At 37.2% G+C, this 144,179-nt stretch overlaps 1 protein-coding gene and 3 long non-coding RNA genes across 5 annotated transcripts in view; 2 read left to right on the forward strand and 2 right to left on the reverse strand.

Moving 5' to 3' along the window:
- The first annotated feature begins 9,250 nt into the window (after positions 1-9,250).
- LOC117202818 (uncharacterized) lies at positions 9,251-65,494 on the forward strand. Its single transcript, XR_004485292.2, has 3 exons — positions 9,251-9,413; positions 38,501-38,581; positions 65,382-65,494. It is a non-coding gene; the product is annotated as an uncharacterized LOC117202818 (long non-coding RNA).
- DSG1 (desmoglein 1) lies at positions 42,504-84,246 on the reverse strand. The gene is made up of 15 exons (XM_004273722.3): positions 84,033-84,246; positions 74,523-74,558; positions 74,127-74,258; positions 72,817-72,972; positions 71,065-71,209; positions 65,429-65,595; positions 60,359-60,493; positions 59,866-60,051; positions 57,450-57,709; positions 55,888-56,027; positions 53,273-53,551; positions 51,921-52,054; positions 51,613-51,685; positions 49,580-49,785; positions 42,504-47,503 (listed from the first exon to the last, which is right to left on the reverse strand). The coding sequence occupies exons 1-15, from the start codon at positions 84,078-84,080 to the stop codon at positions 46,463-46,465; spliced, it is 3,138 nt and encodes a 1,045-aa protein (XP_004273770.1). The 5' UTR covers positions 84,081-84,246; the 3' UTR covers positions 42,504-46,462.
- Positions 84,247-103,952: 19,706 nt separating this feature from the next.
- LOC125961288 (uncharacterized) lies at positions 103,953-115,281 on the forward strand. The gene is made up of 2 exons (XR_007471737.1): positions 103,953-105,621; positions 108,401-115,281. It is a non-coding gene; the product is annotated as an uncharacterized LOC125961288 (long non-coding RNA).
- A 24,298-nt stretch (positions 115,282-139,579) lies between these two features.
- LOC117202819 (uncharacterized) overlaps positions 139,580-144,179 on the reverse strand; it is a 10,645-nt gene continuing 6,045 nt past the window's right edge. For both annotated transcript variants that reach the window (XR_007471804.1, XR_004485294.2), the window contains one exon: positions 139,580-144,001. This is a non-coding gene — a long non-coding RNA (uncharacterized LOC117202819). The remainder of the gene's footprint in view (positions 144,002-144,179) is intronic.

Genomic DNA, 144,179 nt, shown 5'->3' on the forward strand with positions numbered 1-144,179 from the left:
TCTATTATTCACCAAGTAGAGGATGTTAATAAGACTGCTTTCAGTGGCAAGCCTTCACTGGTTTTTGTTTGTTTTGACTGGAAACATGTATATACTATATCTTATATGTCAGACATCACTACTTCTTGATATTTAATTGTTCTTGAATGTCCACAACTTCATTAATTAAGGTATGAGTTCCACAAATCATGCATTAACAAAATGATACATACATCCTGAAATGGCCTGCCAATGTAGTGATACATCACTTTTTGTTATTTGAGATAATGGAAATCGTACACTTCTTTCATTAGGATCATCACTTGAAGGCATCCAGAAATGTCAGAGAATGCAATAATTGTGCATTTGCAGAGAACAGTCTGCAACTTTAAAAATCAGTGAAAATAGAGCTATTGATCTAATTTTCTATTAGAGAGTATGTAGCATGGTCACCATGGTTCTGTAATTCCTGGAATTCTTTCTTTCAAAAGATTTGTGCAATTTTTTTTTTATCATATATTGATTCAAGCCCAAATTTCAGAAGGGTAAATATGGGTGAATGCACAGTTAAAAATTTTTTACTTATGCCATGGTTTAGGGTCAACATCTTTTGGCTTTGTTTAATCTGATTAGGCAATTGCTTATTTGTGGGAATATTTTTATAAGGTAATAAAGAGTGTGAATGGAGGAATTTTCCAAATGAGCCTCATGTTCACTTCAACAATGTGTTTCTTTAGGAAATTTTTCTTTGGTTCTTGTGGTTGGTTGGAGATAAACTTGACCAGATGGAATCTACTTACAAAATCTATTTTGAATCCATCTAGTTCCCTCCTTCTCTGGGCATCCACACTCACCAGATTCCTGGCATCTCTTAGGCAGCCTAGGCAATGGGCCTAGGACTGAGCTCCTGTTCCGTTCTCACCTCTCACCCAATCCTCCTCTCACTCAGCAACCTGACTGCTATTTTTGAAAGGATCGTGGCTTCCAATGTACTTGGAACAGAATCAAAACTGCCTGTTGTGGCTTCCAGGGAACTGCCTGGTCCATTCCCTGTATTCCTCTCCAGCCACTTCACACACTCCTTCCTTCTCACATGCACCTTCTTTTGTTCTTCAAAAACCACCAGCTCTTTCCTGCCTCAGGTCTTCACTCGGTTTCTCTCCTGCCTGGTTGGCTGCTTCTCATTCATCAGTTGGTAGCTTATGAGACCTTCTCAGAGGGGTCCTTTCTTCCTACTCCCTAACGTGGGCACTGTCATCCCCATTATTTTATCTGTCATCCCCATTTGCTGCCTGTATAGGGCTTAGTACCATGTGTCCGTTGTTATTTCTTAGTTGGAGTGCTTATATTGCCTTTCTCCACTTGACTGTGCCCTCTATCCGGGAGATATCATATCTATTTCATTTAGTAGCTTATTCCCAGCAATTTGCAGAGTGAATAAATGAATATATCTTTAAAAATTTTGTGCAAGTATATCTGCTGGATCAAAGGGCACATGTAGTACAGTTTTTAATAGGTCGTCATCCCAGAAGGCTATACCAGTTTACATTCCCACTGATAGTGTACGAAATTGTCCTTCCTCCCTCCCCTCCCCCAGGTATAATGTTTATTATAGGTAATTCTCTTCTGCTTCTTATATGAGAAAATAGTACTTATATAAAAATATATTTTAGTTCTACTAAGAGATTTAAATGTTGATTTAAATGCTAATAATTTATCAGATTATAATAAATGGAAATAAAGTTAAGATTCTGAGCATAGCAATCTAAGAAACTGGACCCAGAACTAAGTAAATTCTGGATCTTGGTTAGATCCAAAAGACCTAGCATCCCTCCTGGATCTAACCTCATACTGGCCTTTTCACCATCTCAGGTGATATAATAATAAGATTTGAGAGAGAGGAACCAAGATGGCAGAGTAGAAGGACGTGCTCTCACTCCCTCTTGCAAGAACACCAGAATCACAACTGGCTGCTGGACAATCATCGACAGGAAGACACTGGAACTCACCAAAAAAGACCCAACATCCAAAGACAAAGGAGAAGCCAAAATGAGACAGTAGGAGGGGCGCAATCACAGTAAAATCAAATCCCATAAGTGCTGGGTGGCTGACTCACAGACTGGAGAACACTTATATCACAGAAGTCCACCCACTGGAGTGAAGGTTCTGAGCCCCAGGTCAGGCTTCCCAACCTGGGGGTCTGGCAACGGGAGGAGGAATTCCTAGAGAATCAGACTTTGAAGCCCAGTGGGAATTGATTGCAGGACTTTGAAAGGACTGGGGGAAACAGAGACTCCACTCGTGGAGGGCACACACATAAAGTACTGTGTGCATTGGGACCCAGGGGAAGGAGCAGTTACCTCAGGGGAGACTGAACCAGATCTACCTGCTAGTATTGGAGGGTCTCCTGCAGAGGTGGGGGGTGGCTGTGGCTCACCATGGGGACAAGGACACTGGCAGCAGAAGTTCTGGGAATTACTCCTTGGCATGAGCCCTCCCAGAGCCTGTCATTAGACCCACCAAAGAGCCCAGGTAGGCACCAGTGTTGGGTTGCCTCAGGCCAAACAACCAACAGGGAGGGAACCCAGCCCCACCCATCAACAGTCACATGCATTAAAGTTTTTCTGAGCTCTGCCCACCAGAGCAACAGTCAGCTCTACCCATCACCAGTCCCTCCCATCAGGAAACTTCCACAAGCCTCTTAGATAGACTCATGCACCAGAGAGCAGACAGCAGAAGCAAGAAGAACTACAATCCTGTAGCCTGTGGAACAAAAACCACATTCACAGAAAGATAGACAAGATGAAAAGGCAAAGGGCTATGTACCAGATGAAGGAACAAGATAAAACCCCAGAAGAACAACTAAATGAAGTGGAGACAGGCAAACTTCCAAAAAAAAAATTCAGAATAATGATAGTGAAGATGAACCAGGATCTTGGAAAAAGAATGGAGAGAAAGATTGAGAAGATGCAAGAAATGTTTAACAAAGACCTAGAAGAATTAAGGAACAAACAAACAGAGATGAACAATACAATAACTGAAATGAAAAATACACTACAAGGGATCAATAGCAGAATAACTGAGGCAGAAGAATGGATAAGTGACCTGGAAGACAGAATGGTGGAATTCACTGCTGTGGAACAGAATAAAGAAAAAAGAATGAAAAGAAATGAAGTCAGCCTAAGAGACCTCTGGGACAACATTAAATGCAACAACATTCACATTATAGGGGTCCCAGAAGGAGAAGAGAGAGAGAAAGGATCAGAGAAAATATTTAAGAGATTATAGTTGAAGACTTCCCTAACATGTGAAAGGAAATAGCCACCCAAGTCCAGGAAGTGCAGCGAATTCCATACAGGATAAACCCAAGGAGAAACACGCCGAGACACATAGTAATCAAATTGGCAAAAATTAAAGACAAAGCAAAATTATTAAAAGCAACAAGGGAAAAATGACAAATAACATAAAAGGGAACTCCCATAAGGTTAACAGCTGATTTCTCAGCATAAACTCTACAAGCCAGAAGGGAGTGGCATGATATACTTAAAGTGATGGCATGATAAACTTAAAGTGATGCAAGTACTAAACCAAGAGTACTCCACCCAGCAAGGATCTCATTCAGATTCGATGGAGAAATCAAAAGCAAAGGCTAAGAGAATTCAGCACCACCAAACCAGCTCTACAACAAATGCTAATGGAACTTCTCTAAGTGAGAATCAAAAGAGAGGAAAAGGACCTACAAAAACAAACCCAAAACAATTAAGAAAATGGTCATAGGAACATAGGAACATACATACTCTCTCTCAAATCTTATGCCCACCCTGCATTGGTGGGCGGATTCTTTACCACTGTACCAGCAGGGAAGCCCGGACTTGGGGTATCATGCAAAATGAAATAAGTCAGACAGAGAAGACAAATACTGTATGATATCACCTATATGTGGAATCTAAACACTACAACAAACTAGTGAACATAATGAAACAGACTCACACTTGTGGTTACCAGTGGAGAGAGGGAAGTGGGGAGGGGCAACAGAAGGGTAGGGGATTAAGAGGTACAAACTACTAGGTATAAAATAAGCTAAAAGGATATATTGTACAACACAGGGAATAGAGCCAATATTTTATAATAACTATAAATGGAGTATAACCTTTAAAAACCGTGAATTACTACTGTACATATCTAATATCTAATATATGTATTAGATATTAAATTGGCTAATTAGCAATACCCTTCAATGTCAAAAGACAAAGCAGTTTGCTTGTGAAGCTGCCTCCAGCTGTGCTCAATTGGTCACAGACTGTCACAGGAAGAGGTGGGCTGGGAGGTGCAGAACTGAAAGCAGAATCAGCCCAATTCCTTCCCTTCATCAAGGTTTACTCTCCACAAATTTAGCACCACAGAGGCACTGAAAAGACACATGTGAAATACAAATCTGAGCGTTTGCTTTCCTTGCTTAAATCCTTCAGTGTCTCCTCAACTGCTGTAAGATAAACTGCCAGCCCTTTACCGTGGACACAGGGTTTTCCATGATTTGTTCCAATGGACGTCTTGGTCTCATGGCCACCATTTCCCACATGTACTTGATGCTCTTTATGCCTGTGTCACACCAGGCTGCACACTGCTGGTGGTTGCCCCACCCCCATTCCACCACCTTGTGATCACCACCTTGCTACATGCTTCCCTAACAATGAGCTGAGGATTCATCCTCTCCAGATACCATCTCTGATCTCCCAAACTAGCCTGTGCTCTGGGTCTGCATGTCCATATGTAGCACATAGGTAGAGATTTCTTAAAGATTATCCTGAAATGTTTGCTTAAGAGTTGATCCCTCTTACTAGTCTGTAGCATCCTGAAGGGTGGGACTGTGTCTGGTTCCTCTTTGTAGCCCCAGTGCCTCGCCTATTCATGCCAGATACTCAATAAATATTTTTGAAATGAAATGAAGTCAGTGGATTGAAAGTGTGAACAAAATGTGGGTTAGGAATCATGCCGCTGAGTGGTCCATTGAAAGAACAGATCTGGGAATCCTGGGAGAAAATCTAAGATCAGGGTCAGAGTTACCAGGTCAGACTGTAAGATGTGGGCATCTTTCGGTATCTGGAAAAGTTCTTGTTGTGCTAGCACTCAGAAATCCAAGTCAGGTCTAAGGGAGAAGCAGTCAGAATAAAAGTCAAGAGTTTGGCATTTAGGACTCGTATGAGAAAAACAACAACGACAAAAATGGGAATGGAGTACAAATTAGGAAAAAGAGGGCTTCCCTGGTGGCGCAGTGGTTGAGAATCCGCCTGCCGATGCAGGGGACACGGGTTCGTGCCCCGGTCTGGGAAGATCCCACATGCCGCAGAGCGGCTTGACCCGTGAGCCATGGTCGTTGAGCCTGCGCGTCCGGAGCCTGTGCTCCGCAGCGGGAGAGGCTACAACAGTGAGAGGCCCTCGTACAGCAAAAAAAAAAAAAAATTAGGAACAAGAATCAGAACAGGCAACTAGTCAGTTTAACAAGCTCCAAACCAGGAAATGACTGTCTATCCTAGAACAAGTATTATCTCTGCTCTGTCTTGTGCAGGCTTCCTGGTGAGGTTAGAGATCAGGTTGGGCCAGTGTGACTGGTTCCAGAGTGTGGCAGGCTCCTTGGGGCTAGTGAGCACAGCACTGGCTCCTGCTTGCCTTTCAGGGTGCACCCCTCTTCCAGTCTGCTGTCTGGATGCAGCTTGCTCTCTCCATTCCTGATTCCTAGTCCCTCCCCCTCCCTCTCAACACTTTTCTTCCTGCTGCTTCAGGAGGAAAGCCGTCCTCACCATATCCATCCATTCTGTCTTTTCTTTCTATTAGTTTTCCCTTTTCCACACTACCTGGGGGCAGAATGTAGATCTGAAATTTGTATTACTCTATTTATCAGAGGAAATTTTACGCTCCGTATTTTCACTAGAAAATATAAATGCCCCCTCTTCCAAACTTTTTTTCACTCTTAAAGAAGATCCAACTAATAAAATTGCTTGGTATCCATTTAGACTTAATTAAAACCCATTCTGCTAGAGCTTGAAGAAAAGCAAGCTATTGTGTGTATTGGTGGGGGGGGGGATTGAGCATGTGCGAGTGGACTCAGTAAGTCTGATGCCCCCTCTCGAGTCCATTAAGAAGGGCAGCACACAGAAAGGGGCGCGGTAACACAAAATCTGAAGTAATTCTGAAGTTTCTTTCGGAAACTTATCCCTCAGGGAACAACAGTTCATTTCTCTCCATGAAGCTTCATTCCTAATTTTCTCAGTTGACCATAAAATATCCTGGAAATTGTGTACCTGGGGTTTTACTCCCAAAGGGGGATCCTCTGAAACTGGTTTCTTCTTGAACAAAATACCTGGAATGCCTCAGGTCATTCTCATTTTAGGAAAGACTTGATATAGTGAGAGCAGATGAGATCTGGGCAATTTCATACACAGAGACATATGTTGTCCAAGAAACTCACATTTTGAAGGGGATGCTTGCGAAGCCCAGAGAGGTATGGGACTTGCCTATCACTGCATGGTTTGTCTACGGTGGAGACTGGGCACCAGTCCCATCCCCGGTGTCCAGGTTAGGATGACAAGTCACTACTGGGCAGGAATTACGGGCACGTGTCTCATCATCTACAAAGTGCAAGCTATCTCATACTCCAGAAGTTGAAGATCAAAGCAAAGAGAGGCAGAAATGGGGTCTGCTAGGTTCAATTTAAATGAATGAAGATAGGATATACCTATAACCTACATGGAGCCTCCCTTTCCTCCATATACGTAAACGGTCTTCCCTTAGTAACAATTATAATAGGCCTTTGGTAAATGAGGATCACTGTGTACTAATTTTTACAAACTCTTCTATAGTCCTCCAGGGATTTGATAACTTTCTTATTTTCCCAGTGCTCTCCAGGAAGAGGTATTCTGTATAAAAGATATACTGACTGCTTATCTTCATATGATGTGGATAATATTAAAGGCACTGAATTATCTCTTACCTGCACAGCTTTTGCTCTGCTCCAAGAGACACTGTCCTCTGTCACTCTAACTTCCCATTCCTACCACTAAAGGCCTTCCTATTCCTCTTTCAACTTATTCCTAAAGTTCAAGCATTTGAGACTCTGAGGAAACTTAAGATGATCTAGTCTAGAGGTGTTCAAACTTCTTTTAACCATGGTCAAAAATATAGTTATGTCAACAACCAATACACACATAATGCAAGCACATACTCTTACTATGTGTGATATACTCTGCTATTTCCTTTTCTTTTATGTTCTATCTAATTCCATTAAAAATATTTCCCTATATAGGCTTGCTAAATTGACTTCATGACTCATTATTGGGGGGTGTGACCCACAGTATAAAAACATTGATTTAATCCAATTCTCTAATTTCACAAATAAGCAAAGTACGGTGAAGAAACTTAAGTGACTTGTCCAAGAATTGAACCCAAATATGAATAGAATTCTCAGTCTAGTTATGCAGAGCTGCAAGCCTTGGAACGTAGACGTTTAATATCTCTTCATGATTTTTCTTTTAAAAGCATAGATCCTCCCATAATCTACAGCTACTAGAAGAGACAATTTTGATAACAATGTTAAGAATTGATTGAATAAGGGTAATTCAATTAAGTATATTTTCCATGTATATTGAATATATTTATTTATTTATTCAGATTATAAAAGTTAATTTTTTAAAATTTAATTTTATTTATTTACTTTTATACAGCAGGTTCTTATTAGTTATTTATTTAATACATATTAGTGTATATATGTCAATCCCAATCTCCCAGTTCATCCCACCACCCCCCACCCACTTTCCCCCTTTGGTGTCCATAAGTTTGTTCTCTACATCTGTGTCTCTATTTCTGCCTTGCAAACTGGTTCATCTGTACCATTTTTCTAGATTCCACATATATGCGTTAATATGCGATACTTGTTTTTCTCTTTCTGACTTACTTCACTCCGTATGACAATCTCTAGATCCATCCACGTCTCTACAAAGGACCCAATTTCGTTCCTTTTTATGGCTGAGTAATATTCCATTCTATATATGTACCACATCTTCTTTATTCCTCTGTCGACCGACATTTAGGTTGCTTTCATGACCTGGCTATTGTAAATAGTGCTGCAATGAACATCGGGATGCATTTCGAATTCTGGTTTTCTCCAGATATACGCCTAGGAGTGGGATTGCTGGGTCATATGGTAATTCTATTTTTAGTTTTTTAAGGAACCTCCATACTGTTCTCCATAGTGGCTGTATCAATTTACATTCCCACCAACAGTGCAAGAGGGTTCCCTTTTCTCCACACCCTCTCCGGCATTTATTGTTTGTAGATATTCTGATGATGCCCATGCTAACTGGTGTGAGGTGATACCTCATGGTAGTTTTGATTTGCATTTCTCTAATAATTAGTGATGTTGAGCAGCTTTTCATGTGCTTTTTGGCGATCTTGAGACACAAAGATGAATGAGACTGTGGTAGAGTCTTGGATCAAGGTGTATCTATAGGCATGGAAAGAAATGAACTAATTCAGTTCATGCTATGAAAGATTTTAGATGACTAACTGGTCATATGCGATTGTCAGATATTTAATGGATGCCTACAAGGGTGACTGTATTTTCTAAAACTCAACTTAGTCTAACAAGAATGAGTACATAAGGGGATAACAGATTGATGATTTTAAGTTAAGACTGAAAGAGCTGGTGATCAGTGTGAACCCATCCTGGAAATCCAGGAGGTATGGTTACTACTAATTATTGTACCTGACACTTAAAATCAACAGTTGATCCAGATTTCAAAACTCCTTATAAACCAATTTTCATTTTGCACAGATTTTCCAGTTGACAATGTGATGGATGTTTTCTAAGTAATCACTGCTAATCAGTCTATCATGGAGCTTAGTGGTTTTAATTTCAGGTATCATTTCTCAGCCCTTTTTTTCCTGCTAGGCTACATATTTTTCTGTCTTAGCTGAGGATGCTTCACAAGTACTTTGCCAAAACATGCAGTGAGCTGAACACACCCTTACCTTCGGAGAAAGGACATCCCTTTCGATTCTAGGGAAACCATAATTGCTAAGCCAGTGGAATTTTCTGTGGTCTTTTCTCCCCTTCCTCCTTCTCTCTCTAGGGAAGGGAAGAGTGTGGAGGGAGGAGTCTGGTGTCCTCCTGACCTGCTGCTGGGTACTCCTTTCTGAGGTAGCCTGTGGTACAGGGCAGAAGGGAACTGTGACTTGGAGAGAGACTGGGAGAGGCAAGAGTTAATGGAGGGTAGGTGTCCTGTTCCCTCTTGTTCTGGTAGAGAATAGCTTCTCTTTCAGATTCTCATGCTTGCTTCCTCTCAGCAGAAAATGAGGCTCCCCTGAGCCTCCCATGAGAAAATCTGAAGATTGAGAGAGGAAGGCATTAACTCCCTAAAATAGTTGACTACCAGAATATGGTAAAGGATTTAACTTTCTTTTTTTCCATTTCTTTAGGTAATCAGTTGGTTTTCACTGATAAATTTTGTGAAATTGGAATGGGCGGAAAAGTGTTAAGGTTCCAGTTAACTGTTTTAGTGCTTGCTGTGTGATTTGGTCTAAAAGTACTAGTCGATATCGGTAGTTAGTTGGAAGCATCTTGATTCTAACCATTCTGTGAAGATTATACTCTGTATGAATAGATAACAGCCATCAGAAACAGTTAATGAATCTTGTTAGCTTGTGATATTTGTTTAGGGTTTGCACTCCAGCTTGTAATTGTTGTGAAAAGGATAAGTGTATAAGCCAAATTTCCCTGATGGGTCCAGGTCTTCCATCCTCTCCATTCAAGAGTTGAACATTTAATCTTAATTTTTCAGTGTCATTTGTCACAGTATCTTCTCTCCTCCCAGTATGTCAGTGCAGGTGAAGCAGAAGATGTAAATTCTCTAAGTTAAGGGAGGCTGGGTGAGGGGAGGAAACATTGGTTTCAAACTGCGGAAATGTAAAATAACAAGGAACAGGCTAGAACCTGATTGAAATCCACCAATTGTGAAAGGTTAGTCAGGGTTTAATGTATTCTGGACACTGTAAAAATCTCAAATATTTTGAAATTAAGGCCACAGGTAAGTAATAAGTGCCATCCCAGGATGGGATTTACCATCATCATGTCAGATCATGTCCTATTTTTGCTGGGAATATTTTTTCCCTCTAAAGCACATATTTAAATCTAAGGATTCTTTCTGTTGGATGGTTAACCTAGTTTTATCAGTGAGGCCACAGGTGGTACCTGGGTGTGCCAGTGTGGCATTGTGGTGCAGACTTTCTCATGACTTTTTTGGGGGAGAGATGCTTTTCAGGGCTTAAATTGTTAGATGATAATTTGGTATTTTAAAAGAAAATTGTAGCTCAATACTTTGGTTCTAGGATTATACCTACATAGATCAGGGCTGAACACATTATACAAAGACAGCAGAGCCTGTATTGTCTTCAGTCTAAAAACTGAGTAAGTTTTGTGGCCATCAAAAGTAACCTGTGACAACTTAAGCCTTGATAGCACGGGATATCTATCTAAATATTCCTCTAGAGTGCTGGCATCCTTACAAATGAATATGAGCTTCATAGTAATAAGAAACATCTATTGGATACTCGGACTCAATCTCAGAACTGGAAGGGAACTGGAACTCCAGAAATGTAAAAAATATAGCTATGATTATGGCACTGAAGTGTATAAGGTGTTTTCACTAACATCCTGGACTACCTTGTTAATAATGTGTTATAATATACAGATTTTAAAATATGTGCATAGTCTTTGACCCAGAAATTTCAATTCAAAAGGAAATAATGCAAAGTGCATGCAAAACTATACACATGAAGATATAAATCATGTCACTATTTACAATATAAAAGAAGTGGAAGAAACCTCAATGTTCATTAATGGAATGAAATATCCCCTAAAATACTTTTAAAGAATTTTAAATATAAATGGTAGGCACAAACTTTTGTTTATAATAATCTCAACTTTAAAATTATATGCAATGAATAAGGTTGTAGAGAAAGGGTGTAGAGAATAAGTACTAACTACAGATTTGGTTTTCTTAGGCATTAGCTGTCAGCCAAAGGGTAGAGTTATGATAGCATTAACTGAAAGGAAAACTATCATGGTGTGAGCAGTAGATGTCTCTGGGTAATGGAACATGATTTCCATTTTCTTTTTATTTATTTTTTTTTGAATTTTATTTAATTTTTTAAAACAGCAGGTTCTTATTAGTCATCAGTTTTATACACATCACTGTATACATGTCAAATCCAATCTCCCAATTCATCACACCGCCACCTCCAACCCCCCACCATTTTTGACCCCTGGTGTCCATACGTTTGTTCTCTACATCTGTGTCTCAATTTCTGCCCTGCAAACCAGTCATGTGTACCATTTTTCTGGGTTCCACAAATATACGTTAATATATGATATTTGTTTTTCTCTTCTGACTTACTTCACTCTGAATGACACTCTGTAGATCCATCCATGTCTCTACAAAGGACCCAATTTCGTTCCTTTTTATGGCTGAGTAATATTCCATTCTATATATGTACCACAACTTCTTTATCCATTTGTCTGTCGATGGGCATTTAAGTTGCTTCCATGACCTGGCTATTGTAAATAGTGCTGCAAGGAACATTGGGGTGCATGTCTTTATGAATTATGGTTTTCTCTGGGTAAATGCCCAGTAGTGGGATTGCTGGATCATATGGTAATTCTATTTTTAGTTTTTAAAGGAATCTCCATACTGTTCTCCATAGTGGCTGTATCAATTTACATTCCCACCAAGAGGGCAAGAGGGTTCCCTTTTCTCCACAACCTCTCCAGCATTTGTTGTTTGTACATTTTCTGATGATGTCCATTTTAACTGGTGTGAGGTGATACCTCATTGTAGTTTTGATTTGCATTTCTCTAATAATTAGTGATGTTGAGCACCTTTTCATGTGCTTCTTACCCATCTGTATGCCTTCTTTGGACATTTGGAGAAATGTCTATTTAGGTCTTCAGTCCATTTTTGGATTGGGTTGTTTTTTTTTAATGTTGACCTGCATGAGCTGTTTATATATTTGGGAGATTAATTCTTTGTCTGTTGATTCATTTGCAAATATTTTCTCCTATTCTGAGGGTTGTCTTTTCATCTTGTTTGTAGTTTCCTATGCTGTGCAAAAGCTTTTAAGTTTCATTAAGTCCCATTTGTTTATTTTTGTTTTTATTTCCATTACTTTAGGAGGCGGATCAAAAAATATCTTGCTGTGATTTATGTCAAAGAGTGTTCTTCCTATGTTTTCCTCTAAGAGTTTTATAGTGTCCAGTCTTACATTTAGGTCTCTAATCCATTTTGAGTTTATTTTTCTGTATGGTGTTAGGGAGTGCTCTAGTTTCATTCTTTTACATGTAGCTGTCCAGTTTTCCCAGCACCACTTATTGAAGAGACTGTCTTTTCTCTATTATATATCCTTGCCTCCTTTGTCATAGATTAGTTGACCATAGGTGCATGGGTTTATCTGTGGGCTTTCTATCTTGTTCCATTGATCTATATTTCTGTTTTTGTGCCAGTACCATATTGTCTTGATTACTGTAGTTTTGTAGTATAGTCTGAAGTCAGGGAGTCTGGTTCCTCCAGCTCCGTTTTTTTTCCCTCAAGACTGCTTCAGCTATTCAGGGTGTTTCATGTCTCCATACAAATTTTAAGATTTTTTGTTCTAGTTCTGTAAAAAAAAGCCACTCGTAATTTGATATGGATTACATTGAATCTGTAGATTGCTTTGTGTAGTATAGTCTTTTTCACAATATTGATTCTTCCAATCCAAGAATACGGTATATCTCTCCAACTGTTAGTATCATCTTTAATTACTTTCATCAGTGTCTTATAGTTTTCTGCATACAGCTCTTTTGTCTCCCTAGGTGTGTTTATGGCTAGGTATTTTATGTGTTTTGTTGCAATGGTAAATGGGAGTGTTTCCTTAATTTCTCTTTCAGATCTTTCATCATTAGTGTATAGGAATGCAAAGGATTTCTGTGCATTAATTTTGTATCCTGCAACTTTACCAAATTCATTGATTAGCTCTAGTAGTTTTCTTGTGGCATCTTTAGGATTCTCTATGTAGAGTATCACATCAGCTGCAAACAGTGACAGTTTTACTACTTCTTTTCCAATTTGCATTCCTTTTATTTCTTTTTCTTCCCTGATTGCCATGGCTAGGACTCCCAAAACTATGTTGAATAATAGTGGTGAGAGTGGACATCCTTGTCTTGTTCCTGATCTTAGAGGAAATGCTTTCAGTTTTTCACCATTGAGAATGACGTTTGCTGTGGATTTGTCATATATGGCCTTTATTATGTTGAGGTAGGTTCCCTCTGGAGAGTTTTCATCATAAAAGGGTGTTGAATTTTGTCAAAAGCTTTTTCTGCATCTATTCAGATGATCATATGGTTTTTATTCTTCAATTTGTTAATATGTTGTATCACAATGATTGATTTGCGTATATTGAAGAATCCTTGCATCCCTGGGATAAATCCCACCTGAGCATGGTGTATGATCCTTTTAATGTGTTGTTGGATTCTGTTTGGTTGTATTGTGTTGAGCATTTTTGCATCTATATTCATCAGTGATATTGGTCTATAATTTTCTTTTTGTGTAGTATCTTTGTCTGGTTTTGGTATCACGGTGATGGTGGCCTCATAGAATGAGTTTGGGAGTGTTCTTTCCTCTGCAATTTTTTGGAAGAGTTTGAGAAGGATGGGTGTTAACTCTTCTCTAAATGTTTGATAGAATTCACCTGTGAAGCCATCTGGTCCTGGACTTTTATTTGTTGGAAAATTTTTAATCACAGCTTCAGTTTCATTACTTGTGATTGCTCTGTTCATATTTTCTGTTTCTTCCTGGTTCAGTCTTGGAAGATCCTACCTTTCTAAGAATTTTTCCATTTCCATTTCCATTTCTTCCCTTTTATTGGCATAGAGTTGCTTGTAGTAGTCTCTTAGGATGCCTTGTAATTCTGTGCTGTCTGTTGTAACTTCTCTGTTTTCATTTCTAATTTTAATGATTTGAGTCCTCTCCCTCTTTTTCTTGATGAGTCTGGCTAATGGTTTATCAATTTTGTTTATGTTCTCAAAGAACCAGCTTTTAGTTTTATTGATCTTGTATTGTTTTCTTTTTTTGATTTCATTTATTTCTGTTCTGATCTTTATGATTTCTTTCCTTCTGCTAACTTTGAGTTTTTTTCGTTCTTCTTCCTCTAGTTCCTTTAGGTGTAAGGTTAGATTTTTTGAGATTTTTCTTGTTTCTTGAGATAGGCTTGTATAGCTATTAACTTCCCTCTTAGAACTGCTTTTGCTGCATCCCATAGGTTTTGGATCATCGTGTTTTCATTGTCATTTGTCTCTAGGTATTTTTTGATTTCCTCTTTGATTTCTTCAGCGATCTCTTGGTTATTTAGTAATGTATTTATTAGCCTCAATGTGTTTCTGTTTTTTACATTTTTTTCCCTGTAATTGATTTCTAATCTCACAGCATTGTGGTCTGAAAAGATGCTTGATATGATTTCAATTTTCTTCAATTTACTGAGGCTTGATTTGTGACCCAAGATGTGATCTATCCTGGGAATGTTCTGTGAGCACTTGAGAAGAAAGTGTAATCTGCTGTTTTTGGATGGAATGTCCTATAAATATCAATTAAATCTATCTGGTCTATTGTGCCATTTAAAGCTTGTGTTCCTTATCAATTTTCTGTTTGGATGATCTGTCCATTGGTGTAAGTGAGGTGTTAATATCCCCCACTATTAATGCATTAGTATCAATTTCCTCTTGTATAGCTGTTAGCAGTTGCCTTAGGTATTGAGGTGCTTCTATGTTGGGTACATCTTGGATTGACTCCTTGATCATTATGTCGTGTCCTTCCTTGTCCCTTGTAACATTCTTTATTTTAAAGCCTATATTATCTGATCTGAGTATTGCTACTCCAGCTGTCTTTTGATTTCCATTTGCATGGAATATCTTTTTGCACCCCCCCACTTTCAGTCTGTTTGTTTCCCTAGGTCTAAAGTGGGTTTCTTGTAGACAGCATATATATGGGTCTTGTTTTTGTATCCATTTAGTGAGCCTATGTCTTTTGGTTGGAGCATTTAATCCATTCACGTTTAAGGTAATTATCAATATGTATATTACTATTACCATTTTCTTAATTGTTTTCAGTTTGTTTTTGTAGGTCTTTTCCTTCTCTTGTGTTTCCTGCCTAGAGAAGGTCCTTTAGCATTTGTTGTAGAGCTGTTTTGGTGGTGCTGAATTCTCTTAGCTTTTGCTTGTCCATGAAGCTTTGGATTTCCCCATTGAATCTGAATGAGATCCTTGCCAGGTAGAATAATGTTGGTTGTAGGTTCTTCCCTTTCATCACTTTAATTATGTCATGCCACTCCCTCTGGCTTGTAGAGGTTTTGCTGAGAAATCAGCTGTTAACTTTATGGGAGTTCCCTTGTATGTTATTTGTTGTTCTTCCCTTGCTGCTTTCAATAATTTTTCTTTGTCTTTAATTTTTGCCAATTTGATTACTATGTGTCTCAGCATGTTTCTCCTTGGGTTTATCTTGTATGGGACTCTCTGCGCTTCCTGGACTTGGGTGGCTGTTTCCTTTCCCATGTTAGGGAAGTTTTTTACTATAATCTCTTCAAATATTTTCTTGGGTCCTTTTTCTCTCTCTTCTTCTGGGACCCCTATAATGTGAATGTTGTTGCATTTAATGTTGTCCCAGAGGTCTCTTAGGCTGTCTTCATTTCTTTTCATTGTTTTTTCTTTATTCTGTTCTGTAGAAGTGAATTCCACCATTCTATCTTCCACGTCACTTATCCGTTCTTCTGCCACAGTTACTATGCTATTGATTCCCTCTAGTGTATTTTTCATTTCAGTTATTGTATTGTTCATCTATGTTTGTTTGTTCTTTAATTCTTCTAGGTCTTTGTTAAACATTTCTTGCATCTTCTCGATCTTTGCCTCCATTCTTTCTGAGATCCTGGATCATCTTCACTCTCATTATTCTGAATTCTTTTTCTGGAAGATTGCCTATCTCCACTTCATTTAGTTGTTTTTCTGGGGTTTTATCTTGTTCCTTCATCTGGTACATAACCTTCTGCCTTTTCATCTTGTCTGTCTTTCTGTGAATGTGGTTTTTGTTCCACAGGCTGCAGGATTGTAGTTCTTGCTTCTGCTGTCTGTCCTCTGGTGAATGAGGCTATCTAAGAGGCTTGTCTCTTTTTATATTTTCTAAATTTTCTACAGTAAGCACACATTAATTTTTTTTTTTAATTTGCGGTACGCGGGCCTCTCACTGTTGTGGCCTCTCCCATTGCGGAGCACAGGCTCCGGACGCGCAGCCTCAGCGGCCATGGCTCACGGGCCCAGCCGCTCCGCGGCATGTGGCATCCTCCCAGACCGGGGCACGAACCCGTGTCCCCTGCATTGGCAGGCGGACTCTCAACCATTGCACCACCAGGGAAGCCCCACACATTAATTTTATGCTAGGAATATAATCAGTGGTTCACCAATAGCAAAAAAAGTCTTAAAATCCTAACACTGATTTTTCTGTTGATTTCATTTCTATTCCTTGTAAAAGTAGAAAGCATATTATTCTTGAGGTGAAAGCCTGGGTCTTAGTGTTCATGTTCTGCTCCTTCAGCAGATGATCTTCCAGGAGGGTTATCCAGTTTTAACGGCATTTACTGGCTTGGTGTTTTTAGGTTAGAGTGCCATCTTTGGGACATAGCTGGCATAACTGGTTGCCACCATTTGCTGATTATGTGAAATGCACAATTCAAATATGATTTTGTGACATGGGCAGTTAATTATTCAGTTAGCCCAGGGATCAGGACGTGTAGATGAAACTCAAAGCAGTTCCTCACTGCTTTGTTTCATTGAGAGAACTTCCTCTGATCTCCTCACCAACAGACTCATCCTCCTCCTATCTACTCCAGAGCAAACTTCACAAGTGATTTTGTAGTCACTGTTCTCCTGGTTCTCTTTACCTTCCAGGTTAAAGTTAAAATATCCTTAGAATTTCATAATATTTAGGCCTCAGACTTCTTGTTTATAGAACCATCCTCCTTCATTCCCCAGCCTTACTATGCTAAGAGATTAGCCAGTTTCCCTCTCTTTCTCTCTCTCTCTCTCTCTCTCTCTTTCTCTCTCTCTCTCTCTGTGTGTGTGTCTCTCCCCCATTCTGTTCTATTGACCTGGAATGCCATTCCTGTTTCTTCATTTGGCTATTTCCTGCAGTCCTGCCAGACCCAGCTGAAAGGTCACTTCTTCAGAGAAGCCTTTCTCAACTCCACTCAGCTGGGCACCCCTCTCTTCTCCCATAGCCCTCTCATTCACACCCCTCATGAAACACTTGTCATACTGTATTTTAACTCTTATTTCTTCCTGCATCTGACTGTGAGGTTCTTGATGGCAAGGACCTTAATTCAACCTCTCCGTTCCCAGCACTCAGCTCACAGGTAATAGTGAAATACTAAAAACATTTTTTTTTATGCGGTACACAGGCCTCTCACTGTTGTGGCCTCTCCCGTTGCGGAGCACAGGCTCCGGACGCGCAGGCTCAGTGGCCATGGCTTACGGGCCCAGCTGCTCCGCGGCATGTGGGATCTTCCCAGACTGGGGCATGAACCCGTGTTCCCTGCATCGGCAGGCGGACTCTCAACCACTGCGCCACGAGGGAAGCCCTAATAACATTTTTAATGAATGAATGAATGAGCATTGAAATGAGGTCACAGGGGCTCCCATATCATTTTTCTTTTTCTCACTTTTCTTCATCTTTAAAAGGAAGATCATAGGGTGGATTGAATGAGAAAATATTTGAAAAGTAATTAGCATAATGCTTGGTGCATGATAATAAATATTTATTTTTTCACTCTTTTATTTACAGTTCCTATCTAGCTTCAGGTTCCCCACACCTGGTGGCTCATGCCTTACTCATACAAAAGTCTCCACCCCATCAGTGCCTCCTTGTTAAATAGATAAGACTTCCCAGTCAAGCAATACTTATGCTGATCACATGCAAACACTGTGACTTTTGTACTAACACCTCATCATCACTCACCACACATACTCACTGCCTCCTATTAAACACACATTCAGCATCTCTGTTACCTTTAACTCAGTCATCTTACTCATCACAGGGAAACTCAGCTCTATGGATTTCTAACCAAGGCGTGGTCTTTTTAAGAAAAAATTTTTCAATACTTAAGGTTGATCCTTTATGCCAGTGACAGTAAATACAGATAGCCCTCAATTTTCATTTTTTCCCCTCAACTCACTTTTTCCACATTGTATATTGGTACCACTGCATTACCTTTCTTATGCACAACTCAAACTGCTTATGAGCTAATGAACAAGCACTTTGTGCCAGCATGTGATACCCACTTGCCAACAGTTCAGTACCAATCACCATCTTTAGCTGCAAAAAAGGATTTATTCGTATAATTATTGGAATGGTTTTATTGCCTTTTCCTTTATCATTTTTTTCTGCATTCAATTTCACTTAATTTTGTTATTTTTTAAAATGATACGACACAATCTTTTGCTTATTCACTTTCTTAACAATCCACAAAAGCACTGGCAGATCTCCAACAGTAATTCTTTCCTAGTATGAACTCTATTTTTTCACTTACTTTTATTTCAAATAAGCTGAAATAGAATTTAAAGAAGTTTTCACAAATTAATTTTTATTATCTGTATTTATTATTTAGTCCATGTTTAAAAGATTGCAACAACCATTTACACATGGACACATGGTTAACATTCAAGAAAAAAGTAAAAAATTGTATATCATATTTAGTGACAGTAACTGGCTTTTTGGGAATGGGATTTTTTCCATGTAATATGTTTAATAAGTATAATATTTAGGATTCATTTATTTGGTTTTCATGGTTGTTTTTGAAATATATTATGATGGAAAGTAAATGAATTGTATCTTACTATTGGGAACTTTATTTTGCCCTCTACTGTACGATTTTCTGGGGTTTTTTGGTTTTGTTTTTTTGTTTTTTGTTTTTTGTTTTTTTTTTGGATACTGAGCTTATATATAAGAAATAGAGGAAATGGTTTTGAAAGAAAATAAAAACTATCAACCAGTCAATGGTTATAATGAAAAGTATTTATCAGCAGTCTCAAATTTCCAGAAGTTTTAACTTTTTTCTGAAGTATTTATCCTGTGTAAAATATCACACTAGAAAAGGCAAAGCGTTAGATTAATGCTATTTTTGAATGGCTCAAAGTTATTCATTTATATATTCAATTTAATTTTATTTTTAATCAAAATTCCATTGTTTGCTATTTTTTCTAAACTTGAGTGTATCAGAAGTGCCAAGATAAGTTTAAAAAAAAAAGGTAATGGGTGGTGACTGCACTTACCAGATATCAAAACATACTAAAAACAATGTAGTACATCTGTAACAATAGTCAGAATTATCAGCATACTTAATAATATGTCAGTGTAATAAAGGACAGACTAGAAATGTGTCTAAGCATATATGGTAATTTATAATAATCATTTAATGGTTCATTCTTTTATTCAATCAACTTATATTTATTGATTGTCAGAAGCTGCATAAATGATGGGTGTACATCAGGTAATCATAATTCTTACTAGATTATTAAAAATTAAAGAATTGTTTAAATCAATTATTATTAAGTTTGTGTTTAAGCAAGTCCTATCAAGAACTGTTGGTGGCAGGCGCTTGCCCAGCTAAGCCTGGGCGGGGCCACCTAGGTAGCTCCCAGATCCGCAGGCAGCCTCCAGGTCCCGACCCCTGCGCCCACGGCCCTAGGCAAAGACAAGGGCTCACCTGAGGCTCGGCAGCTGGCACGGCTGTCGGGTTAGGTCATGGTGGAGTCTAATTTTTGTGATGCTTCCCTTCACTGTTAGCTGTTGAGGAAGTGTCCCTCCCTGTGTCTCAGATGAAGAGCCATTTGTGAGTACAGCATCTGTGCTACCAGTGTGAAACCTAGTTGGTCCATTCATTGATTGCTCAGTTGAGCGCTCAATTCATCCATTTGCCAATCAAGACTTCTGGATGGAATCTGCCTCACCTGTTTCTTTCCAAGGAAAGCACGGTAAAGGCTTCAGCTGTAAGTTGCCTCTTTCTCTGTGCCCGGAGACGACCCTCACCATTTCCCTGTGCAGCCCTGCATGGTGTGGGGCCCTCTCCTCTCCAGAACCGCACAGAACAAGGCACTGGAAATACAATAAACCAGCAGCCATTGATGGTGCCTTCACAGAGCTGATAATTTTGGTGGGAAAAACTAAGGAAGAAGCAAAATTTGTGACCCTGAACCAAGATGGTGGAGTAAAAGCATGTGCTCTCACTCCCTCTTGTGAGAACACCAGAATCACAACTAGCTGCTGGACAATCATCAACAGGAAGACACTGGAACTCACCAAAAAAGATACCCCACATCCAAAGACAAAGGAGAAGCCACAATAAGAAGGTAAGAGGGGCACAATCACAGTAAAATCAAATCCCATAACTGTTGGGTGGGTTACTCAGATACTGGAGAACACATATAACACAGAAGTCCACCCACTGGAGTGAAGTTCTGAGCTCCACGTCAGGCTTCCCAACCTAGGGGTCTGGCAACGGGAAGAGGAATTCCTAGAGAATCAGATTTTGAACTCTAGTGTGAGTTGATAGCAGGACTTCAACAGGACTGGAGGAAACAGAGACTCCACTCTTGGAGGGCACACACAAAGTAGTGTGTGCATCGGGACCCAGGAGAAGGAGCAGTGACCCCAGGGGAGACTGAACCAGACTTACCTGCTAGTGTTGGAGGGTCCTCTGCAGAGGCAGGAGGTGGCTGTGGCTCACCGTGGGGACAAGGGCACTGGCAGCAGAAGTTCTGGGAAGTACTCCTCGGCATGAGCCCTCCCAGAGTCTGCCATTACCCCACCAAAGAGCCCAGGTAAGCTCCAGTGTTGGGTTGCCTCAGGCCAAACAACCAACAGGGAGGGAACCCAGCCCCAACCATCAGCAGTCAAACGGATTAAAGTTTACTGAGCTCTGTCCACCAGAGCAACAGTCAGCTCTAGCCACCACCAGTCCTTCCCATCAGGAAACTTGCACAAGCCTCTTAGCCTCATCAAACAGAGGGCAGACAGCAGAAGCAAGAAGAACTACAGTCCTGCAGCCTGTGGAACAAAAACCACATTCACAGAAAGATAGACATGATGAAAAGGCAAAGGGCTATGTACCAGATGAAGGAACAAGATACAACCCCAGAAAAACAACTAAATGAAGTGGAGATAGGCAATCTTCCAGAAAAAAGAATTCAGAATAATGATAGTGAAGATGATCTAGGACCTCGGAAAAACAATGGAGGCAAAGATCGAGAGGATGTAAGAAATGTTTAACAAAGACCTAGAAGAATTAAAGAACAAACAAACAGAGATGAACAATACAATAACTGAAATGAAAAGTACACTAGAAGGAATCAATAGCAGAATAACTGAGACAGAAGAATGGATAAGTGACCTGGAAGACAGAATGGTGGAATTCACTGCTGAGGAACAGAATAAAGAAAAAACAATGAAAAGAAATGAAGACAGCCTAAGAGACCTCTGAGACAACATTAAACGTAACAACATTCGCATTACAGGGGTCCCAGAAGGAAAAGAGAGAGTGAAAGGACCCAAGAAAATATTTGAAGAAATTATAGTCGAAAACTTCCCTAACTTGTGAAAGGAAATAGCCACCCAAGTTGAGGAAGCGCAGAGAGTCCCATACAGGATAAACCCAAGGAGAAACACACCAAGACACAGAGTAATTAAATTGCCAAAAATTAAAGACAGAGAAAAATTATTGAAAGCAGCAAGGGAAAAAAAAGTAACATACAAGGGAATTCCCATAAGGTTAACAGCTGATTTCTCAGCATAAACTCTACAAGCCAGAAGGGAGTGGCATGATATACTTAAAGTTATGAAAGGGAAGAACCTACAACAAAGAGTGCTCTACCTGGCAAGGATCTCATTCAGATTCGATGGAGAAATCAAAAACTTTACAGACAAGCAAAAGCTAAGAGAATTCAGCACCACCAAACCAGCTCTACAACAAATGCTTAAGGAAATTCTCTAAGTGAGAAACACAAGAGAAGAAAAGGACCTACAAAAACAAAAACAAAACAATTAAGAAAATGGTCATAGGAACATACATATCAATAATTACCTCAAACGTGAATGGATTAAATGGTCCAACCAAAAGACTTGTGTGCTTGCTGAATGCACACAAAAAGAAGACCCATATAAATGCTGTCAATAAGAGACCCACTTCAGACCTAGGGACACATAAGACTGAAAGTCAGGGGTTGGAAAAAGATACTCCATGCAAATGGAAATCCGAAGAAAGCTGGAGTAGCAATACTCATATCAGATAAAATAGACTTTAAAATAAAGAATGTTACAAGAGACAAGGAAGGACACTACATAATGATCAAGGGGTCAATCCAATAAGAAGATATAACAATTATAAATATATATGCGCCCAACATAGGAGCACCTCAATACATAAGGCAACTGCTAACAGCTATAAAAGAGGAAATCGACAGTAACACCGTAATAGTGGGGGACTTTAACACCTCACTTACACCAGTGGACAGATCTTCCAAACAGAAAATTAATAAAGAAACAGAAGCATTAAATGACACAAAGACCAGATAGATTTAGTTCATATTTAAAGGACATTCCATCCGAAAACAACAGATTACACTTTCTTCTCAAGTGTGCACAGAACATTCTCCAGGATAGATCACATCTTGGGTCACAAGTCAAGCCTCAGTAAATTTAAGAAAATGGAAATCAAATCAAGCATCTTTTCTGACCACAGTGCTATGAGATTAGAAATCAATTACAGGGAAAAAAACGTAAAAAATGCAAACAAATGAAGGCTAAACAATACGTTACTAAATAACCAAGAGATCACTGAAGAAATCAAAGAGGAAATCAAAAAATACCTAGAGACAAATGACAATGAAAACACGATGATCCAAAACCTATGGATGCAGTAAAAGCAGTTCTAAGAGGGAAGTTTATAGCTATACAAGCCTACCTCAAGAAACAAGAAAAGTATCAAATAAACAATCTAACCTTACACCTAAAGGAACTAGAGAAAGAAGAAAAAACTAAACTCAAAGGTAGCAGAAGGAAAGAAATCATAAAGATCAGAGCGGAAATAAATGAAATAGAAACAAAGAAAACAATAGCAAAGATCAATAAAACTAAAAGCTGGTTCTTTGAGAAGATAAACAAAATTGATAAACCATTAGCCAGACTCATCAAGAAAAAGAGGGAGAGGACTCAAATCAATAAAATTAGATATGAAAAAGGAGAAGTTAAAACAGACACCACAGAAATACAAAGCATCCTAAGAGACTACTACAAGCAACTTTATGCCAATAAAATGGACAATGTGGAAGATATGGACACAGTCTTAGAAAGGTATAACCTTCAGACTGAACCAGGAAGAAATAGAAAATATGAACAGACCAATCACAAGTAATGAAATTGAAGCTGTGATTAAAAATCTTCCAACATGGGGCTTCCCTGGTGGCGCGGTGGTTGGGAGTCCCCCTGCCGATGCAGGGGACATGGGTTCGTGCCCTGGTCCGGAAGGATCCCACATGCCGCGGAGTGGCTGGGCCCGTGAGCCATGGCCGCTGAGCCTGCACGTCTGGAGCCTGTGCTCCGCAACGGGAGAGGCCACGGCAGTGGGAGGTCCATGTACCGCAAAAAAAAAAAAAAAAAAAAAAAATCTTCCAACAAACAAAAGTCCAGGACCAGATGGCTTTACAGGTGAATTCTATCAAACATTTAGAGAAGAGCTAACACCCACCCTTCTCAAACTCTTCCAAAAAATTTCAGAGGAAGGAACACTCCCAAACTCATTCTATGAGGCCACCATCACCGTGATACCAAAACCAGATAAAGATACTACAAAAAAAAAAAATTACAGACCAATATCACTGATGAATATAGATGCAAAAATCCTCAACAAATACTAGCGAACAGAATCCAACAACACATTAAAAGAATCATACACCATGATCAAGTGGGATTTATCTTAGGGATGCAAGGATTCTTCAACATATGCAAACCAATGAATGTGATACACTATACTAACAAATTGAAGAATAAAACCCGTATGATCATCTGAATAGATGCAGAAAAAGCTTTTGACAAAATTCAACACCCTTTTATTATAAAAACGCTCCAGAAAGTGGGCATAGAGGGAACCTACCTCAACATAATAAAGGCCATATATGACAAACCGAAAGCAAACATCAATCTCAATGGTGAAAAACTGAAAGCATTTCCTCTAAGATCAGGAAAAAGACAAGGATGTCCACTCTCACCACTATTATTCTACATAGTTTTGGAAGTCCTAGCCACAGCAATCAGAGAAGAAAAAGAAATAAAAGTAATGCAAATTGGACAAGAAAAAGTGAAACTGTCACTGTTTGCAGATGACATGATACTATACATAGACAATCCTAAAGATGCCACCAGAAAACTACTAGAGCTAATCAATGAATTTGGTAAAGTAGCAGGATACATAATTAATGCACAGAAATTCTTGCATTCCTATACATTAATGATGAAAAATCTGAAAGAGAAATTAAGGCAACTCTCCCATTTACCATTGCAACAAAAAGAGTAAAATAACTAGGAATAAACCTACCTAGGGAGACAAAACACCTGTATGCAAAAAAGTGTAAGACACTGATGAAAGGAATTAAAGATGATACCAACAGATGGAGAGATATACCATGATCTTGGATTGGATGAATCAATATTGTGAAAATGACTATACTATCCAAAGCAATCTACAGATTCATTGCAATCACTATCAAATTACCAGTGGCATTTTTTACAGAACTAGAACAAAAAATCTAAAAATTTGTATGGAGACACAAAAGACCCCGAATAGCCAAAACTGTCTTGATGGAAAAAAACAGAGCTGGAGGAATCAGATTCCCTGACTTCAGACTATACTACGAAGCTACAGTAATCAAGACAATATGGTACTGGCACAAAAACAGAAACATAGATCAATGGAACAATATAGAAAGCCAGAGATAAACCCACACACCTATGGTCAACTAATCTTGACAAAGGAGGCAAGGATATACAATAGAGAAAAGACAGTCTCTTCAATAAGTGGTGCTGGGAAAACCGGACAGCTTCTTGCAAAAGAATGAAATTAGAATATTCCCTAACACCATACACAAAAATAAACTCAAAGTGGATTGGAGACCTAAATGTAAGACCAGACACTATAAAACTGTTAGAGGAAAACATAGAACACTGTATGACTTAAATCACAGCAGGAGCTTTTTTGATCCACCTCTTAAAGTAATGGAAATCAAAACAAAAATAAACAAATGGGACCTAATGAAACTTCAAAGCTTTTGCACAGCAAAGGAAACCATAAACAAGACGAAAAGACAACCCTCAGAATGGGAGAAAATATTTGCAAATGAAGAAACTGACAAAGGATTAATCTCCAAAATTTACAAGCAGCTCATGCAGGTCAATATCAAAAAAAAACAAACAACCCAATCCAAAAATGGGCAGAAGACCTAAATAGACGTTTCTCCAAAGAAGATATACAGATTGCCAACAAACACATGAAAGAATGCTCAACATCATTAATCATTAGAGAAATGTAAATCAAAACTACAATGAGATAGCATCTCACACTGTTCAGAATGGCCATCATCAAAAAATCTGCAAACAATAAATGCTGGAGAAGGTGTGGAGCAAAGGAGACCCTCTTGCACTGTCGATGGGAATGTAAATTGATGCAGCCACTATGCAGAAGAGTATGGAGGTTCCTTAAAAAACTAAAAATAGAACTACCATATGACCCAGCAATCCCACTACTGGGCATATACCCTGAGAAAACCATAATTCAAAGAGTCATGTACCACAATGTTCATTGAACCTCTATTTACAAAAGCCAGGATATGGAAACAACCTAAGTGTCCATCAACAGATGAATGGATAAGGAAGATGTGGCACATATATACAATGGAATATTACTCAGCCATAAAAGGAAATGAAATTGAGTTATTTGTAGTGAGGTGGATGGACCTAGAGTCTGTCATACAGAGTGAAGTTAGTCAGAAAGAGAAAAACAAATACCATATGCTAACACATATATATGGAATCTAAAAAAAAAATTAAAAAATGAAAGGTCATGAAGGACCTAGGGGCAAGATGGGAATAAAGATACAGACCTACTAGAGAATGGACTTGAGGACACGGGGAGGGGGAAGAGTAAGCTGGGACAAAGTGAGAGTGTGGCATGGACTACCAAATGTAAAATAGATAGGTAGTGGGAAGCAGCTGCATAGCACAGGGAGATCAGCTCGATGCTTTGTGACCACCTAGAGGGATGGGATAGGGAGGGTGGGAGGGAGATGCAAGAGGGAAGAGATATGGGGATATATGTATACGTATAGCTCATTCACTTTGTTATACAGCAACAACTAACACAACAATGTAAAGCAATTATAGTCGAATAAAGATGTTAAAAAAAAAAAAAAAAAAGAAATAGGTCACCTAAATGTTCCCTTCCTGGACTGTAGGAATGCCTTGATAATTCCAGAAAGGGTTTGTCATAATGGCTTGGTTTTCTTCATTTTTCTTTAACCATTTCTTACCAGAAAAAATTCTTATGATTCAAATATTTTATAATTAGTTATAGTGTAATCTTGACATAGCTAACATTCCTCCACCTTGAAACAAACTCGCAAGGAAATAACTGTTTAAAAGAAATGGGCTTGATCAACTTTACTTCCCTACAAATGTAGAACCCATTTGCACTGGGAATTTTGGCAGCAATCTGCCTGATTTAAGTATATGTAAAAGAAAATTGAAAAATAATTTTATTTCTGATTATACATTTTAGAATTATTCCAGCATTTTTTTCTGAATTAGATTATGTCTCTGATGTCATTTGAGTTGAATTCAACCAGATTACACCCTGCTTCTCTATGGCATTTGTTCACTCAAGCATGGAGAGTCCTTTGAAGTCACCAGAGGCTGAACTCATAGAACTCTCTTTGCTGGAAGGGGTTTAAAAATGGAATGAATCCCATGTAGAAAGTCCAACAACTGACATAGGAGGCAAGCCTTCAAGTTTGTATTTCTTTCCCAGGCCTTTAAATTCTACTTACCATTAAAATGATCAAAAGGCAAATATTCCTGAAAAGGAGCCAATCCATTCCTCCAGTTCTCTCTTCCACAGGAACCCCAGTGAGATTTGATTTTAGTCTTAATCCTCTGGGTCCTGAATTTGGCTCTTCAGCAAGATGTGCTTCGAGATGCCCTTCTAGGAGGGGCTGGGAGATAACTCTGCTGTTCTCTGGGCAGAGGAATGAAGATGTTCTATAATGGCTCTGTTTCCCCACCCCGAGCTCCTGGGCTGGTCTGGAAGGCTGGCATTGCTTGGGCTCTGGGTCAGAGGATAGACACACCTTGATTCTTATTGCAATGAAACCCTTTGTTGGACACCAAAGAAAAATCTTACAGAGTGAGGACAAGATTTACAGGGAAGATACCCAATGAATAATAAATTACTCACAACATGAAAAATAATTTAAATGTTAGGGCCTGTCACCATGCTGAATAAAATTAGTAGGCTTCTTACTGCCAGCATTGTAAAAGCAAAATTACATATACTGACACACACACACACATGTCCACTACAGAACCAACTTCAAGGACTGACACTCTGAGCAGAGGACATTGTGAAAAGGCACCAAGCCTAAGTATGGTGTAGGGAGAAAGAATCATGAAATTCTCATCTCTTAATTCTGGTGATTCCTGCTTCCCTCCGTAAGAAGTCCTATAGTTGAGCTGCATTCTTCAATTTTAAAGATCTTCTAAAAATAAGGTTAAGACAAAGAAACTCTGATTTCACTAGTATATTTGTTTCCACATTTTAGCAACTTTTTTCCTCTATATACAGTCAAACCAGTGTGGTATAACATTAACTGAATTGTTTTAAGGTAACCACAATACAGTTCACTCCTCATGGCATTTCCACTGATAAAAAAGTACATAATATGGATGAGGAACACCTTTAAACCCTCAGAAATATATTTATTGAGAAGAAGCTGAAATTGGAAACCTGAGAATTTAAGGGGAAAAGACCAGAGCAGCATCTGTATATTTCTGAAAATCATTTTCCCTTTTTCATTTTTCTCTTCTCCTTTGTTTGTCTGGGTTTAGTATACGCATAGTTTTCTCATGAAAAAATTTCAGGCTGGCAGCAACACTCACAAACATAAAAAGGAAAGTGTAGTTAAATGTTCTCTAATTGCTAATAGGTATTGGTTGGAGAATTTTAAAGGGAGACCGCATCTTGCCTTCACTACCCCATCCCTGCAATTCAGAAACAAGGCAGGTCTATCCCTGGTCAGGGAATGTATTCCAAATAACACTTAGTTCCTCTAGAACCTTAGTTTAGCATTTTTGCAAGCATAGGAAAGAATCTAGGCAATTGGAGGGCTGGCATAGTATTCTAAAATGAAGAGAAATGAATTATATGTTAAAGATATTTATGGGACAGAGAGCAAGAAATTATACTTAAGCAATGGGAAAAAAATGAATTGTTATGAGGAGGCAGTATTTGGACATATCTGCCTAAGCCAAACCATATATTTGGGGATATCTGCCCAATTCAAAAATGTATACGCTGACCTGATAAATCATGTATATGGTCCACGTTTTAAAATACATTTTTGGGTGGTCCTCCAGATTGTCTAGAACTAATACACATACATTCATGGAGTGGATATTAACCCACTATTTCATTGTATGCTAGATTAGTCTTTAAACCAAGAGTTATGGAAACCTACACTTGAATAAATAAGCATTTAAAACATTCCCTTGTAACTGTTTATAGCCAACTGAGCTTCCATCCTTCTTTGTTTTCATGAATTTTTCTGCAGAGGTTTGAAATGTGACAACTGTATCTACTATAAAAATTTTCTTTTATAGCTAGGTCAGAAAAGCATTAAATTATTTTTACTCTTTGAGATATATCCTCTATCAATGGTGCCAGTGAGCTTTGGGCTTTTGGAATGCACAGCATTTTCCCTTTGTTTTTGTATATATCGAAGGTACAGATGTTGCTACTGCTTGAGATGATTGCCAAGAGAAAGGGTGAAGTGAGGGGGTTCTCTCCAATCCAGCCTCCCAAGGACCTTTTCATTGGCTATAACTGCACTGTGGCCTTGTTTTTATTTTTATTTTTTAAAAATTTTATATATTTATTTTTTTAGCATCTTTATTGGAGTATAACTGCTTTACAATGGTGTGTTAGTTTCTGCTTTATAACAAAGTAAATCAGCTCTACATACACATATATCCCCATATCTCTTCCCTCTTGAGTTTCCCTCCCTCCCATTGTACAAAACATTTGACTTAGTTTCGAATAAAGAAGGATGATGAGAATTTGCACTGTATCAGTGAGTGGGGATATTCCTTGGCTAACTGAGTATTTTTCTATCCCTAGAAACACACCACTAACAGCTCTGGAGATGGTTTGTGTCTTGTGGAAATGTAATGTGCAATACTGCTTAAGATTTGAATTACAGAAACATAGGAGGAGAAAATAAAGTGTCCCAAATAAATGGAATTTCAGGCTTAAAAAAATGTATGGCTGACACCCTCTTTCTGTGTGCTACCCAGTTTACCATGGCCCATGTACATAAAATTCTTTCTGGTGTCTGCCTCAAAAGGAGAATATGAGAGGATGGTAGAGAGCATACAGGAGCTTCACTGTTTCCAGTACTATGCACTGGGCCAAGAGGCAGGAATAAATGTGGGAGATCTTTGATTGCAATGGGAGTCACTGCAGAAAAGTAGAGAATGGGAGAAGCCAGCAGGGATTTATAGTCCATAGTGGATTTATGGTTCTGAACAATGGGTGAGTCAGAGCTTAAGAAGGAACTAGGGGATCAGGGAGAAGTCTGTAGCTATCACGATGGTTTTATTTCCATAACAACTTCCAAGCAAGCTCTGAGGCAACCTCTAATAGTGTGTTATACTAACATCATAATATGGAAAATTGTCCATTGTTTAGCCAGTTAAAGAAATTTGTTTTTATTTTAGTTAATGTTAAATTAGAATAATTTAATTTGCCTAAGAGAATTAATGAAACAGGTCTAGATCCCTATTGTTATTGTTTTTCACAAGGGGAAAATTATACTTTTCCCTTGCTGTGTCATATGGAGATATTTTACAAGGGTTTGCCCCCCTTTGTTTATATCATGCTTGGTTGATTTCTTCTGAAATATAAAATTTTCTATCTATCTAAATTGCTATTCACTGGGTGAATTTCAAAGAAAAGAAACAACAATCAGTAGAAATAAGGGCTATATCATTTAGATGATTCCTCCAGATTTCCCCATTTATAACTCCTGATTTCAGTGCTCCCCAGAATTTGCTGGAGATTACTCTCATGAGCAGATTTAAAAGATTCTGCAATAACTCCTATGACCTTATTTGGACTTACTTTTTTGGGAGAGTTGAGGAGATTATCTCAAAGTAGAATCCTCAAAGAATTTTAGTTAGTGAAATCCTTTTCTAGGCAAAGCACATGGTTTCGAGCTTAGATAGATAAACAGCAACTACTTCTGTTTCTCTTGTGAGGTACCAGCCATGAATGACACAGAGCATGAAATATTAATGCTTAAAGATACCCTAGAGATTATTTATCCAATCTGTACCCTCTTCCTTCTCTTGTCTCGATGTTACAGTATAGCCCAGAGAGGCTGAAAATTTAATTAGTACTATGAAGAGGGCAAGAATTCTACCTCCTGATTTATAGTCAATTTATATATATACCAAGCCACTTTTCAGTATTGGATAGATATGTGAAGGCAAAATGGAAAAGAGTGGACAGTTGAACGTTATTATTAAAAAATAAAACCTTTCTATACTGGAGAGTTGACCAAACTATTGAGTTTAACAGCTGACTCTGCAAGCGGAAATTTTCAATTTAAGTTTGCCCTATTATTTATGTTTGAAATCAAACCAATTTGATTTCATTTGCTCATATGAAAGTGAACATTGAATTTCAGGGGTGCTCTTGATATTTAATTATTGTTCTTGTGTTTCTGTAATATTGTCTCATCCTGCTTCCAAAGTTGTAGGACATTTTCATTCCAAACGTCATACCCACCTAACACCTAACACTTTAACACGTATTAAAAAAAAATAATGCCACAGAGAACAGCTAATTCAATACATTCCAGTACAAATTCTTTTTGAAAAAAAAAAAGAAAAAGAAATCTCTACAGGCAAAGATATTATGAAAATGGTGTCAGGACAAAGTTTTACATCAAATTATCACAGTTTAGGGTTACTGGTGGATATTCTTTAAGTATCTAAGGGCAGCTTAATCTCTTGAAAACAGGTGTTAGAGGAAAGAAAATTTTAAAAATATTTATGGTCCCAAACTATGTCAAATGCTACAGGCAAGGAGGTTCTAGAGTTGACTCAGGCAAAAGGGTTTTCATTAGCATGGGCCTGGAGGGATGGAAAATAGGTAAACAAAGCTGCCTCGGTCCTGACCTAGAGTAGTTACTGTGAATACATGTCTGTTCACCTTGAGATGATGGCATTGAAGATAAACAACCTGTCTCCTCATTAAATCCAGTTTATGTATGGCAACAAGGGTGATGGCAAACCAGGTTATTTAGTGGGTGTTAGAAATCATGGAATTAAACATCAGTTTCCTGAAGAGTTATGCTAATAACATAAGGATGATGTTAGTTTACACCCTAAAATCATACTTACCCACAGACAGAAGCGCCTTGTTGGTTCTCTGGGACTTCATGCCCTTGGTGTGGGATGTATTCCAAATAAGGGCAGAATGAGTAGCGTGGCTTCTAGCTCTGTATTAATTAAAGTGCATTACTTACATACTTACTGCATACTTACTACCTACTCATTCCCCAAAATGTCACTGTAGTTCACCCTCGACTCCTGATCATGACATCAGTGGCAGCGGTTCCACAATGTGGTAATTACTTAGATGTCACTCTGGCTACTTTGATGACACTGGCAGTGTCCTTCTCTGGCAAAGTTGTAAGGTATATATATATGTATAGTATATATATAGTTTGCTTTCGGTGTAGTTATGCATCTAGCAGACTCTGAATGGGATCTGGGCTCAGGTTGTTTTGGAAGAAATCCAGATATAGGAAGGTCAAAAGTTAGGCAGTGTTTTTAGAAATATATTTCTTGGGCCACTTGCAAAATCGTATGGTCCAGTACATAACAAGAGCAGATTTCTCGGCCCCAGATTTACTGAATCAGAATCTCTGGAGGCGGGAACTAGAATTATTTATTCTCAACAAGCTTTCTAGGTAATTCTAGAGTTGCAGGCTGAAGTTTAAGAGCTACTGAGCCAGGGTAATTAACCTGGGCCTATGGGTAACCCGAAACGGCAGCAGGTAAACATGGACATTTTTCTAACATGGTAAGATTAGCGCCTCTTCATGGGAGGGAAGCGGTACTGGCTATTAGTGTTTCTTTTTATGTGTAAAGCTTGCTTCCTTTTTCCTTTTTCCCATTGTGTTACTGAGGTCTTAATTATAGATTTATAAACTTCTTATGTAAGGGAAATTAACTTCTGTCATATGCATTGCAATTATTTTTACTTATTTTTTTCTCTTTTAAGTTTGTTTTGGATTTTTTAAAAATTTTGCAGTTGAGAGTGATTATATTTTTACATAGAATAGGCTGTTAGAAACCATCCTGCTATCTCTTAGTACCCTATTGCTGCTGTAATAAGTTATCACAAACAGTGACTGAAAACTACACAAATTCATAATCTTACATCTCTGATGGTCAGAAGTTCAAAATGAGTCTCATGGGGCTAAAATAATGGTGTCAGCAGGGCTGCAATTCTAGAGGCTCTGGAGAAGAATTGTTTCCTTGCCTCTTCCAGCTTCCAGTAGATGCCTTCAATTCTTTGGTTCATGGCCCCCTTCCAGCAATCCTATCATCTTCGCCTCTTTTCTCATATCTCCTTTATATCAGTATATGCACACAATTTCCCTGGGGCGTATACAAGGAGCAGAATTTCTGGGTCATAAGTTAATTTTCTTTAACTTGTTTTCCCAAGTGACTATACTGACCTGGGCTGAGTTCCCATCATCAGTTTCAGAGAGTTTGCTTTGCTCGCCCACACAGAAAGCAAAAGCATTGTCAGACTCAAACTTTATCCAATTTGCAGGGTGGGTACCTGTTATCGCCTATGAATTTCTCTCATTGTTGTTGAGTTTAATATCTTTGCCTATGTTTATTGTCCGTTTGGATTTTTTTCTTTTGTTAAAGGCATATTGAAGATTTTTTCCCCCATTTTTAATCAGATTGTGCCTCTTAAAAAATTGATTTGTTGTTTTTTACATTACACATCTTGTGTGTCATTGTTGGATATATGTATTGCAAGTATTTTTCACTCATTCTGTGGCTTGGCTTTTTACTTTTTAAGAAGATATAATGTATAGAAATTTTTATTTTTGAAATTGTCAAGTTTATCAGTCTTTTATGGTTAGTGCTCTTGTGTCTTAAGAAAGCTTTTCACACACTTATAAAATATTGCCTTTCAAAGTTAAGTTCCTAAATCATCTGGAGATGATTTTTGTAAATGTTATGGGATCGATTTCATCTTTATTTTTTATATGTGTACCTTAATGTCCAGACACTTCATTAAAAAGAGACTGCTTTCTGCACTGCTTTCTGTAGTACCAATTATAATAAATCTGAGAGTGTGCATAAAATATATAATATACAGACAAAAATTTAAATAAATAAAATATTGAAAAATAATAGTGTGCATAAAAGTGTGTATCTGTTTTTAAGCTCTGTCTCTCCCTCTTTTTCCTTTTGCCTATTCATCTATTCTTATGTTAGTGCTAAGCTGTTTTAATTGCATAACTTTGTTCTATTCAAGAGTGTTTTGGCTGTTCTTGGCCAATAGCATTTCCTGTATATTTTAGAACCAAGTGTTTCACAAACAAGCTGCAATTTTGATTAGGCTTGTATAATATTTTAACAGAAATTAGAAAGAATTGTCAAAATTTCAATTTTGAGTCATTTATTGGAGTACCACAAACAAGGAGATTTCTTTATATTTTTAGGTTTTATTTAATGAAGTTTTATTTTTTCATTGTTAAGGTCTTACAGAGACCTTTTAAAGGTTATTCCTTGGTAGTAGTATAATAATATAATGATATATTTTCTTTAATTACAATTTCTAACGTTTTCTTGCATATAGAAGTGCAGTTGATTTTGGCATTCTGCCATTTGTATCCAGCAATTTTGCTAAACCCTTATTTTTAATTTGAATGATATATCTGAAGAGTCTTTTGGATTTTTAACTACACAATCATTTAATCTGACAATAATGATAGTTTTGTTTCTTTTTTTCCAATCATCCCCATAACCTTTCCCCCCTACTTTTGTACCATCAGCAAAATATTAAACAAAACTTTGATAGTGAACATCACTATTTTATTTCTCTATTTCACAGAGAAATCTTTTAATTTTGTACCATTAAGTATGATATTTATTTGGGGGATTTTATAGATAGTCTGTATAAAGTTAAGAAAGTCTTCTCTACTCATAATTTACTACGAGCATATGTTTTACTAAACATGTCCTATATGTTGGGAAGATTATATAATTTTTCTCACTTAATTTGTTTCTGTGGTGTATTACATGGATTGAATTTTCTAATGTTAACCCAGCCTTGTGTTTTCAGTTATAAACCCAGATTTGGTCATCATCATTTTGATATAGTACTAGATTTAGTTTGTGAATGTTCTGTTTAGGAATTTTCCACCTAAGTTCATGAGTGAAATTGGCATATAGTTTTCCTGTCTTACGCTAATCTTGTTGAATTTTTTGGTCAAAGTTATGCTAGCCTTCTTAAATGAGTTGAGGATTGTGATGTTTTATTCTCTTATCTAGAAGAGTTGTATTAGATTGAAATTATTTCCTCCCTGAGTGTTTGGTTCTTAAGACAGTTTGAGTAAATTGTACTTTTTACTATGAATTTCTCCATTTTATTTAAATCTTCTAATTGATTTGCAACGTGTTGTTTATAATAGCCTCTTATTATTTTCCTAATATCTGTGGAATCTATAGTTAAGTCCTATTTTAAAGAATTCTTGATATTTTAAATCTGTGCATTCTCTTTTGTTTTGATCTAGTATAGTATACTAGGTATATGAACTTTATTGGATTTTTATTTGATAGTACATGCCTGATGATTTCAATATATGAAGTGTTTTAAGGTGCTTTTCTGCATTCTGTTGTTTCTGCTGGTTTTTACTCATGAAGTTTAGTTGGATTGTCCCTGGGTTACCTTGAATGTGCTATAGTATTCTCTTTCTTCCTTCCTCATGTCTATGGGGTCAGGAAGTAAAGATGACATCTTTAAGGAGTCTGTCTTTCAGCTTTGACTCACCTACTGACCAGTGATATGGAACGGATTTCCTATAAGAATGTTCTCTGACAATTCTATAACTTGCCTACATCACTGAATCTTGAAAGACTGTGTCATTTACTTTTAGAGAAATCTGCCCTCCACAGGAGATCTGGAGGAATATTAACTACCTCTAGAACTTCCTAGTTTTGGTCCACATTTCAGTGTACTTAGCAGACATTGCGTGTGTGTGTGTGTTTGCTTTTTGAAGGTGGATTGTTATGTTCAACTATTATTTTATTTATTGTTATTTTATTTCATAAAGTTGAGTAGAGTAAAAATATCTTGACTCAACTATCATTAATTGGAAATCTTCATTGTCTTCATTTTTATCACATTTGTTAGTTTTTATTGTATAGAAGTTAAAATATCTTTTTATTTTATTTATTTAAGGTGTCTTATCTCTAATTAGAGCATCTTGTTTGTCAAGCGTGTAGAATTATCTATTTACAGTTAAGATCAATGTGCTATGCCAGTGTGGCATATTGAAATGAATAAAGATTTAGATATGGTTCAAATTCCAGGAATTTCACTAACTGGGTTTGTTTCCATGAGTGAGTTAATTTATTTCTGTAAATAGCAAATTCCTTATCTATTTTCTTCCCTGGAAGATTTTGGGGCATTAAATTAGATACATTTTAATAGAAAAAACTAGCATACAGTGCATTCTCTTTGAGTAGTATTCTTTCTTTCATAATTTATAGAGTGTATATATCTTTAACAGACTTGCCATTTATTAAAACCTCTGGCATTAGGTGTAGATATAAGTTATTTTTTCTATATACTAGTATTCAGCTTTTACTGTTAGTCATTAAATATGATTTTCTTATTGTTTGCTACTGTAGTTTATAACAAATTAATTTCTGACAATTTTGCATCTGTGTTTAAAATTTTATTCTATTTAATTGATTTTAATCCTCATTTTGGTTTTAATAATTTTTAAAATACATTATATATCTTAAAAAATATGGCTTATTATCCTTACTTTGCAAATAAGAATGTTTTAGAAGGAAAGCTTTTGGGTTGTTAGTGATGAGTGTTGCAAAGAGAAGTCCAGCCAGTCACCCAAATGGGACATATTAATTTCTTAACTTGCCCTGAGTTCCCCATTGCATGGTTTACATCTGAGTTTTCTAGGCTCACATTTATTTTTGTCTTTATATTGAAAAGAGTTAAGTTTTCCTGGTTACTGATGCTCAATAATCATGTTTATAGATGATTTATAAAGTAAATATTAATTTATGAGTTTGCAGTGGGGGAGATTTTTCCATGGTGGAATAACTGTAAAGTTAATATTTTCTCTCCAGATGCCCTCTACTTGCCCTAGCCAGCAAGGTACCAACCCCCAAATTGTTTATTGATCATGAATAGAGAGCAAAGATGTATAGATATTTTGACATGCCCTTCATCTAAGCTGCAGGGCTGTCTAGTAAAATATTCTTCCCCTGTGAGAAGGAATGTGAAAAGGTCTGAACTTACATATATTTGATTTCATCTATCAGGTGATAGTTGTTATGATTTGTTTATCTCATAGGGTCCTGGAAGCACTTTTCTATTGCTACCATGATCGTTGTCATTTGAAGAAAGCTACATTCTCGTTCCAATATTTTTGGACTCATTTTTCAAATATTTGAAAAATATTTAGTTATATTTGGAAATAAACTATTTTTCTGTAGTTAACCATTTAATTCTAACTACATACTAGTAAGGTCTAAATTTTTATATATCTAGTCTTTTTTAAGACATTTGGTAAAGGTACATTTTACAGTCTAACAAAATTAAATTATATTGTCCCTCATTTTAAAGAGGCATCATTATGCCAAAGAGTAACTTCGAAAGGGAAGTTCTATTGGGAATGGCTGGAATTTGAGAAGCACTATGATGTAATCTAGGGGCTCAGTGCTCACATAGAACGCCAAGGCAAGAATGGATTTTAGAAGAACTGAGGCATGAATGGATTGCATTTATTCATGTATCCAGCAAATAATTTTTCAGTTTCTGCTTGTCACTACGTTGACCTCTCTGCATCATACATGAATTCAAAATTTTTTATTTAATTTCTTCCATATTCAAATCATGACAATAGAATTTTTGAGGTACCTTTTTCAATTTTTGCAATAATATGTCTTAGAAACAGAGTGAACTGTATTGTTGTTATTAGAAATAAGCTGTTAAAGTGTTTGGGCTATGTATACAAAAAATAATGACTTTGACTCATAGCCCTTGTTTTTTGGCACTAAATAGACATCAAACCCAATTATCTATCAAGGTCACTCCTAAATGTGTAACAGTAAAGCTAAGTCATGTGTTATAGGAGAACGATTATATGTCTAAACACTTTACAGGGAGAAGAATCTAATTAATATAAATGATATAATATCATAAAGGTACAAATTAATGACAAGGGGAACCCGAAGACATTCTTATTTTATACCATTGGGTTTCGGTATCCAATCTATCGATCCATTCTTATTTACAGTGGAATGTTCAAGAAAGGCCTGTCAAATCAGAAAATTCTGAGGTTCCATGTCACGTACTTCATCAGAGAATGCTCTGTAGAGCATACCAGTGGTTGTAACAAATCCTTTCGGTACCGTCTCCATATTTTGCCCTTATCACTTCAGTGTCCACATGCCCGATTTCTAACGGCCAGCTCCTGTGTTTCTTCCTTTCGTTGGCTCCATAGCCACTTTACCCACCTGTGCAGCAAGCACAGGGAATTCTATGCCCAGGGACGGTCCTTAATTACCAACTGATGGTAGCCATTGTCTGAATACAGAATCACCTTCATTTCTGGGACGATTTAGCTCTATGGTGCAAGTACCTTACCAGCTCCTAGGAAGGGTTTTCCCTTCCCAGGAGGGCTGAGCTTCAGTTGTCCATGGTGGTCACTGGCTTTTAATGGCTGCTTCCCCTTCCCTCTTTCGTCTCCCCATTTACTACCAGTGGTTTCTTCACCTCCATCCTTTCCCCCCAGATTGTGCTCACATCCTGTCTCAGAGTCTATTTCTGCGTGAATCCAACTGAACATGTGATCAAAACCACCTGAGAAACCTGGGTGAGTAATTTATCAAGCAGAAACTGGCATACATTTTGAAAGAGATATCTATTAATTTGAATGCAGCAAAGTATTTTCCTTTGAAAAATGTGACCAATTACATTCTGGGTCCAACCAGATATGAACTTTGATAAGAACTGGAGCCTGATATTTTGAGCAATTGCGGAAAAGTTCTTGAGGCAGGGGCTTTCCTCCCTAGGTTTTATATAATGAGGATGGCTGGGACCACACAGGCACAGAGCAGACCGGGATATCCCAAGTTTGGCATAATTAAGCTTTGTTTGTAAAATTAGGAAAAGTAAGTCTCCCAGGGTCAGCTGGAGTTTGTCTTATTTGAACACAAGTACATGCCCAGAAACTGGCATCTGTTTCAAACTTTTTAGTCAATTTAATATTCTCCATTTGTATTTATTATGCTTGAGTTCTTTCAAGTGAGATTTTTATATATTATAAAAAGAATGAGATCTTTTATGTTTTATTTTTTGGCCACAGCGTGTGGCATGTGGGATCTTAGTTCCCCCCGATCAGGGATCGAACTCACGCCCCCTGCATCAGAAGGCGAAGTCTTAACCACTGGACCGCCAAGGAAGTCCCTATAGTAAGATTTTAATTTAATCTATTGCTCAGTGTCCTTTTTCCAATTTCTTTTTGCATGTTGCTATTAAACTATCTAGGGCTTTTGGTTTATTTTTGTCACTTGTTTTGCTACCAAACTGTATGGTCAAACCAGGTAATAGGACTCTCTCATAAGAGAGCTAGCAACAGTAATCTTTTAAAAATACAATTCTGAGCAGAGCATTCCTCTGCCCAAGCTTTCCAGTGGCTCTCCATTTCACTGAGAATGTCAGAATTCTTACAATGACTTGCAAGGTTGAACTCCATCTCATCCCTTGTTACTTCTCGGACTTCATTTCTTATTGCTTTCCTTCTTTCACTGCTACATGCAGGTCTCCTTCTTCTCCCTTGAATACCCCAAGCAAATGCCTACCTCAGAATTTTTGCAGTTTTGTAGTCCCCTCTCCTGAAGTGCCCTGTACCCAGATAGCCACATGGCTTGTTCCTGAATGTTCTTCAGGCGTCTGCTCAAATATTGCCTTATAACTAACTCTGCCTCAATTACCTTATATAAAAGAGTATCCCTCCCACCCTGTACTCCCTAGCCTAAGTTGCCCTGCTTTTTCTCTTGACCATTTATTGCCATCTAACATATTATACACTTACTTGTTCATTGTCAGAACCCCCGCCCCATCTAGAACGTAAACTCCATGAGGAGCTTTGTTCACTACCATATCATCACTGCTTGGCAAAACTATTAGGCATTTAATAACCATCTGTGGAATGAATCAATGAATGAATCAATGAATTAACAATTTGGACAAGGAAAGAATTTATGAGGAAATAATACTTAATGATACCTAAATGATGAAAGGATGCAACCATATGAAAATGAGGAGGGAAATGTTCCATGCAGAGTGAATACCAGTTGCAAAGGCCAAAGTATTTCCTCAATCCATTTCCCCTCACGTTCTCTATTATAACTATTATAGTCCAAGCCACCATTGTCTTCCCACCATCATCCTTTATGCCAGATCAGGCAGGTCCCTGTAGGCTGTTCTAAGACATGCAATGAAAATCCATTGAAATTCTTAAAATCGGGGATTGACTTAATCTAACTTATATTTTAGAAGGCCACATAGGCTCATCTGTAGAAAATTGTTTAAATGAGTCCAGTATGGAAGTAGAGAGGCTACTTAAGAGGCAGTTCTGGTAGGGTGGCCGATGGGGATGGAAACTATTTAATGGGTTGAGATATATTCTGGTTATAAAATCAACAGGGCTTACTAATGGATTAAATGTGAGGGGTGAGGGAAAGGATAAAAGTCAAAGGACTACTTAGATTCTGGGTTGAGCAGTGGGTCAATGTAGTCATATTTACTGGGATGAGGGATATTAGAGGATAAATTATAAGCTTTAATCCCAAACAGTTAAAAAGGGGCTTGGATGAGTTATCATAGAGATAATGTAGAGTGTTAACAGGAGAGGTCTTGGGACAAACTTTAGGGGAACACTACCATTTAAAGATTGGGTAGTTGGGGAATAAACAAAAAATAATGAGAGAGAGAGTGGCCAATGAAACATAATCAATATCCCTAGAGGATGGTGTTATAAAAGCCACGAAAGAAGAATGTTTCAAGGAAGAGAGAACAGTCACTGTTTTCAGATTCTTTATAACAAATAAGAAAGGACAGAACAGAAAAGTAGGCCTTGTATTTGGTGTTGTATAGGTCTTAGACAAATTTGACAAGGGCCATTCTAATGGGCTGATGGGTGAATGTTGTAGTGTCATGGGACATGGTAAAGATAGGAAAGCACGTGTACATGAGTCTTAGGAAATTTGGTGAAATAAACAAAGAAAAAATGAGACAGTAGCCACAGGGAAGGGTGCTGATGGAAATATTCTGGGGTAGGGGAGAGAGAGAGAGAGGGAGATACAGAGAGATAGGCAGAGGCAGAGGGAGAGGGAGAGAGAGAGAGAGAGAGCGAGAATAGGAAAGAGAGTGTTAAGGAAGGAGCAAAGTCCTTGAGCTTAAATGGGGAATTGTCTTTTTATATGAGTAGGACACTAACTCGATTGCAATACGGTGGGGGAATAATATGGGTGTAACAGGTGTCTGTGCAGGTTTGGCAGAAGAAGATGACTTTTATTTTCTCAGTGAACAATAGGATTAGGTCATCAACTGAGAATAAGGAGGGAAGAGGAGGTGTGGGAGGGTTGAGGACAGAGACAGTATGGAATAGTAATCTGGTGTAATGAGATGAGAAGTCTCTCACAGAATCAGCTAGGATTAGGGAAGCATGTGATGTTAACCTGAGATCTGAAATCGAGTATTTAAAATGAAAAAAGTCAACTCACTTGAATCATTTGTTTAGCTGTTTGTGTGCAGACAGAAATGCGGGGGTAAAAGATTTGGGATATGAAAGGGGGAGCAGGGCAAGGAGGTAGAAGGTATGCTTCAAGAGGTGACAGTTGGACTCATGAAGTTTGATTAGACAAGGAGGGAGGTGAAGCTGACAGATACTGAGAAAGCGGTGGGAGTCCAAAGAATGGAAGCTTTGATGAAGTGGAGGAATTGCAGCAATCGGAATTCATAAGCAAGTGAGCTGGAAGGATAGGAGGAAGTGAAACTGAGGCATCCAAGGTCCTGCCATGCTGGGTTATGACAAAGAAGCAAGTGACTGAGGTGGCTGGGGGAATGGAGGCGTAAGAGCTGAGAATATGGGATGCTGAGTGCCTCGTCCATGGAGGTGGAGAGGCCACAGAAGACTGTGAGCCAGAATACAAGAGTCTTTAGTAAAAGTGGGACATTATTAAGAGGTCAGGAAATGGCACAAGGAGAAGAGTGGGAGGGGGATATAAGCAGATCGCATGTGTCTGAAAAGGGGAAGGTTTTGTGCACGACGAAGATGATAATGTTCTGAAGGTGGCATTGGAGAGTACAAAGGAGATGCACCCCAATAAAGAGGAAAGTGTTTGATTTTAAAAGCAAATAAGAAGAAAAGCCATTTCAAAGAAATAAAGTGCTGGTGTAAACAAAAATTAGAATATGAAAGAGAAAAATATGAAAGCATAAAGATGCTAAAAGTATCAAATAAAAGCTTAAAATGCACGTTATTGATCATTTACTTATTGCATGAGGCTGCTTAATGCTGTGTTCTGACATTTACTAAGCAGTACTCTGGAGAGCAGGCTCCCCAGTAAACATGAGAAAAAACGATTTAGGAAACAGAAAATGAAAAACCTTAACAGTGTGAAAATAAAATAATGATCTCTATGGACTGAAAATAATAACTAGATTTGATAATCTCTAATTATTCCTTATATTCTAAGACCCATCCCCACCTTGCAATTCAGAAAAGGTAATGAAGGCATATTAAGCATTTTATTGCTGTAAACATAACTCTTTAGAAATTACAGACCAACTTAAAGTAGCCAACAGATGACCAAACAAGGAACTAACACCCAAATAATCCAAGAGTTTTTATACTGAAACTTGAAGGAAAGCACCTTGTTGTAAACATCACCCAAGATGAATATTAAAGTCTAAAAATACTCGTAAAATAGCGAAAGAAAAATAGGTTAGACTAAGTACAGCTTGATGACAGTGTTTAGTAATTCAAATATAACTAGATGGAGGAATATGGACACCTAAACAATAGATTATTCATTGTTTTAAAATTATTTGATGGAGAACAGGTTGATCCATTTATGCTTTTGTCCTAACATGAATTGAATAATCTGGAACTGGAAGACAGATTCTGTTTCATGGATACTAATAATCTATATGGACCGGTGTATTCTAGTGCAATGTGAAATAGGTCTTACAAACACCAGAAGTCCCCTCAAAGGTTGGAATTGATTAAATAGGCATGGGGAAATGTGGCAATACTTTCAAAAGTTTGTTTTGGGCTTCAAATGTCTTTCTGAAAAAGCCGGGGCCATTTTAGCCGAGATTATAACACCTTTAAACTCTTGCTAAAGTCGAAGGCTGTCATATGTGTTATACACTGGCTGACATTCAAATGTTGGTATAAATTCAGAAATGAATTGTGTCTATAACTAGAAACATCCAGTCAGAGTGAATATGTAATTTTTGAAGCGATATAATTAAAATTCTGTCAGAAAATTATACATTGAATGAACATTATGAGGCTAAAAACTTTATATACAAATGTAGAACAGATGTCCAGATGAAGCCCTAGAAATAACCTGAAATAGATACTTTTTCTGTAAATTTTTCAGAGCAAATACATTTACATCAGTCAACATACAGAGAGGCTAATAATATGTAGTAGATGTATTTGGAATTCAATGTCAAAATTAGCTCAAGATGGTATTTTGGTTGATATTAAATAATGAAGTATTTATAATACACTAATTTTTGCCTCTAAGGACTACCTCTTTGGAAAGGGAGATGTTTTATAAATATTAAACGCTTTGTTTTCAAACTATATACACATAACAATTAAATCACTCTTTTTTCCTTCTCTTTTGTTAGGAGCAAGTTGATCTGAGACTCAGCTTTCATTATGGGTTTGAATTATAACTATTCACTTATAAAATAATTTTCATATCTTTACGTCTATGGAATGACGTAAAGTATGTGAGTTAAAGCGTCTAAAGAGAAGGATTAAATTCTTCCTAAAGGTTGTTCATTAAAAACAATTACATGCCTTTAAATGACTGTTAGAATGGTTGCTGTCTTAAAAAGGTAATTTTAAAATTTAGGGATAAAGAGTTAGAACATCAATGTGTAAACATGAAAAAAAGAGTCTGATTTGAAAGTATCTTCCTAGAAAGACTGATGACTAATACTGCCATTTTTTTTCCCTTGTATCTCCCATGGTTTTATGTAACTAATGGATCTTAATAACGATAGTTATTAAGGATGGTTGCTCTGGCATTTGTCAGACAATCTAAAAAACATTTCTGGAAGATATCAGGAGTCTTAAGAAAACACTTCTGATGATATGTCATATCAAAGTGACAAATACTAACAATTAATAATTATTTCTGGGCTTCCCTGGTGGCGCAGTGGTTGAGAGTCCGCCTTCCGATGCAGGGGACACGGGTACACGCCCCGATCCGGGAGGATCCCACATGCCGCGGAGCGGCTGGGCCCGTGAGCCATGGCCGCTGAGCCTGCACGTCCGGAGCCTGTGCTCCGCAACGGGAGAGGCCACAACAGTGAGAGGGCCGCGTACCGCAAAAAAAAAAAATTACTATTATTATTATTTTTTTTATTTCTTCAAACTCCTGGACCCAGACATACTCAAGTATATTTCAATAAGTAGCTTTTGACTTTATTTCTGTAAAGATTACCCATTATTAATGGAACCTCCAAATGGGAGAAAGAAATTAAAAAAAGACTCCCTGTGAATGATTCTATTTACACCTCTGCATTTTGGCATGCTACAGGCTATCAAAATTTTACATAGTGTACAGAGTTAAAATAAGATGTGTATTGTGGCTTTGAAAATATTGACATCATCTGCTATAACATAGAGGGAAATAGCTCTGGGTAAAAATAATTCACTCGCCATACCCCTTTGACAAGTGTTGGAAGTCCAATAACTATTCTTTGATCTTGTAACACTCTGGGAAATTTGAGTAACTGGGGAGACTAATCCTTAAAATATTTTTGCCATATCCAGTTTCACATTAGTGAGCAAATATTAACATTGAATTTAGAAAAGAGAAAAAAATTCCTCTACCATACAATAGTAAATTTACCTCTAAGAATGCTTTGATTCTATTTAGAGATTTTAATCAGGTAACACTATGTAGCAAATTCATAGAAATGACTCATCATAAATAGGACATTATTAAATTTTGAAGTTAGAAAAGTATACTATATAATTTAGAAACTATCTATAAATTGGAGCATATATAATCCAAGAGCTTATTGACAAATCAAATCAGGAAAGTAAAATTTAGGTTAGTGAGAAAATTCGGTTAGGAGGTGGGATAGAGTAAGGAAATTGGATTGTCTAGTACAATTTCATTCCCATTAACACAATGTCATAAACTCTGTTAAAAGTTCCTAGCTGATCTCTTCAAAATAGCAGCAGAGGGTTATTTTAAAAAGTACTAAACTCAATTAAAACTAATAGTATGGTATTATTTAGTGAACAATTCTAACTTCCCCCATTAAATATTTTACATGTGCTAAAAACTTTTTTTAGATCCCCTTAAAAAATTTCCCCAAAGCGTAACTATACTGCAGGCTTTTTTTCACAGCTCAGTCTAAGTCAATTATTTTATCTTAGGAGAGGTGTAATAAAGAGCTGTATATAAATGAATAACACTTACTAAAAACACAATCTGAAAATACAATGCGATTCCCGTCTACTTCTTTGGAAGGTAATTTACCATGTCAGGTGTGACTTGCTTCAGCCTGAGAAGTATACTTGGCAGGTTTTCCTTTATTAAGTCAGAGTCACAGTGGTAAAGGGAAAAATGCGTGTGATATCCTGCAACTTCACCAGTATGCAATATGCGTCAATATTGCATCTACCACTAGACACAAACTAGAATCAGAGAAGTCCTTGACTCCATAGGAATTATAGCTGAAGCCCCATCTCAAGATCTAGACTCAGACGATGCCAGTTCACTCCCAATCAATCTCACTATGTTGCCACCCTCTTATGGAATTTCCCTCCCAGGAAACATTTCCTAATTTGAAGTTTGTTTCATCTGGTGCAGTTATTAAGGTGGGAGTGCTTGGTGGCTTGTGGACTTGGCCGAGTAGCCATTTTTTTTCTTTAATGGTTAACCCTGGTCTAAATATGTGATTGGATTTTTATTTATATTATCTGCAAAATTGACAAGGCATTTGGGGCATATTTCAAATTCTTCCCACATACTTGAGCACATATTGCATGTTTAGTTTTATTTAAATATCGCCTGAGCTACATGGCAATTCAAAACAGAGCAAGGAGAACGATGCCAATTGCCATCTTAAGGCCAGTGCTTTTACGTGACCAAGTTTTATTTATTCCATGTGCTGGAGATACACTACAGGCCACACAAAACCCAAGAAGACCCTACAGGCCATCCAGGCACAAAGAAGACCCTGTCTCAAGTTTTAGTTCACGGTCATGATTCTGTTAGTATGACCATAAGAAAAAAGTCTACAAATGCTCAGGAGAGCTCTTGCCCAACAGCACTATTTCCATATATTTTTCTCACTGAGGTGTCTCACCTTGTTCCACAATTTTCTTAGCACCTGGTTGTGCATCAAAAATCACACTGTTAGTTTTTGGGTGGTGGGAATTAAACCTAAATCACAATTACTGAGAAAAAGCGTGCTGGGGTCCTGGCTACTTGGTATATTGTCCTGTACTGTACGTTGTGATTCGACTTCGGGCTGTGATAGGGGGGGCAGATCCTAGGGTATTGCTAAAGTGATGCTCAGAGGAGCCCCTCAAGTGGCCAATGGTGGATGTGCCCCCGATGCTGCTACTCAGGCCCCCACCCCCTCCCAGGCTGCTCAGCCCAATGCCAGCACCACTGCCCACCAGGCCACTGCTGCCTATGCCACTGCCTACACCTAGCCCAGCTGGGCCACTAATGCCAGTCATGCCGGAGCCTGAAACTACCTTCTCTGTCATAACCACATTGTGGGTGTTTGATAAATTGGGGTGCACACTCAGATTGCCCACTAGGCCGGAAGTTGGCTGGATTACTCTTTCTGTCACTACTACATTTGAAGACTCTCTAGGATCAGGGATGGTCAAAGTGGAGGGCAGGCTTGAACCAGGTGTTATTACCCTTTCTGTCACTATAACATTTGACCCATCTCTGAAGTCAGGCATCTCTAACATCCCATGCAGATTGGCACCAGAGATTGGGCCGACCACCCTCTCTGTCACCACCACGTTTGATGCATGTCGGTTATCATGAACGTGGACAGAGGGCCTCAGAGTCCCCAAGGTGGTGTAAGACTCAGTTAAAGTGACATTACCATAGCCCAGAGGATCAGGAATAGGATGCTGTACCCCAGGTCCCGAGGGGTAGTTACTCTCAGAAATGGTGGTGGTGGTGCCGAAATGTGGGGAGGTGTGTGGGTGTCCACTACCAATGGGCTCTGTTCCCTGCAGAGGGCAGATCGGTTCAGTGCTGTCAGGTGACCAAGAGGGATCAGGGTCTGGATATGGTTCTACTCCTTTTCCCAGGCTGATATCTGCCAACTTCTTAAATTTAGGCCCCAGTGTATCCAAAAAGCTGTCATCCAAGTCTTCTCCAATGAAGCTACAACAACCCACAGAGCCCGCAGGGGAACCTACACCTTCAATATCATATATGAGCAAACAGTCATTGGATGGGCGTGCTTCGTCTTCATCTGCATAAGCATACGCTTTCTGAATTTGTAGAAGAAAGAGAAAATGAAATGATGAATACATTTTTAACAGTAATAGAGGTCTTTATCATTATTTTTTTCCAGAGCTTTACCAAAAAAAATATATAAAACAAAATTCTAACATCTTCTAGAGACTCTTTAGAAGTTATTATGTAATTACTTGAAAGAATTTGGTTAGGAATTATTTTAACTGTAATTTGGATAATACATTTTGATATTTATTTAGAGGGACTTCTTCATCTTAGTGCACTTGGGACACAAAAGCACAAAAGGAATCACGTGAATGATTTTGCAACCAAGTTAGAAGGAGGTATACTTAAAAACATGGAACTTAAAGTATACCAAAATTGTGTATTTTTTTGGATTTGTTTAAATTAGGTAGTTCATAGTTGATTTGGGTTCATTCAGAATTGTGCTTTTCTTCCTTCAGATGAAGTGAATATGGTGGTTCCATGAAGATTTATTTCAGTGTGGCTTTTTCAGCAAAATAACAGGAAAGTTTGACTCTGGGTCTGTGCCACTTTTGGCTTCAGAATTGAAGGTGACCAAAGACAGTTCTTAAAAATAGAATCTCCTCCAATTCAAAGTGAAAGCTCACAGACGTGTGTACTTTTATTGCATCTCTTTTGTTTGTAATGTTGGATTGCAAACTTTCAGGTTAAGCAGAAATACCTTTATTAGCAAACCAACTCATTGTGCCATTTCAATTCAAAAATAGTTTTTGAGTCCTTACTGTTTGGCAGACACTCTCTTAGGAAGTTGGCAATAAAGTAATGAACAAAACCAGATAAAGTCCCTCTCTCACAGGGCTTACAGTTCAGTAGGATGAGCCAGACAACACATAAACGTATTTGTTAGGAGGAGCAGAGTAAAGGAGTAGAGAGGGATAGGGTTGCTCTTTCAGACAGAGAGTTCAGGGACAGCATCTCATAAAGTGATGGTTGTTCAGAGACTAAAGTCACGGGGACAGTAAAGCAGAGAGAGTGTTCTGGGCAGAAGGAGATACAAGTGCAAAAGTTGTGAGGCAGAAATGGAACGTTTCATGAAAATGATATTCATTTGTAGGGACATGGATAGGAAGTATACCTATGGATTTCAGCAACTGTCCCCTTATTATTTGCTGCTATTTGGAAGGCTTTTACTACTAGTTCAGTTCAAAATATCAGCCACCCTCTCATTAGGAGAGTTAATGACTGTATTTTAGGCCCGTGTGTAGAAGGACATAAATGTATCAGAGACAGTATCAGAGGTAGGAAATATCTGAAGGTTTAAGTATCACATGGGGTAGAACCACGGGAAATTCTGTCTCTACCTGAAGATGGCAAAATTAATTCTCTCTGGTTCTTAGAATGTCCTGGAAATGTACTACGGCTCTTGGACCCACCCTTATTGCATGTTTACTCTGTGCTTGGAACTGAGCCAGGTACTGGCAACATAATGTAGAGCCCATGCAGACGAGGCACTAAAAACGGTGGTGGACATGTAACCAACAGATTTTAGCAATGGTATGTTCTATAAAATGTACAAACAAAGTACTACAGAGATACACGTAAAGAAACATCAACGCTATTTTGGATGAGAGGATTCACAGTAAAAACTTCAGAAAGGCAGGGGTGTTTGAACCGGATAGAAAGATGAGTGTGGGTTTGTGAGAGAGAAGATCAGGTAAAAGCATTCCAGGATGAGCACAGCATAAGCAAAGACATGGAGGGCAGTAGACCAGTGTGAACAAGGCAAAGGGGCTTGGCAAGCAGGGTGGCTGGTAAGGAATAATTGGAGATGTCAGGGTGCGAGGGAAGAGGTCAATTGGTTAATTGCTGTGTGAAGGAGATGGACTTCACGCCACAGACAAAACAGAGCTGGGAGCCACTGGTTGTTTTAAAGTGGGGGAGTAAAGTGCTCAAGTCAGAGTTTGAGAAATACTATTCAGCAGGAATATAGATTGTCAGGTGTAAAGACCAGAGGCTGGGAACCTAGTTAGGAAACACGCACCAAAGCCCTGTTGGGAAATAGTGGTGGCCTGGGGTAGAGATCTGGGTGCAGGATGGAAAGGAAGGCATGGGGATAGAGAGCTTACCTGGCAGAAGTAACTTTCCATGAAGTTCATATTCAGCCCTCCTTCTCTACAGTCCCTCACAGAACTTCTTAATGTTCCAGAATATTCTTGACATATCTTAGGTTGTCCTGATGTTTTAACTCCATCCACCAGTTCCAATGCTGTCGTTCTTTCTCCTCCTCCAAGATCTTGCATTTTTCTGCCATGATACTCATTTGTGTAAACCCCTAAAAGTGTTGATCAAATTAAATTTTACTTTCTCCTGTAAACTGTTTTTTCTCTAGCGTATTGTAAACTAAAAATTAGTAACTTACTGTAATGTATAGTTTCTCCATTTAAGTACACAGTTGTGAGTGAGCAAAGAAATAAAATGAAGGTAATACAGGACTTCCCTGGTGGCACAGTGGTTAGGAATCTGCCTGCCAATGCAGGGGACACAGATTCGATCCCTGGTCCAGGAAGGAGCAACTAAGCCAGTGCGCCACAACTACTGAGCCCGCATTCCACAACTACTGAAGCCCACATGCCTAGAGCCTGTGCTCTGCAACAAGAGAAGCCACCAAAATGAGAAGCCCGGGCACCGCAACAAAGAGTAGCCCCTGCTCGCCACAACTAAAGCCCGCGCACGAAAGGGTGCAACGAAGACCCAATGCAGCCAAAAATAAATAAATAAATAAATAAAAATGAAGGTAATACATAAAGAAAGGAGATGCAAATATGATATTGAGTTCAAAATAATATTATTAATCAATTTGTTAATTCAGTAATTATTTGAGATACTACTATATGTTGTGCTGGGATCGGGGGCTCCAGAGAGGTTATAAAACCCTATCTATGCCTTAGAGAGTTTGATTTCAAATTGGGGGAAAATACCCAAATTCTAAAACTTAAGAAAAAAAACAGTATAAGAATACTCAATGTATTATTAGAAGCACAGGGCCTCCAGGGCATTCAGAGAAGAGGCCATGGCTATGGTGAGGGGATAGGTTTGCATGAAGACTCTGGGATTTGCACTTGATTGTGAGGGGTGAGTAGAAGCCTGTTACAAAATTCCAGGCAGGTGAGATAAAAGGATGGCCCAGACTATGGAAGTGCCATGGACAGAGAAAGTGTTGACAATGGGGTAGGTGTCCTATGGCTTTCATATTTTGAAGATCTTGAGTTTAGGTATAGTGTTTCATACTTCTTGCTCTGGTGCCTCTCACTGTGCTTTGTTCAAGGTTTGTAGACTTAATGAGAGAATAAATGCATAAATAAATCCTGGTGGATTTGAGGATTTGACAAGTCTTGAGAACTGACTGAGTGTCAATGAATAGGGAGATAAGGGAGTCAAAAATGAGTTTCTGCTTTTTAGGTGGAGGGTGTTGGGGTCATTAACAATAATGGACACCTCAGGGGGAGAAATAAGTTTACAGACTAGCATCTCCAGTCTTCTGAATGTGGTCCAGTTCTATAAGTCATAAACATTCCTATGTCTTTTACATTTTGAAGAGTTCAAAGTGGAAAAGTCATGATCACAAGTTTGAAAAAGACTGAATGAAAAATAAGAGAATCAATAATATTTATTTACCTTGAAATAAGGCAAGACAGTACAATTATTTTCAAAGATATGAGTTTTTAAAATTTATTCCTCTTTTTCTTAGACTGATTTTGTGAATTGTGGAGGCAGATGCTAGCCTCAATAAATGAGCATACGTCTATTTAATAGGGCTGTACTTTAATTCAAATTGCTCTATTAGACAAAAAAATCTCAGCCAAAATTGACTTCTGGTTACAATTCAGTACTTCTCTCCTATTTATAGAAATCCTAATCAGGTCATCTCTTGTGTACTCTCTGATGATTGAAGAAGATTTAAAAAAATGCAACCTAAAAGAATAATAAGTATTGTAGGTTTTTCTTTATCATTTAATTTGCAAATTAGTCATTTAAAAAAGAATGATGGGAACAATTGTAAAGATAAGACAATTGAGAAATGGTAAGGTATGCAAAGACAGAGAATAGAGTTCCTCGCTAGTCATTTGAACTATGAAAACTTAAAAAAAATTTTTCTTACCTGAGTTGTCAATGCACTCAATAGTATCTGCATTATTGGGTGGTATTTGTGGTGCACCGATATTGGTCAAATCCTAAAGGACAGGAAACATTTTCCCATTTGTAATGATTCTTTTCTTTCAATAATTATACACTGGGTTTGTTCTCAAATTACCTCAGATTTTCTAAAAGGATACTGAAAGTAATCTGAACCTCATTTAGAAAGGCTTCCCCGGTTACTGTCATCTAATTTTGATGTACCTTTCTCTTCGTTTTCCCCATCGGCTATCCCAGAACAAATAACAACCTAGACTGTTAGTGAGCACTTACCACAAGTTTGGGCTGCGGTCCTTCCACCGCCCATGAATGCATTGCTCCATCCGTACATTCGGTAACAGGCTTAAAGCTGGCCCTATAACCAGGGACACCTCCACAGTCACAAAACATCAACAAAAGTGGGACCACTGATGGTGAAAAGATAGGAATATTGCAATTAGCAGTGGGACCATATTAAAACAAAACAACCTGCTTTTATGATTAAATTTGAACCCCTAATATAACTCCATTTGATTCTAACATTATTATGAAAGTTTCAGAAAACAAGCTGAATAATGGTGAGATACCAAAATCAATGTGAGCCTCAGACCGCAATCAATTTTTACTTGTTATATAGTATTCAGATTACAGATCATATTATACTATTAAAGCAGATGAGTCTTTTCCCTGTCATTACTTAGGAAAATATTAAAGGAAAAATATTCCTCAGAGACTGTAGCATCTGGCTCATCGCCACACTAATTTCTATCATCATCCAAGGCAATGTTAAAGACCACCTGAAGAATCCATTGGATATTATACCCTCATGTCTAGCTCCTTGACTAGGTCCACTCTAGTGACCATACAATGTGGTCTATCTCTAAATGCTTCCATGCATGGTACTTCCTTTTCATTATCTAAGTATTGTTGTGAGGTAAGTTTTATTATTTCACAGTTGGCCAAAGCAAGGCTCAGAAAACTTGGGTAAACTTTGAAGGACTCAGACAATTGAATTTAGAAGCTGGAGTTTAATTTTTCATCTATTTTGCTCTCCTTTCCTTAGGCTGTGCAGCTTTGGCACAGCATGAAATCCCTTCAAGGTCTAGCCCCTGCCTATCTTTCTAGACTCGACTCTCACCATGCTCTCGAGTACATCCTTTATTTCTTCTATGCTGGAGTCCTTTATTTCAGTTACTTGCACTCTCATTCTTTTGGGATTTTGCACATGGATTTTTTTTCTTCTTATATTCTGTTCCCCTTTTCTTGTCCACTAGGCTACCTCCTATTCATCTGTTAAAACCCAACTCAGAGTTTACTTTCTCTATGTAGCCTTTTCTGATTGTTTCAGTCAGTTATTTCTGACTGTCTTCTTCACTCAAATAGCAATTTGAACCTGTCTGTTATGGTACTTTCCTATTACACTGAGATTCAAAGCAAAAAAGTTTTTATCCTCCACTGCACTCTAAGGGGTCAAGTTGTTTGATGTTTTTTTTCATGTCATAAACCCAACACCAAACATAGAAATTTCTTGATAATTGCACAAAATAAGGATTTGTAAAATATATGTCATCAAAGGATCAGAAAACTTGTTTCCTCTCCACAATTTTTTAGGGGGCACATAAAAACAGGACTGTTAAAGTACTTACATCCTAGGATCAAGAATCCCATGATGAGTAGTCCAATGCCAGCAGGACCAAAATATACATTATCCTCTTTTATTAGATGAAAAGCAGTGGTGCCACCTACACCAAAAGTATTTGTGCTAACAATGCCAACGTTTTTGTTGGCATCAGTGGTAACATCTGAGGAAGTAAGGCCACTTGTGCTAGTACTGGTATTATTATCATTAGACGGTGCAACATCTTCCCTGGAATCACTTTCAAGTTTAATAATAATTGTACCAGTAGAAGTTTTTTGAAGAGCATCTGTAACAAGGTTTAAAATGAAAGAAATATTTTATACATTTAGCGTAATAATTGTTGGACAATACAAAACTATTTTCTCTTTGCATCAGTACTTATTTCAATGTGTTTATTCCCACCAATTCAGTAACTCCGCATATTGTCTCTTGTCTGTGACTCAGTTTTTAAATCAAACCATTATGAATAAATATTAGTGCTTGAGAAAAACTGTCCTATGTGTTGAGAAACATACACAGTAAGCACCACATTATGTATTGGTCAGCAGTGTGTCATTAGCCACTGTGGAGACATTTCTAGACTATGTGTTGCACACTTCTCCATGTATTAGACTAGATTTTGCTTGCTGTTTTACTGTCTTTCATCTTCAGTTCTTGTCTTTTTTCCTTTGATGGGCTGACAAAACCAACAGACTTTGGGCAGATTGGTCAGTCATTTGTATAAAAATCTCCTACTGATAAAGTAGCATATCCTCAAACTCACAACCAACAGTTCAAACAACTCATAGGAGAGGGAATTTGGCACTATTGGGGGAGGGGAATCTTCATATCAATAAAATGAAGCACTTTTGTTTCACAAGCAGATACTCCAAATTTGCTTTTTTCTTATCCTTCAAAGTTTCAGTAAATTATTGTGTTTGTTGACGAAACACAGGAGGAGAGACATCTGATTTGTTTCAACTTAATGGTTCCACAATTGCTGTTGGCTTCAGCAAGTTACTATTATTGTTATTATTATTTCTACTATATAGATGTAAGCGCTGTTGTTAGACTTTGTCCATTGATGTCACTCTAGAATCTGGCACAATGGCTGACGTTTGGTTAGAATTCGATACTTAGTTTCTGGATAAATGAATAAAGATATCCCTGGAAGTACATAACAGAGATAGCTTTACATATAGTCTATCTGATATCAAAGCCCAAGCCCTTTCAGCCCAGCTATGCTGATTCTATTGTTACTGTTTTGTTGGAATACAACAATTCTATTGTACTGTTACTGTTTTTGTTATTTTTATTATTATCATCAGATCTAATGTTTATCCCCAGAAGGTGGTATTTTTTAATGACAAAGGGAATGCTCCCTATTTGCCATCAGCCTACAGTTTAGTAAATTAAAGTTCCAATTTCTCTTTCATGTGTCCAATTAAGCTTGATGTTGGATGTAAGAAAAGGAGTAAACTAGCAATTGCTTAAGACAATTTCAGCACTGAAATAAACTTTATATGTAGATGGAATAAACATTTCGATTTGTAATAAACATTTTAAAAACTACATTTATTTTGACTGATTGTGGAGAAGACCAGCATAATTTGGTAAAAATTCTGAATTGTTGAATGACTTTAAAGAAATGCTGTTTTATTTCTTTTAAACTTGTGAAGTGGAAATTGTCAATCCCTTCTTAGGACAATTGAAAGAAAAAGAGGAAGAAAGGGAGAGAAGGAGGAAGAAGGGAGGAAGAGAAACTGAAGTAGCAAATATTGCTTAGAATTAGCCTCGAGGAACTTCCCTCCTAGTGATCAGCCTAATTTAATTTTGTTGGTTTTGAAAAGTAATATAAGCATGCTAATTCCAAATTGTTTACACAAAATTGTACATCAACTTTCCAAGGATCATGTAAAGTTAAGTTAACTTGGCTTTGGGTCTGTTTGAAAATAATTTTACAGTAAAATTAAAAATTTTCTATTACTGACATTAATACGAACTAACATTTATTTTATATATATATATATATATATATATATTTTTTTTTTTTTTTTTTTTTTTTTTTTTTTTTTGCGGTACGTGGGCCTCTCACTGTTGTGGCCTCTCCCGTTGCGGAGCACAGGCTCCGGATGCGCAGGCTCAGCGGCCATGGCTCATGGGTCTAGCCGCTCCGCGGCATGTGGGATCTTCCCGGACCGGGGCACGAACTCGTGTCCCCTACATCGGCAGGAGGACTCTCAACCACTGCGCCACCAGGGAAGCCCAACTAATGTTTATTGAATGTCAGCACTCGTCTAGTGCTTTATATGTAGTAACTCCTTAAGTACTTCTAAATCCATAATGTTATTGGCCCATTTTATGGAAGAGAAAACTGAGGGATAGATGGGTTAAATAACTTCTCTAAAATCTTAGAGCTAGTAAATGATGGTACGAGATACCAATCCAGTCTAACTCCAGAGCTCACGGTCTTAACCCTAAATTATAATGCCTCTTGTATCATTCAGGATTTGATTGTATAATACCCAATATGATAACTTTTGTTGGAAAAAGGGTTACTTCAAAAGACAGTAATTAAAATTTTAGTTTCTGAATGTATATATAACTTCCAGTAGACGGGAAAAAATTAAATTGATTTCTTACCATCTATAGATAGAATTGTTCCTTCGTATTTTCCCCCAAGTATTTCATATTGTTGAACAGTAACTTTATTTCTCAAAATAATGATGCCCGTTTTTGAGCCAATAGCGATTAGGCCCGCTGGATTACTTCCCATTTCATATCTGTATTTGAAAGACAATGGTACAAATTAATGTTAGCTATCTAAAGGCAGGGGGTAGAGAAAGAGAGATTTTGATTTTAAACCATGTTTCCAGCCAGTAATTGTAACTCCTGGATATAATTTTCAATTATTGGAGACTTTATTTTGGGGGGGGGCAGTTTCAGCCCCCATCCATTCAGAAATGGATGAAGATTTAAATTTAAGAAAAAAGAATTACTGAGCAGCCACTTGTGATGGAATGTCTATTACATCTAGCCCACTTAGATGTACGAATAACCCTCTGACGCCTGCAGTCTCATTTTCATTTGACTTTGGTAGCATCAGAACTGTCCTGGACAGCCCAGATGCTGCAACTTCCTGGGCTGCTGCTAATTCTAAACTATTCTCTTACCAAAGAAGTTACTTCTTCAGCAGCTTGGCTTTCATCCCTTCCCTATTTCCACTCCCCTTTCCACATACATAGTGAATATACAGGACTTCTTGTGGATTCCAAACTCTGTCCTTGTCTCATGCCTCTATCCTATTCTCTATTCTCTTTCTCTTCTCATCTTTGACTTTGAAGTTTTCCTTCTCATTTATATGTTCGTTAGACAAACATTGGTTAGATAGCTCTCTGTGTCAGGCATTGTGCTAAACTCAGGAAATAGAACTTGGAAAGCAGTCAGATAGGGGTGTGGTCTTCCCTCAGTGAACTCACATCTGTGGAGTACAAGAGAGCTTATCAGTAATGGCGGTGCAGTGTGATAAGAGCTATGACTGAAATACTCACATGGAGTGAGAGGAACACACAGAAAGAACTTTTAAAACTCATTTGTGAGGTCTTTCCACTCCACCATTATTCCTGATCACAGGCACATTTGCAAAATACGTGTGCACATATACACACAGATTTTTATTGATCAAGTAGAAACACTCGGATACGTAGAGTTTAAAAACAAAACTACACAGCTTAATTTTTCCTCAATGTAACCAATTTTTCATATCAAGGTTATCGTTGACCAATATTACGTGCTGATTAAAGAGAGAAAGTATCTGAAATGCGTTAACTAAATCTAATTGATTTCAATCTGGGCAAATTTGCAATGGTAAAATCAATCCATCAAATTTTCCAAGGGGAATAACCATGATATGTAGTAATCAGCTAACTGGTCAATAAAATATATAAACACAGGAGCATCAAACTTTCCAGATAAAATATTTTCACATTTTAAACCTTCACATTTTTCCATCTTACATTTTGTGCAAATTTTTATATTTTCTTAAGTTAAACAGTCTAAATTAGGTAACAATTCCCCAATTAGTATGCTTTATGATTGAATTTCAAAAATAGTGACAAATATTTTAATTCAGATACTTTCTAAAAAGAACATATTTACTTAAGTTCAATATGTGGTGAAAATTAGTTGGAAAATGTCAGTCTTACCTAACAGTGGTTGAAGGTAGACCTGTGTCCAGATCAGTAGCTATAAAGTCTCCCAATTGATAGTTTTGTCCCATCTCACTAGTTACTACGAATGTCTTTGAACCTGGACGGAACACTGAGCCTTCAACTACGTTTAACACAGTCACAGAGACTGCAGTTGCTGTGAGTTTATATTGAGACTTAATTGATTGATGAAATTCAACTTTATTTCTAACACCAAGACTAAGTTGAAGATTCTTCGTAGCTTCATAATCTAGGGCCTAGAAAATACATATTGAAATAGTTTTACTATAAGGGGAAAAAACATTCTAAAGGAAAGAGATATTCTTTGATAATAGGCAAAAAAATTCTTACATCTTTTTCTTTAATTAAATATAAATACATATAAATACACACTCTATTCTTACTTTATATTCAATTCAATACAAACACATGAAAATACAGTAAGAAAAAGTCCAATTGTCTTAGATCTTTTGTTGAAAAAGTTGAAAATGTATGAGTTCTAATTGTCCACCAAACTAAAAAACTTAAAATAATACAGGTGGTCAAATCCATGCATTTTGTAATGCAAAGAGAGTTTATGTTAAATGCTATCATTTCAGGTTTCTCAGAAAATAGCTCTATTTATTAGGAAGAATGGGCCAAGTATATCATAGGTTCAATCATTTGACTGATTTTATCCATAAAGAACTATGTACAAGAAATTTTACAATGTATATGTGACTTCTTTCAATAAATCAAATAATAGAATGTATATAAATAATAAAAAGAAATCCATATTTTATTCAACATATCCTGGAAAAATTCACTTTATATTATAAAATTATCAAGTAGTCATTTTCATTATGAAAGACGGTGTCAAAATCCACTACTCATAAAATCCACAACTATGCATTATGCCTATAAATACCAACTATATTTTTTAAAATTTTCATATAACAGTAGTTTAGATGACCATCGATTCACACACTGAGCTCTCTACTTAGCTAAAATTTTCAGTCTTTGCTCTAATATTAGCTTTATTTGCAACTCCAAGAATGGCTATAAAATTATGTATACATATACATCACACACACGTATTACATATATATGTATAATCCTAACAAAAGAATTAATATATGATGTCATGTCTGGGAGAAAAATGAACATTATTCCCATTTTACAGACAGAGATATTGAGGCCAGATAGATCAATTAATTTTCTAAAGTAATATCATAGTTTGGGGTGAAATAGATTAGGACTCAGTTTCCCCAGCAGGGAAACCTAGATAGTGTAGTGGAAAGAATGTGAACTTAATAGCTAGAGAAGCCTAGGTTTGAATGTCAGCTGTCCCACTTACTAGTGATGAGAACAGAGCAGGTTACAAACTCTCTCTGAACCTCAGTGTATTTATTTATAACGTGGGCATATAACCTATTTTACAGGGATGCTGTAGAGAATAAACTAAATCATCCGCACACTGCCTCAGTGAATGGAAGCTGTAGGCATGGTGACACTTTATGAAGACATATGAGACAAATGATCACACATTCCTATGGGGACAGAATTCCTTAGGAGTTTATTTCCCAGAGCAATTCTGAAGGAAGAAAACAGTTAAAAAGAGATTACATTTTACCATGAGGAATACATATTGCATGCATCACGTACAATCCATGCACAGCTATTGCAGATTTTAAAAAATAGACTGACAAGTCTTGTAGCACAGGGTGAAATCTTCACTATCAGCTCCCTAGGAGTCAGACATTTTTCCCCCTCGAATCTCAGAGAAAATTCTACTGCAGGTAAATGTGGTGGATCGGTAATGTAGAGGGGACACAGGAGAACTGTGTTGACTTGGGCCAAATCTCTATGACTTGGACCAAGTCTCTAGTATACTTATGTCTGTAATAAGCCTGGGTCAGCTGCAGAAGTGAGATGAGAATGTGATAATCCTACAATTACAGTAATTTAATTTTAATTCTGTGAAAACACACTGGATGAACTAACAACTTTTAATTTATGTGATGAATGTTATTAATGAATAATAATTGATGTACAGTGTTGACAGGGACACTTTTTTTTAGGCAATGTTTAATCTGCTTCAAAAAATATTCTTCAAATGTGTAAAACAAAACCTTAAGGATTAATCGTACTTTGTTGTAAGCATAAAATAAGATTTGTGTTTAAAAATGTATGATCTGTGAGGGAATATTGTATTGCTAGAAAAGAGTTTCAAGTAAAAGTTCAATGCCTGTCTTTATGAAATTATATAAGCAGAAAAACTCTCTATAAAAAAGCTCTATATCATGTATAATTCTAAAACACAGTAATTTTTATTCTTTCACCCACTCAAGTTTGTGAAATGTTAACATCATTTTAAGATTAACACTTTGAAAAAAACCAAGAAAACAAAATATTTAGGATAATTATTCCATACCTTAATAACCTTTAACGTTCCCACATTTGTTCTTTCATTCATTTCTATTTCAAACCAATTTCCCTCATTTCCAGAGATAAAGAAAATGACTGCCATCCAGTTAGCTGAGAACTCCTCATCCAAATCAATTATTCTAATCTGGAGCAAATTTGAATTTAGAACATTTTCTTCAATACTTATGGAATACTGAAACAAGAAGTAAAAAATTTTAGCACAAACTATGTGAGAAATAGAACTATATTAGTTTTATATAGAATGTTTATAGTTATTCATGATATAGGAAAGAGATCTATGTTTGTGGTCTCACTTTTCATTGTTCACATAGGGGTTTTTTCATATGTATTACGTAGACAAACATGAGATGAAATATTTGTGTACATTTGGGTTGTGTGTGACTAAAGATAACATGTACGTATATAAATAGAATTGTTTGAACAAATTTTAGAAGGTAATGAACCTAAAGTTGTTGTTAAATTCAAGGACTAATACTTACTGATGACTGTTCCATGTATGGGAAGTTATCATTGACATCGAGGATTTTAATGCTGCATTCACACTCTGCTGCCATACCATCTGCCCCACCATCGCGGTCTGAGCCTCTTACAACTAGAGAGTACTGGCCATATTGCTAAAAATACACACAACAAACAATACCACAGTTGATGTAGACAGTTTTTATTTTGTCTCATACAAGGATCTTTTAAAATGTTGGATCAACATTTACATAAATCTATGATGAAGATAGAGGTAACACAGAATATTGAAAATTCGAAAATCTCACATGAATCAATATGAAGTTGCCACTTCTATTCCCAAAAATTCTTATTCAGCATCATTTAAAAGAAGCAAAAATTTTAAAAGACATCATTCCTTATTATATGTTGAAAAAGTTCATAAAGGGTGAAGAAGAACAAAATGATCAGGAGGGGAGAGATTAAGATTTACTAAGAATTTATGGAATTAAAATTCTGTACCCCAAATTATCAACCCCTGAAGAATAAAGAGATAGCAAATGGTTTGCATTTTTTGGGGGGTGGCAGTACAGTTATTGATGATCTGTTTTCTTGATTCTACACAAAGGTACTTAAATTTTTAGAAGCTGGTAAAAGCCATGAAGCCTTTCCCAGACACATGCATATATGCATCCTCACTCAAAGTTGTGGATATAATTTTAGAGGATTCATAGTTAGAGACGTCTTGAGGGTTCTCCACAAATGCCAGGTTAAGACTATCTGCTCTGAGAAAAAGGGAGAGGGCTCAAATCAATAAGATTGGAAATGAAAAAGGAGAAGCTATAAAGGACACCACAGAAATACAAAGGATCATTAGAGAAAACTACAAGCAACAGTATGCCAATAAAATGGACAACCTGGAAGAAATGGACAAATTCTTAGAAAGGTACAATCTCCCAAGACTGAACCAGGAAGAAATAGAAAATATGAACAGACCAATCACAAGTACTAAAATTGAAACTGTGATTAAAAAACTCCCAACGAACAAAAGTCTAGGACCAGATGCCTTTGCAGGCAAGTTCTATCAAACATTTAGAGAAGAGTTAACATGGATTTCTTCTTCTGAAACTATTCCAAAAAATTGCAGAGGAAGGAATACTCCCAAACTCACTCTATGAGGCCACCATCACCCTGATACCAAAATCAGACACAATTTCCACAAAAAAAGAAAACTACAGGCCGATATCACTGATGAAAATAGATGCAAAAATCCTCAACAAAATAACGAGCAAACAGAATCCAACAATACATTAAAAGGATCATACACCGTGATCAAGTGGGATTTGTCCCAGTGAGGCAAGGATTTTTCAATATCCGCAAATCAATCATTGTGATACACCACATCAACAAACTGAAGAATAAAAACCATATGATCATCTTAATAGATGCAGAAAAAGCTTTTGACAAAATTCAACATCGATTTATGATAAAAACTCCCCAGAAAGTGAGCATAGACGGAACCAACCTCAACATAATAAAGGCCATATATAACAAACTCACAGCCAACATCGTTCTCAGTGGTGAAAAACTGAAACCATTTCCACTAAGATGAGGAACAAGACAAGGTTGCCCAATCTCACCACGGTTATTCAACATAGTTTTGGAAGTTTTAGCCACAGCAATCAGAGAAGAAAAAGATATAAAAGGAATCCAAATTGGAAAAGAAGAAGTAAAGCTGTCATTGTTTGCAGATGACATGATACTATACATAGAGAATCCTAAAGATGCTACCAGAAAACTACTAGAGCTAATCAATGAATTTGGTAGAGTAGCAGGATACAAAATTAATGCACAGAAATCTCTTGCATTCCTATACACTAATGATGAAAAATCTGAAAGTGAAATTAAGAAAACACTCCCATTTACCAAATATCTAGGAATAAAATATATAGGAATAAACCTACCTAAGGAGACAAAAGACCTGTATGCAGAAAATTAAAAGACACTGATGAAAGAAATTAAAATAGATGGAGAGATATACCATGTTCTTGGATTGGAAGAATCAGCATTGTGAAAATGACTATACTACCCAAAGCAATCTACAGATTCAATGCAATCCCTATCAAACTACCACTGGCATTTTTCACAGAACTAGAACAAAAAATTTCACAATGTGTATGGAAACACAAAAGACCCCGAATAGCCAAAGCAATCTTGAGAAAGAAAAACAGAGCTGGAGGAATCAGACTCCCTGACTTCAGACTATACTACAAAGCTACAGTAATCAAGACAGTATGGTACTGGCACAAAAACAGAAATATAGATCAATGGAAGAGGATAGAAAGCTCAGAGATAAACCCACATGCATATGGTTACCTTATCTTTGATAAAGGAGGCAAGAATATACAATGGAGAAAAAACAGCCTCTTTAATAAGCGGTGCTGGGAAAACTGGACAGCCACATGTAAAAGAATGAAATTAGAATACTCCCTAATACCATACACAAAAATAAACTCAAAATGGATTAAAGACCTAAATGTAAGGCCCGACACCATCAAACTCTTAGAGAACATAGGCAGAACACTCTATGACATATATCACAGCAAAATCCTTTTGACCCACATCCTAGAGAAATGGAAATAAAAACAAAAATAAACAAATGAGACCTAATGAAACCTCAAAGCTTTTGCACAGCAAAGGAAACCATAAATAAGAGGAAAAGACAACCTTCAGAATGGGAGAAAATATTTGCAAATGAAGCAATTGACAAAGGATTAATCTCCAAAACATACAAGCAACTCATGCAGCTCAATATCAAAAAAACAAACAATCCAATCCAAAAATGGGCAGAAGACCTAAATAGACATTTCTCCAAAGAAGATATACAGATTTCCGAAAGGCACATGAAAAGATGCTCAACATCGCTAATTATTAGAGAAAGGCAAATCAAAACTACAGTGAGATATCACCTCACACCAGCCAGAATGGCCATCATCAAAAATCTACAAACAGTAAATGCTGGAGAGGGTGTGGAGTAAAGGGAACCCTCTTACACTGTTGGTGGGAATGTAAATTGGTACAGCCACTCTGGAGAAAAGTATGGAGGTTCCTTTAGAAACTAAAAATAGAGCTACCATATGATCAGCAATCCTACTTCTGGGCATATATCTGGAGAAAAACATGGTTCGAAAGCATACATGCACCCCAATGTTCATTGCAGTACTGTTTACAATAGATGAAAGCAACCTAAATGTCCATCGACAGATGAATGGATAAAGAAGATGTGTTACATACATACAATGGATATTAGCCATTAAAAAGAGTGAAACACTGCCAGTTGCAAGAACATGGATGTACCTGAAGATTATCATACTAAGTGAAGTAAGTCAGACAGAGAAAGACAATATCATATGATATCACTTATATACAGAATCTAAAAAAAAAAAGATACAAATGGACTTACTTACAAAGTGGAAACAGACTCACAAACTTAGAGAATGAACTTACGGTTACCAGTGGGGGAAGGGTGGGGGGACGGATAGATTGTGAGCTTGGGACTGACATGTACACACTGCTATGTTGAAAATAGATAACCAACAAGGACCTACTGTATAGCACAGGGAACTCTGCTCAATATTATGTAACAACCTAAATGGGAAAGTAATTTGAAAAAGAATAGATACATGTATATGTATAACTGAATCACCTTGCTATATACCTGAAGCTATCACAACACTATTAATAACTATACTCCAATAAAAAGTTTAAAAAATAAAATAGTTAACCAATAAGAACATACTGTATAGCACAGGAAACACTGCTCAATATTCTGTAATAACCTAAATGGGAAAAGAATTTGAAAAAGAATAGATACATTTATACGTATAACTGAATCACTTTGCTGCACACCTGAAACTAACATAACATTGTTAATCAACTATAATCCAAAAAAAAAAAAATTAGAAAGAATAAAATATCTGCTCTGGTGGCTTGCCAGTGATTGCAGAGTTCCTTTACTTTTTAGAGCTCTTCACCATTACAACTCTTTTCATGTTAAAGGAAACCCACTGGGCCCTTTAAGAAAGTTTGAGAGAGAAATACCTAAATAGTCAATTTCTTCTTATGGTAATTTTCAAACAAGTAAAAAAGGACATAATGGTAACCTAGAAACTGATGGCATTTGGATCAATAAAGAGTGTTAAAATAATCTGATTTATCCTAAATCTAGGAATCATTAGCAGGGAGATGTCATTTTAAAATAACTATAATACTTAAAATGAAATTTAATTAAATATCAAATAGAAAATAAAACTTCCTCATTTATAATTCTAAAATATATGCACATCAGTTATATTCTATCCACATTAAAAAACGTAATGGAAAAAGTTGATATTTTAAAATTAAAACAAGGGACCACATGACATTATAGAAACCATGCAATGCTGGTTCTAATTTGGTAACAATCAGTAATTATGTTTTTATTTGTAAATGAAAAGACTGGCCTGGGTGTTACTTAATTCCTATCCATCATTCTGATTCTGTGATTCATTTCCCAAAGTACTCAGTGGGCTGTCAGTAGGTGAGATATAGGAAGAGAAAAAAAAAAGGGTTCTCTTAAATGCGCCTAGGATATGCTGGCTCAAAGAAAGATAAACAAACAAATAAACAAAACAAAAAGGAAAGATAAACAAGTTTCTTAGCCTGTAAAAATTCTTGGAGCTTCTACCGTGTTCACACTCATTGCGACTCACCAAGATGGGAGACATAATAGCAATTGTTTCTTAAATTTATTTCATTATAGGACATACTTTAAAAGAAAAAAAAAAAGGAGCTTTTGCCTCTACCTTGTGTGTATTTTTATGTACTCTCAGAATGTAGTTTTCTTACATTGAGACAAACGCTAAGTAAGATTAAATGAAAAATGAGTATAAAATCTATTTGAGGGATTCCTATTTTTTTCACCTCACAGATATTTATGTCATTACCATTATGTGAAAAGGTTATGTAATTAAAATTTTGAAGTACTGTTTTCTTTTTTTTTTTTCTTAGAACTCTTTCTTTTAGAATCAGTTCCTTTGAGACTACAGCTCACTCAAAGAAAAAAGAATTACCTCTCTGTCCAGAAAAGTATTCATTGTTCGAATTTCTGCAGTGTATCTGTTGATAATAAACATTGGTGAATCAGAAGGTTCTTGTCTTACGATCTTGAAGGCTATTTTTGAGTTCAAATTATTTGGTTCATCTGCATCAGTAGCATTGAGCATCATCACCAGTGTATCTAGAAATTAGGAGAAATTGATTGCAAATGGACAGTTTGAATTTTTGTTGTAGTATAATATATATTGTTTTTCCCACAAGGTGTTAGGGTTAGTTGGTCCATATAATGGGCACTCTATCATTTTCCCTTTCTACTGCTTCGACATACCAATATCTTAGCTCCTTTCTATACCTTTGTCTTGATGAAAAGATCACATTTTACCAGGGACCTTAGACATTACTGATAGCTAGAAAACAAAGAAATATTTTCTTCTGCCTTTTCATTTCTTATTCTAGTATAATTCTTTTTTAAAAAGGCTGCTATGGTGAAACAAAATGATATAAGGCCAGACCAACTCATTCCCAACTATAGCACTTTCTAGCTATGTGATCTTGGCCTCAGTTTCCACATCTATAAACAGGGATGATAATAGTACCATCCTCATTGAGTTAATGAAAGAATTAAACATCTATATGAAGAAAATTATGTGAAGTTCCTATTGAATAGTGCACATTCAATAAATATATATTATTGTTGTATTTTGCGTGGTCTCTAGTAAAATGCTAAGTAACTAGTAGGTTTAAAAAAATGCTTGTTTAATTACATACTTTGTCCTATCCCTCACTTTTTCCAGTAATCTTATTAGCAGTTTTGATGAAGAACACTGGAGAATGTGAAAAGCTTCCAGCATTCATAAACTAGACTTCTCTACAATCAACTCTGTTCCAAGCACAATTGGCCTGTCTGTAGACACCAACTACCAGCTCCCATTTCTCTCTCCCTCAATCTCTGTGTGTGTATTCATTTCAGCATCATTTTTTAAATGTTTTCAGAGGCATTTAATTCATTAATTATGGTGCGTTCATACAATGAAATCTCATGAAATTGTTAAAAGGAATGAAGAAACATGTATTTCCTAATATGGAAATATGTTCAAAATATATTTCGATAAAAACTCACATTGTGGATAAGTATGTAAAATATGGTCACATTTGTTTCTTCTTTGGAAACACGTTTATATATATTTACATGATTATAGAAAGTATGTACCTAAGTAACTAGTGATGGTACTTGCCCCTGAAAAACGGTGCTAGGGAGAGCAAAGAACGCATTTCTATTGTGTTTTTACTCATATTTTGTGAATTTTTACAACAAACATTCTTTTTTTTTTAAACATCTTTATCGGAGTATAATTGCTTTACAGTGTTGTGTTAGTTTCTGCTGTATAACAAAGTGAATCAGCTATAGGCATATGTATATCCCCATATCCCCTCCCTCTTGTGTCTCTCTCCCATTTCCCTTATCCCATCCCTGTAGGTGGTTGCAAAGCACTGAGATGATCTCCCTGTGCCATGCAGCTGCTTCCCACTAGCTATCTATTTTACATTTGGTAGTGTATATATTATCAATGCTACTCTCTCACTTCGTCCCAGCTTACCCTTCCCCCGCCCGTGTCCTCATTCTCTATGTCTGTGTCTTCATTCCTGTTCTTCCCCTAGGTTAATCAGAACCTTTTTTTTTTTAAGATTCTCTATATATGTGTTAGCATACAGTATTTGATTTTCTCTTTCTTACTTCACTCTGTATGACAGACTCTAGGTCCATCCACCTCACTACAAATAACTCAGTTTTGTTTCTTTTTATGGTTGAGTAATATTCCATTGTATCATTGTATACATGTGCCACATCTTCTTTATCCATTCATCTGTTGATGAACACTTAGGTTGCTTCCATGTCCTGGCTGTTGTAAATAGTGCTGCAATGAACATTGTGGTACATGACACTTTTTGAATTATGGTTTTCTCAGGGTATATTCCCAGTAGTGGGATTGCTGGGTCATATGGTAGTTCTATTTTTAGTTTTTTAAGGAACCTCCATACTGTTCTCCATAGTGGCTATATCAGTTTACATTCCCACCAACAATGCAAGAGGGTTCCCTTTTCTCCACACACTCTCAGCATTTATTATTTGTAGATTTTTTATAATGGCCATTCTGACTGGTGTGAGGTGATACCTCATTGTAGTTTTGATTTGCAATTCTCTGTGATTAGTGAGGTTGAATATCTTTTCATGTGTTTGTTGGCAATCTGTATACCTTCTTTGGAGAAATGTCTACTTAGGTCTTCTGCCCATTTTTGGGTTAGGTTGTTTGTTTTTTTGATATTGAGCTGCATGAGCTGCTTGTATATTTTGGAGATTAACCCTTTGTCAGTTGCTTCATTTGCAAATATTTTCTCCCATTCTGAGGGTTGTCTTTTTGTCTTGTTTATGGTTTCCTTTGCTGTGCAAAAGCTTTGAAGTTTCATTAGGTCCCATTTGTTTATTTTTGTTTTTATTTCCATTTCTCTAGGAGGTGGGTCAAAAAGGATCTTGCGGTGATTTATGTCATAGAGTATTCTGCCTATGTTTTCCTCTAAGAGTATTATAGTGTCTGGATTTACATTTAGGTCTTTAATCCATTTCGAGTTTATTATTGTGTATGGTGTAATGGAGTGCTCTAATTTCATTCTTTTCCATGTAGCTGTCCAGTTTTCCCAGCACCATTTATTGAAGAGGCTGTCTTTTCTCCATTGCATATCCTTGCCTCCTTTATCAAAGATAAGGTGATCATATGTGTGTGGGATTATCTCTGGACTTTCTATCCTGTTCCATTGATCTATATTTCTGTTTTTGTGCCAGTACCATACTGTCTTGATTACTATAGCTTCGTAGTATAGTCTGAAGTCTGGGAGCCTGATTCCTCCAGCTCCAGTTTTCTCTTTCAAGATTGTTTTGGCTATTCGGGGTCTTTTGTGTTTGCATACAAACTGTGCAATTTTTTGTTCTAGTTCTGTGAAAAATGCCATTGGTAGTTTGATAGGGATTGCATTGAATCTGTAGATTGCTTTGGGTAGTATAGTCATTTTCACAATAGTGATTCTTCCAATCCAGAAGCATGGTATATCGCTCCATCTGTTTATTTTATCTTTGATTTCTTTCATCACTGTTTTATAGTTTTCTGAATACAGGTCTTTTGCCTCCTTAGGTAAGTTTATTCCTAGGTATTTTATTCTTTTTGTTGAAATGGTAAATGGGATTGTTTCCTTAATTTCTCTTTCTGATCTTCCATTGTTAGTGTATAGGAATGCAAGAGATTTCTGTGCATTAATTTTGTATCCTGCTACTTTACCAAATTCATTGATTAGCTCTAGTAGTTTTCTGGTAGCATCTTTAGGATTCTCTATGTATAGTATCATGTCATCTGCAAACAGTAACAGTTTTACTTCTTTTCTGATTTGGATTCCTTTTATATCTTTTTCTTCTCTGATTGCTGTGGCTAAAACTTCCAAAACTATGTTGAATAACCGTGGTGAGATTGGGCAACCTTGTCTTGTTCCTGATCTTAGGGGAAATGGTTTCAGTTTTTCACCATTGAGAACGATGCTGACTATGGGTTTGTCATATATGGCCTTAATTATGTTGAGGTAAGTTCCCTCTATGCCTACTTTCTAGAGAGCTTTTATCATAAATGGGTGTTGAATTTCGTCAAAAGCTTTCTCTGCATCTATTGAGATGATCATATTGTTTTTCTCTTTCAATTTGTTAATATGGTGTATCACACTGATTGATTTGCGGATATTGAAAAATCCTTGCATCACTGGGACAAATCCCACTTGATCACGGTGTATGATCCTTTTAATGTATTGTTGGATTCTGTTTGCTCGTTATTTTGCTGAGGATTTTTGCATCTATGTTCATCAGTGATATTGGCCTGTAGTTTTCTTTCTTTGTGACATCTTTGTCTGGTTTTGGTATCACGGTGATGGTGGCCTCATAGAATGAGTTTGGGAGTGTTCCTCTCTCTGCTATATTTTGGAAGAGTTTGAGAAGGATAGGTGTTAGCTCTTCTCTAAATGTTTGATAGAATTTGCCTCTGAAGCCATCTGGTCCTGGGTTTTTGTTTGTTGGAAGATTTTTTTTTTTTTTTTTTTTTTTTTTGCGGTACGCGGGCCTCTCACTGTTGTGGCCTCTCCCGTTGCGGAGAACAGGCTCCGGATGCACAGCTCCGGATGCACAGGCTCAGCGGCCATGGCTCACGGGCCCAGCCACTCCACGGCATGTGGGATCTTCCCGGACTGGGGCACAAACCCTTGTCCCCTGCATCGGCAGGCGGACTCTCAACCACTGCGCCACCAGGGAAGCCCTGGAAGATTTTTAATCACAGTTTCAATTTCAGTGCTTGTGATTGGACTGTTCATATTTTCTATTTCTTCCTGGTTCAGTCTCGGAAGGTTGTGCTTTTCTAAAGATTTGTCCATTTCTTCCAGGTTGTCCGTTTTATTGGCCTATAGTTGCTTGTAGTAATCTCTCATGATCCTTTGTATTTCTGCAGTGTCAGTTGTTACTTCTCCCTTTTCATTTCTAATTCTGATGATTTGAGTCTTCTCCCTTTTTTTCTTGATGAGTCTGGCTAATGGTTTATCATTCTTGTAGCAGCATTTTTTAAAGTTTAAACTGTAGGTATAGTATTTTAACGAATAGAATTAAAATGTAAGAATTATTTGAACTTACAAGAAGTTATACCACTTAACAGTTAAAAGTAACTATGGTATGTTGAAGTTTTGAATTCAAATGAGACATTATCTCTGCTGTTTTTTTAAATATATCTAGGACAATCTTCAATGGTACACTAAGCAGTTAATATACTATCCCACCCAAGTGACTGAATATTTGGCAGTTAAAATATTTCCTTTTACAGTAATCCATAAGGAAGCAATTGCACGTTTAGAATTTTAAAGCCCTTGTGTAAATACTGGTTCTAGTTTCTAGATTTTCTGGTGCCCCTGTACTATCATTCCTTGAGATGGTCAGCTTTAAATATATTGTACATGGAGGACCAAAGAGGATTAGGTTTGTAATACATTTCCAATACATACTATCAGTGACTTGAGTAAAAACAAACAAAACCCATATTTATTAAATCATATATAAGAAGGGGCAACAATGCTTGTTTTGCATTTATTTGTTGTCAAAGAAAAGCTCTTTAAGATTATGGCTACCAAATAGCTAGTCTGGAAGTGATTTCTATGAGTGACTTTAGAGTCGTTAAAATTAAAAAAAAAAAAAAAGGCAGTAAATAGAAATGGATGAGATTCCCCTTCAAAGTAGTCAGGTTGGGAGGCTAAATTCTCCCAGTGCCTCTGTCACCATTGTGCAAAGTACTTTTGGATTTTTTCCTTAGGAATCTACTACAGAGCTGGTGTGTGAGAAAATGCTTCCTATTACTTTAGAGTTGCTCCTTGTGTATGACAGTTGGAGCTGCTTCCACAGTTGAGGGTAAAGCCATTATGGAGATTTCCTCATGCCTTCCTGTTCTACATGCTTTTCCAACCTTATCTTTTACATTCATGATGTAGTACCTTGACAGAGTTTAGCCTCTAGTTGTCTGGCTGTTAAGAATGATCTGGAAGCTAAAATAGTCTTGTTTACTTAATAAAGTAGACTACTTACTGGCATTAGAATTTTCTTCTATTTGTCCTAGAAACGTAGACATAGAAAATACCGGAGGGTTGTCATTTATATCCAAAACCCTGACTCTGAGCTCGAGAACTCTCTCTAAATCTTGACCCAGTGAATCCACAGCCCGACAATAGATCTAGGAGAGAAAAGAGGAATAATTACATGGTGCAACACGTATTTATTAAGTTCTTGCTTTCTCTGAGCATTATGCTAGGCATTGTGGGAAACTAAAAGAACAGTAAGACATATTATTTCCTACTTGAAGGTAGATACAAGTAGTACTTATAATCAATAAGGGGAGGCAAACACTAACTCAAAATCCCATTTGAGAAAAGGTAACATGATAAGTTACACGAAGGAAGAACAAAATTACTGTGACTTCATAGGAGGATGTAATGATTGAGAGATCTTCCAAGAAAATTTCAACAGGTGGAGCAGGGAATTGGCAGGGTGTTTCAAGCAAAGGGATTTACGTGAGGAAGGAAACGGAATGGTGAAAACTCGTTGTTGGAATTAGGAATAGGGGTTATGGGACTTGAGAATGTGACAAAGGAGAGTCACACGGGGGCTTCAGAGAAATATAGCATTCATGGGATAGGTGTGGCTATGTGGGTGTTTATATTATTACTTGGTGTATGTAAGTGTAATGTATACTATTTTGCCTATGTGATATACTTCATATAAAATGCATTGTGCGTCAGGAAAAGCTAATAGGCTGGCATGTTGATTTAGAGTTTTCAGGGAAACATTGTGGGAGACAAGGCAGGAATACAGACTTGGAACAGAAGACTAAGCAATTAAAGTAGTTTGAGGCATACGGAAAAGCAGTATGAGTGAAAGCCTGCAAGCATATATTACTATTTGGAGGCATTTTGGAAAATTATGGGATTTGAATAGAAGAGGTTACAAGATCAAAGAAAGTTTTAAAAATGTCTTTAGTTTTATTTTTCAAGTATTAACAAGTGTTGACCCTAATGATAGATGGAAATGGATTAGCAGCCAATGGAGCAAGCAGAAGAAAGATGAAAAAACAAAGTTGATTGATTAAGGTTCTTGGACAGGTAATTATGGGAAAATAGATAGCTTTTGGGATAAGCAGCTGAGAGAAAGAAGAAAATCGATCCCATTTTTGGATTTAATTCGGAACATTTCTGAACTGGAGGAGAGAGAATTAATTGTGGGAGTTTGTGATGAAGGGCCTCAGACTTTTTAATGAAGTTGGTCACATGTCAGCTTCATAAAGTGGAAATGAGGCGGAGGGTTTGAAGTTTTGTCACAGCAACTGTAAAGAATAGAGTGAGATTCGTTAAGGGTGAATTAAAGTATCTCCAAGGCACATCCTGAGTTCAAGTTCACATTGAGCAATGTGATTTTATCATAAAGTATGTTCACTCAGGAAAGACTCCATCAGGAGCTCCAGAATCATCATTTGGCACTGGAGTTAGGAGGAACCGATATTCTCAACTGAATTAAAGTAAAAGAAGTTAGGTGCTTGCCATTCCAAACAAACACTTTAGCTTGACACCGGGGACTGACCAGAGGTTAGCATTTTTGCTAAGGCAGTTAAGCAAACACTCCTTTCTCTCTTAATCTTTTGTTTCTTTTGGGTCATAAGATGCTCATGAAATAAGGGACAACCAAAAATGCCTAATATTGAGACTCTTGAAATCAAATCAAGTATGATCTGAGCTTAAGATAGTCCAAAAATAATATAGGCCTGAACATACATATTCACCCACTTACGATGAAAAAAGGGGTGACCTCTCGATCAACTATGGATGTTATATTAATTTCACCAGTTTTTTGATTAATAACAAAGATTCCGTAAGGTGGTTGATCAATTCCTACTCCGGAGATGCGGTATGTAACTTGCTGGTTTGCAGCACAATCTGAGTGAATCTGCAGAAAGAGCACAGGTGAAAACATACATTACAGGGAGCAAATCAAGAGTGCTATGTCAAGAGTGCAATTCTCAACTATCTTGAGAATTGTTGAATGTGAGTATCTGTTATCTTTTGAGAAATGCTGGAAATAGAGAATTATTTTCCTAGATGAGAGGAATAATGACAGCTTTATATTTTCAATGGTAAATGACAACGTAATAAAAGAAATTCAATTTCTGTTTCTACCAAATTAGAAAAAAGTAAAATATCACCCTAATAAATCTAAATCTATGCAGTCATCTTTCATGCATTCATTCATTCAACATTTACAATGGATCGTTATTATTTTTAGTCTCTGTGCTAACGTTGAGGCTACAGTAGAGAGCTCCTTGCAGTCTTAAGGAGTTTACCAATATTATTACATAACTTTGATTTTTTGATTAAAAAAATTTTTAATGCAAAGTTTTAGAAGAAAGTTTAAAGTAGATTTATGTAGGCGACAAGAGTTATCTGACTGTGTAGAAGATTTTAATTTTGAAAATGACGAGGATGTGAAACCAGGGCTCTCTTGGAAATAAAAAATTGTATGACTGTAAGCAATCTTATGGGGAAATCTCTGTGTAAATTTGTGTATATATGTTTGTAGGTGTGAATCTGTGTGTGGGGATATGTTTCCGTGTGTGTGTGTGCACACATGCGTGTGAGCACGTGTGTGCAAAAGGAAGAAAAGGGAAAATAAAAGGAAAAGAGCATATGAAACAGGGTACATTGTGAATGTCCATAACAAAGCCAAAAGTAGGAATTCAATTCTAAGAAATTAGGAGGCAGAAGTAGCACACATTGAAATAGTTCCTGTGAATGTGCTGAGCATTAAATTCATTGTATAAATCACTATATTTTTTTCATCTAGAGTTTGGGGTGACATATGATCATGTATATTAATTTCACCAGTGTGGTGAGTCAATGTTTAACTGTTTACCCGAGTGCCTAAATTTCTTAATTTATACTTTTAATGGCTTCAATTTTCATAATCTGAATGGCTATAGTTTTGTTCTGTATCATAATTTCTCAGTGAGATGTGTTCATAAAATATTTAAAAGATAGGTTCTTTTGAAAATTTAACTCCATCCATTCTGATTTTCGATTTTATGCTTTGGGGTTGATACTTACTTTGGCGATTGGGTTCCTCTTTGAGTTGTCCTCACCTTCACGGCAGGCTGCAGCGAACTTGATCCACTCACGTTTTTGCCTCCTGATGGAACGCCACTTGATGGTGCCATTTTTACTGTTATAATCTCTGACCTTGGGTGGGCAGGATAAAGTAATAGTATCTATTAACTTTTATTCATAATTCACATTCCACTGGAGCTTTTGGAGGATGGGGTAATTATAATGTCAGAAAGAGAGGATGTTTCATTGGGAAAATTGGTAATTTTGATAATCTATTAATTTTAGCATCACATTAACTTTACTTATAAGGATGAATTGTCTTTGGAAAATATGTTGCTTCTCCCAAACCATTTTTCTTATTTTTAATTTGGAAAAAATTAATTTGCTATATGTTACCTGGATTTGAAATTCACTGTTAACTTCCAGCACCACCTATAAAAAATAAGATAACCATAATTAATTTTTAATTGAATGCTTTGTAATTCATGCTATCTCACTGCTTAAAAAAAAATTCAGCAATAGTCTTGTGGGTCATTAACAGGTGAATCTAGTTTTATCTCTCAAGTTCTGATGACTATGCTAAGGATTCCTTTATGTTTGGTTTTTACCTTTCAATTTTGCTCTTCTTTTCATTACTTTTATTGTTAACCTCTTTTTCATTCTTAGCCTATGCAGATACTTGTAATCATATGAGCTAGGACATTTGAAGCTAGAACCCAGGGAGAGTGAGAGTTGGGAACTCAGGACCTCTTAGTAAATCTTGTGCCTGAAGAGCTGGAGATACTCGGATGCTATTTAGTGATTCAACAGCATGTTATGATACTAAAATATTTGATGATAGTTTTGGGATCTGACTAGCCAAGGATGGAAACAGAAAACAAAATTTGGAGTAAAGAAAGGATATAAAGGAGAAAATATCAGGAAAGCTTTGGAATATTTGCTTTTTCACTGTCCAATTCTAGATGGAAGATTTTCTAGTATTCTTGAAAATCTTAAGGTAATAAATCTTTAATTTGCTTTGAAATATGAGAATAAAAAGTTCTAAAATAAAACAATTTTCTTTATGTAAAAATGAGTTCATATTTGATATTTTATTGTTGGCAGTAAACAAAACAGATGATATAAATGCATCCTTCCATAGCAATGAAAATAAATTACAAGACTGTAGGGACAAATTGCTGTGTAAGCAACTTTCATTAGTCTTTTCTCCTGCATTAAACAATTTCCCGGTCAAACAAGTGAGCTAGTCAAACAGAGCTCTGCCTAGTTTCAACTCTGGCCTTGATCTTTACATATGATTTCTAGTGAAAATCATACATATAATTTAAATTATTTTTCTCTAGAAACAAAGGCATTTCTAAAAACACACACACTTATATATTAAGTCTAATATATCAATATGCTTAGGACATTGTAAAATATCTATCTAAAAATTAGGTGTGGATTTGAAGGGTTTGTCTATATTTATTAAATTTAATTTAGAATCATTAAAGATAGTGTAAATTCTTAGCTTTTATTTTTCCCTAAATAAGAAGTTTTGAACTTTATCTGTTTTTTTTTTCAGAATTGCTAATTATGAAAACTGTTATCACAGTTAGATTTTATCTGGACTGTTGATAAAAGAAATTATACTTTGAATTTTAAAAAATACGAATAATAGTAATTTCAAAATATAGTAAATTACTTTTTACAGTTAGTTTCAATTTCACCATTAAAGAAAAATAAAATTTTAGTCTCCAAGTACCTATTTTTAAAAATTGCCATAATTGATAATTCAGGAAAATATGTGTTTATGGTTAATATGAGTGTGTAAAGAGATAATGTTTTTATTATAGGAATTATACACTCCTGGTATCTATTTAATGTTAATCATTACCATTAATCACCATTACAGTTCACTGAATGATAACTAAGTACTAGGCAATGTGTTTAGAGAAATCCGTGCATTCAATCTTCATTAGTACATGTGGTCAATACTATAATTGTCTCCATTTTACAGATGAAGAAATTGAGGTTTGGATATTAATTTAGGGCTAAATACAATCCAGAACAATTCAGCCTAAATTTGTTCTTGAGGTGTGGGTTTTACAATAAAGTATAAGAACCTATTCCAAGTAAATTACTAAGTAAAATATACTACAAAGAATTGACATTATTACAACTTTGAGAATTCAAAATAATTCTGATTTTAATCTAATCTCATAATATCCTTGTGAATTAGGAAGGCTTATATAAAATAATAACAACAACAATAATAGTAATACTATGGGGTAGGGGAGGGGGTAGAAAAATAAATGGCCCAAATCATCCAAGTTACTTTGGACAAGTAACTGAAATGTTATTGTAGAGTCCTTCTTGGGCACAGAATTGAAGTGATGTTAATGCAAATGTGTATTTGTTGCTACCTCTGAACTCTTGAACACTTTTTGCTCTTGTTTGTAGGAGTGGGACGACTGGGGTGTGGGTGTATCTAATTTGTCTGTTTGGAAGCCATTTCTTCATAGCTACAGAGTTGTGTATGCATCTGTTACCTGTCTTGTACTTCCGTTACCACACTGAAGTGTCAGTGCCTGCTGTTTGTTTTGGAGAACTATGCCAGATGACTAAGAAACCTTGCAACTTTATGGAGCTGGGTCATTCTTTTTCCCATGAGTAGCAACTTAGGCAGAAGACCAAACAGGTTTCACCACAGTGTCAGGCTCTCAACTGGATTAGTAATTAAAAAACTGCCAAGTCTGCTTAAAGATGTGTTTTGTTGACATAACTTTATTGTGATTTGCTCTGAGTCCAGAAAAAACTCTGAAACAAAGTCACTCTTGGACTTTCAAAGGCAAAACCATGAGATAAAAGGAGGACTTGGTAGAGTCAGAAAACTCTCAGTGTACTTCCTCGATTCTCTGAGCTTTAGTTTTCTCATTTGTGAAATGGTGGGGGTAGACTAAATTATATACAGTTACCTTTTCAATTCTGACATCAAATCCCTGGGTGCAGTAGGAAAATATGGAAGTTTTTTGATCACAGTAAAGGCATGATAAAATTGTGGGTTTAAAAGATTACTCTGCCAACAATTGGTGGGAGTGGTGGGAAGAGTCAGTGATTACAGGCCACCAGCAGCTGAGTGTTTTGCATGAAATCAGGCCAGAGATGAGAAGCTGAACAGGAGCAGTGGCCATGGGAACAGACAGGGCAAGATCAAGGGGGAGATACTGCATGGTTGAAATTGACAGGGCTTGAGAACCAATGGGATGTGGGAGTCAAGAGAGGGAAGAATCTCAGGTGGTGGCAGTTTTAAATGGGCAGATCAGGAGCAAGGCCATAGCAGAATTTAGCTGGTTAGAACACATCAAGTTTGAGATGCTAGAGAAAGGCCTGGGCAAAGATGCTTAGCAGTTTGAAATATGACTTGGCACCATGAACAATGGTGGTCCAAGACTGATATATGGAGGAATATCTTCGCAGGTAGGTTAGTTGAAATCATGGGAGAATTTGAAATCCCTCAAGAATACAGCAAAGAAACAGCCTGTGGGTGAGAATGAAACTAGGGGATTCCCTACATTTATATAACTGGGAACAATGACAAGAAATGAGAAACAAAAAGAGAAAAAAGAAGAAGTGGCTGAAAAAAAATAGGAAGAAAATATCATTGGATGTCAAGGATGTCAAAGGAAGGGAAAAGTGAAAGACAGATGGGTGTGAACTGTATCAGATATGAAATAGTTGAGCAGAGTGAATCCTGAGGAAATCTGAGATTTTCTGTGACCTTGAACAGATGCTTTCACTTGGATGGAACAGGCCCTTTCTGACTGAAAGAAACTGGGGAATAAGATGGAGGGGAAAAGGGCATAAACCATTTTATTTTCTTTTGCCCGTGCTGCGAGGCATGTGGGATCTTAGTTCCCTGACTAGGGATCGAACCCGTGCCCCCTGCAGTGGAAGCATGGAGTCCTAGCCACTGGACAGTCAGGGAATTCCCAAGAGGGCATAAAGATAGTCACTTTTCTAAGAAGTTTGGTGATTAAAAAAAAAAACAACAAAAATATGTGATGGTAGAATTAGACGTAGTGTCCAAGGAAATATTTTGGGAGAGGGAGATGGGTTTTTGAAGGAGGAGAAAGAGGAGAGAAAGAAATTTTGATTTGAAAGCGGAGAGGTTCAGAATGAAAGTCCTTGGAGATGTCATGATGGGGAGAATGGGAGGGAATAGGCAGAAAGAAAGGACTTTGAAGACAGAGAGTAGGGAAGAGAGGAGGATGGAGATGAAAATCACTTGATTGGAGAGAGAAATTGAAGGACACTATCCTGAATGATCTAGACCTTGTCCCTAGAACAAAGATAAGGTTATTTGGGGGCAATTAGGGGACTAGTTTCGATTCTGAAATGAGTTGGGAATATGTTCTGTGGAGACTGTGACAGAGAATCACTTAGAGATGAAGACAGCGTTGTCAAGCTGAGTACATCTCAACTCTCTTGACCTCTGCCTATGGGTGTTGCGGTGAGTCGCTTAGCCTTTCGGTGCCTCAGTTTCCTCAACTGTATATGAGACTAAAGCCCTTTCCAATTAAGACATTCTAAGAAAGCAGTGCATCCTCAATGAGTCCTCCCTGAATCCTTAAAGCGCATCCTTAAAGCGCATCCTCAATGAGTCCTCCCTGAATCATTATTTTAGGAGCCAATCCACGTACTTTTTTAAAAAGCCACAAGACACAAAATTGCATGCTAATTTCAATGACTCTAATTATACTCATTTTTAGGTATTTCTTTTGATATTGAGGTTTACATTTCTTTGCATATAATAAAAATGGTCTTGAAAGTAGTAAGTGATTTTTATAAGGAAAACCTCTTGCATTTAATAATTGTAAGGTAGTCTTCCACAGTCTCTTGATAGTTTTTTTAAGCATCAAATTCTGATGTGTTTAACTGTTATATACATCACAAGGATGAACCTGAGATAAAGCTAAAATATAATAATTTGCTTCTTTTAAAAAAAACCTCCTGTTTTGTCTTTCCTTTGTATTACTTGGACAATAGCTATCAGTCTGGAGTTGACAACACCTTGATAGCTCATTCCTCTTATTTGTTTATTGGTTTATTTATTTATTTGACAAATACGTATCAAATGTATATCCATACTTGGGTGTGGACCCAAGACTGGATTAAGACTTTCAAAGGGCTTAAGCCCTAAAACTCTTATGGTAAGCCTTAGATTAAATGTAAATGTAATAGTGCATCGTAAAAATACATGTTAGGGAAATTCAGCGTGATTATTTTCATGTTTAATACCCTGATGATTTTTTGGAGTGCGTGGGGGGAGAAAAAGATAAACTATCCCCAAATTCCCTTTTGATGCCTCTACTTTGTGAATTAGACATCTACTGAGCAACCTTGCAGTGGTGCAAGGCACTGTGAAGGATACAAATGTGAATCAGAACAGAACCTGCCCTCCAATAACTTACAGTCAAGTCGTTTTATGAGCAGCAGGCAGCCATTAATTTCTGAAGATGTGGTTTTTCATTAGACAAGGTTGTGCCCTGTGCTCATAGACCAACTGAGAGTACGGATGAGCAGCCAGTAGCATTTAAACCACTTTGACTTGCCTAAGTCCATTAAAGGACCTTGCATGCCAAGCATAGCCAGCAAGGGTGACATGACCCAGTGTTCTGTAAGGGTGTTCCCTCACTGAGGGAAGCCTAGTGAGTCTAACTGCAGTAGTGAGCATGCATCCTGCTTCTGTGTTAGGCAATGCCTGTTAGGACACAGGGAACCTCAGCAACAGTGTCCTTGAAGAATGTGTAGTGGAGAAAAGAGTTATCAGAAATTAAGTGCTCTGGGTATAGACAGAGTGTTATTTTTCTAGATTCATGAGCCTTGTTAAGTAGGTAAATCTTGTCCTTTAGGGGCCATGCCTTCAGATTTATCCAGTTAGCATTTCCTAGTTCTTTAGGTTTTTTATTACCTAAATCAGACACAGCAAAATGTTTTACTCTGTGGCAACTCAAACCAATTAAATGATGACAAGTTTGTACTCCCTATTTTCATAAAAGTGAAAGAACATGGTGATCCTAAATCTGCTGTGAAATTCCAAAGCTTTTAAGAGCATCATCATTTTGCTTAAATACAATTTATAAACTTAACAGGTGAACTGAAATGCTGCTTCCATTTTCTATAAAATATTTTACTTGGGGCTTCCCTGGTGGTGCAGTGGTTGAGAATCTGCCTGCCAATGCAGGGGACACGGGTTCGAGCCCTGGTCTGGGAAGATCCTACATGCCGCGGAGCAACTGGGCCCGTGAGCCACAACTACTGAGCCTGCGCGTCTGGAGCCTGTGCTCCGCAACGGGAGAGGCCACGATAGTGAGAGGCCCGCGCATCGCGATGAAGAGTGGCCCCCACTCGCCACAACTAGAGAAAGCCCTCGCACAGAAACGAAGACCCAACACAGCCAAAAATAAATAAATAAATGAATAAAATTTAAAAAAATATTGTACTGAAGTTCTAATGTCTATAATATGTATCACTGTAATATGTGCACAAGAAAGCATAAAGAATCCTCTCTTTTGCTTCTCTTCTGTTTAGTCTGTACTAGTTTGTTAGTCCTTCTCTTGCTTTAGGCATCAATGAACACAATTATGGAAATTTAAGATGACTAGTTCACATTAAGTTGATGAATTATGTAATAAAGTATATATTACATTCTGTGTATTTTAGCCCTGGTCCTGAGAAATACTCTAAAAACACCTGCTTTATCCTTAATAATTTCAGCTAAGTTCAAATTGTGGAGTTAGCTTATCAGGTGGTCAGAAGGGTTTTTTTTTAAAGGAATTATTAACCATGGAAAGAAGAGAAGCTAGGCTGGTATGATGAACTGAAAAACTGATCAATCCTGGTAATAGATAAAGATAGGTTTATTTGTTCTTTGAGTGTGAGCTGCAGAAGTTGGCTTTTATAGAAAAAGACTTGTATTGAGATTTGTATTGATTTGAGGTGACTGATGGGACCACGTAAAGTCACAAGTAAGTTTTAGAAATCAATAGAACTATAAAAATTCTACTGGTTCTACTTTGCTTTCCCACAGTCACCATGCCATATCTTATACCACTGTTACAGCCATTCACAGAGATTTCTTATATTTGATGCAAAGGTAACATTGTTTTCTGGTCTAGAATTCATTCAAACCACCCATCAGACCCCTGCCAGCCACACACACTAATCTCATGGAAACGAAAAAGAAAGAAAAATAAATGTAGCATCAACATCATTTATTTGGCTTGCAGTGTTATAACAGCTGCAAACTATTGTCTGTCCAGCCAACTTGTCTAAATAATGGAATAGTCCTGTGACAATCTTGGTCTCTATAAGAGCAGGTTCTTCAGCTTTATTCTGCCTGATCTAACCCATTAATTTGAACAAGGTCTAAAACTTAAAGAAAGGTACATTGAGCAGACTACACAACATACTTGTAAATACTTGTAAAGAGCCCAGCTCTCAGTGGGTTTGCATTAAAGATACTACCAGCTTAAATGTCTTAAAGGTCTTCAAAATTGTCCAAATATGCTCCCTAATGTAGATTTTCACTTACCAACTTTGAGCAGAGAAGAATATAAAGACTTTAGATAGATTTCGTTCTTTTTTTTTTAATTGGTAAAAGCAAACATTCAGAATAAGGCAAGCAGAAAAGTAAGAGGAAGAGTTTGCTATAGTGATGGTTAATTTTCAGAAAAAAAGTATTTTAAAGCAAAAATATATTGGATAGCTCCAAAGGACATTTATCCAAATCATCTGGTAAAATCAGTAGTAAAAATTAATTGTGATTTTCTAAACCTCAGAAAGTGAAATGTTTTACAAAAAATGTTACGATAACATGAAATGAAACATCTCAATTCTTTATAAGTTCTTTGAGAAATAATTTTCGTAAGGTGTATGAGAAACTTATGATTGATTCCAAAGCAAAATATGGCAACAAACAAACAACCTACATATAAACAAACAAAAACTATCCAGACTCAGAAAATAAAGTACAGGGCTTCCCTGGTGGTGCAGTGGTTAAGAATCCGCCTGCCAATGCAGGGGACACGGGTTCGAGCCCTGGCCCGGGAAGATCCCACATGCTGCGGAGCAACTAAGCCCTGTGCACTACAACTACTGAGCCTGCGCTCTAAGAGCCCGCGAGCCACAGCTACTGAAGCCCATATGCCTAGAGTCCGTGCTCCACAGCAGGAGAAGCCACCGCAATGAGAAGCCCACAAGCGGCAAGGAAGAGTAGCCCCTGCTCGCCGCAACTAAAGAAAGCCCACGTGCAGCAACAAAGACCCAATGCAGCCAAAAATAAATAAATAATTTTTTTAAAAAGAAAGAAAATAAAGTACAAATGCCCAGAAATCTCTCTACAAAGAAAGTTCAATGAGGATACATGATTCTGATAAAATGATATATTTTACTGAAGAACGACTAGTTACAATTGGCTGTTTAAAGGAATTTTATAGGATGTAATTAGTTAGAAATAATCATAAAAATAGTAAAAGAAGGCATCTTATAGATTCAATGAAAGTATATAAGCATCTGAATAAACTTTAATCAACTGACGCTGTAATAGGCCTTAATTGGATCAAGTTTATATGAAATTAAAAATAAAAGTATTTTATTATTGCATAATTAACAAGCACTCCTATGTTCAAATGATGTACTCTGTGGTGCTCATTAATCCCTGCTGTGTCCCAAATTATGATATCGTCTCATCCTCAGGATCACGTCCATGGAATAAGGCTAATGTTTGAAGGGCAGTTTGGAACTACAGCTACAGCTTACTGATGCTCATTTATAACTAAATTCACTGGCTATGGCCTCTCAATGAAAAGTGAATTCAAGTTAACCAGCATATGTTGAATCAAAGATCTAACTTGTTATTATAGAAACCCAACAATCCAGTTCAAAAATTAAGCAAGTAGAGACACATATGCACCACAGCACTACATCTTGCCAAAATGTAGGACAATTTACCTGACACACATCTCTTTGGATTATATTAACCTTATTGTCATAAAGACTACGATTTTCAATTTTTCAACATAAGTGAAATTGAGGCAACACACTGGTGTTTCCCTTAGAATTATCTCTAAAGAGAAGACTAGTAACATGTAGGGGGGCAATGATAAAGCATTCTGTTACATTTCTCTGATCATAAAATGTACAACTTTTATGTCACAGTCATTACTGACCTTCCAGTAGTAAGAACCAGTATCATAATAATTATACTTACTCCTTTATTATAGCCATTCCTTCACCTACTATGTCATTTATAAATCTCCTGTACTGCCATTCTTTTTGAAATTAAAAAATGTTGTTTTAAATGAAGTTATAGTTTATCACTGTGGGGCTTCTGATATTAGTGATATGGACCCCCAACCACATATGGAACCGTTGAGATTGTTTGGATGGTGAAGCCAGTCACAAACAGCTATGATTTTAATTTGTATGGATCCTAATTTTATGTTTTAAAATTTAGAGTGAATCTACTAACAAAGATACCAAAAGTATGGGAAAATGTCTAGGTTAAAAATCAAGATACACCTGTGAGATTGGTTTTCAAAGCCTACCTGCAAAAGAGAATTTGAACAACAAAATGCTATTAAGTAGCGATATGACTTTCCCAAATTCAGTGTTTTCCTGGCATGACTTAGCAATGACTTCGATGTCAGAGATGTGATATGATGAGTTAACACTGATGCGTTAATATGATCTTGAGTCTTCAATTAAGGAGAGAAACACTTAAAAATCTAGTTCATAAAATCACCTTATCATTAACATAAACCTTTAACGTGTTTAGGTTGGAAGTAACATAAAAAAACATTTAAAGTCCTCACTTGTTTACAGTGAAATGACGATGGAAAGTTTTTAACAGGATCCACTTACCAGGAAAATGAACAGCACTGCAGCTGTTCTGAAGAAGGGCCAGTTCATTGCTGCTGGGTTCTCTTACATCCAAGACCAAGGGAGTTTTGTTTGTTCTTCTCTGTTCTTTTTCCTCCCCCCACTCAGCTGGTGTCTGCTTAAAATAATTTCTCAGTAGATGTTCTTCTGTGCAGGCTTTGAGGTGTTTCTTTCTTCTCTGGGAGCAGGTCTGAATGTGCGTATAACCTATCTAGATCCCCACCCTAAAAACTTGGGCTGGTCTCATTGCAGCGCTTAACAAGATCATCATTGCTCTCGGGTAAAAGCTTGGGGACACACCCTCTTCTAGCTGAAAGGCAGCTCTTTGTGAGGCATGGAAGATTCATTCCTTTATTGAAGGTTTCCAGTGGTAGGCATTTAAAATGATCAGAAGTGTGGAGAGTTGTACAACTGATAGGGGCTTTTCACCCTATGCTTTATTTACAGGTTGTTTAGCTTCTTCCCATGCTAAAAAGGCAAGTGGAGTCTGGAAGTTTATATTATTCAAAGAGGATTATCTGGCCCATGCTCCTTGCCAGATCTTCAGATCACAGTAGAACATTATAAACTTTCCATTTCAGTGGTCTTTAGGAAACAGTCATTTTCTAAGCTATTTTTTAAGAGACAGAAAATTTGCTAATGTAAAAGTGAGGACTATTTTCTAAAGCATTAGTTCATACAAGCAAAACTGTGATATTTATAATGTTCCTTGCATAAATCACAATTCCTTTTAAGTGACCAGCCTAAGTCCAGGGAAGTCTCTGTGTTCTCTCTAAATGAATATCTTCCTTCCCCAATTATTTTTCTCTCTTTAAGTTTCTGTCCTCTTCAAATGCAGTAAAACAAAATTTAAAATATCACTAAGCCAGCTTAAAAGTAAACAATCAAATCCACCAATTAAAGTCCTGTTGATAATTTTAAAAATGAGGATCAGAGCCTGAAATGCTAATGGAAACACAGAAAGCTGTTCTTCAGGTGAGGTGGGTTAAAAGTCAATGACGATTCCCAAGCCCAGAGCCAAGAATCTATATAGTGAGCCAATTAGAGCACAGGGAATACACTGGAGAAAAGGCTGCCCACACATGCAAACGGGAAACTGAATGCAGCCCTGAAGTCTGTGAAAATAAATAATGACTCTCACAGGGAAGCCTTTGGAAGTGTTCTGGGGGTAACCTCCTGTTCACCTGGCAATGTCTCGTATAAATATTGTGAGTGGCAGGAAGTCTATGGAGATCGAAATGGCAGTCTGGAAAAAGAGATCTATCTGATAAGATGTCGATTATGGTCAAAAGGTGTTAAAAATTGTCCCAGAAAGGAAGGATATCTCTGAGGGTCAGAGGTTCTCTAGAATGCTGTCATTTCACTGCAGGTATGTGGCAAAGAAGGTTCCTCCACACTGACTTGAAATTTCATGCTATTCATCATGGTGTTTAGAGGGAAGGAGATAGGCTCCCTGTATTTACTTGAAGTGCATAAGAATGCTTATGATAGGGATTGGTTGATGTGAATTAATAAAATAAAAGGAGATGATCAGGCCAAATTTCTTATTCATCAAGTAAGATAGAACGTAAGTATCGACCTATGACTTAGTCTGAGTAATGTATTAGTAGTAGGACCGTCTGACCATGAATGACTGAAGACTCACTGGGCACTGGAGGCGAAAGGACTTGCTCCTGCAAGCTTTCCACTGGCCAGTGAATGTTTTATCCACCTTGAATTCTGGGCGTGGTGCTAAGATGTACACAGGGCCTCTTCATCCATGGAATGACTCTTCCCCACACCCAGTTCTGACTCCACCCCTAACTCAAGGCCTTGTTCCACGGTACCAACCAACTAGAGCATCCTAAGGCAGCAAAGTCTCCAGCAGCTTTCTGGAGAGGAGGTGTGGCAGAACTCTGATGCTGCAGAACAGTGGCTATGTTAATTGTCACATGAGAACTAGTGACATTAAGCAAGAAATGGGGAAGGGAGTTTATGAACCACCATCCCTCCTCCTTCATCTCTTTCTCTGCCTTTTTCTTTCCTACTCATCTTAGTGTCCTTAGAACAGTATCGTCCAATAGACAACTTCCTGAAATGTGGAAACATTCTCTATCTGTGCATCCACTATGGTAGCCACTAACCATATGTGGCTATTGAACATTGGAAATGTAACTAATAGGACTAAGGAACTGAATTTTTAAGTTAAATTTAAATAGCCACATGTGGCCAGTGGTTACCATATTGCCCAGTGCAGAGAGGTTAGAGCATCACTGCTTTTATTATCTTCCATCTTATTCTAAGCCTTAATTCCTGTTCTTTATAAAGTCAGCTCCTTCTAATTAAATCTACCCTATTCTTTTGCTCAGTTGTGGGAACTCTAGCCTTCTACTTTTCCAGTCAGCACATTTGATTCCTTTTCCTTTATGCATTTCTGTTATCTCAGTTGCCAAGTCCCTTATTTTTGATTCCTTGCTGATCCTATTGCTTAATGCCAAACTTTAAAACATAGGTAGGCAACAGCACACACCTCTCTCATTTCTATGGTCATGTTTTCTCAGGTATTTCTTCCAGGCCCCTTATCTGTAACCTCACACCCCACTGTGGCATAAGTGCTGTATAAGGTTGCTTCTTCTCTCTGGTCTCACTGTACCCTATTTCTACTATGAACAATGTTCATTATGTGCACCTCCACTTACATACCAACAGTTCTCACTTTATGGGAATTTTATGAAATTTGGGGTGATTTTTCTGTTTTGTTTTTTTTTTTCTGGTGTTTTCTGGTAAGCTGACAGATTTTCTCACAAGGATCAAAATTCTTCTGGGAGATAATTTTGCTCTCTCATAAGGCACAGCACACCCTAGAATGTCAACCCAAGTGTCTACATTTCTATAGTTTTTTCACAGCTTGGGATACTGTAATACCCTCTTGAAAGACAAAATAATCAGCATCTTTCACAGGAGGTGATGGATTCTACTGATCTAGAATTTCTTAAGCCTTATTAAAGTGACTATTCTATCTCCCTTCATTTACACAGCACCCATAGCATGGACTCATATATTCCAGAGAAAAACTTTGGAATATGTTTTTATGTTATATGTGAGCCTCTGGTGTCGTATATGTATCTAAATTACCTTAATCAGCTCTAGAAATTGTTTAAAAAATAGGTGAAAGATTTTTTTTAAATGTTAAAAGTGGAGAATTGAGATAAATGTTAAGGATAATAGGAACAGAAACGTTTGTATTTCCCTCTATATTAATGTTCCTATGAGATGTATTGATTCCAGGTCTTTTTTTAAAAATAAATTTATTTATTTTGTTTATTTTTATTTTGGCTGTGTTTGGTCTTTGTTGCTGCACGTGGGCTTTCTCTTGTGGTGAGCAGGGGCTACTCTTCTTTGCGGTGTGTGGGCTTCTCATTGCGGTGGCTTCTCTTTTTGCTGAGCGCGGGCTGTAGGCGCGCGGGCTTCAGTAGTTGTGGCATGTGGACTCAGTAGTTGTGGCTCGTGGGCTCTAGAGCACAGGCTCAGTAATTGTGGCGCACGGGCTTAGTTGCTCCGCAGTATGTGGGATCTTCCTGGACCAGGGCTCGAACCCACGTCCCCTGCACTGGCAGGTAGATTCTTAACCACTGTGCCACCAGGGAAGTCCCTTGATTCTAGGTCTTGCTTACATTGTTTAAAGTCAGACTATTCCTCAATGAGTCACAAAAAAGTCTGGGGGATGGAGGCTGCTTTAGATTAACTGAGACTTTGTGTATAACAATCAAATGCAATGGCTGATACTTAATGGGATTCCTGGTTTGAACAAAACAGCTACAGAAATAACTTTGGGAACTAAAAATAGAACTACCATATGACCCAGCAATCCCACTACTGGGCATATACCCTGAGAAAACCATAACTCAAAAAGAGACATGTACCACAATGTTCATTGCAGCACTATTTACAATTGCCAGGACAAGGAAGCAACCTAAGTGTCCATCAACAGATGAATGGCTAAAGAAGATGTGGCACATATATACAATGGAATATTACTCAGCCATAAAAAGAAATGAAATTGAATTATTTATAGTGAGGTGCATGGACCTAGAGTCTGTCACACAGAGTGAAGTAAGTCAGAAAGAGAAAATCAAATACTGTATGCTAACACACACATATGGAATCTAAAAAAAAAAAAAAAAAGTTCTGAAGAACCTAGGGGCAGGATAGGAATAAAGACGCAAACGCAGAGAATGGACTTGAGGATGTGGGGAGGGGCAAGGGTAAGCTGGGGCGAAGTGAGAGAGTGGCATGTACATATATACACTACCAAATGTAAAATAGATAGCTAGTGGGAAGAAGCCACATAGCACAGGGAGATCAGCTCGGTGTTTTGTGACCACCTAGAGGGGTGGGATAGGGAGGGTGGGAGGGAGGGAGACAAAAGAGGGAAGAGATATGGGGATATATGTATATGTATAGCTGATTCACTTTGTTATAAAGCAGAAACTAACACATCATTGTAAAGCAATTATACTCCAATAAAGATGTTAAAAAAAAGAGAAAGAAATAACTTTGGGGCTCTTTGGGAAATTTTAAATATAGACTGTTGGGGAATTATTATAACTTTTATTAGTACTAACCTGACTTGAACAAAACACCTATAGAAATAACTTTGGGGGTATTTGAGAACATTTAAATATAGACTGTTGGGGAATTATTATAAATTTTATTAGTACTGTGTCCTATTTATTTATTAATGATTTATTAATATCATTTATTGTATCAATTAATTTATATTTATGATGATATTTATTTATTATAATTATAAAATTATACAATTGGTTATGATTGGCTAATTATAATTCTATTTCTATTTATTAATATATTTATTGATATGTCTTTATTTTTAAAGATACATGCTAAATTATGTAGGAACAAAATCTCATGATGACAGAAATATTTTTAATGGTAATTGAGCAATAAAATAGCTGAAGTAAATATGGCAAAACGTTAACTGTTAAAGCTAAATGATAGCATATGGTTTTCTCTTTTGTTTTCTGTATATTTGAGAATTTTCATAATAAATTTAAAAATAATGGACTAAAGTAGGTGTTGGCAAATTATAGCCATGGGCCAAATCTGGCTCATTGCCTTCTTTGTTATTTTATTGGAACACAACCATACTCACTGGCTTATGTATTGTCTATGGCTACTTTCCCTTTACAACAGCAGAGCTGAGTAGTTATGACAGAGACCAAGTAGCCTGCCAAGCCTAAAATAATTACTTATCTTGCCCTTTACAGAAAAAGTTTGCTAACTCCTGCATCAAATGAATAGTTTGTAATACAAAATATAATTCATTAGTACATTAGTTGATTTTAGGAGAATTCAGAAGATTGATCTAGAGAGTGTGCACATAGATCAGGAAGCAATTAATTATTGAGGAAAAGATACATCTTGATAATCAAATTATATTTTTAGTTTTATATTTTCAGAAAGACTTTATTTAATTGACTAGAATAATCTATAGTCTAACTCTTCTTCCTTTCCTTTAAATCGGATATAAGGAAAACTTTTTCATTTTTCTCTAGTCAGTTCTAAATGAGAGTCCAACATCATCACATCTTATGTGTTTTTCTCTATATAGAAAGAATATTCATTAGCAAGGGAAAATCTCATGTGATTTTGAAAACACTGGACTTTACTTAAATATTTTATGATTAAATGAAGATGATTTTTATTGTCGATTTTTAAAAAAATATATTTAAAAATATTTCTAATTGAACATCCACTGCATGCTCAGTACTATGCTTGGTGCTATGTAATGTTCAAAATAATTTTGAACCCTATTCTTAAAAAGGTTACCCCATAGTTGCAAACATCCTGAAACAAAAGTATTACTACTCCTTTCTGGAAGACTGTCCGATTCACACACATATGTGTATCAGCTACCACCCCAGGGTACTCTTTGAATTTCATGTGCAAGTTCAGTCCTCCCTTTTACCTATAATAAATTGTCATCAATTCAGTTCTACAATATTTTTTTCTGTGGCCTTCTCTGTGTCTATACTAGGCACGGGAGTTGCAAAGATGGATGCAACATGGTCCTTGCCCTTAAGTGGCTCCAAGCTAGTTGGGATGAGAAAGAAAACACACTTTTTCCCAACTTGCTAAATAGAAACATGCACAAGGTGCTTTGGGAATCCTACACATTTATGATACAATAGAATTGATCCCTAAAATGCTTGATTGCTTCTTTTCTTTGTAGCTTACCTAACTCAACTCCTGATATACTTTAAATTTGTATCTGTGCCTTTCTGTCTTCATTTTTGCTCTCATAGATCCCCTCCTGGCCCTCTTCACCTGACATTGCCGGGCCACACCTCTAATTGCGTCTCTGCGTTCTTCTCTTTAGTTTTGTATTCCTCTTCCAGAATATTGTTTCTGAAACATTGCTTTCCTTATGTCATGCCTCTTCTTGGGTAACTACAGTAATCATATTTCCTCCCAAATCAAAACGTCTTAATACTGCAGCCTCTCAGAGGCAAATTTATGTCTCCAACTTACTTACTGTATCTGGTGCAAACAAAATGCAATCACCCTCTAACATTTCAAGATTTTCCACCATTGCCTTTCATTTTTGAAGACTCTGCTTTTGATGATGATGATACTGTCATGTTTCAGGGTAATATATTCATTGATAGCTGTCTAGAATATTTTCCATTTAGGGGTGACCATATAGCCTATGAGATGATAAAAATTTACTTCATCATTTTCAGAAACTGTTATTTGACTGCAGTTTAAAAAATTCAGTTCCACCAACATTCTTTTTTCGGGAGCACAGGCTCTGGACACGCAGGCTCAGCGGCCATGGCTCACGGGCCCAGCCGCTCCGTGGCATGTGGGATCCTCCTGGATCGGGGAACGAACCCGCGACCCCTGCATCCTCAGGCGGACTCTCAACCTCTGCGCCACCAGGGAAACCCCTCCACCAACATTCTTGAGCCCTACTAGGGACTGTACTAGTTTTTAGGAGAGGTAAAAATGGGTAATATGAAGAACTTAGGGGTAAGACAGGAATAAAGACACAGACCTACTAGAGAACGGACTTGAGGATATGGGGAGGGGGAAGGGTGAGCTGTGACAAAGCGAGAGAGAGGCATGGACATATATACACTACCAAACATAAGGTAGATAGCTAGTGGGAAGCAGCCGCATAGCACAGGGAGATCAGCTGGGTGCTTTGTGACCGCCTGGAGGGGTGGGATAGGGAGTGTGGGAGGGAGGGAGACGCAAGAGGGAAGAGATATGGGAACATATGTGTATGTATAACTGATTCATTTTGTTATAAAGCAGAAACTAACACACCATTGTAAAGCAATTATACCCCAATAAAAATGTTAAAAAAAAAAAAAGGATAATAGAAGTTTCTGTCTTGATGAACTGGTTTGCAAGGCAGAAATAGAGACACAGATATAGAGAACAAATGTATGGACACCAAGCGGGGGAAGGGGACTGGGATACATTGGGAGATTGGGATTGACATATATACACTAATATGTATAAAATAGACAACTAATGAGAACCTGCTATATAGCACAGGGAACTCCACTTCACTATACAGTAGAAACTAACACAACACTGTAAAACAACTATATCCCAATTTTAAAAAATAAATAAGGCAAAGCTGAAATACTGAAAAAGAAAAAAGGAGAGTCCTGTCTTTAAGAAGGCTATAATCTTGACTGGCTCTCAAAGGGGTGATGAGTTTTGTCTCTATTACAAGGCACATTGATGTATGTGTGATAGGAAATGCATACAGTGAGTGTTCTGAGTCCTACAAAAGGGAAATAATTTCCACATTAAGGGAATTGGAGAAAACTTCATGGAAGAGGTAGCTTTTGAAATTTTTAGGATGACTACATTCTCAACAAATGGAGATATAGATGGGAAAGAAGGCAGAAAGGGATATGTATTTTTCAGGGCAAAAAGGAGTCAGTTGGACCTAAGTATATTTTTTATGTTGTTGAAGGTAGCAGGGCTGATGAGTTGGCAGAATGTGGAGGACTTCGAATGCCCTGCTGAGGAATATGCATGGTATTATATGACAGACAAAGAACTACTGTGGGCTTTTTTTTTTTTTTTTTACATCTTTATTGGAGTATAATTGCCTTATAACAGTGTGTTACTTTCTGCTTTATAACAAAGTGAATCAGTTATACATACACATATGTTCCCATATCTCTTCCCTCTTGCGTCTCCCTCCCTCCCACACTCCCTATCCCACCCCTCCAGGCGGTCACAAAGCACCCAGCTGATCTCCCTGTGCTATGCGGCTGCTTCCCACTAGCTATCTACCTTATGTTTGGTAGTGTATATATGTCCATGCCTCTCTCTCACTTTGTCACAGCATACCCTTCCCCCTCCCCATATCCTCAAGTCCGTTCTCTAGTAGGTCTGTGTCTTTATTTCTCTCTTACCCCTAGGTTCTTCATGACATTTTTTTTCTTAAATTCCATATATATGTGTTAGCCTACGGTATTTGTCTTTCTCTTTCTGACTTACTTCACTCTGTATGACAGATACTACGTCTACCCAACTCATTACAAATAGCTCAATTTCGTTTCTTTTTTATGGCTGAGTAATATTCCATTGTATATATGTGCCACATCTTCTTTATCCATTCATCCGATGATGGACACTTAGGTTGTTTCCATCTCCAGGCTATTGTAAATAGAGCTGCAATGAACATTTTGGTACATGACTCTTTTTGAATTATGGTTTTCTCAGGGTATATGCCCAGTAGTGGGATTGCTGGGTCATATGGTAGTTCTATTTGTAGTTTTTAAGGAACCTCCATACTGTTCTCCATAGTGGCTGTATCAATTCACATTCCCACCAGCAGTGCAAGAGTGTTCCCTTTTCTCCACACCCTCTCCAGCATTTATTGTTTCTAGATTTTTTGATGATGGCCATTCTGACTGCTGTGAGATGATATCTCATTATAGTTTTGATTTGCGTTTCTCTAATGACTAATGATGTTGAGCATTCTTTCATGTGTTTGTTGGCAGTCTGTATATCTTCTTTGGAGAAATGTCTATTTAGGTCTTCTGCCCATTTTTGGATTGGGTTGTTTGTTTTTTTGTTATTGAGCTGCTTATAAATTTTGGAGATTAATCCTTTGTCAGTTGCTTCATTTGCAAATATTTTCTCCCATTCTGAGGGTTGTCTTTTGATCTTGTTTACGGGTTCCTTTGCTGTGCAAAAGCTTTGAGGTTTCATTAGGTCCCATTGTTTATTTCTGTTTTTATTTCTATTTCTCCAGGAGGTGGGTCAAAAAGGATTTTTCTGTGATTTATGTCATAGAGTGTTCTGCCTATGTTTTCCTTTAAGAGTTTGATAGTTTCTGGCCTTATATTTAGGTCTTTAATCCATTCTGAGCTTATTTTTGTGTATGGTGTTAGGGAGTGATCTAATCTCATATTTTTACATGTACCTGTCCAGTTTTCCCAGCACCACTTATTGAAGAGGCTGTCTTTCTCCACTGTACATTCCTGCCTCCTTTATCAAAGATAAGGTGACCATATGTGCATGGGTTTATCTGTGGGCTTTCCATCTTGTTCCATTGATCTATTTCTCTGTTTTTGTGCCAGTACCATACTGTCTTGATTACTGTAGCTTTGTGGTATAGTCTGATGTCAGGGAGCCTGATTCCTCCAGCTCCGTTTTTCGTTCTCAAGACTGCTTTTGCTATTTGGGGTCTTTTGTGTTTCCATACAAATTGTGAAATTTTTTGTCCTAGTTCTGTGAAAAATGCCAGTGGTAGTTTGATAGGGATTGCATTGAATCTGTAGATTGCTTTGGATAGTATAGTCATTTTCACCATGTTGATTCTTCCAGTCCAAGAACATGGTATATCTCTCCATCTATTTGTATCATCTTTAATTTCTTTCATCAGTGTCTTATAATTTTCTGCATACAGGTCTTTTTTCTCTTTAGGTAGGTTTATTCCTAGATATTTTATTCTTTATGTTGCAATGATAAATGGGAGTGTTTTCTTGATTTCACTTTCAGATTTTTCATCATTAGTGTATAGGAATGCAAGAGATTTCTGTGCATTAATTTTGTTTCCTGCTACTTTACCAAATTCATTGATTAGCTCTAGTAGTTTTCTGGTAGCTTCTTTAGGATTCTCTATGTATAGTATCATGTCATCTGCAAACAGTGACAGCTTTACTTCTTCTTTTCCTATTTGGATTCCTTTTATTTCCTTTTCTTCTCTGATTGCTGTGACTAAAACTTCCAAAACTATGTTGAATAAGAGTGGTGAGAGTGGACAACCTTGTCTTGTTCCTGATCTTAGTGGAAATGGTTTCAGTTTTTCACCATTGAGAACAATGTTGGCTGTGGATTTGTCTTATAGGGCCTTTATTATGTTGAGGAAAGTTTCCTCTATGCCTACTTTCTGCAGGGATTTTATCATAAATGGGTGTTGAATTTTGTCAAAAGCTTTCTCTGCATCTATTGAGATGATCATGTGGTTTTTCTCCTTCAATTTGTTAATATGGTTTATCATATTGATTGATTTGCGTATATTGAAGAATCCATGCATTCCTGGAATAAACCCCACTTGATCATGGTGTATGATCCTTTTAATGTATTGTTGGATTCTGTTAGCTAGTATTTTGTTGAGGATTTTTGCATCTATGTTCATCAGTGATATTGGCCTGTAGTTTTCTTTCTTTGTGACATCCTTGTCTGGTTTTGGTATCAAGGTGATGGTGGCCTCGTAGAAAGAGTTTGGGAGTGTTCCTCCCTCTGCTATACTTTGGAAGAGTTTGAGAAGGATAGGTGTTAGCTCTTCTCTAAATGTTTGATAGAATTCGCCTGTGAAGCCATCTGGTCCTGGGCTTTTGTTTGTTGGAAATTTTTCATCACAGTTTCAATTTCAGTGCTTGTGATTGGTCTGTTCATATTATCTATTTTTTCCTGATTCAGTCTTGGCAGGTTGCGCATTTCTAAGGATTTGTCCATTTCTTCCAGGTTGTCCATTTTATTGGCATAGAGTTGCTTGTAGTAATCTCTCATGATCTTTTGTATTTCTGCAGTGTCAGTTGTTACTTCTCCTTTTTCATTTCTAATTCCATTGATTTGAGTCTTCTCCCTTTTTTTCTTGATGAGTCTGGCTGATGGTTTATCAATTTTGTTTATCTTCTCAAAGAACCAGCTTTTAGTTTTATTGTTCTTTGCTACCATTTCCTTCATTTCTTTTTCATTTATTTCTGATCTGATTTTTATGATTTCTTTCCTTCTGGTAAGTTTGGAGGTTTTTTGTTCTTCTTTCTCTAATTGCTTTAGGTGCAAGGTTAGGTTGTTTATTCGAGATGTTTCCTGTTTCTTAAGTAGGATTGTATTGCCATAAACTTCCCTCTTAGAACTGCTTTTGCTGAATCCCATAGATTATGGGTCATCGTGTCTCCACTGTCATTTGTTTCTAGGTATTTTTTGATTTCCTCTTTGATTTCTTCAGTGATCACTTCATTATTAAGTAGTGTATTGTTTAGCCTCCATGTGTTTGTATTTTTTAGAGACCTTTTCCTGTAATTGATATCTAGTCTCATAGCGTTGTGGTCAGAAAAGATACTTGATACGATTTCAATTTTCTTAAATTTACCAAGGCTTGATTTGTGACCCAAGATGTGATCTATCCTGGAGAATGTTCCATGAGCACTTGAGAAAAATGTGTATTCTGTTGTTTTTGGATGGAATGTCCTATAAATATCAGTTAAGTCCGTCTTGTTTAATGTATCATTTAAAGCTTGTGTTTCCTTATTTATTTTCATTTTGGATGATCTGTCCATTGGTAAAAGTGGGGTGTTAAAGTCCCCTACTATGAATGTGTTATGGTAGATTTCCCCTTTTATGGCTGTTAGTATTTGCCTTATGTATTGAGGTGCTCCTATGTTGGGTGCATAAATATTTACAATTGTTATATCTTCTTCTTGGATCAATCCCTTGATCATTATGTAGTGTCCTTCTTTGTCTCTTCTAATAGTCTTTATTTTAAAGTCTATTTTTTCTGATATGAGAATTGCTACTCCAGCTTTCTTTTGATTTCCATTTGCATGGAATATCTTTTTCCATCCCCTTACTTTCAGTCTGTATGTGTCTCTAGGTCTGAAGTGGGTCTCTTGTAGACAGCATATATATGGGTCTTGTTTTTGTATCCATTCAGCCAATCTCTGTCTTTTGGTGGGAGCATTTAGTCCATTTACATTTAAGGTAATTATCGATATGTATGTTCCTATTCCCATTTTCTTAATTGTTTGGGTTTGTTATTGTAGGTCTTTTCCTTTTCTTGCATTTCTTGCCTAGAGAAGATCCTTTAGCATTTGTTGTAAAGCTGGCTTGGTGGTGCTGAACTCTCTCAGCTTTTGCTTGTCTGTAAAGGTTTTAATTTCTCCATCAAATCTGAATGAGATCCTTGCTGGATAGAGTAATCTTGGTTGCAGGTTGTTCTCCTTCATCACTTTAAATATGTCCTGCCAGTCCCTTCTGGTTTGCAGAGTTTCTGCTGAAACATCAGCTGTTAACCTTATGGGGATTCCCTTGTGTGTTATTTATTGTTTTTCCCTTGCTGCTTTTAATATGTTTTCTTTGTATTTAATTTTTGACAGTTTGATTAATATGTGTCTTGGTGTGTTTCTCTTTGGTTTTATCCTGTATGGGACTATCTGTGCTTCCTGGACTTGATTAACTATTTCCTTTCCCATATTAGGGAAGTTTTCAACTATAATCTCTTCAAATATTTTCTCAGTCCCTTTCTTTTTCTCTTCTTCTTCTGGGACCCCTATAATTCGAATGTTGGTGCATTTAATGTTGTCCCAGATGTCTCTGAGACTGTCCTCAGTTCTTTTCATTCTTTTTTCTTTATTCTGCTCTGCAGTAGTTATTTCCATTATTTTATCTTCCAGGTCACTTATCCGTTCTTCTGCCTCAGCTATTCTGCTATTGATCCCTTCTAGAGTATTTTTAATTTCATTTATTGTGTTGTTCATCGTTGTTTGTTTCATGTTTAGTTCTTCTAGTTCCGTGTTAAATGTTTCTTGCATTTTCTCAATTCTATTTCCAAGATTTTTGATCATCTTTACTATCATTATTCTGAATTCTTTTTCAGGTAGACTGCCTATTTCCTCTTCATTTGTTAGGTCTGGTGGGTTTTTATCTTGCTCCTTCATCTGCTGTGTGTTTTTCTGTTTTCTCATTTTGCTTATCTTGCTGTGTTTGGGGTCTCCTTTTTGCAGGCTGCAGGTTCGTAGTTCCCGTTGTTTTTGGTGTCTGTCCCCAGTGGCTAATGTTGCTTCAGTGGGTTGTGTAGGCTTCCTGGTGGAGGGGACTAGTGCCTGTGTTCTGGTGGATGAGGCTGGATCTTGTCTTTCTGGTGGGCAGGTCCATGTCTGGTGGTGTGTTTTGGGGTGTCTGTGGACTTATTATGGTTTTAGGCAGCCTCTCTGCTAATAGGTGGGGTTGTGTTCCTGTCTTGCTAGTTGTTTGGCCTAAGGTGTCAAGCACTGTAGCTTCCTGGTCGTTGACTGAAGCTGGGTGCTGGTGTTGAGACGGAGATATCTGGAAGATTTTTGCTGTTTGATATTATGTGGAGCTGGGAGGTCTCTTGTGGTCCAGTGTTCTGAAGTTGGCTCTCCCACCTCAGAGGCACAGCACTGACTCCTGGCTGCAGCACCAAGAGCCTTTCATCCACACAGCTCAGAATAAAAGGGAGAAAAAGTAAAAAGAAAGAATTAGTAGAAGTAGAAAAAAGAAAGAAAGAAAGAAAGGAGGGAGGGAGGGAGGGAGGGAGGAATGAAGGAAGGAAGGAGGGAAGGAAGGAAAAAAGAAAGAAAGAAAGAAGATAAAGTAAAATAAAATAAAGTAAGATAAAATATAACAAAGTTATTAAAATAAAAAATAATTATTATGAAAAAAATTTTTAAAAACAAGCAAAACAACCGGACGGATAGAACCCTAGGACAGATGGTGGAAGCAAAGCTATACTGACAAAATCTCACACAGAAGCATACACACTCACAAAAAGAAGAAAAGGGGAAAAAATCATAAATCTTGCTCTCAAAGTCCACCTCCTCAATTTGGGATGATTTGTTGTCTATTCATGTATCCCACAGATGCAGGGTCCATCAAGTTGATTGTGGAGCTTTAATCCGCTGCTCCTGAGGCTGCTGGGAGAGATTTCCCTTTCTCTTCTTTGTTCTCACAGCTCCCGGGGCTCAGCTTTGGATTTGGCCCCGCCTCTGCGTGTAGGTCGCCGGAGGGCGTCTGTTCTTCGCTCAGACAGGATGGGGTTAAAGAAGCCGCTGATTCGGGGGCTCTGGCTCACTCAGGCCGGGGGGAGGGAGGCATACGGATGCAGGGCGAGCCTGCAGCGGCGGAGGCCGGCGTGACGCTGCACCAGCCTGAGGCGCGCCGTGCGTTCTCCCGGGGAAATTGTCCCTGGATCCCGGGACCCTGGCAGTGGCGGGCTGCACAGGCTCCCCGGAAGGGGGTGTGGATGGTGACCTGTGCTCACACTCAGCTTTCTTGGTGGCGGCAGCAGCAGCCTTAGCGTCTCATGCCCGTCTCTGGGGTCTGCGCTTTTAGCCACGGCTCGCGCCCGTCTCTGGAGTTCCTTTAAGCAGCACTCTTAATCCCCTCTCCTCGCGCACCAGGAAACAAAGAGGGAAGAAAAAGTCTCTTGCCTTTTCGGCAGGTCCAGACTTTTCCCCGGACTCCCTCCCGGCTAGCCGTGGTGCACTAACCCCCTGCAGGCTGTGTTCACCACGCCAACCCCAGTCCTCTCCCTGTGCTCCGACCGAAGCCCAAGCCTCAGCTCCCAGCCCCGCCCGCCCCGGCGGGTGAGCAGACAAGCCTCTCGGACTGGTGAGTGCCGGTCGGCCCTGATCCTCTGTGCGGGAATCTCTCCGCTTTGCCCTCCGCACCCCTGTTGCTGTGCTCTCCTCCGCGGCTCCGAAGCTTTCCCCCCTGCCACCCGCAGTCTCCGCCAGCGAAGGGGCTTCCTAGTGTGTGGAAACCTTACCTACTTCACAGCTCCCTCCCACTGGTGCAGGTCCCGTCCCTATCCTTTTGTCTCTGTTTTTTCTTTTTTCTTTTGCCCTACCCAGGTACGTGGCGACTTTCTTGCTTTTTGGGAGGTCTGAAATCTTCTGCCAGAGTTCAATAGGTGTTCTGTAGGAGTTGTTCCACGTGTAGATGTATTTCTGGTGTATCTCTGGGGAGGAAGGTGATCTCTGCGTCTTACTCTTCCGCCATCTTCCCCTCGTCCCCCCACTGTGGGCTTTTGAACAGATATTTACCTAGTCAAAGCTGTGCTTAAGGAATTTGTCTTGGAAGCTTTGTGGTTAATGGATAGAGAAGAGACACTAGAGACAACGATAAACTTGGAGGCCACCATAATGGTTTAGGTAATGAACCTGAAATAGTGTGGTTTCAGTGGGAAGGGAAAAAGAGATATATGATGGAGGTAAAATGGACAGTACCGAATGATAGACTTAATGGAGGTGGACGAATAAGGTATTGGGGACTGGAGGGGAACACTTCCCTCCTTTTGAAATTGGGTGCAATGGAAGAAACAGGAATCTACCTGAGGTTTAGTGCAAGAACTGATCAGTTTTTAACATTTTGTTTGTGTTCTGTTTTTTTTCCTTTTCTGCTTAAAAAGATTCAAACCTTTATCCAGACTTAAAATTTGTTAATATTTTGCCACATTAACTCTCTCTATGTGTACAAATACACTTTTTTGGTATATTTTGTATAATTTGTGTATTTGAATATTTTCAATAATTTTAAAGTTGCATATATCATGACACTTCATTTCTACAGTATATGTCTCCTAATAACAAAGACTTCTGCTGTATAATCAGTTTCAGTGTCCTTGATGCAAAAAGCATCAAAAAGAATAATGATATTAATGAGCTATGACACATTGAATAAAAAAGAATACGTGAGTTCACAGTGTTCTCAGAAGGGATGGTGGTGATGAAAAGCAAGCTCTTCTTTAGAGAAGGCTGTCAGCTAATAAATATAGAAAAAATAGTAGATTAGAAAATTTTAATGTTGCACTCAGCAATGTAATAAGTGATTCAGGTAAAGATCATCAATGGGTATTAATATTATTGAGTGAAGCTTTGTTGGGAAACCAGGTATTTACATGGTCTCCATATATCACATCATCTCACCAACGGGTAAAACTAAGCATTGCCCCAAATGGGACAAGCTGAAAACATGCACCTCCTTGCACGATGAAATCAAAATTATATAATGTCACCAATGTAATATTCTTGCCCAAAGTGTTTAACCTGAATCTTCAAATGAGAAAACAATCAGAAAAAAATCTCAATTTTGGAATGTTCTATAATAAAATGACCTGAATTTTTCAAAAATGTCAATGTTATGATATACAAAATATAGTGGGAGATTGTGCTAGATTAAAGGAGACTAAAGGGACATCAAAACTGCACACAGTGTTCGATTCTTAATTGGATCATAGAATATCCAATGGCAATGAAGAATAGCAATAAAGGGCATTTATGAGACCAATGAAAAAAGTTTGAGTTGTGGCATTTTAAAGTCTAGAAAATATCATGTTTTTACTGTCCAGTTTTCTAAATATTTTTAGCACCAATATACACAAGACAGAAAGCAGGAGTAGCATTATATATTATTGATAAAATTTAAATAAAGACATTTTTAAAGCAGACAATAATTAAATATGGTGAAGATGTCTTTATCATGAATATTTTTGCATCAAATAAAATAGCATAACATGCTCAAAGGAAAAAATGCAAAGGAAAGAGATAGAACTAAGAGATTTTAATTTATATCTTTAGTCACTGACAGATTATAAAAATATTCTGAAAATAAGTTAGACAAAGACAGCAAAAACAAAAAGCAACCCAACAACAAAACCAAATGGAACAATATTATTCACTGATAAAGTTGCTGAAGTTTGAAATAATATATTGACATATGAATTTGGGGAGCACATTAAAAGAATAAGTCACAACCAATTGAAATTCTATCTAGTACAGTAAGGTGATTGTAAGTTAGAAGCATCTATTACAATATTTAACCATTGTAACAACTCAAAAAAATAACTTCCATAGGTGCTTTAAAAAGTTTGATGTAATTCATCAGCTGTTTTTAAATGAAAGAATGAAATATAAAGAAATGGAATGATCATTAACCTTATAAAAATGATGTATCGTACAAAAATCTGCCATTATGCTTAGTGTTAAATGGTAAACACATTTTTTTTAATCAGGAAAATGATCCCACTATTATATAATATTTTCTGGAAGTAATAGCCAAACATAAATATTGGAAGGGAGTTAAAATTATGGTTATTCATAAAACATACATTTTTCTACATGGGAATTCCAAGAGAATCGATTAAAAGTTAATGCAAACAATATGAAAATTTATTAAGGTGGCCGAGTAACTAATTAATAACAAAATTCAATAATCTAAACAATTATTTAGAAATATACTAGTTTATAGTAGCAACTATAAATGCACTACCTCATAATGAAGCAGAGAAGAAATGTGTAGAATCTGTATGATTAAAACGTTAAAGTTTTCCTGAGGGACATAGAGAGGACATGAACCAATAGAAAGACATACTTGTTTTTGTGCAGAAAAGCAATATGACAAAAAGACCCCCCAAAATTCTTTTTTTGTGGAATTTGACAAAATGATTTCATATTCATATCAAGTAACAAATAATTAAGAATAGAAATTTAAATTCTAGTGTATGAAAAGTATAGTAATGAGAGAAGTCAAGCCTTACAAAGTATTAAATATGATGCTACAGTAATTAACACATTTTGGAACTGGAAAATGAATAAAAAGATCAATGAAATAGATTAAGAATTTCAGGTATAGATTTAATGTATAATTAAAGAAAGATCTCTGGTCTGAAATACAGATGGCATCTTAGACCACTAAGAAAATGTACATAATTCAAAAGATGGTATTGAGGCAGGTGGCCAGCCACTTAGAACAAAATTAACCTACTCCTTATACCAGAAAAAATTCCAGATGGAGAAAAGATTTAAATGTAAAGGAAGCCAGTCATAGAAGAAAAGAACTGAGTAAAAATTTAAATACCTTGAAGTAGGGGATATTGATCTAAATCCCATAGAATTAAGGATTGATGAATTTTAGCAACATAAAAATTAAAACATGAATATAGCAAATAAGCAAAGAAAAAAGAGGGATAAGCTGGAAAAAATTTGTTTACATGTGTAACAAAGTTCAGCTCCCATAATAAGTAGTGAGCTCTTGCAAATCTGTAAGAAAAAGTTGACAACCCAAAAGAAAAACCAGCAAAGGACATAAGTAGATCTTTCACTTAAAAGGACATAAAATGATTCATAGGCAGAAGTTGCTCAATCTTAGTCATTATTAGATATATAAATAATAGCAACAACAACAAAAACAAGTAAAAATATGTCACCAATTAGATTAAACATTTGATAACAAAAACATTAGATAATACCTGTTGCTGGGGAGGAAGTAGGACTTCCTTGACTGAAAGTGGAAGTTCCAGTTGGTAAAATGTTTTGGGAAGGTGATTTGACCATAGCTAACAAAAATTTAAATATACATTCACTTTGATGCAACAATTTCTATTCTCTGAATTCAGCCCATTTGATGCATTATTTTGTGAGTCTTGGTCCTACGTTCCTTTTCCCTATCTGGAGTCTCTAGATTGGTCTCATGCAATAAAAACCTACAGGTAGATCTACAGAGTCCAGGCCTGTTCTACTCTGAACTCCAGACCTATACATCCAAAAGCCTGCTTAACGTCTCCTCTTGGAAATTTCAGATGCAGCTCAAACTCATCATGTTGAAAACTCGTGTTCTGTTTCTCACATTGACCAGTGTCCACTTCCCAGGCAATAAGACCACCATCTATCTCTATCTAGTTGTTCAAGACTGAAGCCCAAGAGATGTTATTGACACCTTTTTCTTTTTTTTTCTTTTTTTTCTTTTTTTTTTTGCGGTACGCGGGCCTCTCACTGTTGTGGCCTCTCCCACTGCGGAGCACAGGCTCCTGACGCGCAGGCTCAGCGGCCATGGCTCACGGGCCCAGCCGCTCCGCGGCACGTGGGATCCTCCCGGACCGGGGCATGAACCCGTGTCCCCTTTATCGGCAGGCGGACTCTCAACCACTGCGCCACCAGGGAAGCCCCTCAAATATTTTTGAATTAATAAATACATGAATGAAAGCAAAAGGTACTTTCAAGAAGAAAGAATGTGTGTTTCAAACTTTGTTGAAAGATCTATGAGGATAATGGTAAATTCTAAGAAGCAGCCAGCAAATTTGAAAATAGATGATTATTGGTGAATTCCAGAGGTGAAGGCAGGTATTGACAAGAGAATCCAAAAAGACTATGGAGTATGTTCTGGAAAGGGAAGAAGGGAATGAGGAACAGATCACATGAGTGATTAATTTTGGAGAAATGCAGGGTATCAGGGTATGGAGGTCTCATGAGATCAAAGACATATGTATTAGGAGCAAATGAATGAGATTTATGGAAGAATAATAAGTTGTGGTCCTAAAACTTTACTAGAATTTAAATGTTAGAAGTGGAACAAGTTCACAAGGCTTAGCGTGTGGCATGCGTAAGAACTGGTGTTTATGATGATATGAATTATATTCTAGATACTATGTACATGTTTCTTAAGAAATTAAAATCTCCTTAAAGTTGGGGAGCGTATCTTCTTCCCTCTGCTTCCTTAGTGTTGCCTGGGGTCCCATAAATACTCAATAAACATTTTAAGTTAAATTGAATTAAAGCCCTATTTTAAAGAAATTCTGCCACCCTAGTTCTTACAGCATTTTTCTAAACTCATCCGACAGTTACTTCCATCACAACATCTTGAAAAGAAATTAGTATCTGTTGTAACCATTTTCTCATCACTTGATCTCAAGCAGTGATTTTTTTTTTCATTTTCATGCCATTGGGGAGTTCCAAAATAAATTTGCTGTTGCAGTCAGTGAGCAGTGCATATTCTTTGGCAATTACGACAAAATTAACAACAAGAAACATGGGAACAGGTTTTTAAAACATGTGTCTGGTTCTTGGGAGGGTTTTTCAACTCAAGCAACTGCAAACATCATCAAAATTCCATTATATAATCCACTAGTTAGTATGAAATGCTGATGACCAACCCCTGGAACTGCACATCCAAGCAGTCAAACTAGTATGAGTCACAGAACTGTGGACTTAGAGTCAGTGAGAAGAACACCCAGAAAAATCTGCATTGATTGTGAACTAAGAATAAGAGAAATGCCCAGTTCTATCAGAAATCATGTGTCAATATTATATCACCAACTCTTTTCTTGGACTAATCACATCAAGGAGTAACTGCAAGATCTTATGAAAGTTTTTACCATCAAACATATTTACTTCCATTCAGAGGTGTTAAGTTTGATTCCTTGCAAATTAAATAAAGAGTATATAGAAAACTGTGTCTCAAAATGTTCTTAAAATGTTGATTCTCAGGCCTTATTTTATATTTACTAAATCCATATTTCTAGAGAGTGGGAGCCAGACAATTATATTTTTAGTTAGTGTCCAAAGTGGACTGGATGTACCTTAAAGTTCAAGAACCTCTGACATAGAAGCTTAGCTAACAAGATTTTATTCCTAAACTGTCTTGGTGCATATATCACAACTGTTACACAAATGAGTACAGACACAATGATCCTGGGGGTATTCTATGATTTAAGTTGTTATTGCCAGTTTCTGACATTTTCAGCAATGGAGAACAATCTGAGTGTTTCTGTTAATAAGGGGAAATTGCTTGACATAGAGGCAAAGAAGACAAACTTTGGAGTCAGACAAGTTGAGATCAAATCCTGGATCTTCCACTGCATGACTTTGGCCAAATCAATCACTTTCCAAGAGTCTCAGTTTTCTCATTTGAAAAATGGAGATAATGATGTCTGTATAATAGGCAAGAGTTTATGGGAATTAAATGAGGGCATGAGAAATCATGGTGAATTAGGCAGTTCCATAGAGGTGAAACAAAGTCTGTGATGGGACTTGGTGAGGGATAAAACCAGAAATACAAGCAGAAGCCAGGTGATGAATGGTTTTGTAAGAAGTCATCTGAGCCTGACGATGGATAGTTTTCCAAATTCCAGAACGTTGCTTCCTGGTCTTTATTTTGTTAATGATACCCAGGTAGTTCTTCCCTCTCCTTGAATAATCTCGGCCCCATTTCACCCAAACCTCAACTATCTAAAAATTCTGAAGAAGGTGATAAGGACACGGCTTCAAGAATCCTTGAGAACACCGGAGGGAAAGGAGGTAGTGCTAACCTTGCCGCCAGCAGGAGGGGTTGCTGGTGATAACCTGAGCAGTCTCAGTGGAGGCTGCCAGGGATCAGGGAGAGTCATACTCACTGGCACCGAAGCATCAACCAGTATTCACTGAGCACACACTGGGCAAGGATCTGAGGATACGAAGATAAGTGAGGTCTGTGTGCTGTTAACTAACACAGTCTAATGGGAGAATATATGCAGGTAAAAATGAATTACAATGTCACATGACAACTTCTGTAATAGAGGTTTGTACAAGATTCTCTAGGAGAAGAGTAAAGAGCAAACACTAATCTGCTTTAAAGAGTGAGAAGGGTCTTAATAAAGGAGTCAGCATTTGAGATGAATCCTGATGGGATGTGGAGGATGTCTGTAGATGGAGAGGGATGGGACATGGGGTTGGGGGAAGTGCAGCATCCTACAGGGAGTAGATTGTGCTAAAGTCAGTGAGCCAAAGCCTGGAGAGTTGAAAGAGACAGAATTTGGCAAGTAATTGGTCTTTGGTCTTTGGGTTAGCTCTACTCTAACTGGCTGTGCTTTGTTTTACTCGAAGTGGAAACAAGGGTGAACTTCCTTTTTCTGCTATAGAGTGGGTTGCAAAGGTCCCCACAGGCGTGGCCTTCCCTCAACCATTGCCTCATCGGTACACACCATGGCAGGTGTCTTTGCAGCCATCACTCACTTGTTCGCATCAGCCCACATGAGAATTATTTTTCTGAAGGCCAAGCACTACTCTTCTGGTGTTTGTTCAACAGTTGGTTTAAGTTACTAATCTGTGAAGCATCTTAAGATGCCCTGTGATAAGTTGCTTCTCCTCACCACAAGTTGAGGATGAGACTCTGGATGGGAAAGTTTCATGCCCATTTTATTTATACAACCAGAATCTAAAACAACTCTCTTAAATACTGGATATTGCTCTTCAAATATTTGTTTAGCAATTTATTACTGTTGTTTATCTGTTTTGTATCTTCCTTCTGGAGGATGGATGATCTCAGCCTCTGTGTGTGTGTACATGTGTGTTGGTGTGTATGTCTTTGCTGTAAACTCCTCACACTATACTAAAGATTCTCCTCTCATTGTCTTTTGTTTATTGTCAAGACTTTTAGAGTTAGAAAAAGTCTCATGGGGCTAGATATTACATTGTGAAATCTCCACAGGCTTTTCTTCCTAATTCTAGAAACAGGGGCTTTTGGGCACTGAATATGACCTTACTTTTAAAGCCTGCTAGGGCCGGGGTTCCTCCATGACAGGATGTTTCATAAAAAGCAGTTTGACTTCAGCAGTTAGTTCTTCTTTAAAGAGAGCATTTCTCAGAGGCCTTCTTTTTTGTGAGGCAGGGGGTACAAATAGGACCACATCCCCAGCGTGGTGTGGTCCATGAGCCAGCAGGCATTCCACCTGCTCCTCAAAATGCCCCTCTTCCACCTATGCTCAGGTCCTAACTCATACTTGGTATATGAACACCCATCGGGCTTCCCTGGTGGCGCAGTGGTTGAGAGTCCGCCTGCCGAGGCAGGGGACACGGGTTCGTGCCCCGGTCCAGGAAGATCCCACATTCCACGGAGCGGCTGGGCCCGTGAGCCATGGCTGCTGAGCCTGCGTGTCCGGAGCCTGTGCTCCACAACGGGAGAGGCCACAACAGTGAGAGGCCCGCGTACCGCAAAAAACAAAACAAAACAAAACAAAACACCCATCAACTATTAAAACAAAAAAAAATTTCTGTCAGTGGAATATTTTGGGAAAGTGATGGATAATGAATTTATAGACACCAATTAATGAAATTCAATAATTTATTCATGCAATAAACTGGGATTGTGTTTTGATTATGTATCAGATGCTATGCTAGGTGTTGGAGATCCAACATATCCATAAGAAGGTCACAGTTCAAAGAGCATTATGCCCTTGTGGAGAAAATGACAGTATTGCTTTATTAATATATTTATATTATCTATTTTCCTTAGGTCAGTGTAGCCCAATCTGTAAGCCAGGAACTTGGCAGGCTGAAATTATTGCAAGGAGCCTCTGATATCTTACAGTTTCCCATCATTGTCTGTAGACTAAATAGATAGATCCAAATTTATATATTATCCATTTATTATTTAAACAGTGATAATTCCAAAAATTAGTTTGAATTTTCAAATATTTATCAAATAGTTCATATATTTATGAAAATTATCCTATTTGTAAAATTAATAAAATACAAATAAAATTAATTAACTATAACTATAGTAATTGAGTATTTTCTTGACAGATTTAATTAATGGTATTACTATCCAGTAAAAAGCTTTTATATAAATGCAAACTATACAAATATTTAAAAGGAGAGCTGTATACCTTAAAAACAGAAACTGCTAAGAACCACTGACCACTAAACTGTTAACATGAGCCTAAGCCATGTTTATTTTAAAACAAATAATGAGTAATTCCTTAATATTCTTTTTTTCACCTGCAAGGAATTTTCCAAGAGTCTTTGAGAATTTAATATTATTCTTTCATTTATTCCACTAGTATTTATTGAGTGCCTACAACCAGGTATTCAATATTGTATCTAGCACAGAATTTTGCATAAAACCCTGACAAATATTGGGACGATTAACCATTTAGGAAGATATACTGATAAATTACTTTTTTGCAATGAGTTTACTTTTCTCATTAATTTACATAAAGTTGTTAATGTTTCAAATAAAATGTTATTGACCCTGATAAATAATATGGTCTTCAAGTATGAATGCAGGAAAAAATGGATGCAGCAAAAATTTTTTCTTTATTGCAAAACTGGAAAGATGCTTAGATTTCCTCGAAGTTGCTCTTTGACCTGATACTTGAATTACCCTCTTAAACCACATGTTTGATGCAAAAATGTTAAATAGTTTTAAATTTTCCAAAGTTCAAAAATTAATAAATTTATTGAAATAATCACTAGTAATATTGTTTTAAGACTTCTCTGGTGGTGCAGTGGTTAAGAATCCTCCTGCCAATGCAGGGGACACGGGTTCAAGCCCTGGTCCAGGAAGATCCCACATGCTGAGGAGCAACTAAGCCCACGCACCACAACTACTGAGCCTGCGAGCCACAACTACTGAGCCCGTGTGCCTAGAGCCCATGCTCTGCAGCAAGAGAAGCCACAGCAATGAGAAGGCCGCGCACTGCAAGGAAGAGTAGCCCCACTCACCACAACCAGAGAAAGCCTGTGCATAGCAATGAAGACCCAATGCAGCCAAGAGAAAAAAAATATATTGTTTTATATTTACAATTAGTAATAGAATATAAGCACTGAAAATAAAAACTGAATATAAAACAAATTCTGGTAGTGTGATTATCTGCCATATGTATTTTACTGCAATAGAGGTAGCAGACCAAAAGACTTTCAAAGTTAATGAAAGTACTTGAAAACCTCCTTAACTCCTAAATTTAAAGTGTATTTTAAATGAAACATTCACTACTTTTGCACGCATTATGAAATGAATCATTCACCATCTTTTAAGACATCTTTCTTTTTAGGGATCTTATATATAGTTTATTTAACTGTCTTTGTGCTTTATTTTATTATTTATTTATACTTCATTCCTTTATTTATCTATTTTTATTGAGGTATAATTGACATATAATATTATGTTAGTTTCAGGTGTACAACATGATTCAATATTTGTATATATCAAGAAGTGATCACCACAGTAAGTTTAGTTAACATCCCTCATTCATTTTTATTGCTGAATAATATTCCATTATATGGTATACCACATTGTATTTATCTATTCATCAGTTGATGAACAGTGGGTTGCTTCAACTTTTTTGACTGTTATGAATAATGCTTCTATGAATAGTTGTATACAAGTTTTTTTTTGTTTTGGGGTTTTTTTTTTAGTTGATTTAATTGTCTTTGAATTTCAGGATGTTGTGGCACTTAAAATTAAAGATTATCAAAACTTGCTGAAAGATAAGTGGATGCTTCAGTAGTCTGGATTATGTCTACAACCAGCCAATACTTGATAGCAATGAACAAATGAGTAGATTGTGACAGTTTATCCATCTTTTCAACCTAACTGTGTAGATACTGAATTAAGAGCCTGTTGCTTACTAGGGGCTATTAATACATCAAGACGGTATTTGCAGGATCCAGCCAGGTAATGACCTTCCTGTACTTTGACAGTTGATAAATTGTAAGGTTGATACACACTAGAGTTTCCCAGACCCCCACCTGAAAGTAGTATTGGGACAAAGTGGTGATGTATGGTCATAGAATTCTCTAAGTTGGGGTGAATATTTGATTTAAATAGTACTTTGATTTCAAAATGATTTTGAAATTAGAGACACTACTAGAACCTGAATGGACTTTCTTTTACTGCCTAACTCCATTTTGGCCCTTCAGAGATACCTCCCAGCTCTGACCATAACCGTAAATGTGATCTCACACTCAGCCCGTGTAGATGCACATGTTGAACTTGAATCACACTTGTGGATTTGACCATCATTCCCATGTCCATTGCTGTCTTTTAGCTTACCACCTGCCACAGGTGCTTTGTATTAATACTTTGCTAAATTAATAAGTCTAATAAATTTATGTTCTCAGCAAGAACATGTTAAACTTCTTTTTCTGGTGGGTGTGACCAACTAGTATAACTTCACAGACATACTCGTTATTCTCGGTACCAACTTAAATTACTCACATAGAACTTAGTTTTGAAGACAAAGTATTTCAAATACTTCAAAGGCATGGAAACATACAGAAGACAAACTGAATTTTAAAAGTCCTATTTAAAATTTTGTGATATTAAACATGAGTTTTCCTTGGCAATATTTGAGGAAAATTGTGGTTATTTTTTAAGCCCTCCTACCACTCATTTTTAAGTAAGTCATACCTTGAGCAAGGGTGACATATTTCTGGGTGGCAGAGTTCTTTTCCACGAAGTGGAAATGTTATGTTACATTAAACAAAATGAGGCTCCTTCTAGTTCTAACAGTTTGTGATTCTAGGAAATAAGTATTTTTATAATTACATTTTCTTGTAAATTTAAGAGGAAGGGAACTTTAGAATTGCATTAGGTGAAGCTGCAAGGTTAATTCTCATCATAATGCATAATTCTGATGATTTTTTGTGTGGTAAACTTTTCTATCTTATGTGATTATAAATGATTACTTTTTTATACCCGAGTGCTTAGCATACAATATGAACTCAATATATATATATATTTTTTGAACTCAATATATTTTTGGAATAATCAAATTTTTGCAAACAACCATAATTATTGCCTGGTCTACCACTTCAGTTCACAAAAGAGACGTGAGGGCCTGAGATGGCAAAACAGACTTGTCCAAGATCAGCTCATGTCTTTGACGCCTTTAGTGCTTTTCTTTCTACACTGGCGTAGACTCTCAATGTAAGATTTCATAAATTTAACCATTTTTATTAAGACAGAAAAAAATACCCCTGAGATATAAGATTGAAACTATTACAACCTATCCTGACCATCAGGGTGATGGATAAAGATACTACTCAGGCATTCCTAGAATTAAAGGAACCAAAAGAGTTATATTATCCTCACAATTATAAAAAGAATGAAGATTTTAGCTAATAATTGATAAAATTGTTATTGATAAAATAACAATAAAACTTTGTTATTGTTTTTTTTCTGTTGAGTGAAAGAAGTTGGTCTTTGTTAAGTTTTCCAAGGCTTATAATTTTAAGATTGCCTGGACACTAGCACATAGTTACGGCTTTGTAGAGGTGGGGTTTTTTAGGTGTTTTTCAATTGACAATGGTGGCATTAACGTAAGTGTTTTCCCCTTTCTGTTTAAAAGAATAGAAAGATGCACTAGTAAATTACTGTTTCAAGTCTTTTGCATTCTATTCATAATATCAATCAGTCCCAAGATCTAGAAATGGAATTTACTAAAAGTGCTTTATATTTAACTAGAAACATTATATTAATTATTAACATCAATTTATTGCATTATGAATTTCACCCTGCAGGGAGTAAGATTATTGTAAAGTAAGTGGATGGAACCAGAATCATTGATGTTAACCTATAAAAATCTTTAAATTATTCATCAACAACAATATACTTTGTTTTGTGAGCATAACCCTACGTAGTGACTTAAAGTTACACATGTCTAATGTAGGAGGGCAGGGCACTTGTCCCAGAGTATGGCAGGCTGGTTTCAAATCCTAGTCTGGTCATTTCCAATCCCTGTGACCCTGGGAAAGTTAGTTCACTTCTCTGTGTCTCAGTTTCCTTATTGGTAAAGTAGGGCTAATACCAGGGTCTACCTCATATCGTTAGAAGAATTTCATGATTTAATATACATGCCAAGCACAGAGTAAGTACTGAATAAGTGTCAGTTATCATCATTATAACACAGAAATGTACAGAATATAATAAAGAGTACACACCTGCCATGTAAGTTTCCAGTTTTTTAAAAGGTGTGATTGAATTGATGTAAGTTAATTCTGTGATGATGATAGACTTGGTATGCCCTGTTATTTCCTCTGGTGTATTGTATTAATTTATGTATTCTTCAGTATATGTGTGTATGTACTGGATCAGTATATAAAATATTTTTTGTGATGGGTTATGCTTGAAGGATTGAAAGTGGCTGTCTAGAGCATCTGAATTCCTCCTCAACTGCTAAAAGTTACTTGGGTGCTGTCTAAGGTTTTTTTCCCATCTAGTGAACAACGAGCAGTAAGATTGGCTTTTGGGATGGGGAGTGGTGAAGATAATGGTGTAAGTAGCTTGGGAGAGCAGGGATCGCATCCAGGTGTAGACTGGGCGGGGGACAGAGGCGGTGGGTGGAGAGGTACAACTGGGTGGAGGAGGGGAAGCCCAGAGCGTGCAGCAACTTGTGCTCAGACTCTGGGTTGGGCTGTAGAAAGGGTGGAGAGGCTCTGCTGAGATTAAACATGTTCGGTTCTTGAAAGGAGGCAGGTTGAGAGAAGGGAGAAAAGAAACTTTTAAGTAAGCTAACGCTTGCATGGCGTGAAATGTGGTTCTGAGAGGCTGGCACTCTTGCACACTTTCTGGGAGATGATAGAGGGGTAGTTGTGAGAGGGGTGAAGTGGTGAAAGGAGTTGAGGGAAGAGATAAGGAAAGGTTGGAGTCAGTTGAGTTAAGGATCCTGTCGCTAGAATCCTTATGACTCAAGGTGATGTGTTTTAGGCACTGCTTGTAAGCCAATTAAGAGCTAATGGGACTAAATTGTACCGGAGGCAGTATATAAGAACAAAACGCTGCTGCTGCATTCATAAAGTCCAAAACTGGGTTTCTGTAGCTGACGAGGAACTTTGTCCGGTTGTCATGTTCGTAGTGAATTGAAGAAGCACAAAGGGCAATGATGTGCTTTTCGGTACAATCTGTTCAGGGACTTTTCTGAGGAGACAGTGAACCACCCAGGAAATATGCCAAAGGTTATAGTTATACTAAAACTGATAAACGAATGATAGAGAGGCAATAAAGAACAGACTGTGGGAAAAAGGGGTGGATAAGTAGTTCTGGTTCTTTTCATTGTAATTGATCTTTTGTCAGACAGCGTCCCTATCTACTAATACTTGCCCCTCGATCGCAAATAGACTCCCCTCCGAACCCCCAAGCATTTCCGAGATTTCTTGGAGGATTTCATCAAAGCGTTCATGAGCACATCTGGTGATGCCAAGTGCACCACTGCCCTTGCCCAGACAGTGCCTCCTCTCCCGCTAAAAAAAATTGGATCCCATGATGCAGTGGTCTGGGGAGAGGAAAAGAGAATGTCACCCTCTTTTATTATGGAAGGACATCAAATTAATGATGCGTTGTAGCATCTTTCAAAGGTGAAAGTTTCTGTACCACTGTCTCCTTAAATCTCAGGCATGGGCAGGGCAGGAAGAACTCTGAGTGACACACACTGTCCTGTTCTCAAGTGTGCTTCACTCTCCCAGGACAAGGCTTTGCTCCTGGGCCACGCTATGCTTGTCTGCTTCCAGTACATGAAGTCTCTGTCTCTCCTCCTGACCTCATGTTGATTATCACTGTATCTTTTGTAAATGACTCCACTTGATTATTTTTAAACGTTTCAAAGGATGCTAAAGGGAGATAAATAAAATGATATATATTTTTTCATGTTAGAGCTTTTAAAGCATTTTTTCATAGAAAGCTCTTTTAGAATTTGGTAATTTCAGTGAATAAATATATAACTACATTAACTGTGTTCTCCCCTTTTGTGGCTCTTCCTCAAAGGCAAGGGCTGCTGACATGGGGGAGACATGGACTGAAGTACAAGGAAAGCTCCCTTCCTGCCACCCAGTTGTGTGCCTCTGGGTTCATTATGTGTGGACGGGCTCATCAGAAATTTAGGCATGCATGAGGGACTGATGAGCTACCTGGGAGAGATGCTTACCTGTGAAGACAGTCAGGAAGACAAGTTTGGTCTAGGAAACAAAGCATTGGTTGTCTGAGAAGTAGAAACAATCATGAATACACCATGTTGTTCATGTATCAGTCTGCCTCTTGACCTCAGTGCATACCTGTTTCCATTGGAAAAGGAGGGTTTGAATGTAAAACTGAAATGATATCGTCAGTAAAACCTATAAACACTAATTACTGGCAACACTAAAACATGGCTCCCAATAGGAAAGAAAAGTCTTAATAACTCTTCTTTGCAGAACCCATTGTAGCTTCTACATTTTGAGGATTCCAGGAGGAGACAATGATATATCACAGAAGGTGATGATAATAATGTAAAAGTGGCTTATCTCTGAGCGCTGTAGCCCCTTGGAGCAAACGTCATTGGAAGAGGCCAGCGAGGAGAGGAAGAAAATGGTAGATGTCATATGGAATGTTCGGGTGGACACGTTCATGAACATGTATGAGACATCTTGGGAATTCTGGGTGTTCTAGACATAGCTGGGGTGCAGGATAGATTTTGTAGGGAAAGGAGGTCCTCTCATAACAGCTGGAAACAAGAACCAACAAAACAGGTGCAGCAAAGGTACATTCTGTATGGGTATTCAGGTCCTTTAGCCTGTTAGATCAGTTATTTAAAGGGGTAAGTTAGTTGAATGGGGTTCAAATAGCTTCTGTAGGTCAATAAATACCAACACATGCATCTCCTATAAGGAAGAATGCATAGGTTGTCTGAGAAAGACAGCTCTTTATGCAAACAGTCATAGGGTCCCGATGTAACAGAGCTAGTGCTGGAAACTGCACCAAAATTCTTCTGGGTTGTCCGCAGTCCCATCCTGAGGAAAATGAGTTGAGAGTGGAGTGACAACTGGGAATCTTAACCATTAGTATAATACCCAATGAGCTGCCTAGACAGCCCCTGTACGTGTGCTTCCACGAGGTTGCATTTCTATAAACCAGTGAGCAGGGCAGGCCACTGGCTAGAAGAGTATTATTCTTTACTTGGTATCTCAAGTCTTCATATCTGACCCAAATCTTCCTCTCTTCCCTCATCACTTCCAGCTTCCAGCATGTTCTCCACTGAACTACATATACTTTCTCCAAATGCTAAGCCCTTTCATTCCTCTATGACAGTGCTCATGTAGTTTCATCCTGTTGGGATGTCTTTCCCCCAGCCCTCGCCTCATTTCTCAGTCTGGCAAATTATTTCTTATTTTTTTAAATGCATCTCAAATGGCTTCTCCTCTTTGCAACCTTCCTTGACTCCCTAGGAAGAACTAGTGTGTTCTAATATCATTTCTATTATAATACAGGTGTATCTCGGAGTTCGGTTACAGACTACGGCAATAAAGCAATTCAAGGAATTTTTTTGTTTCTTGGTGCATAAAAGAGTTATCACTATAGTGATACTGTAGTCTATTAAAGTGTGCAATAGCATTATGTCTAAAAAAGCAATGTACCTACCTTAATAAAAAAATACTAAAATTTACTAACTGTCATCTGAGCCTTCATTGAGTCATAATCTTTTTTCTGCTGGAGGGTCTTGCCTCAGTGTTGATGCTCAGGGTGATTGCTCAGGGCGGTAGTTGCTGAAGGTTGGGGTGGCCGTGGCAATTTCTTAAAATAAGACAACAAATGAAGTTTGCCTCATCGACTGACTCTTCCTTTCACGAACGATTTCTCTGTAGCATGCAATGCTATTTGAAGGCATTTTACCTACAGTAGAACTTCTTTCAAAATTGCAGTCAGTCTTTTCAAACCCTGCCACTGCTTTAACAACTAAGTGTATGGAATATTCTAAATCCTTTGTTGGCATTTCAGCAATCTTCACAAAGAGTAGATTCCATTTCAGGGTACCAATTTCTTTGCTAATCCATAAAAAGCAACTTTTCATCCATTAAAGTTTTGTCATGAGATTACAGCAATTCAACCACACCTTCAGGCTCCATTTCTTTTTTCTTTTTTTTCTTTTTTTTTTTGCGGTACGCGGTCCTCTCACTGCTGTGGCCTCTCCCGTTGCGGAGCACAGGCTCCGGACGCGCAGGCTCAGCGGCCACGGCTCACGGGCCCAGCCGCTCCGCGGCATGTGGGATCCTCCCGGACCAGGGCACGAACCCGTGTCCCCTGCATCGGCAGGCGGACTCTCAACCACTGCGCCACCAGGGAAGCCCAGGCTCCACTTCTAATTCTCACAACATCTGCAATTACTTCCTGCAATGAAGTCTTGAACCTCTCAAAGTCATTCATGAGAGTTGGAATCAACTTCTTCCAATCTCCTGTTAATGCTGATGTTTTGACCTCTTCCCATGAATCATGAATGTTCTTAATGACATCTAGAATAATGAATCCTTTTCAGAATGCTTTCCATTGACTTTGTCCAGATCCATTAGAGGAACCACTATCTATGGCAGCCTTATGAAATGTATTTCTTCCATAATAGGACTTGAAAGTCGAAATTACTCCTTTATCCATGGGCTGCAGAATGAATGTTGTTTTAGTAGGCATGAGAACAACATTAATCTCATGTCACATCTCCATCTGAGCTCTTAAGTGATCAGGTGCATCGTCAGTGAGCAGTAATATGTTGAGAGGAATCCTTTTTTCTGAGCAGTAGTTCTCGACAGTGGGCTTATCATATTCAGTAAAGTGTTGTAAACAGATGTGCTGTCATTCAGGCTTTGTTGTTGCATTATAGAGCACAGGCAGAGAGAATTTAGCATAATTTTTAAAGGCCCTAAGATTTTCAGAATGGTAAATGAGCATTGGCTTCAACTTCAAGTCACCAACTGCTTTAGCTCCTAACAAGACCGTCACTCTGCCCTTTGAAGCTTGGAAGCCAGGCATTGACATCTCCTCTCTAGCTCTGAAAGTCCTAAATGGCATCTTCTTCCAATATAAGGCTGTTTCATCTACATTAAAAATCTGTTGTTTAGTGTAGCCACCTTCATTCATTATCTTAGCTAGATCTTCTGGATAACTTGCTGCAGGTTCTACATCAGCACTTGCTGCTTCACCTTGAACTCTGATGTTATGGAGAAGGTTTCTTTCCTTAAACTTCAAGTAAACTTTCCTTAAACTTCAAGAACCAACTTCTGTTAGCTTCATATTTTTCTTCTGCAGCTTCCTTACCTTTCTCAGCCTTCATAGAACTGAGGAGAGTTAGGGCTTTGCTCTGGATCAGGCTTTGACTTAAGGGAATGTTAGGACTGGTTTGATCTTCTAGCCGGGCCACTTAAATTTTCTTTGTATTAGCAACAAGCCTGTTTCACTTTCTTATCATTTGTGTGTTCACTGGACTGGCACTTTTAATTTCCTTCAAGAACTTTTCCTTTGCATTCACAGCTTGGCTAACTGTTTGGGGCAAGAAGCCTTAGCTTTTGGCCTATCTCAGCTTTTGATTTGACACGCCTTCCTCACTAAGCTTATTTCTAGCTTTTGACTTAAAGTGAGAGACATGAGACTCTTCCTTTAACTTGAAGAGTTAGAGGCCATTGTAGGGTTATTAACTGGTCTAATTTCAATATTGTTGTGTCTCGGGGAATAGGGAGGCCTAAGGAGAGGGACAGAAACAGAAAACGGCAGTTGGTAGAGCAGTCAAACCACACACAACTTTTATCAATTAAGTTCGTCATCTTATATGGGCGTGGTTCATGGTGCCCTAAAACAATTACAATAGTAACATCAAAGATCACTCAACACAGATCACAGTAACAAATAAAATAATAGTAATGAAAAAGCTTGAAATATTGTGAAAATTACCAAATATGACACAGAGACACGGAGTGAGAAAATGCTGTTGGAAAAATAGCGCCCATATGCTTGTTTGACTCGGGGTTGCCAGAAACCGCAACTGTGTAGAAAATGCAGTATCTGCGAAGTATAATAGTGAAGTGCAATAAAATGAGGCATGCCTGTACCTATCACATTCTGCTATGTAATTTCCTGTTAATCTGTCTGCTTCCATACTAGACTGTTAACTCATAAGAGCAGGGTCTGAAGAGAAGGGGTTGACCGAGTATTGATGGTGTCACTGGAGTGTCACTGGAGTCCCTGGATCCAAGTAAAATCAACCCCTAGATTTTTTAGTATTATATGAGCCAAGAAATTTGCATTAAGCTAATTTGAGTATCATAACCAAAGGTTTCCTACCTATTAGGTTTAGGAATTCAAGGTGGAGATTACAGTCAGGAATCTGATAGACTGTAGATTGGCAGCCAGTAATGAGGAGACAGAAATTTTCCTTGGGATCACAGCTTGAACAGGAAGAAAGTTTGCTTTCAGGACTTGTGCTTTTGCCCTACAAATTTCCCTTAAAATGCTCCAACTGACCCTACACTTGCTGCCACACACATATATACACACTCACATGTATGTACATAGATACACGGGATGGAAGAAATTAAGACAAGAGGAAACTAGGAACCCTTTAAAATTTTGTTTACTTATTTAGAAGTGGTAAAGTTTAAAAACATAATCTCAATCTGGAAGATTATAAAATATGTGGATGAACATTGCTTATGAAGAACATAGCATTTCAAATATAGACTATCTTTTGCAGCTTAAAAAGCATAAGTTTTGCCATAATTCAAAGAGAGACATGTACCACAATGTTCACTGCAGCTCTATTTACAATAGTCAGGACACGGAAGCAACCTAAGTGTCCATCAACAGATGAATGGATAAAGAAGATGTGGCACATATGTACAATGGAATATTACTCAGCCATAAAACGAAACGAAATTGAGTTATTTGTAGTGAGGTGGATGGACCTAGAGACTGTCATACAGAGTGAAGTAAGTCAGAAAGAGAGAAACAAATATCGTATACTAACACATATATATGGAATCTAAAAAAAAAAAAAAAGAAAGAAATGGTTCTGAAGAACCTAGGGGCAGGACAAGAATAAAGATGCAGACGCAGAGAATGGACTTGAGGACACTGGGAGGGGGAAGTGTAACCTGGGACGAAGTGAGAGAGTAGCATTGACATATATACACTACCAAATATAAAATAGATAGCTAGTGGGAAGCAGCTGCAAAGCACAGGGAGATCAGCTCAGTGCTCTGTGACCACCTAGAAGGGTGGGATAGGGAGGGTAGGAGGCAGACGTGAGAGGGAGGGGATATGGGGATATATGTATATGTATAGCTGATTCACTTTGTTATACAGCAGAAGCTAACGCACCATTGTAAAGCAATATACTCCAATAAATATGTTAAAAAATAAAATAAAAAGCATAAATTTTGGACAATTAAACTAGAGCCAGGAAATCTTGCAACCGTAAGGACGTTTGACGTCATTAGATCAAGTCCTACTCTCTCATCTTCTAGAAGAAGCAGACCCAGAGAAGTGAAATAACTGACTCATTTTCTCCCTAAAATTTGAGAGAATACCAGGCTTCCTCTCTTTCAAGTGCTCTATACATTATACAAAAGAACGATTCAGAAGAACGTTAACCCCAGGAGATGATGTGTGGCTAGACACTTAACTTGTTAAAAAATTGTTTAAACGAATTCATTAATAACAATTTAATAATGAGGTTTTTCCTTTTTCAGGCAAACCACCTCTGTCTGCAAGCCCCTAATCTTTGAAGCTGATGTCATAAAGGTCAATACTTTATTCTATCAACATGGCCTTTCATAACATTCCCAAAGAGTGAACACTAGACTGGCAATGCTTTGAACAGTCATTAGACATCACTATGTAAGGTATGAGGATACCATTCTCCCCAGAAGGTGACATATACCATCCAAGCACTTGACATAAGTTATTTTGGTAAGTTATCTCAGCTGAACTCTGAGTAACACCACTAGGTTTAACCAAAGAGATTTAAATTGCAGGATTTAAGCTCCATGAGAACAGGAAACTTGTGTTCTTTTTGAACTATTTTATACGCAACATCCAAACCAGAATTGGCATAAAATGGAGACCCAGTAAATGTTTGCTGAAGTGACGCATCTGGTATTCAAGCCAAATTCCAAGTGGCTATGAAGCCCTTGTTCATTCCAGGATGCCCTATTGACTCCCAGGCTCTAGCGTGAAGAGAGTTAACTGACTATGGGGCAAGAGAATTTGGGCTCCAGCTGCTGTCTCTGGGAAGACCTCTTGTAAAATCTTAACAGGGAAAACTAGTATGTACCTTTAGCCAAGTAAACAGAAATTTATCATCAAATCCTGCTGCCAAGGCATCATACTCTACAATACATGAATAGACCAAAAATATCAAAACAAAAAACTCTACCACCCTGCCACTTTGATAGATAATGATATTAATGTGTCATCAAGGTAAAAATCATGCTAGATTCAAGGCTGCATTTTCTTAGCTCCTATTAGCTCTGAAACTTGGGCATATTCAGTTCTTTGACACAGCTGGATCATAATTACACTCAAGTAGCAAATAAGATCTTTGTATATCTTCCAGAATAATCTAGCTGTTTCTTGTTGATGACAAGAAAAGCCCACAGGAAAGGGTCACGTGTCCTTCTGAAGCACAAATGGCACTACTGTGGAATGGTATATGAAGCTGTAGATAACTACTCTAGCTTTTATTGTATATAGAGCCATAGGGTTTCCTAGTACAGTAGAAATAATCTATAGGGAGGTCAGGGAGAGATTATACTAGTGAACAAATAATCTACCATTAAAATCATATGGTTATCAGAGGCCAGGTATCGTTGTCATTGAATAAAGAGCTCAGGTTTATCGTTTCTTCTTCTAGAAAATATTTGTTTCTAGTTCTTAGAATAATATCAGAAATCAAGTAGCAATTCCACGATAAATATGGAAGAGTACTTGGAGAATTTCATTGCGATTATTCTTCTACTCTCAGACGGTACAGACTTTATTGTAGTGCTGAGTTTCATTTGGATACATAACATGTAAGCTTTTAAGAATATGGAGAAAATCTGGAGGAGAATCATAAAAAATTATTCATGTTGGAAAGTAGGCTTAATGTGATGAACTGTATTTATTCAGTCTAGAAAGCTAGAGCTTGAGGAAGGGTAGTTATTTTCATGTCTATTCATTCAGCAAAGAGTTGTCATTTTCTACCATCTGCTAGGCACTATTTTAGGCATTTGGGATACAGGAGTAAATAAATAAATAGTCCCCAAAAATCCCTGAGTTATCGGAGCTTCCAGTCTTGTGGGTGGAGAAGATAAGTATAACAAAATAATAAGTAAATTATGTGGCACATAAGAAAGTGTTAAGTGCTGTGGAAAAATTAGACCAGGGGAAGAGAAATTTAAGAGTGGGGATTTGCCACTGTTACACAGGTGAGCGGTGGAAAGGGAGTTATCCATGCAGATTTCTGGAGGATGAACAACTCAGGTGGAGGAAATATGCAAGGCAAATATCTTAAAGCAGAAATACCTTACATAGAGTTGAAGGGGAGGAGATAATGAGTGGGACCGATGATGTAGGGCCATCTTAAAAGCATCATAAGGAATTTAACTTTTACTCTGTTATATGAAAAAGTACTGCAGGGTTGGTTGGGTTTTTTTGTAAATATCTTTTTTAGTTTTTATTACAAAAATTCAAACAATAAAACGTATACAAAGTAAAAAATAGTAGCTCTGAAATGAGAGAAGGGGGTCAAAAAGTACAAACTTCCAGTTATTAAAGTCCTGGGGATGTAATGTACAGCTTGGTGACTGTAGTTAATTATATTGTATACTGCAAGGTTTTAAAGAGAGCACTGATGTGATCTGACTTCCATTTTCAAAGGACTCCTCTCATTGTAATGTGGAAAATAGACTTTAGAGAGGGAGAATAGAAACCGTCATACCAGCTAGAAGGCTATTACAGTAACCCAGGTAAAAGATCTTGGTTGCCAGTATTAGTATTGTAGCAGTGGAGGTGGAAGGAAGTTGTCCTGGATAAATTTTGAAAGTAGAGTAGGGATTTGTAGACAGGTTGGATATGAGGTATGAAAGAAAGAGAGGAGTAAAAGATATCAAAATTTTTGGTCCAAATGACTTGAAGTGTGGAGTTGCAATTTACTGAGATGGGGATAAACTATGGCTATAGTAGGTCTGGGGCAGAGTGAAGGGGCCAAAGAGGGAATCAGTTTGAAGACGTTAAGTTTGAGATGTCTGCTGGATATTAAGAAGAGCAGTTGAATAAGCATTTGGAGAAATACATTTGGAGTTCAGGAAAGAGGTTTGGGCTGTAGATATAAATTCGGTAGTCATTGGCATCTGCATGGTTTTTAAGGCCATGAGACAAGAAGATGTAATCAATGGAGTAGAGCAAGAAAAGAGAAGAGAACCAAGGACTGAGTCTTGTGGAATTCCAACAATGAGAGCTGAAGGAGAAGAAGCAGAGCCAATAAAAGAAATCTGTGAAGTGGTGAATAGTAAGAGGAGAAGAAAAGAGAGTGTGGTATACTGGAACTCCAGTGAGGAAGATGTACCAAAGAAAAGATAATCAACTGTATTGAAAGAGGCTGATAGGTCACAGTGTATGAACGATGAGAAACTGACCATCAGTTGGATCCAATTTCTGAGAAATAATGGGAGTGGAAGCCTGATTAAAATGGGTTTAAGAGAGAATAGTAGGGGCTTCCCTGGTGGCGCAGTGGTTGGGAGTCCGCCTGCTGATGCAGGGGACACGGGTTCGTGCCCCGGTCCGGGAGGATCCCGCATGCCGCGGAGCGGCTGGGCCCGTGAGCCATGGCCGCTGGGCCTGCGCGTCCGGAGCCTGTGCTCCACAGCAGGAGAGGCCACAGCAGTGAGGGGCCCGCGTACCGCAAAAAAAAAAAAAAAAAAAAAAAAAGAATAGGAGTAGATGAAATGGCAAAGTTGAGTATGGACCTCTTGCCAAGAGTTGCGTTATAAACGATGAAAAGGGAAATGAGGTAGCTCAAGGAGAAGTGGGATCAAGAGATGTTTTTGTATGTTTGTTTAAAATTTTTTTTTGATGGGAGAAGTGGAGATACATTTGTATGGTGATTGGAATGATCTGGTAGAAAAGAAAAATGAAAGGCCAGAGGGCTTTTTTGTATCCATTGAGGACTGAACCAAAGAGCATGCATTTCACTATATTAAAGGATATTTAAGGTGAATATTAGGAAGAACTTCATGATCAGAACATAGTATCACAGGAAGTTATTAAAATTTATCCTCTTACATTTAAAAATATTAACATAAATAGTAACATAATAGATGGTCATGAAGTATTCCCAGCACTAGAGATCCTGGGGAGACGGGATGAGTAAACTCCTGTCTTTAGTTTTCAGCAAGTTATTATAGGACAGTGGCTAAGAGTATGGACCCTGGAGCTGGTTGGGTTGAATCCTGGCTCTACCACTTATTAGCTGTGTGGACTTGGACGGGTCACTTAAACTCTCTTTGCTGAAGTTTGCACATTTGTAAAATGGAGTAATAATAGTATGTACCTTATATGTCGGTTATGAGAATTAAATATAGTTAAAGAAATGCCTTAGGGCTTCCCTGGTGGAGCAGTGGTTGAGAGTCCGCCTGCCAATGCAGGGCACACAGGTTTGTGCCCCGGTCCGGGAAGATCCCACATGCCACGGAGCGTCTGGGTCCATGAGCCATGGCCGCTGAGCCTGCGCGTCCGGAGCCTGTGCTCCGCAACGGGGAAGCCACAACAGTGAGAGGCCCGCGTACCACACACACAAAAAAACTTAAAAAAAAAAAAGTAAAGGCTATGAGCATGTGGAAGATAGAAATGTTTTCAAACTTCTGCTTTTATTCCTACATCCACACACATTACTGATTCTCTGTAGCTCTTTTCACTTGCAGTGGCCTTCATCCCAAATCCTGCCTCTAAAATTCTACTCTCATCCTCGACATGGCAAAAGCCCACCCAAATCTGTCATCACCACCATTTTCAAAAAGTGTTTATCAACCCTCAAGTGGAGCACTTTGCCAGTTACCAGGGCAGAAACCACTCCCGAGGTGAGTGGATTGTCTGACTCATCACCTTGGAAACGGAGGGGGGGAGGGGAGGGCCGCGGGGGGGCCGGGGCGGGTGGGGGGCAGGGGTCCTAATGAAGGTGGGTTTAGAGACGAACTGGAGGCTCTAAAACCTCACCAGTATGCCCTCATTGTTCTGTGAAAACCCCTCCATCTTTCTCTGGAATATCAATTCAGCTCGTGGGGATTTTTCTCTTTTCTTTTTTCTGAGCACACAATCTATGCTGTTCTCCTAAAGCAAAGCAATCCCCGGTAGAGGAAGCTTGGACCAGGCCTCTCTGGAGAGCTTGGATACTTTTCCCAGGTCAAACCAGACAGTAATTAATCCTGGACTTTTATATTCAGAGGGTAAGAAACTGTTCTGTGCCCTAATACTGTCAGGGGTTTTTTGTTTTGTTTTTAAAACCATGGCACGAATATATTTACCTTCTAAAAAGGAGCTAACTCAAAGACATGCTCATTTAGAACAGCATAAAATTTGATAATATCAAAAGAAGATGTTATTTTGGAAGGGTAGAGATGAAAGACTTAAAAAAAGACTAAGAAAAGAATTATAATTTGCTCTTTGAGAAAACTGTTTCGTACAGGATACAACATGTGTCATTTGGGATTTTAAAAACTTGGCAATAAAGGTTGTAAATTTCAGAATTTAATTTCTAAAGAAAAAGCAACAACAGAATTGCATATTCTTCTATGTGAAAACTACTTTGTTGACTTAATCTACAAGCAGACCTTCATTAAAAACTACACACACACCAAGTGAAACCTGCTTATTCAGTGACGCTGCTCACCAAAGGAATTATCCTTTGACTTTGTTTTTAGTTGGGTGTGGAAAGGTAATTTTCCCTCTTGGGTGGAAGCTTAGGGAGGAGCCCATGTGAACACGCATGTGAACACAAAATAATTAGGAAAGATTCATCCTGAATCAGTCGGTTCCCATGAACAAGCTGGGATTTTTAAATCTGCCCTAATCCAAATTACTTAAAATATAGACTTGGGAGTGGGTAAGCAAGTGAACAAGAAAAAAGACTAAATCAGGGACAACTAAATGTTTAAGTGTTTTGAGATCATTAGGATAGATAGATCAAAATGAACATTCATAAGAAATATAATTAGAGCCTTTATTACTTTTCTTATTAATCATTATTTTAAAAGAATGAGAAAAATATTAGCATTATAGTTTCTGTCTCACAAATTTGGCTTTGTTAAAGTATAGGTAGATAAAATTCTAGAAAGTTAGATATTCTCAATACTTAGAATAGATAATTCTTTTTTTCCTAAGGAAAGAAACTTATTTCACTTTTCTATTTATACAGTGCAAAGTCAAGTTACTAAGCATATGAGGTAGTTTTCTTCAAGAGATTAAAAATAACTTATTAGAGAATATAGCTTTCTTTTTCAACTTTTACAGTTAAAGAATTTTAATGGGAATATTAGAGTATGTAATAACTATTTTATACAATATTTGCTTGAAAGTTGGGATCAACATAAATTGTTATAGATAGTTGCCTAAAATGTGCATGGGATACTTGTTTTCAATGTTATGAGTAAGAGGTCAAATTCTACCCATCAGGCTTGTTGGTACAACTACAAATAGCTTTGGAGGGAAAAAAGGCACAACCCAAGCATTGTTAGTTAATTCACAAGTGCAATTAGTTACAAGGGTTTCACCCATAATTCTTTATAGTTACAAAGGTTTCACCCATAATTCTTTAAAGTCTTAGTGTATTATTCCAACTAATAATAACAGAGGTTAATGCTGAAAAGTTGATCTGATTATAGTATAATTCTGAGTGCTTCTTTTCTTGTAATAACGATTACTTGCTTGGATCATGAAAATATGCTGTGTGCGCATATATTGAAAACAAAATCTCACAGGATTTTTTCTTCTTGAGAAAAATTCTACCGGCTCAAATGTATTTTCAGAATTTTGTATCTCTCTGCTTTATTAAAACATAGTCATAGTTAGACTTCCAGAATGACTTTATAGTGCTATAAAATAATCTCTGTTGGAAAAATCACAGGTTTCTGTATTCAAAGTTTGGCAGATAAAGAAAAAGTTACTTTAAAATGTTCTGATTACAGGCTACTGAGCCCATTGGAAATCATTGTTGACTTGAGATAGAGGCTTCTGCTCTTGTAACCAAGCAAATGACACGTCACTGAAATAATCTCAGCTCTCTTTTTGTCACTTGAAAAATATGGAGATAGCCACCAATCAACACCCACTTCTTTAACAGGAATATTGTGTTCATAATGATAATAGTTGAGAAAGATTTTGAACTGGAAATATACGGTGCAAATATAAAAACATTAGGTTGTCAACATTCTGCGACTTAATATAGCAGAGTTTTTACCTTAATATTTAGGTATAATCTCTATAATTTTACAACCTGAATGTTTTCCCTTTAATTTTCCAGGAATTATTAAATGAGTAAAGTTTACCTTTTATTGGAAAGAAAAAATAACCTTAAATGCCATTTTTGATTAAAATGATCTTTTAGTCGAGCTGATCAATTTTTATTCATTACCTCATGTCTGCATATTTCTACATGCCATAATTATATTGTGTAAACAATTTTACATGATAATATTTTTATTGAATATGGTTTTTCTTTTTTAAAGGTATTACCATACTCTATCTTGTCTTATCAGAATGCTTTAAACTGTTTCACTAAGTCAATATATTTTGGGATTTTGACTTTTTTTCTCCTTGATTTTGTTTTTACTGTTGCAGATACCACATTAACATCCTCATGAATTTCTTTTTGCTGTCTCAAATGGTTTCCTTAAGATAACTTATTCTTAGTTTTCTCTTCCCCCCATACATACCATACCTTATAAAGCTGTTAAACTGAGAAGTAGTATTTTATTTTATTTTTCAAGTCCGCCCTCAATTAGTATATTAGTTTCTTGAAGGAAGGGAATACATGTTGATGATATTTATATTCTAGGCCCCTACCATAGGTGCTTGATAAACATCTATTGAATAAATAAATGAACTTCCAGAAATGGAATAATTATGATATGGATTTTCTTCATGATTCTTGAATACATTGTTCCCAAAAGCATTGTATAATTTATAAAGCTACTAACAGTGTTTTCTTGGGTCAATTTCACCACAACATAGCCATCAGTATCATTGAACATATCTTTGGCATTCTTATAGGTGTAGTATATCATCTCCAGTTGTTACAATTTATGTCTCTTTGATTATAAGCAAGGATAAATATTTTCCAAGTACTTTGGGGGTACTAATTTTAAAATACCTTTACTTAGCCATTATTTGTTTATTTATTCATCTTATTTAACATTGCCTCAACATTTGTTATTTGAAGCATATTTTATATCTATTTCTTCTCTTTAATGCTAAAATAATATTTTGGGTCAGTGATTTCTTTAATCATTTTAAAGTAAAATTTTTTTTTTTTTTTTTTTTTTTGTGGTACGCGGGCCTCTCACAGCTGTGGCCTCTCCTTTGCGGAGCACAGGCTCCGGACGCGCAGGCTCAGCGGCCATGGCTCACGGGTCCAGCCGCTCCGCGGCATGTGGGATCTTCCCGGACGGGGGCACGAGCCCGTGTCCCCTGCATCGGCAGGCGGACTCTCAACCACTGCGCCACCAGGGAAGCCCCTTAAAGTAAAATTTTAAAGTGATTATGTGAAGATAACACTATTGAAAGTGACTTGAAATTTGGCCTAGTTTCTATACAATTAAATTTAGTGATCCTTTAGCAAAGCCACTCCCACAATTTTGAAATGAGTTACTTCATCGAAGATCCCAACATTATAGTACAAAATAAATTTTACAGAATGAGAAATTTTAAACCTTAGGCCGAGGTTCTACTTCAGTTATGCTCACCCCAAAGTACTGCTTTCCTGAATGTGCGCTTTAACCCATTTATTCACGCTCTCATCCGTCAGCCACTTGAACTGCAGTACAGGGCTACATGATGCATAAAATACTTGACATGCCCTAAATTTCTGTGTCCATTCAACATTTGTTAACTTACAGACCTTCTTCTAGTCTCTCAGGTTACACTTCCTTCCCCCAAGGAATTTTGAATCTGTATTGTTTTCTCTACATGAGGTTCCATTCCTTCTCATTTTTTCCTTCAACGTACTACCTAATTTTAAAGACCCAGATCATCCTATGCCATTTCCATAAATTTCCCAACTTTCTCCGTCAGAATTCATCTCTTCCTGTTGTATCTCTCAGATAACTTTGTTTTCAGCTCTATTTTAAAGCACGTGTTGTATTCTGGTTTTTGTTATAGTCATAAGATGGTATAATGGTTAAAAGCGTAGTCTGCGATTAGACTTCCTGGCTTTGAATGCCATTTCTACATCACTGTTACCTTGGGCAAGTTTCTTCATGTCTCTGTGCCTTGGTCTCCTCATCTGCAGTAGGGGACAATAATAGAACATACTCCTGTGTTGTTAATGAGGATTAAGTGAGATAATGTGTGTGAAGTGCATACACGAAAGACTCAAAGAATGTTAGCTGTTATCTTTCTCCTTAGTTTGTGAGTTGCTAGAAAAGGGGGTTCTGTTTTATTGCTCTTTGAATCTCTGATAATTATCACAGTAAAAATCAGGCAGTAATAACTAGATAAATAACATTTTAATCTAGAACAAGTTTTCTAAGGGGTCCTTAATCTGCTTTGGAAAGCACCAAAGCATTCTGGATATATCTGTAAAGGAACAGATAATCAGACTGATTAAAAGTAAAAGTATTAGGAAGAAAAATGAAATTACTGGGTTGGCCAAAAAGTTCATTTAGGTTTTTCCATAAGATGGTATGATAAACCCGAATGAACTTTTGGGCCAACCCAATACTTAAAAAACTATATGTCCTTGAAACTGCAGCTTCATTCGATGTGACTGAATTGAAGAATAGATCCCTCAACTGTTTTTCAAAGTCTTTGTTGTTGGGTAAATTTGGCTTGCTGGGTAGATTTCTGAAAAATCAATTTATTTTCACTTACCAAAAAGGTGTTACATATCAAAGTGGAATCTGAGACCCAAATACATCATTTACAGCTGGAATTATCAAGATCTGGGTGCAAGACTCCTCAACCACCGTTAAGAGTACATATCTAAATCCCTCTGATCACCCATCAGAAAGGTTAAAATAAAAAGATGGAAAATATTGTCAAAAATGTAGAGCAGTTGGAACTCTCACACATTATAGTTGCAATGTAAATTGGTAGAAACACTTTGGAAAATTGTTTGGTACTATCTATTAAAACAAATGAACAAGTGCCTACCCTATGGCTTAGCAATTCCACTTCCTTGATATATACCTATCACAAATGAATGAATATATGTACTGAAAGACACATATATGAGAATGTTTATCACAGTACTATTCATAACATCCCCAAACTAAAACTGCTCAAATGTTCATCAATAGTAGAATGGATAATATATTACAGTATGTTCATATAATGAAATACTGTACAGCAATGAGAATAACCAATCCAATCCATAACTACCCCCAAATATATGAATGGATCATACAGACATAATGTTGGTTGGAAGCCAGATACAAGAAGAGAACATACAGCATTATTTCATTTATTCAAGGTAAATAAACAAAAGCTTAAAAACAAAAAACAGGCAAAACTATGCTTTTAGAATTCAGGCTAGTAGTTACATTAGAAGTTGGTGATGGAAGGCCTTCTGTTAATGCTCTAGATCATGATCAGAGAGCTAGTTACATGAGATGTTATACTTATCTGATAAAAATTCACTGAGCCATACGCTCGTGATAGGTGCAGTTTTCAGAGGCACCATAAGTATACCATATTTATATTATATGTTAATTTAAAAAGTAATTAAATCGTCCCTATGAATCTGGATAGAGCTTTTTATAAACTTGTTTTTGTTAAGAACTATTTGAATCCCTTTAAAGCAGGCAGCAAAATACATTGTGTAGTCCCTTTCCTAAGCCCAGGACTTCTTGCTTTCATGGTCCAGAGGCATCTACATTTATGCTTCTTTGACTGGAAGTGCAACTCTAAGGCTACCTTCCTAGAGTTTGAAGAAAAAAAATAGCCTTTTCCCTAACCTTTAGTGTTCTAACTCAGTCACAGGAAAATCTGACAATAAGCTCCAGTGTTTACCCACCCATCTAAAGACTTGGGACCTTTTTGTAAATGGAATTCCTTTGACACCACAGGCGTATCCAAAGAGGTCAAGCGTCCTGGGCTGCATAAGGAATAATTAATACCTACTGTTATCTCCCAGTTGCGGAAACTAAGAGTTTATGTTCTATTCTTGCGTTCTCATTTCCTTACTGGAGGTCCATAGAGGAGAGTCAGTATTCCAGTGGGAAATTTGAAAATGGGTGGAGGCTACGGATGCCTCACCTCTGAAGTGACTGGCTTGTTCTACTGGTGGGCAGAGGAGGAGGGAGGTATATGCTTAGGGTGACTCTGCCCTGCCTCTCCTTTCTGTGTTCACTTTGGCAAAGAACTGCCTGTATACCTTCATTTTGCAAGAAGGATCAGGCAACAAGAAAATGTGTCTCAAATGCAAAGTACCTAAGATTTTCCAGGTAGCTAATACAGAATAATAACACAAATTCCTTCTTGCTAACTTAGGTTTTTATTGTGTGCCTTTAGTTGAGCACCAGAAATGAGCTTGATGCTGTCCACAATTCATTTACTATCACATTCCATGAGATTATGAAGAGCTTAAGATACAATTAGTGTCATCTCTGCTTTCAATGGTAATTAAATTATGTATTTGTTGCTGTCCCATGCTTGATGGAAAAATCAGCTTGTTGGCAGAACCAGTGTTTTCACTCTACTTGTTTTAGGGCAAAACTGACTTCTTGTACAGCAGTCACATATTTCTTCTGTGTGGCTCAGATGTTTACATCTTCTCCACTTGGCAGATGATCTAACCAGCCCTTCCTTCCACTCATGGCAAAATCTTACTGCTTCTTCTCCATGTTATCTTCCTAAGTTATTTCCTCCTTATTACTGCAATCAACAAGAATTTTTTATCTGGCCTCTAGATCATTTCTCTTTTTCTTTCTCTCTCTCTCTCTGTCATTCCCAAGCATTATAATATTGATTGTCTTTTTTTTTTCTTGCCTGTGTCCTCTAATTTCCTCCAAGGCAATTGTTAATTACATATATGAATGCTTTGCTTCTCGTAGTTCAACTTTCATTTCTCTCTTATCTCTTTAAAGTTCCCCATACTAGAATCATGCCTATTTCCATGCCATGAAAATCATGCCATGTCTTCTATTATATCACTCATGCTTAAGTGATCTCATTTGGTTTAAAATAACCTTCTCATTTCTTTTCTTACATCTTTTCTTCATTAAGCTCTGTTTAGCAAAGTATAGAAAAAGGAGCCCACTTCTTCATTTGTATCTATCATATGCTTGCCGGGTATACTCTATAGTATTAGCTGAGGAGTTTAGGCCAAATATTGTAAGAATTTTTAACTTGCTAGTCCCAACTATGTAAAAAATCAGATTTATTGGACGAGTTATGTTGGAAATTTTTGGTTTTCAGTTTATAGGTAAACTGCATAGAACTTTCCTTTTCCCCATTTTCCATTTTTCCTCTACTCAGTGATATCTGGATAAGTCATCACTCTAACCATTGTCCATCACCACCCAGAGTCGGTGCTGTTATTGCCTCTGTGACCTCAAGTCCCAGGCCTAGTGCTTTTCCCAAACCTTTGGAAAGTACCCCGGGAAAATCCCTAATTCCACTATACTCACAGAGTCAGAAACTGCAGAGAAAAGGGACAGAGGTGGAAAAAGGGGAAAAAATGAAACAAATGGAAGGAAGAATAATGATATGAAGAAGAGTAGAGGAAGAAGTGGAAAGAAGGAAAAATGAAAATGCAATAGGAATAGAGAGGAAAGCTCTGGGTGGGGAAAATCTAAAGGAAAAAAAAAATTGCTGAGATTGCATTTACTGCCTTCCAGTACTGCTTTTTGTTTGCTAAACCACATGGTCATATACGGATTAGCTGGCTTGCCTGTTACCATCTGCAAAGATGCATCATGTCTTTGTACCCGTGGCACAAAAGACTTCATTCTTTTTCTAAGAAACATTTGATTATATGACAGTCTAATTTATACATGATGAATAGGTCTTAAAATTTAGATAGGAGATTGCTGACAAACACAGTAGAATTTAGACATGGAGTAACAAATGACTGGAAATCAACCAACCAATTATTATGAATGGAGAAACACATCTCATTTTCTGTGAAAAAATACCTAGACCAGAGGAACTCCATTGATGAATGACATGGCAAAGGATTAATGGCTGCTATTACTGAGAAAATGCCGGTTCTCTTTTCAGGAGTTGTATGAGTGTGGAGTGTGGGAGAAGTTAGGTACAACCCAGTTGGGGATGAATGGAAAGATTTGGGGATAATAAGATTCTTACTAATGAATCCTAGGTTTCAATTGTTCCTACAGGCTAACATTTCCCTTGAGGTGACTGTGATCTCTGACAGAGTTTTGTTTTGTTTTGTTTTGTTATGTTTTTCGGTACGCGGGCCTCGCACTGTTGTGGCCTCTGCCGCTGCGGAGCACAGGCTCCAGACACGCAGGCTCAGCGGCCATGGCTCACGGGCCCAGCCGCTCCGCGGCATGTGGGATCTTCCCGGACCGGGGCACGAGCCCGTGTCCCCTGCATCGGCAGGCGGACTCTCAACCACTGCGCCACCAGGGAAGCCCTCTGACAGAGCATTTAATCAGGGATGGCAGTGATTATCTTGGCCATACTAATGAACTCTTTCTTCCTATAAGAGTCCCTAATGGCAAAGTATGGTCAGGAAACTTGCCTTTTAATATTAACGATAACAGCCACAACCATCTATATAGAGAATTATAGCTTCAAAATTATATCATCGGGACTCCTCTGGCAGTCCAGTGGTTAAGACTTCGCCTTCCAATACAGGGGGTGCAGGTTCGATCCCTGGTGGGGGAGCTAAGATTCCACATGCCTTGAGGCCAAAAAACCAAAACATAAAACAGAAGCAATATTGTAACAAATTCAATAAAGACTTTAAAAATTGTCCACATTAAAAAAAAGGTATATCATCAAATAATGTTTTATTGGCAGGCATGAAACTTTGTGGGTTTTCATTTAAAACTGTGAATTGAATTGAATAACTACTTTAAAACCCAATGTTTAAATTAGAATTTATCTCCTGATTTATGGGGCCATTCCTGGTTTTAAGAATCATTGTCATAATATTCATCATGATTATTTTTCTCATATTTCAAGAAATGTAAAGAAAGTATTGGCATTAAAATTATTTTCTTCTGATAAGAAAATGATTCAAAGTTGGAAATTGGAATATTGAAATGTATGTTTGCCACCTTGTCACTTTACTAACATTAGTATGAAAATTAATGTAATGAATCAGGGAACAGAAATTTTTATAGATATAAAATCCTTGACAAATATATTTTTATTTGAGTAATACATATATTTAGTCTTATATATATTTATATATTATATATATAGCATATGCTTATAAATATGTAAGAATATACTTGTAAGTATAGACTATAACTAGGGGTCCTTTAGAAAGCCCATCAGTATGACGATTACAGTGACGTTGTTTTCATAATTACTAATGGTTTGTAATATTACCAGCCATTTTAACCAGCAACTGTAATAATACTTCATAAATAAGAAGAGCTTGCTGCAAAGGTTGAGGACAGATTTTGCTTAGGATGTTGCCACCTTCAGGAAATTTTACCTTATGATAATCTGTATCTGTGATATTGGGGAACATATTCCTGTTTAAGGAGCGTTAAAAATTCTCTGTTTTCAAATTATGATTTTCCTTTACCCAATAACAGAGTGTTGAATAGTACTGTTGCTATCAAAAAATTCTATTTTGGAAAGCATCTGAAATGGCCTGTGTTATTCCATTAAGAAAAAGGATATCATTTTTATGAATAAAGATATGATGTGAATTTTATATAGTTTAAAATATTATCCCTGACTTAGCAAAATACATACATCAGTACAGTACAATTTATAAATAACTAAATAATATTCCTGCTTTAAAGGGATTAAATGATAAAACGATTTACTTGTAATTTCTTATGCCTTTAATCATGTAGCTATTAATATAGTTATGCTTCATTAATTCCATAAGATGTGCTGAAGAAAATTGTGCTGTTATTTAAAAAATCATCTTTCATTTGATATTGGATTGAAATATTACTAATTATTTTGAAATTTGTTCATGGTCACAGCTCACTGAAAATGTAAATTTACCTAAATCTAAGGATTTATAGAATTTTGCAATTTCCAATAAACTCTTCAAATTTCCTCAATTCTCACCATGTCCTGAAGACTAAAATCACTGATGAATAATAATTAAAAGGCATTTCTTTAAACATCTTTCTATGTATAGGGACACATATTTGTGTTTTTGTAGAAGTAACATTCTTCCAAAACACTCATGCCTATATAAGAGGTATTATCTTATTCTTTTTCAACAAAAGGAACAAATATTTAATCACTGAAATTATACAGTAATTACAAAATTAACCGTTTTTTCCACTCAACCTCTAAACCCCACTCTACTTTTTAATTAAGTATCTTTCTGTACAATGATACCATGAATGATACCATGATCCCATGGTATCATTGATACCATCTTTCCGATACCATCTTTCTGTACAATGATACAATGAATTATAGAAACATAGTATATACACACAGATACACACACATACACATACATTCATGCACGCACACATATATATACATACACATATAAGTTTTATTTTCGTTTTAATTTTGCAAAAATGGGGTCATTCAGAATGATTTTATCACTTAACAACATATCGGAGATACCCACTCAGATTATTAGGTATTGATAGGTTAATTCATTCATATTAACAACTGTACAATATTTCATACACACAGAAGAACCATTCTTTATTAAATAATTCCAGCCTGTTTTTTAATTTTTAAATTATCATACAGTAAAATTGATATTGGGGGTGTACAGTTTTTGAATTTTAGATTTGTGTAAATCTAAAATTTACAGGTTATATCAGGTTATAGAACAATTTCATCACCTTCAAAAACTCTCATGCTATCCTTTTATAGTCACATGCTTCCTGCATCTGTAACTCTTTGAAACCACTGAACTGTTCTCAAACTGATAGCTTAGTTTTTTGGAAAATGTTATATACATAGAGCCATATAATATGTAGCTTTTGAGACTACAAAAGCTAAAGTGTGATGATTTCTTTCACTCAGCACAATGTCTTTGAGATTCATCCAAGCTGTAGAGTTTATCAATAGTTTGTTCCTTTGATATTAATTTACCAAAGTTTATTTATCCATTAGAAATTGATGGAGTTTGGGGTTGATGGAATTTTTCATTATTATGAATAAAGATACTATAAACATTCAGGTACAGGTCTTTCAGTGTGAAGATAATTTTTATTTCTCTCCAGTAAATTATTAATTTTGAAGAAATTGCCCAACTTTTCTAGAGTGGCTGTACCATTCTGTATTCCCAGGAGCAATGTATGAGTGTTCCAGTTGCTCCACATCCTCACCAGCACTTGATGTTGTCAGTACTTTTCATTTTAGTTGTTCTAATGGTTTTGTATTTTACCTTGGTTTTAATTTGCGTTTACCTAATGGCTAGTGATATTGGATATCTTTTCAAGTGCTTGTTTGCTATCTCTAGATCCTCTTTGGTGAAGTGTCTGTTCAAGTCTTTTGCACATCTTTATATAGGTTTTTATGTTTTCTTACTGTTGATTTTTGAGGGTTAGTCATACAGTCTTGATACAGGTCATTTATTGCATATGTGATTTGCAAACATTTTCTCCAGTTTGTAGCTTGCCTTTTGATTTCTTAGCAGTGTCTTGAACAAAGCAAACATTTTTAATTTGGATGAAGTTCAGTTCATCAATTTTTTCTTGAATGGATTGTGTTTTTTTGTTTGTTTGTTTGTTTTAATTTATTTATTTTTGGCTGTGTTGGGTCTTCGTTGTGGTGCATGGGCTTCTCACTGAGGTGGCTTCTCCTGTTGCAGAGCACAGGCTCCAGGCACGCGGGCTCAGTAGTTGTGACTCACGGGCTCCAGAGCGCAGGCTCAGCAGTTGTGACGCATGGGCTTAGCTGCTCCGCAGCATGTGGGATCTTCCCGGACCAGGGCTCGAACCCATGTCCCCTGCATTGGCAGGCGGATTCTTAACCACTGAGCCACCAGGGAAGCCCTGAATTGTGTTTTTTGTGTCACTTCTAGGAACACTTTACCTAACCCCAGGTCACAAAGATTTAAAAAATTTTTTTCTAAATGTTTTATGATTTAAATCTAAGTCTATGATCCTTTGTCAGTTAATTTTGGCATAATGTATAACATGTAGGTTCAAGTTCATTTTCTTACCTATAGCCATCCCATTGTTCCAGCACTATTTGTTGAAAAGACTAACCTTTTTTCCAATGAATGACTTTTGCACTGTTGTGGATCTAGTTTTAATTTGCATATTTAAGTATGTATGTACTCATATATTATTGCAAGGGAGGCTGTAATAAAAACCCTGGTACATATATCCAAAGTTAGTATTTGTGATGGATTGGTTCTAAAGTGAAATTTCCTAATCAAAATGTAAGAAATTTAAAAATTTACTAGATATTAATTAGATGACTTTCTAAAAAGTTGTAGCAATTCACATACTTACCAGGAATGAGGGAGAATTCCATTACCTGCACATCCTTTTCATCATTAGAAGGTTTGTATTATTTATGTTTGTCAGTTTGATAGTTGAAAGGTTTATATTATACGTAGCTTAAATGTTAATCTCTCTGATTTTGATGAAGTTGAGGTTTAAAGTTTTATTGGCCATTTGCATTTTTCTTTCTGTGAACTCTGTTCATATCCTCAATTGAATGAGCTCTGTAACCGTCCGGTTATAGTCAGCTGTTGTGATTTTGAGTGACAATCATTTCACCTCTGAGCCCAAGTGTGCTGCTTTGTAAAATTGTAGAAATATCTTTCCCATGCAGTTGCTGTGATATTTACATGAAAATCACAGGTAGGGAATCACTATTTGCTCAACATGGAAAAACAAAACTATTTAATTAGACTATACCAGATTTTTATTCCAGTTATTATGATCTCCTTTATTAGAATTTAGTCTCTATATCACATTGCTCTTATGTGGGTTAAGTATTTATTTCATTTCAATTAAGACACTTAGGAAATTTACTTGTACATAACAAATTTACCTTCATTTATGAGATGTTCAAAATGGAAATGGAGAATATCGAGTTACATAGAGGAAGACAGCAAAGGGGGTCAGGGCGTGGAAGGAAGCTCTTGACTTGAATTTTGGTTTCTTTACTTAATTATTGTGAAACCTTGGGGAAGTTACCTAAATTCCCTAAACCTTGATTACTCATCTATAAAATGGGGAAACTATTACCTGCTTCCGTTTTGGTGAAGATTAAATGAGGTAAGGAATGTGAAGTCCTTAGCAGAGTGTCTAGCACTGGAAATTTCAAAATAAATATGTCTATAGTCATCCTCTACATTGTATTCAGTTAGCTGTAGAAAAGCAAATTATCTGGTAACGTTGTTTTGTACATAGTCTATGACTAACCTTTAAACTTTACTTAACTGGATTACATCTATTTAAGTATTGCACTTGTTTCATTTGACCAGTTATCCTTTGTGAGGGTTAATACCTTCTAAAGACAGAACGTGTGCTTATGTGCACACACACACCAAGTGTGCAGAGGTAGTTCCGTTTTTAAGACAATTTAAATGTTTTCATTTAATTCTTTACTCATGAGAGAATCTTCGGGTTTATAAACAAAGGAAAGAAGCACAAGGTCCCATTTCCAGTTGATCTTTCTCTGTCAAATACTTTGCAACTTCATTTTTAAAAATTGTATTCACAGAGAAATAAGGATACGTATATATAAGTGAAAGGTTCCTCAAGAAGGACAAACGAATGGATACAAGAGTTAAATGCTTTCTTCTATGCATTGCCTGGCACTTGCTTTTTAAAAACCTTTGATTGCTTACTAGGCTTCAGGGATATTTTAGGTCTTTTTTCACCTTGTTAATCATGTTTGTTTTGGAGTTATGTTTGTGTGTGTCCCTGGGTGTCTATTTGTTAAAGAATACTTCTATTCTGGCAAATAATTTCTTAATCAACCATAAAGATATTCAGAAGGCGTAGTGAGATACAGTGATTTTTATATGGTGACTTTGTAGCTCTTGACTAACTTTCTTAGTATTTATAGGCTTTTTTTCCTGATGCCTTAAGATTTTTACACACATAATTATGCCATCTGTGAAGAAAAACCATTTTTACTTCTCTTTTTTCAAACTTCAGGCCTTGTATTTATCTCAAAAAGTATTGATCGAAAGAAGCCAGACACCATAGAGTACAGACTTTATAATTTTATTCGTATCAAATTCATGCAAAGAATATGCAAAACTAATTTTTGGTGATAGAAATCAGAAAAGCAGTTACTGCTGGAGAAAGGGAGGGCTATTGGTTGGAAAGTGGCATGGAGAAATTTTCTAGAACGATAAACATGTTTCTCTATATCTTGATCTGGATGTTGGTTAGTTGGGTACATACATATGTCAAAATTTGAACTATGCAATTAAGATTTATGCATTCTCCTCTATGTAAATCACAGTAAAAACAAAACCACATTTTTGTTTGTTTGATTTTGGTGAGGGAATATAATGCAATAGTAAAGATAAAGTCAGAGCTCTCCACACGGTTCATTTTGGCTCAGGACTCTGTTCTTGACTGACTGGAAATAGCAACCCCAAATCTAAACCGTGACACTCCCTGGAGGCTGCTATAGTTCAAGATTTACATTAAAATTTTAGACAATTAAAAACCCACTAACCAGCGGTAGAAGGAGAAATGATCGTCTCTACTAGAGTAATAGGGGTTGAACTCTCTTAATTTGAAATTTTGCCCAAAATCAAGGTGCTAATGAGAATAAAAGAGTCAATTAATACTTTTAAAATTTAGGACTCATTATACACAAATATAAATTGATATATGTATAATTACTTCTTTTGGTTAATTTGTTTTAATGGGAGATTACTTACTTTAAAACCATAAGGTGGGCTTCCCTGGTGGCGCAGTGGTTGACAGTCCGCCTGCCAGTGCAGGGGACACGGGTTCGAGCCCTGGTCTGGGAGGATCCCGCATGTCGCGGAGCGGCTGGGCCCGTGCGCCACAACTGCTGAGCCTGCGCTCTAGAGCCCACGAGCCACAACTGCTGAAGCCCACGTGCCACAATTGCTGAGGTCTGCCCGCCTGGAGCCATTGCTCTGCAACGGGAGAGACCACCGCAGTGAGAGGCCCGTGCACCGCAACGAAGAGTAGCCCCCTCTCGCGGCAGCTGGAGAAAGCCTGCGTGCAGCAACGAAGACCCAACACAAAAATAAAATAAATTTAAAAAAAAAAAAAAAAAAAACCATAAGGTGGTAAGCAGACAGTTGCTACATCCATTCATAAGTGTTAACTTAAATAGGTTGGAAACAGTCTATAATTGTGTGTGTTTATAAGTATAAAACATCTAAACACAGTCGAATAAAATGAATACTCAGCACAGCTCAATGTGCATTCTCTTTCCCAGAGAAAGTAAAGCATGTGAAATAAGTAAAACAAGTGTGAGTTACTTTAGTTGAACATTAAGTTGCGTGTAAGGGACCAGCCCCTGATAAGAGAAGAATGTGGATCTGTTTTCAGAGTGAGAACTGTTAAGGAGGTACAGTTTGCTTTGTAAATAGCAAATGAGACAGAAAAACAGCTGAGTGCTCAAACACCATTCGCTTCAAACAATCTTCTATTTCTACTTTATTCATATACAAATTTCCAAAAGTACTAGTTTAAGAATTATTAAATCGGAAAATATATTCAATCTTTTAAAATGTGAAATAAAAGGTTTAAACATTCTTGTAAAAACATCTGTTAGATACATAGATATAAATTTGAGTTAAGAAGAAATCACACTCTTCTTTCCCCAATAGACACACGGTGCCATAAGTGAGCTAATCTGCCATCCTCCCAGCCCTGGGCATGTACAGCCGTCCCTTCTACTGCTCATTCAGAATTGTTGCAAGGACTCATATTGAAACTTGAGACTTGAGAATCTCTAAAATCCTAGGAAATCCAAGATGCCTGGAAATTCCCCTTCTTGTCTGGGAAATCTCTTAAGAGTTATGGGTTCACTTGGGGCTTTCCTATTCCTCAGGCTCTGCAGAATCCATTGAACAGGGGGCTGGGGGCGGTGGCGGGGGAGGTGGAAGTCTAATTGAGCACGAATCTTTAGAACCCTTGGTATGGGAAGAAGATATGGTCATGCTGTGACTTGTCAAGAATTTGGAGCTTCTGGGTTTAGAAAATATGCTTAAAACATGCCTGAGTGCCAAGGAAAGAAGTATTTGGAGACTCCTTATTTTGTTTTAAAAACTACCCTCTAATTATGGGGGTGAAGTTCAGAGGACTCAGTAAACTTGTTTAGGCTACTGAATAACCAGACCAGGGCAAAGATTTAAATCTAGGTGGTCCCTACTCATTAAAAAAAAAAATCACCAATATTCTTTAACATGTCAAATAAAATGACAAAGTGTTCATGAGAAATATTAGCAATCTCATGCCCAATCCCTACCCATTCCTGACCTGCCTACCAAAAGCAACCCATTTGCAGTTCTGCTGCTTCTAGGATTTCTTTCCAATTTTAAATGTACTCTTCAGTTAAAAAATTGAGACCTAATCCATTAAATTCCTTTTATGGAAGATGACATGATCATTTAGCTCTCTTTAAAACCAACAAATGGAAAAAAAAAAACCCAACAACAACCCTGTTTCAATACATTCTTCTCTCAACGCAACCTCCCAATGCAGCTATCCCATAATTTGGGGTAAGAAGAAATTTCAGTGCTTCCATTATTCTGACTATGTTTGTATTGTTCACAGCTAAACCACATAGCATACTATGGTCACGTTTCCTTTTTCGTGTGCAATTTTCCATTTCCCTTGGAGTTTGTTAGCAATTGTCTCACTGCTTCGATTTCTATGTACTTTTCATTAAGTTAATTCCCAGTATTTTCACAGAACTCTGAAAACTTCGATAATCATTCACTCAGGTTTTTTTCTTTATTTGTTCATTTGTTTGACTTTGTCTTTTTAGTTTCCCTCCTGGGGTATTCTCTCTCAGCTCCAGTTTGATCTGGCTGTTCTTATCAGATTAGTTTTAGGACTCCACTTCCTTCTTACTCTTAGCATTTTCTGCTTCTTCTCCTTTGTTGGATCTCTTGTTCCCCAGGTCTCATGATTTCTACTTCTTGATTTATTCCTTGAAGAGAGCAGCTTCTGAGAAAAGGCGCATTGGAAATAATCATTTTGAGACTTGACATTATGAAAATGTCTTTATTTTACTCTCACACTTAATTGATTGTATGACTAGATATAGAATTCTAAGTTAGAACTTAATTTTCCTTAGAATTTCAAATATATTGCTCCATTATCTTCTGGCTTCCAGGATTGCTGTTCAAAATTTTATTTAGTGGGATTTTGGCAAAGAGAATACATATTTGATTTCAGTCAGCAATATTTAATCCTCTTTATTACACCACATTGTTCTCTCAAATATTTTCTAACTGTTTAAGCATGCCTGATTTTTTTTTTTAAGGGCAAGAGGTAAAACATTGATTTGTACTTTCAGTAAGGTGTAACATGAATAATAATTTTTAAAAAATGAAAACAAGTTTTGATAGAGAAGAGTTATAATACAGTTGAAAAAGAAAGTAAGTAGATCAAGAGAGTTTCAGAAAATATCAGAAGAACTTTGGTGTTACTGAATACTTTATAACCTTTCTAATTGAGTAGCTATTTATTTCTTTATGGCTCTTAAATTGAAGATGGAGGCCTAAAAATTGTTTGGGCAGTTCTATAGTTTTGTTCCTATGTTACTGGAACTCTCTACAACTCAAATTCTTTAAAGACTAATAATAGACATATATTACAGAAAGAGTTCCATTGTAAAATCCTTAATTACACTTTGTCTGTGAAATACCATTTTTAGCATTTTTAGCATTTTCAGCATTTAAACCATATCCTTTAAGTTTATTCTTGTACCTTATAACTGTTCATATATTCAACTGGCTTAAATCCAATAAGCATCAGATTGAAAGTAAAGAGATATAGCTTCTGGTAGACCTAGCAATCTCCATCTCTGTCTCAAACATATGAAGTTTATAAAATGTAGGCTTCTTATCTCTCACATTAGCCTTTTCTTTTTATAACTTCCACTTAATTTTGCACAATGATGAAATGAGATGAGATGAAATGAGATGAATAAAATTCTATTTATAAGAAATTCTTTGTGGAAAGGAATTGAATTGTGGGGAAAACATTTCGAGGGAGTTTCTAGTTAGATACTGCAGGTTAAATACACCCCAAATCAAACTCAAATGATTTAAACAACCTAATGGGATTAAAACAACTGTCAGTGTACAAGGATAAAATAGAGAGTAAGCAAACAATTTCAACTATGTTTTAGAATGAAAACATCAGATGAACAAGGGGTATTTGAATCAGCAGATCTTTGAGAGTTGAAACCAGAAGTAGATGAATTCATTCCTCAAAACCCCAAGGCCTCAAGGATTGGAGAAAGATGCAAATGGAGAGAAAGCAAGGGTAAGGGTCAATATTTCGAGTAGTTAATACTGCATCTTCGAAATCCTTCAGAGGTGATGGATAACCCTCCTTTACCCAAGAAGAAGATTAGCCTTTACTCTCTGGAGAGGTTCAACTAGAGAGACTTTGGACTTGCAGTCACCTCCATGCTGAAAATGGGGGTTAAGTAAACATCTACATTCTGAATGGTTACATCCTAACCCTTTTCCTTCATTAGCTCAGAGATGTTGACTGCCAGCAATATTTCTCCAAGGTAGGAAAATGGGAGAAGATTCTTCCCTGGAAAAAATTTACCAGCTCTATCTCCCCACCAAAGATTTAGAGTCATTGAGATTCGGGAGTACTTGAATTTAATTTCCTAGATGGATACTCTCTAACAATGTCTATAATTTGATAAATTCTATTCACACACACTGAACTTCTATTCAGCTTTTCATTGCCTTGTTCTTAAATATGAATGAATGGCATCAAACTTCTCAGCAACCTTGAGAGCTAGAAAACAGTGGAGATGTGCCCTTGAAATTCTTAGGGGAAATGACTACTAACTTGGAATCCTATTCCTGGCTAGACTGTTAGTTTAGTATAAGGGTAGAATAGAGAATTCTTCAGATATCCAACATCTCATTTTTTTGCTCTCATGTGTCCTTTCATAGTAAGCTAGTAGAGGATATTATTCATTACAATGAGAACTAATCTAAGAGAGAGGATGATGTGGGACCAGAAATCAGGAGATCCAACACAGGAGAGAAGAAAATGCTCAGGATGCTGGTGAAAGGAAGACCCAGTACGATAAGTGAGTGTCCAGCCTGGAGGGCAAACCATTCAGGTCAGAGGAGGACAGAGTACTCTAGTGGACTTGTCTCCAAGAAAAAATTATAGACTAGTGATACATTTGAATGATTTGCATTTGTCCTAGAGATTTCAGGCATGATAGGTACATACAAATCTCAGCAAACAAACAAACGAACAAGCAGAGAAAAGCATGAGGTATCAAGCTGCACAAACTTTAAGCTCAGTGTACAAAACATGTGTTAGTGTTGACTGTGTGTGGTGGACTTAATGGCGACTTGGTTTAAATTTGAACATAGTGAAGTTGGAAATTGTTCATATGACCTTCAAAACGTAGTCAAGCTTCAGAAGTAATGGTCCATTGTCCCTTCACTTAGATCTTATGTTTTGTATTCTCTCTGCCCAGGATGCTCTTCCACAGGAAAATTGGTTGACTCACTGTTTTAATCATGGAGGTCTTTTCTCAACATCACTTCTGTGATCAATCTAAAAATAGCACCTGCCATCACCTCCTCTACTTCATTTTCTTCATAGGACATATCAATTCCTAAAATTACAACATTTAAAAAAATTGTTTATTTTCTGTCTGTTCTCTGTTGTGTCCCAGCACTTAGAACATTGTCTGGCATGTGATAGGTGCTCAATAAAGGCTGTGGTATGAGTGAACCAGTGGATAGTCAGCTCCATGGTAGCAGAGAATGTCTTGTTCATCATCGTACCTTCCACTCCTCACCAAGTGTTTATAGATCTAGGCATTCCAGGAACCTGTGTTGAATGAATGAATGCGTGAATGAATGAAAGCAAAGGTGAGTGTTCTCTTAAAATTTTTAATTAAAATATTGTTTTGTAACCTTTGGAGGCTTCACACAATTAAAGAATAGTCATCTGTGCAGTAGAACTCAGAATGACTGATTAAATACCTTCTTTCCTCCTGAGATCCTCC

This window comes from Orcinus orca, chromosome 15, assembly GCF_937001465.1.
Source record: "Orcinus orca chromosome 15, mOrcOrc1.1, whole genome shotgun sequence".
NCBI classification, from domain to species: domain Eukaryota; kingdom Metazoa; phylum Chordata; class Mammalia; order Artiodactyla; family Delphinidae; genus Orcinus; species Orcinus orca.

Coding starts and splice junctions, on each gene's coding strand:
- DSG1 (XM_004273722.3), bottom strand. CDS start 84,080: ATGAACTGGCCCTTCTTCAGAACAGCTGCAGTGCTGTTCATTTTCCTG. Junction 60,052..60,358: donor CATACATGGAACAGTCATCA/GTAAGTATTAGT, acceptor TTCTTGTTTCAG/TATTCCATAAGTATTGAAGA. Junction 53,552..55,887: donor AACAATTCTATCTATAGATG/GTAAGAAATCAA, acceptor ACCTTGTTACAG/ATGCTCTTCAAAAAACTTCT.